At 39.0% G+C, this 130319-nt stretch overlaps 4 protein-coding genes across 15 annotated transcripts; 3 read left to right on the forward strand and 1 right to left on the reverse strand.

The window, feature by feature from the left end:
- The first annotated feature begins 14048 nt into the window (after positions 1–14048).
- LOC121294158 (cell death-inducing p53-target protein 1-like) lies at positions 14049–26505 on the forward strand. Of its 3 annotated transcripts, none has more exons than XM_041217754.1 (6): positions 14049–14171; positions 20785–20867; positions 21235–21343; positions 22010–22150; positions 23630–23903; positions 24428–26505. In XM_041217754.1, exons 3-6 carry the CDS (start codon positions 21259–21261, stop codon positions 24537–24539), a joined length of 612 nt encoding a protein of 203 aa, XP_041073688.1. In that variant the 5' UTR covers positions 14049–14171; positions 20785–20867; positions 21235–21258; the 3' UTR covers positions 24540–26505. The 3 variants fall into 3 exon arrangements, with proteins under 3 accessions (XP_041073688.1, XP_041073687.1, XP_041073689.1); XM_041217755.1 differs by lacking the exon at positions 14049–14171 and adding an exon at positions 20280–20373; XM_041217753.1 differs by lacking the exon at positions 20785–20867 and having other exon boundaries at positions 14050–14171.
- A 3546-nt stretch (positions 26506–30051) lies between these two features.
- On the forward strand, positions 30052–35101 carry LOC121294159 (U11/U12 small nuclear ribonucleoprotein 25 kDa protein-like). The gene is made up of 6 exons (XM_041217756.1): positions 30052–30644; positions 31068–31158; positions 31574–31679; positions 32431–32505; positions 33113–33176; positions 33949–35101. Exons 1-5 carry the CDS (start codon positions 30447–30449, stop codon positions 33168–33170), a joined length of 528 nt encoding a protein of 175 aa, XP_041073690.1. The 5' UTR covers positions 30052–30446; the 3' UTR covers positions 33171–33176; positions 33949–35101.
- An 822-nt stretch (positions 35102–35923) lies between these two features.
- LOC121294157 (cell death-inducing p53-target protein 1-like) lies at positions 35924–39652 on the forward strand. Its single transcript, XM_041217752.1, has 5 exons — positions 35924–36198; positions 36517–36636; positions 36943–37032; positions 37678–37825; positions 38490–39652. The coding sequence occupies exons 1-5, from the start codon at positions 36024–36026 to the stop codon at positions 38596–38598; spliced, it is 642 nt and encodes a 213-aa protein (XP_041073686.1). The 5' UTR covers positions 35924–36023; the 3' UTR covers positions 38599–39652.
- Positions 39653–41743: 2091 nt separating this feature from the next.
- On the reverse strand, positions 41744–95586 carry LOC121330777 (myocardin-related transcription factor B-like). 10 transcript variants are annotated; one of them, XM_041277536.1, is made up of 19 exons: positions 95464–95586; positions 86736–86829; positions 86330–86377; positions 75663–75765; positions 68717–68921; positions 59832–59897; positions 58202–58257; positions 56195–56270; positions 55693–55854; positions 54541–54722; positions 53942–54085; positions 51809–52059; positions 51113–51266; positions 49424–50305; positions 48786–48935; positions 47809–47964; positions 47558–47701; positions 47171–47231; positions 41744–45583 (listed from the first exon to the last, which is right to left on the reverse strand). In XM_041277536.1, the coding sequence occupies exons 5-19, from the start codon at positions 68868–68870 to the stop codon at positions 45045–45047; spliced, it is 3177 nt and encodes a 1058-aa protein (XP_041133470.1). In that variant the 5' UTR covers positions 68871–68921; positions 75663–75765; positions 86330–86377; positions 86736–86829; positions 95464–95586; the 3' UTR covers positions 41744–45044. The 10 variants fall into 10 exon arrangements, with proteins under 10 accessions (XP_041133470.1, XP_041133472.1, XP_041133477.1 ...); XM_041277538.1 differs by lacking the exon at positions 86736–86829 and having other exon boundaries at positions 68717–68918; XM_041277543.1 differs by lacking the exon at positions 86736–86829 and having other exon boundaries at positions 51113–51263; positions 54541–54713.
- Between the last annotated feature and the right edge of the window lie 34733 nt (positions 95587–130319).

A 130319-nucleotide genomic window follows, 5' to 3' on the forward strand; every position in this document is an offset into this window, starting at 1 on the left:
TTGGGTCAGATTTTTAATTATTTTTTAAATATAGCAAAGCTATCTTTTTACATTGGCTTATATAACAGCCTGGGGAGTAATGACCTTGTTGTGGACACTGTCTGCCTTCACCTCTGGGACCTGCTTCAAACCTTGAGTGACTTAAAAGGTAAGAGAACTGGGGAAAGAAATATCAAACACACCTGTGAATTTGAAGCTTCCCTTACCTACCCTCTACAGTGAACATTACATCTGGATAACTGACTTATATTAAGACATCTGTTATATCCTCTTCAGTCACTGCATGTACAATTGTGCCATTTTAAGTTTCCTACCCATGCTATACTTTATAATGCATATGTGATTTGTTAGAGTTTCCTCAAACAATTTGAAACATTTCTAAAGGTTAAAAAGTAGGGGATATAATGCTTAGTTCCAGGACCATCAAACTACAACAACTGGCACATCAATAAAACTGGCATGAAAACTGGCATAGTCTCCCACTTCTGGTAGGGTAAAGCTTGCTAAGTGTAATGATGACTACAGTAACTGGACCCTCTTTATGAAACACTTTGAGATGCTTCAGTGTAAAACTCCATACAAATGTGAGATTATTGAACCAAATTGTGGTGTACAGATTCCGGGCTGCATGCTGGCACTGGCTGCTGTATAAATTACAGGTTTCTGGTGTATTCGTTTCTCCCCAGGTTATAACTGTAACCATACAAAGGTGGAGGAAATTAATAATGAGAAACCTTGTTTGCCCCTTGTCTTCACAATGTGTATTGTTTAAACACGCAGCTGTTTACACGGTCCCTGGTGCGGTGTGCGTGGTGTTCCTGGTATGAATGGTAAAATAAATAATGTTTGTTATCAGCAGAGCCAGTGTGTGTGTGTGTGTGTGTGTGTGTATTTAAAGGAGTGCACACTTGCATAATTAACAACGTGAAAAGAATGGGTTGTGAAAATACATACTGTCCTCCTGAGCCGATAGGGTTTTTGATAAAGCGAAAGGTGCTTGCAACATGACCCCCAACCCCTTTTTATCACAGTGACTTTTGAAGTGACTTCTTGTCTGCTACTATGACAACAATTTTGCATCCTGAAAAAATAGACCAACTACCACTTTTGTCTAAAAAAAAAAATATATATATTTTTTTTCTTTTTTAGGTATGAAATAGGTACAGATATAACTGGATATAGCTGAGTGTTTAGGGTGATGGGCTGTGGTGTGGAGGGTAGTGGGTTTGAGTAGCTCAGTGGTTAGAGTGCTTGGCTACAGCGTGGAGGGTAGTGAGTTTGAATAATTCAGTAAATAATATTGTTTACCATTGCCAAGCTGAGGAGAATGAAAAGATATTTAGACAATTTGCTAGCTTCAGTTGCTGCAGCCAGGTGCTTGTGGGCCGTTAAATAGCCTCTAGTAACCCACAACACTGCACATCTCACTAGAATCCCCTGACTCAGTATGAAATCATGAGCCCTGTCTCACATGCTCCCCTATACAATGACTCTGCAGTCTATAGCTGGCTCAGCAATAGGAAAAACTAATTTTTCTCTGAAAGAGATAAGAACAGTCAGTCAGTGTGTTTCCATGTACTGTAGCTACACTCCTATATCATGCATGCAATATATTTCTTACTGTAGCAGCCCATAGAAGATCGTGCTATGAATTCCCAAGAACTGGAGACTTTCAAATGCAATAAGGCCACAAATCTCCATAATCCTAAAAGTTAGGGGGTCTGAACAAAATACTTTTTTTTATCATTAATTACAAAAAGTTGCCCAGTCTATAGGAGTGTCTGACTCAGGCTATTGATGCGTTACTATGTGTCGTCATAATTGAAGCCATGTGCTAACACACACACACACAAACACACACACCCCATTAGCTGTGCTGAATGCTACAGCTTGGCTGCGTTTGAATGGGGCTGATGGAGCAGGGCTCCCTGTTCCCACTACGTCACCCCCAAGCCTGTGAGAATCAGGCAGCTTCTCTTAGCCCAGGGCTTATTACCATGGCACTGAATGACCGATTCATTAGCATGCCGTCATAGTGCTCAGCACAGTGGATGTAACATTATCAAAAGAGGCTAAATAAGAATTACAAGACGCCTATCTCTTTTTAGGTTAAATGTATAAAGCAGTGAGTTAAGGGTCCTTGGTGACGTAGATCAAAATACGACCCCTATTAAATTGCCTGTTTTAATAATATTCTTCTAAAAATGGTACTGACAATCCACAAACTGCTAGAACTACTGTACTGCTCTTCAGCCTACAGTATCAAGGAGTTTTGTTGTCATGCAGTCTGAAAGTGTTGTTATTTTTTTAGCTATAGAAGACACGTAAGCATTCAAGCACTGGGAACTGCAACATTTTATTTCTTAATGACGTCAAGTTCACTTTTGCTATGCCGCTATATACGCTTCAGCAACTGTTCATAAGTGTATAATTTTTTCACTCTGGGTTTTAATGCGAAGAGCTCCCTCTGTTGGATAATAAGGAACTTACAGGTCATTTCTGAAACCCCGGTTGGATTGATGACAAAGTGGGTCAATTGCCTGACAAAAACAAAAAGTTCTGGGATTTCTTGCATTATTAATAGAAATGTTGTGGCATACAGGAGCCTATCAGAACCCTCTGAAAACTGAAGGTAACACATCACGATTTGTGAGAATGCATGCACCAGCCCCCCTCTAATGAAATGTCAGTCAATCCTTATAATAAGGTGATCACTACAGCATCTGAGTGTAAGGACTGTTTTGCGGGGATATGGTTCCTTGGTTTTGTATTGCAGCTGAGCGCTCGTCTCTCTGACGATACACAAACTGGCACTGTAACAAGAATTGCTCAACCTTTCCTCTGCAAACATGACTTCCTATAATTAGTAGCATTCCTGTTGACAGCCAAGAGCTTGTCACAGCCGGCCTGTGGACAGGCTGCACTGGTTTAAACAAATATTGAGAAACCACATTATAACAAGAGCTCACTGCAAGACAGCATTACAGCAATACAGCATCAACCAGCATTTCTCAGGAAAGAGACATTTTTTTTCTTTCTTTTGCTTGCTTGCTTGCTTGTTTCACACACTCTTCGGTCTTTAGAGAGGTCCAGCGTGCTTCCCATACATTTAACATTGCTACTCAGTAGAGAATATAGTTTTCAATCTAATAAATAGTCACTCTACTGTCACTGTACCATACAAAACTAAGGCAGGTGCTTATAACACTGGTGAAAACATTTGCTGAAACATTGTGAGGTGATTTCATTACCATCCAAAATGTACTGTACTTGAAAAGGCCGTATTTTAAGTCTATTTATGTCATACCCAATAACCAATTTACTGTGATTAATGAAATCTGTTAAATAATAACATGTTGCCACATTATATTGAGTCAATAGGCATGTTACGCTGATTTTCAAATGAGTGCACAGTGTTATGTGGGTGCTACAGTTTCCAGTTCAAATAAAGCATTACCGAAGTGCCTTTGTTTTATTTGTAATGATAGCTGTAATGCTGCATTAAATAGGTGGATCATGCTGCCAGCACAGTGCCCTCTTAGGAATGACATTTCAGCAAATTTCTATGCAGATATTTTATTAATGAGAAACCCTGCTGGAGCACATATGGCAGACAGGATCCTGTTATATCTGAGACTGTATGGCGTGCCCTCTGGTCATCTGCTGTCCTTGATTGAGGCTCCATATCCCTGTCATGGACGGCACCACTTCCCTCCCAAGACCAAAGTCTCATTTGGTTTCAACACACAGGAGTCACACAGCTGTAGAATCACATATACTATTCAACACAGAAACAGCTCTGTTAAGAATAGCCTTGCAGCACAATGAAGTGATAAGAGACCAGAAAGTAGCAAAATAAAGAGTAAGGGTTCTGAAAAATATAGTGTTATACGTCCCGATGTGTTGCTACAGCTGTTTGAATACGTACCTGTAGTTTCCCTTTTCATTGTTAACATCATGACAACTTGTTACACTTATCACTTTAAAGTCTGTTTCAAAGCTCTTTTTGAAATGGCTGCTCTAGTGCCTTGGGGTTTGAGATCTGTCCTCACTGCAGGAAGATACACCAAAAGAAAAAAAAAAGTGCTCTGGCTTTTCTGTTCTATACCACATGATGGATTGTTACTGCTGTGTTACCTGTTTGACAGTGTGGGCAATAATCCTTACACAATCAGTGCACTAGAGCAGACATTTCAAAAAGAGCTTTGGAACAGACTTTAAGGTTCTAAGCATAAAAAGTTGTCAAGAAAAATGAACAGAAAAATTACAGGTATGTTATTTAAAGAGTTGTAGCTACACCTGGGTAACACTATATTTTTTTCAGAACCATGCTACTTCCTTGTTCATTCAGTAATAAAAGGAACCAGTGAAAATGTTGGTAATGCTAAATAAGTGAAATAAAACTATTGTAATATTGATTGTAATGCCTTTGTTATCCCATAAATAGCAGGTAACATTTATTTTTAAAAAATCATTATGTTTACTTAAAAAGAAACTGCAACCCTTCCCAGTTTAAAAACAAGCCAAGCAGGAAAGTAGTGGCTGGTGGTAATGTACCACGTGCATGAGGCACTGTATTCTGAAGATGAACCAGTGAGTTTCCTTCCTCCAGTAGTCTGTTGTTAGGCTTAAACATACAGTACCACAATGCATGAAATCAATGCTTGTAACAGAATGCTGAAATAACGTTTTGTGACGCATGACAGCACACCAGAAGATGACTATACACCCACTTACGACATCATTAAAACCTAAATAGTGGTGAACCACAGGATCATAACCACTAGGTGGCACTGTTTCCCAGTGTTCAGGAAAATACAACCTAAAAAAAGATTTGTTTGCGGTACTGTACATTGGCCTGTGTGCAACCCTGAACCCATCATATTTCTACTAAGATATACTTATTCTGATCCAATTATAATAGTGTTTCTTAACAGTGCTATTATATTTAAAAAAATAAATGATAAACTTTTATCAAAGTACTGGAAAACACGTATTGCACTACATAGATTACTGGTTATTTTGGGTGTCAGGTAACAGCAGCTCATGGCTCAATTTTGATATGCAGTTTTATGTAGGTTTTACAGCCATGCCAAATAACATACTTGACATGATCAAATAGCCAGGTTTTTTTAGCACCAGTCTTCACAATCCAGCAGAAGGCATAGGACAGTTTCTACATCTCTCCCGCAGCAGTCTGTGACAAATGCTGTTGGTTTACTGTGGCTCAGAGCATTAGTCTAGGAGGTATAGCTGTGTTTCAAAATGGACATTAAGCTCAGTCAGGAAACTTATAATCAGGTTTCAATATTATTGAAGTCCATGAACCACACTTACTTCTGTCCAGAGTGAGAAGCTCACTTACCCACCAAATAAAAATTCATTTTTATACCAGTACATATCAAGAGTAATACTGTATATTAGTTGAATATATATATATATATATATATTATATATATATATATATATATATATATATATATATATATATATATTATATAGGCTTTAGAATCATTAGTAAGAATATGCAGTTAAGCACAATTATTTTACATTGACAACACTAAATATAAGGTGTAAATGTATATTTCCAATTTCATTGTTCTCATAAGTACAGAGGTATATAACTCCGTATTGAGGCACATGTAATATAATTATAACCCAATTTGGTGAATGAAAAAAACACTTATAGATTTAGTTTAAATAAATAAATAAACAATTAGCATGCTTCTGTTAAACCACAAAGTGCTATCCCCATTATCATTCAGAACAAGTTATTCCAAATATACAAAAGTCATCTGCCATTTTCTTGCATTTAAGAGCTCTGGGAAACATTTACTATGATTCTGGTTTTGGTCGTCTCTGTGTGGCTGACTTAACAGTAATTGAAGACATTTCAAAAACTCAGTGGCCCGTTTTCCAGTTTCCAGCCAAGAGCAGAGCCTAATGGGGTCAAGTGGTAATCTAATAGGAAGCAGCCTAGTTACTGGCAGCATAAGAGAGAGATAGACGTCCATTGAGCTCAGTGAATCACGACCCAGGCTGACCTAACTTAGTTGTCCACCCTATCTTTAGACCAATTTCCACCAATTTCCTTAAGCTACTTTATTTTCTATCATTAAAGTGAAATACTACACAATACTTTTATATATACTCCTATACAACAAAGTTATAAATAAGCACAGTTCAGCATAGGGAACGTGTGTTAAAATCAGCAGTAATTTTGTGTAAATATGGCAATGCATGCACAAAAGTTTCCCATAGTTAAAGTATAACAGAGTGTAATAAAGCAGAGTGAAACCAATGTAAAATACAGTTAAGCATTTTAAAGAATAGGGAGGTATAATAAAGCATATCAATAAACATGGGTAAACTATGGTAACAATATAACCATGGGAAAAGTATGGGGAAAATATCATGCAAAAATACTGTAGTAAACTTTTATTTAGAGGCTTATTGAGCACAATGATAATTAAAGCAGAGTAAGTAACTGCTCTCGTGTCATGGCGCTTTTGTGTTTTCAGAAGGTATATTTTGTGATTTCTCAGATTTGGATTGGAGTGTGATGTGTGAAGGAGGTCTAGCGGTGCTGTTTGGTGGTTCCAGTGAGCGCGGATCTCAGCAGCGCCCCCTCATGCCTAGGCTGTCTCCTTCTTCCGTGCCACCCTGTGCTCAACCACCAGTGGAAGTACTTCACCATCTAATAACTCACTGGCTTTCCACTCAGGCATTGCGTGTGTGTAGACCGGCCCCTCCATTCCAGATAAAGACACAGCTTTTAAACAAAATATTAGAAACACAGAGATTTTAAAAGTGCACTCTCTTCAAGTGAGCTCAATTTGGGCGTTGGGCTAGGTAGAAATGGTAAAAGCTCAGAAAAACGGAAGCAGGCATTGTGCAGAATATAGCCTTTTTGATTACTTGTGCACAAAGCACGCCTTTTTCAGAAAACCTACTTTCCATGTGAGAATGTGGATGGAATGGAGAAAATTTGTGATTGGTGGTCCAATCAATTCATTACTCATGATGCAGGTGAAAGGGTGTAACAAGGCTGCATGTTGAGTCTGGTAGGGGCTGGGGCTTAGGAAGGAGGGTCAGTGGGCTGCTCCCAAAAATAGATAAACATGTATTTGTATGTTATTATTTGTTTAGAAATTATTTAATTTTCTTTATTTTTGTTGAATAAAAGTGCTTAGTAGCATCAATATTTCAACAGCTGCCCTTGTGCCTCACCCTTCCAATCTCCAACTGATTTCTGAATGTCTGAGGCTGCATTATTTGGGTGTGTTTGTCTATTCTACTTGATGAGGTCACAGGAGGAAAAAAGATTCATGTCAAGAGACCGTCTCAGAATCGATATAAATAGATGGATTGTGTTTCTTTTCTATTTTGAAAATGCTGTTGTCTTGGAAACAACACCACTCTAGTGCTTTTGAAAACCAAGAAAGTGTACTCCATGTTTTCCTTGCTCATCTGCACAGAAAACATTAATGTAGACATTAATGTTTTGTTCTCAATGAAATGTAAAAGACCTATTATGGAGTTGCAGATGTTTGGTTGTACTCTTAGGGATCCCTTATCAGAGCTGTCGTATGTTTTTGTATTTTATTTTTGTTTATATACTGTTGTTTGGCCCATTCATAGGTTTTATCATTTTAATCTATTAGGCAAAATTTTTGGAAGCTGCTAATAGTCTGATCCCTGGAGCCAGCATTGAACTTCAGCCATCAACACCGCGGCAATAAGATATCCACATTATTTGGAGGAAAAGCGTTGAAGGCTCATATATTACAGCAAAGCTGCATCTTGGTTGGTTCCCACCTCTATTATCTCATTTATCTTGGTGAAGGCATGCAGTAAGTAACAACTAATCTCATGTAATAAAAATCATTAATCCAGAGTTCCCTAATATTCACCTGGAAAGTCGATGTCGGCATGATATGATATCCACCCCCTTTAAGAAATTATAGACTATACCATTCTAATACGATCGGTCTTCTGCATGAATAGCAAGAGTGAACAAAACTAGGCTCCTCAACATACAAAATCCAGGTTGTTTTATAAAAAACACTTGCTACCAGATTCCAGCAGGTATGATCTCTTTGTATAGGGTTTCAAGTACATGGCTGGAGTATAGTACACAAACTGGCATGGATTGTTTAAGTAGAAGAGTAAATGAGATAAGGACAGTGCTGTACATATATTTCACATAAAATGTTAACATGAAAGCAAAACAATGCGGATGATTTAACATGGATCAGTACATGCATTTATATTTTGGTTTCCAGGTCTGTGTATTGCTGGTCACTGGCACTCTTAACTCAGCCCTATCTGATCCTTAATATTCACAGAGAATACTCACAATTAGTTACAGCTGAGTGACTGTCACAGCACTGCAATCCCAAATTAGATCGACTCTGTGCTATTAGAGACACACTTCACATGAGCTGCATAACACTAACTGAACACTTATCTTTCCTCCCTTGCCATGTGATCTGCAGTGACAATGCAGTGGAGCACAATGGCAATCAAATGGTTCTGAATGGTTCTTAAAGGCAATGGTTGAATGGTACCACAGTCGTAGACCATGGCAATGTCATAGTGCATAAGAAAGCACTTGGGCTTCTTCTGGGTGATAAACTGGTAGTATAATGGTATATCAATGGTATCATAGTTAGGTGCAGCATCAGTGTTAAAATATGTTGTGGAATAGGCAGGTTTCAAAGAAGCAAAATGCCAGCAGCATGTCAAACATACATGTGCTGGTTGGCTGCTCAGCACTGGAAGCCCCAGGTTAATGCACTCACCCACTCATGAGCACGCTGGAAGGCACATTGTTAATCATGGACTTGAGATGCTGGCTCCAGGCGTGCGCCCCCTGGCTACCTTTCCCTGGGCAGGATCTCCATGGGACCAAGAGAGACCAGGAGGCAGGAACTCAGACCAGCTGGCAGAGAAGTCACTGAAACAGGGAACTGGATGAGAGCAAACAGCCTATATATATATATATATATATATATATATATATATATATATATATATATATATATATATATATATATATATATATAAAGACTATATGAAATATCCCAGGCACTGTAAAGCAATCACTTCTTGGAACAGCTGTCTGGGAATAAAAACAAAGTGAATCTTAAAATATTGATCTGCTCTGTCAATTCAGTTGTTATAAGAACAATCTGAATTGACATGAATTAGCCACTAGAGGGAGGCAGTGTGGTCTGACTCTTTCTATACTTGGGTGAAAGAAAAAATATATATATATAACTTGCCTTCTGTATTACAGTACCCTTACAGACAGTATTAGCTAGTGTCAAGTTACAACCCTCTTCAAATACTGTGTTTCTATACTACTACTATGACTACTACTACTTGTCAAAGACTTGCTAGTATCAAGTTTATAAATGGTACATCAGTGCACCTTCATTCTGAAAGCAAGTCTGAAACCAAGTAGTAAGTTTCTTATTATTAGTTAAATAGCACACTAGTGGCAGGCAGTGCAAAACGTGCTTGCTAGGTGGTCCAGAAGAAATTGAATGTGTTTATTGTTTAACATTGTTTTAATGCAAGTAGAATAAACCTGGATAATACCCTGCATTCCCTTATAAACTGTATTTTTGCACTTTTCCCATGGTTATAGTATGCTATACATGTACCATAACTTACCCTGCTTTGCCTTGTTAGTTTTAACATGCTTTACCATACCTCTCTCTGTGCTTTACCTATACTTTACCATGCTTTCACTGTGCTTTATTTTAGGGTTTTAGATACAGGCAGGCCTATGCTTTATACTAAGAGGGTTGAGAAAATACACCTACTTTCTGAATCTGGCAGGGGTGTCTGCGTCGAACCCAGGGTTCCTGCCATCTTCAAGAGAATCTTGAGGGGGGCCAGTTTCATGTGGTCCAGCTGAATGACAGGATTGGGTCATTTGGACATGATCCGTAAATTCAAACAGCCACTCAAGAAAGGTGATGTTCTTACGGCTCACTTGGACCCTTGTCTGCTGCCACCCTTTGCACAAGACTATGGTTTTGGATTGAGTTGTGCATCCCCTAGCCCCTGCTCTGACTCTTTTAATGAAAGGCAATCCTTTGTGCTTCAGTGTTTCATACAGTCCAGTTAGATGAGCTGCCAGCTGAACACCAGCCCTGTGTGGGCTGAAACTCAGTATCCCTTCCAAATGACACACTAACCATCCTCAGTGGTGGGTTTAAAGTTCTGCTGCCCCCATCACCTGGCCTGGCCCTGTCGTACCTTGGAGTCCATGTCAAGCAGCAGTCTGTCCAGGACCTTTTTCCAGTTGTAGTCCTGCATGGATATCAAATTCAAATTCAAAAAATACTTTATTGGTATGACAAGAGAGCTCAGGTATTGCCAAAGCTTTTATAATACAAAACAGAAATAATAAAACAGAGATAAAATTACAGAACACAACAAACACAAAAACCATTGTCCCCTTCCCTTTGAGCAATATAACTCCCTCCCTCCCTCTTTCCATTTCACCCTCTCTTCCCATTTTCCTACCTAATCAACAGAAAACCAAGCAGCACCCAAGTTCAATGACCTGGACGGGAGACGGCATGGCATCCGATGACTGGAGGAGCGGATGCACTCGTTAATCTAGGGATCATGGGCGAGGGTATAAATAGAGGGTGTAGTGTAAGTGATCTTTTCCTTTGTAAATGATTAGAAAACAACCCAGAAATGCAAATAGTGAAACGTGAGTGTTTTGTAACACTGCTTGTATTCATTGTCTGTTTCAAGATTACTAAACACGATCCAGAGCTGCAGCCACAGGCCAGCATCAAACCCGGAAACCAGCACTTCACTTTCCACCAGGAACTGTCTTTTCACCACAAGCCGCTTTACAACAGTATTATTTACAGGTGTTTTGCCGTCAGGCTCTGGGCATTGTGATCATTTTCAATAAAACACCCTTGCACCTGTTAGTAATTGTCTGTGTGATTTGTATCTGCACTGCATCACCTGTATTCACTCACCACTTCGCCACACCTTATTGTCTTTGCTCTTCAGTAAATGCATTTCTTCATTCAGACCATTTAGACCTTTTAAACTGTCCAGTAAATCATCAGGTATGTCCTTCTTTGCTGTAGAATAATGTCAATGTGAGGAAGCTGTTTAATATCTGGAACTGCTTGTCTCCCCAGAGCTAACTCAAAGACACATTGTTTTCACAAGACACCTGAGGCACAGCAGGTCAGTATTTGAAAGGTCTGTTCATTGTTATAGATGGCCAGTTATATATTCTATTTCATTCTTTAAATCTGGAACTGTATGATAAACTCAAAGAAGAAGAAGAAGAAGAAGAAGAAGAAGAAGAAGAAGAAGAAGAAGAAGAAGAAGAAGAAGAAGAAGAAGAAGAAGAAGAAGAAGAAGAAGAAGAAGAAGATGTACAACCAACTGTATAAACTAGTAACTAGATAAGAGATAGTATAAATATGTGTATTCTTTTTATTAGAAAACTGATTATTTACAATGAAGTTAATTACAGTTATGACCCCAAATCTTCCATCCATTCAGTACTGACTTCAGCTTGTATCCCAGCACTATCACAGCTGCCAGGTGGGTCCCTGAGTAAGATGAAAACTCTTCCCTTCAGTCTCTCAGCTCATCCTTCATGTGCTCTCTGAGCTGCTCCTTCAGGTGACCGACCTGCCCCTGAAGACTCTCCTGTTTACTAGGAGTGATGTCCAGCTGCTGAAGAGCCTGCTCCACTGCCTGCCTGCTGGACTCTCTGCTGGGGAGACTCTCAGTGTGACAGAGACCAACGATCACAACCAAATTACTTTCTATCAGGTGGGAAACTTGCATTTGGAGAACCACTACATGCTCATAGTGTGGAGTTTATTACTGGCTACATTCCTATGCTTATATGTCTCAACTGCTCACTGTCTTAAAGTACATTCCTGAAAATTGATCTTGCTGTTTACCATGCTGTAAAGTGGCCCAATGAATTGCACAGCACAAAGCAATAACAACACGTAACGATAGAGCGTTATATTATCCAATCCTAATTTTCCGATCACACCTTTGGTTTACAAAGCACTCTAAATGTACTGCTTGAATGATGGAATGACTGATTGGACAGGACACTTTGTGGGAGACAGCTGATCTAGACACTGCAGCTTCCCCTCCAGTCAGGTAACTCTCTGTGCCAGCTGAAAAAATGCTGAGCCCCACCTTTTCCCTGGCAGTAATGGGAGCAGCAACACCAGCCTCCTCAGAAGGCACAGCCCTGGCGGATTCGCTCCAGTCTCCATCTGAAGCTCACAATGCCAAACTAGGCCTAGCAGCTCAGTTAAAGTGATAAGAGCAGATATTTACTTTATGTCTTCTGCTGCTCAAGACAGTGAATGGTTCTCTCACTTAGAAAAGGTACAGTAATAATACATCCCTGCTGCTGTCAAAGTGAACTACCATTATAGTATATAATAGAAAATAACAAATTGTTCAATAAACAACTCCAATTTCACATTTTACTATATGTGTGAATGAAAGCTGTCTCTCCTGCTGGGTTTTGGGTTACCTGATCTAGTGCTGTGGCATACAACAAATTGAAGCTCCAGAGAGGCATAGCGGTTAGAGCTGGACAACTGTAGTTTAGGATGAGGGCAGGGAACAGTGGGATAGGGAAGTTAGAATTGACCTTGTGGCTTATCAAATAGCAAGGTAAAAACTGCCATGCAAACTACCTCTTCCTCAAAAAATGCATCTTGCATTGTAAATCAAGTTCTGGCATTGAGAGAGGAAGTATGACGCCACCAGCCTGCCTGCGCTATATCACTTGTTATGGTTCTGCATTTGTCTGCTAACAACGCACCAAGAAGTGACAATATCTAGCACAACCAATGCCTTCTCATGCCTTACTTAAATCACACACACACACACACACACACACACACACACACACACACACACACACACACACACACACACACACACACATATATATAAACTAATGGAAATCTTCTCATGTTGTCACAAGAGATCACATCACTCTTGTCTTGGAGGCCTTGCACTGGCTGCCTATCAGGTTTAGAATTGATTTAAAAATGTTAATGCTGACATATATGGCTCTTCATGGGCTAGCTCCGACTTATCTGACAGAACTTTTATCTTTATACACTCCCACTCGCAACCTCTGCTCTGCTGATCTCAGACTGCTGTGTGTCCCGCCTGCTCGCCTGCGCTCTATGGGCGACAGGGCCTTGCTATGCCCCCAAATTATGGAACTCTATTCTACTAGAGATCAGGGACTCTGCTTCTTTGAGTGTTTTTAAAGTTAATTTAAAGACTTACTTTTTTAAAAAGTTTTTTTTTTTAATGATTTTTATGATTGTTTTATTTCCTTGGGTTTCTTTTATGCATAATCTATTTATTTATTGCAGTACTATTTATTAATTGTGAAGCACTCTGAGATGACTGCTTTTAAGGGCGCTATACAAAATAAAGTTTATTATTATTATTATTATTATTATTATTATTATTATTATTATTATTATAATAATTATTATTATTATTATTATTATTATTATTATTATTATTATTAGAAGTAGGATCTTTCACTTTGATTCTTACACCAGAGAGAAGTCCTCAGCTGAATCTACTATCGTTTCGACTAACAGACAACTACATATTAATAAAAAATGAGCACTATCGCGAAAACCAACTAAAAACTTTTCCAAAGGTGCATTTGTCTTTGATATAGATTTGCCAGCAGCCTTACACTAAAAATTCTGAAAATGGTTTACAGAAATCATGCTATTTCCTATAGCATTTTGTAAGTGCAAATTATTAACATTGTTGAAATGTCAACCTTCTATTAAGTAAAATAAACTCTGTGTGTGTGTGTGTGTGTAATCGGGATATGCACATTCCAGCATTACTGCAAGAGCCAATCAAATATACAACATGGCTATAAGAAGACACGGCTGCACATTCAGTGACACATCTTAAAGCTTGACAATATTACGTGTATTTCATTATTACGTCAAAGCCCGATCAGCAAGAGGGGGCGGTGCCGAGACAGAAGGAAGGTTGAACAGCTAAACCCTGACCTCATCTGCTTGCTTGTTGGATTTATTTACTGCACTGAACCGCTGCCTATACGAAAATAACATAAAAAACAACAGGTAACGTTTATTTACGCCATTCGTTGTAGATCTTTTTATTTTATTATTTATTTTTACTATTTGTAAATCGTTGGTTTTCATTTGTTCTTTTGACTCGAATCATGACTTTATTGACACCAGTCTAAATAAAAGTACAGAAACAGTGACACTTTTGTTGTGTATATATTATAATAATGTACTATAGGGCCAAGCTATACGCCGGTTTACATACATGTTACATTTCCGCTGTATATTTATTTATTATGCTAAATGCGTTGCATATGCTTGTTTTTGTTTTTTATTTATTTGTTTTTAGGAATATGCATCTGTAAACAAATGTCGATTGACTATCTTATACAACTATAATACTTTATAATTTAAAAAAAATATATATATATATATATATATATCGATATATATATATATATATATGTTATGTTTGACACACACACACGCGTGTGTGTAATACTAGCTGAGAAACCCGTTTTACAAATTTCAGCGTAATGTCATCACTTAGGCGATATTGTTACTCTCTGTGTAGTCTGGGCCTTGTAGTTCTTATCCTTTCTTAATTTAAAGAACATTAACTTGCTGTGATTGTCGTGTGAAAACCGTCGTCGCTGCTTTAGAAAGATTTCGAAACTACAATTCCCGTGCTGCCACCGCGGTTTGACACAGAAACTGGTGACCAGAGAATGCGTACAAAATACAGCAGCTTGGGAGGGGATTTTAAGCTTTTTCTCTGGAGGGAATAACTGGGTCATGGAACTAAATAGAGCCCTTGGCAGAAGATCTCAAAGCTTCAGGACAGAACACAAGAAATAACAATTCAAGGGATGATGAACTTAAAGTGCAGCAGGCAGGCATGCAGACAGGCTGCTGTTTATTGCAGTTGATACCAATGAAAAAACTTAAAAACAATTTTAAAATACATATGCAAATATTTGGCATATATGAACATACAAATGTAAAAGAGCCCCCCCCCCCGTTGTATATTTTGAAACATTGAAATGCTGTACATACAGGTAGTGGACAAAAAAAATGGAAATACCAATGTAAAGTCACTTAATAGGGTGTTGGGCCACCACCTGTGGCAGGTACGGCCTGTATGTGCTGTGGCCTCTGGAATTCTGCAGGAGGGATGCGGCACCATTGGTCCACGAGAACGTCAATCAACTCACGCCTAGTTGATGGAGGCCGTGACATATGGATAACATCAGTGTCTTGCTCATCAAACCACTGGGTGACCACACGTGCTCTGGATGGGGGCATTGTCATCCTGGAAGACCCCCCACCCCCCCACCCCACCCGGCAGGAAAGAAATGCTGCAACATGGGGTGAAGATGATCACTCAGTACTCAAGTAGCGATTAGCATTGACCTTGCCTTCTGAGGGAATGAGTGCACCCAAACCATGCCAGAAAAATGCGCCCCACATTGCAGAACCATCAGAACCCTTCACTGTTGGAACCAAGCACTCAGGGCTGTAGAGTTCTTTAGGTTGGCGCCACACACGCACTCGTCCATTTGTCGAGAACATGGTGAAGGATTCATCGGACCGTATCACATTTCTCCACTGCTCGGCAGTCTATTGCCTGTGCTCTTTGCACCACTGGACTCGCAAACGTGCATTGCCAGGTGTGATGAGCGGTTTGTGCACTGCAACCCGACTATGGCATCCCGCTCTGTGGAGTTCTCGGTGGGCCGTATTTGATGAAACTGGCTGCTCGCGCCCAGGTTGAAATTTGCTGTCAATTGATCTGCAGTTGCTTGCCTGTTTGGCCTTGCACTTCAAATTAATGCACGAATATCACAATCCTGGAGTATGCGCTTCTGCCCACTGTTGCCCTTTGCTGATGATGTCTTTCCCTCGGAGTTCTGTGCTGACATCACCTTAGACACCGTTGCTCGTGAAACATCAGCAAGTTGAGCTGTCTTGGTCACTGAAGTTCCTGCCAAACGCGCCCCAACAACCACCCCTCTTTCAAAGCCAGTGAGGTCTCCATCTGCAGCCATGCTACCCATAATTATAGGTAACCAGGCCTGCCCAGCATTTTTATACATGACCCTAAGCATGCTGGGATGATATTTGTTTAATTAACGCATGAGCCACACCTGTGTGAAAGCCCTTGCTTTCAATATACTTGGTATCTCTCATATACCCAGGTATTTCAATTTTTGTGTCCACTACCTGTATATGTACAACATTAATACAGGGCCGTGGTCTGCTTTAAAACAGGTGTTTTTCCAACTCCAGTATGACTACGTGAAAAGCTATTTATTCATAGAATTATTTTAAAAACTTGCTCAAGCCTGCAGAATCTGAAAGCATGATGCATCAGCTGGTAAGCATTGCTCTGTCCTCTATCCGCCCGTCACATTATCCGTCCTTATCGTTTATCTGCCATGATCAAGCTCTTCAGCAGCATCACCCACGTGTACAGCACTAATGCAGAATGGCTACAGGAAAGCCAAAGAGAGTTGTGCTTACAATTGAAAGTTTTTTTTTTTCCAGAAAGCTATGCATTTTGCTGCTGTGTAAATTACCCGACACTAATGTAAGTGTATACAACACTGCACGCATGAAGAGGTGTTTTTTTGGGGGTTTTTTTGTGTATATTTATATTGTAAATAGTGTGTATTTATTGGAATTAAGTAGCAGAGTACCTGACGCTTCTGGGAGAGCCTGTCTGCTGTGTGTGATTACTGGGTGTGGAGTCTAATCAGCAGGTAGGTCTGTTTCAGAGGGGTGTCGGGTATAAAAAGGTTCCATTTATTCACCTCAGAGCTGCTGCAAAGCCAGATAGGCTATATAAGCTGTCTCTGTGTGTGTGAAAGTGAGAGAGAGAGAACCAGAACCAGGGCTGGATACCGAAGAGTGAGCAAGCAAGTCGAAACTGCCGACAGCCGAGCCAGTAGCTGGAGTTTGTTTATTATTAAACAGAGTTTATTATTAGTTCAGAGATTGTACATCCTATCAAAGTTTTCGTACACTGTGTTGTATATACTGAGTGTGCTACCATTGCTTGTAGTGTTACGCGAGCTGTTCATTGTGTTGATGTGCAAATATTAACCTGTTCGCCTGCGGGGTGTATCAACTTCAACCTTCGTCTCACTCTCCTGCCTGTCACTCAGCAGCGAATTCACAGAGTAGACAGCTCCCCTGTCACAAGCATTAATGCCCTTTATATCTTTCTAAACAAGGGATTTAGGAGCTCCCTAATAAAGGCTGAATCTCAAAACAATAATTTTGCGAATATAGTCATTGTTACAGCTGTGTATTTAAAGCAGGATTCATTAAACCAGCCTTTTACATATCCGCCCTGACTCTAGTCCCACTGCAGTCAGATACTTGACGGATTACTGCCAGCTACTAGAAGCCGAAGAAACAGCCTTTTAGAACAAAAACAAGAGCTCTGTGTTGTCCTCCGGGGAGTCTGACGTTCTCTGTTGCTACAACTGAGAGCTCTTTGAGTTTATTTCTAAAATAAACAAAAGATTCCAAGTAGAGTATATAGTTTTACATGACACTTTTTTAATCTTGTGTGATACAAAAGACTCATTTTGACCCTGGATGACACTACAGTCTGCCCACTGTAAATTGGTTTGCACTGCTATGAAAAGGCTTTTATTTATTTATTTATTTTTAAACAGCATGTAAGATGAAAGTATGCATGGATCAGTTCATCAACCTGCGTTGTTTCTGATGTCATTGTGTGGAAATATGGACAGTGAGAGCCTGAACCTTGGCCTGCCATGTGTCATGTTATCTGTCTCTCTCAGGCCCTGCTGTAATGCACATGTGAAGTCTTTTTATGAAGTTATTAAAAACATGCACACAGTTTCTCTTGACAAACTTCAGAAGCTTCTATGTACTGTATGTATATTGTGTTAAGGGCTAGTATAGAGACCTGCTTTTGATACTTCATGCTGCAGTTGTGTTTTCATGTGCGCTGTCTATATTGTTTATTCGTTTTACTTTGTCAGATCAGCTGGGACAGAAAGTAAATATTTGTATTTTGTGAACCTCAGGAACATGGAGCCAGCAGTTTTGAGTAGCTATAGTTGATTGTCAGTAAGGAATACAGAAAGATATAGAGCTTTATTTCCATATGAAAACTACAGTAGATAATTTAATAGCCCTTGTCCAACCTTAAGTTTAATTGTCAAGCTTGGTTTCTCCGTTCATTCAATTTGCATTGTGAATACTTTTATGTCCAGTGATAGTCTATTTATTATTATGAATCACTTATTGACCTTTTTGAAATGTAAGTAGGTCTGCTGTGCCAAATCTGTATGGAAGAGAAAAAAACTTTTCCCTATCAATTCCCAATATCAATTGCAATTCTCATTCCTTTTTAATCAATACCAAAACATCATTGAGCAAAATTACAATTAGCAGTATTCTGCTAAAAGGAGCTCACAGTGGCAACAAATCAAATTGGCTTAAAATGAAAGCAGTGTCTCTCTTAAATATAAATTCCATTTCCAGTTCCTTTGAAGGAATTGATCAGCAGGGATTGACCCCAACCCAGCACAGTCTATATAGTACATCTAGTTTGTTGATTTCTACACTAGTTTGCAAAACAAATCACACATGGAAACTAGAAAACGAATGTGTTTGGTGGGAAGGTGAGTAGGCGTGAACCGTCTGTATAAAAATAAATAATATTTGTTATAAAAGTAATTTGTTTACTACAAACCCTGGCAGGAACGTAACCTATTTAAACCATGAATACCTTATAAATCAGCAGAAAAAGCTTTAAAAATAATCATGATAATTTAGAAAAATGTATCTCCGACTATCGCCTTTTTATTTTGCGAGTTTTTATACGAAGCCGCGCGCAGTGGTACAGTGTCAGTATAGTTAGAAATAAGATGTTGACAAAGTTTGGCAATAACAGTCTATTAATACTTGTTTTTGGTTGGGTCGATTAAATTCAATCATCGCTTTACTGTTTTTTCCAAACTAACAGAAAGTGGCTGTTTTGCTTAATATCCTATTTTTTTTTTTTTTGGTCCATTGGGCTGGCGGATTGTTAACCCAGTCCGAAGTGAGTTCGTAACTAGAAGTGGCTTAGGGTCTAGAATATATATATATATAAATTATAAGTGTACCACATTGTGTGTGTGTGTGTGTGTATATATATATATATATATATATATTATATATATATATATATATATATATATATATATATATATATATATATATATATATATATATATATATATATATATATATATATATATTTACAGCCATTTAATTCAAGTATTTGATATGAGAGATGGTTGACGATCATTTTAAATCATTAATTATTTGTTGACAGCGTTATCTCTTGAACTTCTCAAGTCAGTGTCATCTTCTTAAATCAGCTCTAATCTCACTTGGCATTTAATGGAGTTTTGCTTCAGATTATGCAATTGCAGATTTCTTATTTTTAATCAACATTTATTTTGTATTATATTAATATGTGAAAACACTGAAGAACCCCTAAGTGCCCCTCCATAATTAAATTGGCCCCCCTTGGTGAATCACCCCCCCTTTGTGCTTGCCACAAATACACGTTTCTTCAGACTGATCGATAGAGCAGATTATGATGTTGCCAGCGGTGCATTGTTCACTGTTGTTGCCCACAGGCCAGCAAAGGTTGGGGACCACTGAAGTACAATGATTTCATATGTATTGGTGTTTTCAAACTCTTAAGATGCTTGACTGCCATCACATTGCTCTTATAAATGTTTGCCATAGCACCCCTTATGATAAATATTTACATTGCTTTACCATTCTGTATCAAACCTTGCTTCAGCTGCTGCTTCCCCTTTAATACATGCGTTTACCATGCATGGTGTATTACCATTAGCTTTTATAAGGGGAGAGGGGAACTGTAGTCCAGAATAGGATGCTCAATATACTTTTTGCTTATTATTAAAATCAAGACATATCTAAATCTTTGTCTCATATAGCATACAACACAGTACCTATTCCAGGAAATCAGGTTTGTGGTGTGCGGTGAGTGTGCGTGCTGTGTTGTTGGACTGGTCTCTTAGTTTAGCTGCTACTGTATACAAAGCAAAGTTCTTTTTGCTATAATCCCACAATGCACCAGAATAGTGTTTGCTGTGGTTTACCTTGAGGTCTGGATATTTTACGAAATGCTTCTGCGGTCAGAAAAGGCAAGAGACTGTGTAAAAATACCTCTGAACTCAGTGCAGAAGTCACTGTAAGTGTGATATCTTAATTCTTTAAGCAGATTTTAAGCTGAAATGACCTTCATTTCTGCTCTTGTTTTTATCTTCAATGGCATGCAGACTGCACTTCTGTAAAGCACTTTGATATGTTTTAAGGAAGCTCTGTAGTGTAAAGTTTGTTGAGGGTTGTACATACAGTAGTTCAAGCTGACATATGTTGCATAATCTGTTTAACAAGGGATTAGCCTCTTTAGACAATGAGGTAACCAAATAATTAACTTCTGAGATATTGCAGACAGACAAAGCCACATAATGTAAGTTTAAAATCACTGTGTGCTGCCTGGTTGTGAATGTGGGTATTGTTACCGACGCTGATGTGCTCTGATTAAAATATTACTCCTGTTTCTTGAGCCATAATTGGTATCTGTTTATTTTTCCTGCAGTTGCGTAACTCTGGAAACAAGCTAAAGGGTAAAGCTGGCAGATTGTGTGGGCCTAATTGGCAGTAACTGACTCTACTTCACAAGTTAGTGTCTGTTTTGCTTTATATTCTTTAATGTTGAGAAAAGTAAAGTAATGCTGCTGAAGTGAATATCAAGTGCGGCTTCCATTGTATCCAAGGACATCCTATCAAAAAGGGGTTGCACAACCTACAAAGCTTTATGAAATATTACTTTTTAAAATTACTTTTGAAGTTATGCAGTAGGAGTTAAAACGCAGTGCTTGAAAGTGAACCTGGTACGTAAATTCCATTTTACCAATTAATGGTAAAATCCTGAGGAGTCTTCAGGTGGCCCCAGGTTTGTAAAATGCTTTCTAATTTAAAATGGTCCCAAAGTGCATCGTTGCAGATTATCAGTTATCGCGGAGTCACTCTGATAACGTTTCTGCAGGTTGCGCTGACTGAACTGCAGAGGATGTCCACTGACCCCCCTCCTCCATATCCTGGGGGTCCCAGCGCCCCCCTGATTGAAGAGAAGAATGGGCAGCCGCCCGTCTCAGGTACGTCCTGAGGTCTTTCACCCAAACTTCAAACATGTAGTCAGGAGGTAAAGCCTAAAGCAGTTGAATTTTTTTTTTTTTGTATATGGCATTTCTAAAATGAAGGTCACTCCACTGTGTAAATATCTCCTCTCTTTCCATAACAGAGAGCATTGGGAGACTTTTCTTCTAAATAATGCTTTTTTGTTCGTTCGTTCGTTTTTTTTTTTTTTTTTTTTTTATTAAACAGTCTGGAAATCCATAATCCGTTCACAATTAAAATGTGCCACTTGATGTCTTTCTGAATTAGCTCCACAACTATCTGTAATATGTGAAACAGCCTACGGAATTACCTGTTGCTATGGAAATATGGAAGGTTCCTTTGTTCGAAAACATTTCTTTATTTTTTTTTCATTTTTATAAAGCCTCACAACCTTACCCAAGGTTGACAGATGTCCTTGTTGGAATTTGATGCAGTCACAGTTTGCTTCAAAAATCAGGCTTTTTTTTGTTTTGTCAATTTTTGTTTTAATATGCAGTGTCAAGTGGTGTGTGATTGTTTTCCTACTTCGTATACCTCCCAGGTTGCACCCGCATTTTGTAAAATGGATGTATCTTTCTGTATAGTAACTACTAACTGTACTGATCCATAAACCCCATCTAACAGTGTGCATTTTCTGCCATTAGGTCCAGTTCCTCTGGTGACCCACACTCAAGGGCACCCAGTTCAACCAGAGTATGGCCCGCCTCCCTATGAGCCTCCGACGCAGCCTGGGTTTATGCCCTCCCATGTGCCAGGAGAGGGGGGCATGGCATACCCACCCTATGGTATGTTATGTGCCCCTGTAACTGCTGCATCCTTGCACAGTATGAATCAGCCCTCAACAGCATGGAGTGTTCTATTTAAATTCTTTTTATACAGAGTTGTCCAGCTAGCCATTTTAATAGCATTTTTATGGCTTCCATTTGCCATCTTTTGTACAGACCAAACTTAGGCTTAACTCTCACACTATATTTAACCGAAAGATGGTTTGCATTAAATTCTGCTAATGAAGTATGCTTTATAGGGAAATGCTGTCGTATTTGAGCATGGGGTATTTATGTAGTATTAAACCGAGCCTCACAGAGATTGAATTATTGTATATATTTTTTGTAATGTCTTATGAATCTGCATTGCTGCACAGTGGTGATATGGTCACAGGACCCAAAGTGGTTCAGAACCCCCAACATTAAAACACAGCTCCTTTTAACACTAGAATGACCAGAGTTATATGCAGACCTAGAACTACCAAGAGTGGTCAATTTGATCGCCATATTAAAAACAACATAAGTATTACAATGAGAGGACAAACAACGGGATAGAAGTCGTAGTTTTATTCAGGCGTCTCACATAAAACATCTGCACAGCCGAAACATTGTAAATAAATTAACATTTGAAGAGAAATGGGTTTAAGCATTTGTTAAGAAGTGTATATACAGGTGTACTATTTATATATGAAACTGCACAACCGAAACGATAAGTTAAAAACAAATGGGTTTATATACAGACATAACAAAGCGCAAATATGCAAACCAAAATTATTTAAATAAACAAACATTTAAACGTAGATGGTTTTTATATACAATCGCAACAGTATAATGTTATCAAAGAAGCCTAAGTGTTTGCACAACACAATTGTTTCCACACAGATGTTCTCCACATATGCAGTGCACTTTCGACACACTGCCTTTGCGCATTGGACACAGCTATCAAGAGTCTTGTTATCATTGCATTTGGCACTGGCACTGGCATTGTCGTCCATACTTAGTTGTTTTGTAAAACGCCAGTCTTTTTTTTTCATCAGTCCCGATGGTAACTGACGGATGAAGGGAGCTGAGCATAATTACATTCTTACATTACCTAATTACAAAAGGCTGATTGAATTCTCATACTTTGTCAGTATAATTAGTACATATGTTTAGGAAACATCATAAACGCTCAGTCCCATATCTGCGGAGTAAATTAAACCAAAAAAAAACTTCAGACGGTGAAATTGACCGCCTTGACTGCCTAGTGTTTTATTAGCTTGTATATGACTAACAGGAAAGACATCAACCCCATTGTTCTAGGTCTTGTGTATGTACAGACCTTAATGTACACAGCATCATGGCTTCTGCTGGAAAAACAGGATGAAAAATAAAAAGAGAACAAAAACAGGGCATATGTCAATAAATTCCTTTAGTTTTCTAAATTCTTTTACTTTTCAAAGACAAAAGGTTAAATAACAGGCGTTTTACAGGATTTGAATAAGCCTCTTTTCTCCCTAGCTGGGTACTACCCCCCTCCCGGCAACTTCCCACAGCCTATCCCTGGGCAATATGCTCCTGGCCCCGGGCACTACCCCTCTCCGGGGGGGCACACAGCCACAGTGATCGTGCCACCGGGCGCTGCTACCACGGTGACGGTGCTGCAGGGAGAGATGTTCCAGGCAGCGCCAGTCCAGACAGTGTGCCCCCACTGCCAGCAGGCCATCACTACCAAGATCACACACGACATCGGCCTCATGAACACACTCTTCTGTCTCTTCTGCTGCTTCGTGGGGTGAGCCTAGATAAAGTGCTTGCTGGGCAAACAAAAAAAAAAAAAAAAAGTTTGGTCATGTTTGAATGTATAAGTGTAATTGCATGTGTTTGACAAGATGTATATATGTTTGCTCAATAAAGCCTGTGTCGTAAATGGAACTGGAATTGATAAAAAGGCAATGGTTAGAATTATAATTGGGAATTGACCCCAACCCTGAGTGTAAATGAATATTCAAATGTTCTTTTAATTTTGAATTAATTGGAAAGCAATGGTACCACAATAGAAAAAAGAAATCACTGGAGTAAAATAAATTTCTACCCCTTCAAATGACCTGTTACAGAAAGGAAAAAAAAACCCTCTTCTCTACCGTACACTGTCTGTTATTTATAATCCAATTTATGCAGTAATTTCCCTAGCATGGTACCTGTTTGGTGCACTCATAAGTTATATGAAGGAATACGAACATGGTTTATTTGCAATACTAAATTAAAATAAATAAATAAAAGCAAATGAATGACTAACTTGTTTGTATTTTTCTGTAGGTGTGACCTGGGCTGCTGCCTGATCCCTTGCGTGATTGACGACCTCAAGGATGTCACGCACACCTGCCCCAACTGCAAGGGCTACATCTACACATATAAGCGCATGTGCTAACAGAGCCACGTCTGGTGTCATAGCTCCCCCTTGTGGAATGTCTAAGTATATCTGGGAGCGACAACATTTCTTTATCTTTTAATGTTTTATTTAGCCACCTTCACCTAGCAGTGCTTTCTCTAGTCGTACTGTAGTGTATATTAAAGTCAGTAGCTGTTAAATGACTCACTGGGAACTTGGAAAGCTCATCAAAAGCCTATTAAAAAAATAGTGTTTTTATGTTTGATAAGACTTTAATAAGGGAATAATAGGTACTGTACTCTTACCTCTCATCCTGCCAACCTTGTCGTCGGGGATTGTGAACTTTATAAAACTACCAAATGAAAACAAAAGCAAAACATAGGGTTTTCTTCAATTGAGAGTGGTGCCGTGGAACTGTACATCTTTTCAGTATAGACCATCATTGAATTCTCTTGCACTCATTATAATGGACAGGCTATTGAGGTCCCAACTGCATTTGTGTTGCGTCTTAACTCGGTCCCCACTGAAGTCTTTTTTTTGTTGTAGCACCATCTTGTCTTATCAGAGTTTGCACTCAAGAGGTCGTACCTGATCTTGTTGCTCGGCTGCACTACACTGCGCAGGAATTTTCTGTTCCCTTTCTAAAAAGGGACGTCCCTTTAATGAAGAGGCAGTTTAAGAGGTAGGGTGTTACAAGAAGTGCTTTAATCCAGAGGGAATTTTCATCTACGTCTTGTTTTAATTTCTCCGGTAATCATGCCATAAGCTCATTAGCATGCCTTTTTATGTTCTAATTTTAACTATGGTACATTTATTTGATTTGAAGTACCACCTTTGCACATAACATATGGCTTTTTGTTCTGTTGACTCTTGTGGCAGTCTCCGCATCAGTTCACACACGTAACTGGGTTCATAAGGGACAACACTGCTGATAACACCCATTTATATCAAGGTGGAGGCACAAGACTAGGGCTGCAACAGCTAGATGACTGGCCAGGGGGAGTCGACTCTCAAAATGTTACACCTTGGTGTAAAATGCTCATTTAAAAACACTAGCGGTAAACAGTTGAACTGAATACACCAGTGAAGGTGGTAGCCAAGTCTACTTGATATATACTGGATAAGCACAATCCAGCATGAATCCCCAGTGCTGTAAAATGCTTTAAAAATCCAGCAGGGGCTTGTCTGACAGGGTAGTTTGATTAAATCAGCTCTTTAATTTCTTTCAGTTATATGTGTTTTTTGAAATCAATTAGTTCGTTAACAAATACAACACTTATAACATATAAAAAAAAAAAAAAATAGTCTTATCAACTAATGGGACATATCTGTTGATGATCAAAAGCTGCTAGTTGTTGCAGTTTTACACAAAGCCTGTAGATGTCATTGGATGTTGTTGCAGTGTTTGCGTTTTCAGCCACATTGAAAGAGTTTAATAGACTAGTTCAAATGTGACAAGTTTTAAACGCTTATCTATTTTTTGCATGTATTTCCCCAGCCCAGCTGGGTGATCCTGTGATTTCGTTATAGTTGTGTCTTATTCTGTTTATCTATTTAAAAAAGAACAAAAAAACAAACAACTCGGGTCCATAACAGTTCAAGGGTTTGTTCAAACCAGTGCCTCAATATTTGTTTTTATGTTTAAATTGGCATTCCAGTGCACGTCAAAGGCAAGCAGTCCTGCCTTATAATAACTGGACAAATCGGAGTGATTAGAACAAAGCTAGACATTCATTTTCAGATACTCATTCCTAAATGGATTTATTACAAGTCGTTAAAAACAGAACTAAAACCTGTTCAACCAATATTTTCTTTTTATAAATTCTAAAATAACAAAGGCCTGGTTGAAACAAAACCATAATGAGAGACCTGCACTACTGGGGATGATCTAGCTTGTGAAACACATTTATATTGTACAAGCCTGACTTCAGCACCATGTGTTCAGACTACTGTGAATTTAATGATTTGCATTACAAATTTGTGCTTTTGTTATTTTAATATGTAACATGGAAGTATTGAGTAAAGTAAGCTTTTGTTTTTATGTTATTACAATATCTCTGTATTAGTGTAAAAAGGGAAAATATGATGAAAAAAGACTAGTTTTTTTTTTTTGTTAAAACACATGGTGGTCATAATATATATACACATGGTCACATACTGCAAAATATATCTACAGTGCAATGACCCAGCATGATTAAAAGCCTGGACTATGATGACTGGACTGCATCCCCAGCTATTTAAACGACTGATATCAGCTGTCAATACTATTGTATGTGCACACAGTCCTGATGACTTATTTGGAACTTCTCTGCAGTTCAGTAGTAGAAGGATTGCATACAAGTGACACTAGGCATATCATCTAAGCATGCAATAAAGTTGATACAAACGTTACTGTTTTCAATACTCTCTATTGAGCTGTGTATTCTCTTTATTGTATATTTTCCAGCAAATAAGCCAAAGAATATATTAAGTTGTCCGTCACCCCCATAAAGAAAAAAAAAAAAAAAAACAGTAAGGCAGTGCGTGCATCCATTTATAATAATGTGTCCTCATTGGACAGTATAGCAAAATTCTAATTTGTTGGAAAGCAGTCTCCATCTGCACTTACATTAATTATAAATGTATATACATAGACACATTTACCCAAAACAGTGGATGCTGCATTGAAGACCATGTGACTCATTTTCAAGCACACAACACCTTCAGGCTACTCAATTCACCTTCCAGTTGAGCAAATACGTAAAAAGAATTGAGATGTTTTGTAGTCCTGTTATGCTACATATGCCAAGGTAATTTTCCTCATGGGAATTGCTTTCCCGGGATGTTCCAGTCTGTTTACCGTTTAGGAATTGCCTTTAAAGAGTAATCCGGTTATTCTCACATCCAAACGAGAAAGCAAGACAAATTCCATCCAGCACAAATGTTAGGGTTTTGTTTGCAAGTTGTAGTTTTTGCTGAGAAGCCAGTGCTGTTGGATAACCAGCATGACCTTGAGTTTTGAAAACCATGGGCCAGATGAAAATCCAGATCTGCTCTCCAGTGATAGCGGCTTGTAATTTACCAGTGCATGTTCATGCTTTTTATAAATATTTAAAAATCCAGGCTGGCCTCCTTTACCTTTCTAGGCTCTATACTTCTCTATATGCAATGTTTAGTGGCTTGTAGTGTTGTGGGAGGGCAGCCACGTTTATACTGAGTTGAATGATTAAAAAAAAAGTGATGCTATGTAAAATGATACTCTTCTGTAAAGTGAATGATGCGAGTTGGACCACTATTGTTGCATATGATACAAAATTTAAACAATAAAATCACTACTTAATTATTTTTTGTATTTATTTTAAATACACACAAATTTAATATTTTAATACAAGATCAGATTGAGAATTCAAATGTATCTTGCCTGACTTTCAAGAGACTGTTAACGATATTTTCTTCCTGTAAGTAATCTGATCTATAACCTCTGAGATTACCAAACAATGTCATAAAATATATATTTTTAGTAATAGACAAATGATACCTGTGTGAAATGCATTACAGGATGCACTAAAGCCTCACCTTGAAAACATCAGCAAGGCCTGTTCCAAAAATAACATCTTCATAACGCCACAATGGCTAATTTGACATCAATTTTAAACCTAGCAATGGTCTGTTTTTTGTTTCCACACAACTCACACATAGCTCCAACCATATAGTGATTTCTGTCCTTCCATTCTTTGGTTAAACCTGACTGTAAAAAGTCTACAGAAGTCAGGCTATGTGGGAGTCACATTATCTACCCTGCTTTAAAATGCCATTAAAATGTTCCTTCATCAGATTAAAAGTAATCCCTTTTAACAGAGTAGAATAGGCTTCTCCTTACTCCTGCGAGCTCGGAATTCTGATCAGGTGTATTTAGAAAGCGGTAGCGGTGTAATGCAAGCTGTCCTCTTGTTACTCTAAGAAAAGGAGACAAAGTATAAGTATAGTCCCTCCAGCGGTGCCCGCATTGGATGTTGCAGCACTTGTAAAAGACGGTCATCGGCTCATCAGCTGACCTCGTCTGGATCTGCATGAAATAAGCACGTGGATGCTTTTTCTAAAAACAACAGAGGTGGTTATAATAATGTCACAGTAATGATTTACTGTGAATTTGCACTAACCTGATGAAAGGCATGTTGTGATGGCTAACATATTTTCTTGTGCCGTTTTCCTTTATAATCATTTAAGTTGGTTCTTTCTAAAGACATATTGTATGCTGGATATTACTAGACATTTGGGTTTCTTTTAAATTTCCCCAAAATTAACCTGCTCTCTTGCAGACATTTTCATTGCATTTAGTTAAAAACAGGTTAACAAAATCACAAGTAGGATTAACAGAGAGCAGGGGTTTAACAGGTACAGAGATATAATTAACTACTGATGTAGAGGAAAGGGTACCTTTATTTAGATCAGTCAGTGTAAGATCTTTAAAAAGACCCTCCCCTCATCAATGCCAGAGACGCGTTTCCTTGGCAGGCTCTGAATTACCTGCGGTAGAATTAACGTTTTCCCAGGCGGCGGCTCCACCGAGCACGTCATCAACCTTCTTCAGCTTGGAGTACATCCAATTGGTGACCTGCAAGTGCACAGAATCAAGGAGAGAAAAAAAGCTCTCCTCCATGGCATAGCAGTTTGATTCATTCCTGGTTTTACTGTGAGACTAATAAGACACACCTGAGCTTATTATCTATAAACTGGGGCTAATCAAGCTCGCTGTAAAACTGAAACAGGATAAATGTAAGGCGGCATCACATTTAAAGCAGCCTCAATAATAATAATAATAATAATAATAATAATAATAATTATTACAATTACATCCCATGTTCATATGTGTTGTCCTTTTAAAACGGACAATATTTTTCGATACAGTAGAAGTTTATAACCTTTTTCAGTGTTTTTATTTATATATTTATTTATTTATTTTCCACAAAGAACTTTGACCAATTAAATAAGAGAGTCACAGTGTTTACATGCCCAGAATGAAACAGACTTACACAGGGGGTCTAAGTAACATCTCATTATCGCGCAGTTTCACTAAGATAGTACTAGATTACATTCTTGACACCCATCAAACAATTAAACTGAACGCCGGATATTTTATTTAACTTTCTCGTTACGTGGTGAACATAACGGCAGGTGTTGCACTCAAACATTTCTGCCCTTCCTCCACGATCAACAGATTAGTACAGGCCGGGCAGAACGGCAACACGATTTACTCTCACCAGAAAACAACAAAAAACAAGTACAAAGTAGTGGTTTCAAAACAGAAAACAGCTTCTCAATTTAAGCCGGTCTATGAGTAACAGGTTTTGAACTCTGTCCTGCAACAAAACCGAAACAATCTTAGTTCCAGTAGTGCTTGCTAGAAAATTTAAGAAAAGTCTGGAACCATACTCTTTTCATTGCCATTATTAAAACTACCGGAGTCTAATATTTTTTCAGAATGGTGTATAGTATTTTTTTTTAAATGTCATAGCACAGTATGTAGTATTTTTTAAACACAACGGGGTGTTTCATTTGGGATCGTTGAATTGGACGGACCGTATTTGTTGCCTGACTTCGATTTGTAATAACTGTTTGACTTTTATTTGCTTTGTTATGTATATTTAATACTCGATTTGGCTGCCTTCATTCACTACCTTAGCAGTAGAGCATAAGGGGATACAATGAAACACACATTGATAGCAATTACACGGCATGACTTAATATTAGTTTAGCATAACAACATATTTAAAATACGAGTTACCTGTATACTGCACCGAACAAAATGCAGTAGGATTATACAGAATGTTATCACTCATCTCAAAAGATGTATTCGGTTGTATTTTAAGAGTAACACTGTTGATTTAGGTTGAATTGACAATTCTATTTATGTGTCAATTGTTTTGTTTGAATTGAGCGTAGCTAGTGTAGACTTAGCAGAAGGAAATGGCAGAGACGGTGCAGGAAGGGACAGAAGTTCTCCCTACAAGTGTCATTGTAAAAGAGGAGAAAAGCCCGCGCAAGGAAGAAGAGGAGGAGGAGAATGATGAAGAAGACCTGCCCCATGCCGAATTCTTGGACATCTTTGATGAAGGGCTGGCGAGGATAGTCCAGGACCCTCTGCTTTGTGACCTACCCATCCAGGTTTGTGCATCTCCAATAACTAAAACGTATGCAATAACAATGAAGGCAGTAGTAAGTCGCTGGACGACAGTATATCAAATAAAGTATATGGCGGTCTCCCCGGTTATGACAGTGGCAGAGGTGGGGTCAATTCCATTACTAATCCCAATTCCCCTTTAATCAATTCAAATTCCTATTCCAGTCTTTTTACAACAAAGGCTTTGTTGAGCAAACAAATACTGTGTACATCTTAATGAACTGGCCTGGTAACCTGATAAAGCCAATGGCATAAACCTCAGTAAAGAATATGCTGTAAAAAAGAATAAGAATTGGAATTGTATAAAAGGGAACTGGGGATGGAAATGGAAATGGAATTGAAATTGAAAACATGGAATTGACCCCAACTCTGGACAGTGGAGTGTGAAAGGTGTGCTGTCTTTCCAGGTCACATTGGAAGAGATCAATTCCCAGGTGGCTTTGGAGTATGGCCAGGCAATGACTGTCCGAGTCTGCAAGGATGATGGTGAAGTTATGCGTGAGTGGTATATATATATATATATATATATATATATATATATATATATATATATATATATTTTTTTTTTTAATGCTGTACCACCACCCATAATGCTGTATATTAGTGTGGACTCCCTTTGCTTTCACATACACATAGGCCCACATGGTGTATATACTGAAGGCTGTGGATGTCCCGACTCTTCCCATCCCACAGTGTCAGCAGTGTTAGCTCCCTGTTATTGGTTTCTGTTGGACTGATTGTCTGTTGTGCAAATCTGACCCTCATTTTAAATATTCTCATCTGTATTTATTGTAATGACCAGTGCAACTAGACCTACAGTATCTGGAACTAGGTGAATCTCTTAAAGCTGAGAAGTTATCTACTGTAGCGTGTGCCTGTAGGACTGAGTTGACGATGGTCTGTGTTCCTCCAGCGATTGTGGTGGTGCAGAATGCTACAGTGCTGGACCTGAAGAAAGCTATTCGCAGGTTCATGGAGCTGAAGCAGCAGCGAGAAGGAGGAGTGAAGCACATCAGCTGGTAAATCAGTAAGACTGGAAGGATGTGGCTAAGTAATCCCAGCAGAATAGTGGATTTCCTCCTTTGTTTTGGGTATCTGTGACTCTGGGGCAGCTCTTTTTGAAAGGTTACGTCATGTTGTCATGCGCTCTTCCTCATGCCTCTTTAAATTCCAGCAGATGTTATTTTAGTTTGTTGCCACTAGATTGCACTCAAATGAAGATTGACAGCTACCCTGCTGAAAATTCCACCACCTGTTGGTAACCACCAGCAAGAGTTAAGCACACAGGAGTAGGAGTTTCTTATGGGATACCTAGCTGATATGTAAAACCCAGCAGATTTACAGCAGTTAGATTCATTTAAGAGTTGACTGTAGAAAGTTACAGTAAAGTATTTAAACTGATATTATGATTACAGTTCAGAAAACTACAATGAATGTAACTCTAAAACTGCATTTATTTTCACATTTCGTAGGATATTTAACCTAAACGAAGGGGCTTTTTCAACACATCTTAATAAGGTTAAGTAGCAAATCTAGGCTATTGTTCCTGTAGTTTGGACCTAGCCATACTAAAAAGTGGTTTTACTGATTGTGGCCCAGGTAGCGATTTTAGATTAGATTGAATAGCAGTGAACTCCATATCAGATTGTACTTTGATTGTAACTATTCACAACTGAGCTTTAAAAGCTGTGGTGTGTAATTAGACTCCTACTAAAGCCTGGCACGTTACAAACAGCATTGCTAACCCTTTTTTACATGCATGTGTTCAAGGCGGTATGTCTGGAGAACCTTCCATCTGGTTTTTGACGGAGAGAAACTGGAAGACGACAAGGTGAAACTAAAAGAGTAAGTATGGAAAAGAATAGTTATTCCGTAATGTTACACACTTCTCACTCGTAATATCTTTAACGCTAAAGGAAGGGTGTGTCCCATGGACCAGAGGAATTTATGTTATTGGAGGGGGGACGGACGGACGGACGGACGGACGGACGACTATGAACAAAGTTATAACAAAAAGTTGGTTTGCTGTAACTTCCCCTTGTTTTCAGCTCTGACCAAATGTACAATTTTCAACACAGGAATATGAAATGGAAAACATTAAACAGCAAATATATAACATTTTTTTTTTTTTTTTTTTTTGAGCAGAAAAAAACCTCATTGAATAGAGATGTCCCTATACACAGCATGCTGTTTGAGGATGTTAATTACCAGGAAACACCTTAGTAGTTAAATAGAGGTTTTAAAACATGACTTTTTACTTCATTGTTTGTTTTCTTGAATTTTTTTCTTGAATATCTTTGGCGGATGTTTTGGAAATGGCTGAAATGAACCAATGAGATATGTGTAATAATAAAACACACAGATAGAGTTTGAAATAGATATTAGGTAGGAATCTGCTATTCAATATCTATTCACATATGTTACTGTATTATCATCCACCATTGCTTTACAGTTATGGCATAAGGAACAGAGATGAGGTGACTTTTCTCAAGAAGCTAAAGAAGAAGTGAATCCAGGTAAGCACCTATATTTATTTTTGTATTTATTTTGCCAATTATTTCCATATGCATTATCACAATTTATAATAAGGGTTGTGCATTGTGCTGATGTGCAACTGGTTTTCAAATGTATAATTTCATCATGATAATGCTGGTAATAAAAAAAAATATGCTCAGAGACTTTCACTCGTGGTTATAATGTCTTGATTGGTAGTATTAGGCACACCCTGGCAAATGGGAACAAATTTGAGTGATATGGAAAGTAGTATAGTAGCATTTTTCACTAATTCTGTACATTTCTCCTTGAAGCTTTAATGTAAGCGCATCGTTGTCATGCCGATATTGTTCACACATCTCATGAAGAGCTCCTCTTCTGTGCTCAAGCATCTTTTATACCCATTCTAATAAAAGTATTGCATATCATTTTGAATACTGATCAGCTCTCATGATAAGGGCTCTTTGCCAACTGCTGTATTATTCATTTAAATGTTATGAGTATTGTGTTTACACGCATGCAGAATTTACATAAAGACAGAGGCAGTTGGAATTCAGGTTCCATATTTGGACGTACTGTATTTAGCACCACTCCAAACAGTTTTTGTTTATTAGGTATATTTTGTTCCCCACCCATTTAATGTACCTGGACCCTGTACAATGCTAAAAGGGTGAGCTCTTTTTAGAAATTATTATTACACCGGCATTTTATACCATATAGACTTAATGTTGCTAGCATTCAATTTGAGTGTTGTGTATTTTGAGTGTTTAATGTCTTGGATGTGTGTTTTCTCAGCCAGAAACAAAAACAACGGGGAAAACCTGCAGCCACCAACTATTCCTGAAGAACTGGTCTTCACCCCAGTCTACAATGCATCCAGATCATCAGTACATCAACAATCTGATTAAGGGTGGATCAGAGGTTAGGGCTTTTGTCTCTCCGGGATAGTCCTCGGCAGACGCTGACTTCCTAATGGGACAGGAGAGACATTTCTAGGACTTTTTCATGAACTCTCCAGAAGGGGACCAGTGGTCCTGTTTGACCTAAAAGGTCCACAAAGACCCTTATTTAATGACCTACTGTAAGCAACATATATGTTGAGGAGGACAATAAAATATGTACTAGGACGATACATTTACACTGTGCCTTAGTTTTACATACCCAGGATATGCATTTTGTATCCTGTTTTTAAGAGACTTGTACATTTTTCACAGTTTATTTCTTAAATATGTTAATGTCAGTGGTTTAAAGTTGCTGACCAATTGTTTCTGATTTTGTGAGTGCATTGTAATCTGCTTTGGGCAAATGACGGTATCTGTTTGTGATCTTACATTTGCAGCGGACTGACTATTTGTACACAGCCTGCAGTAAACACCACCTTTCTACCATACTGAAAGTAAAAATAAATAAATAAATAAATAAAATAAAAAACCAACAAGAATCCTTCATTCATTAGAATTATGCTGACCCCTGCAGGTGAGACATGGTATTAGTTAGCTACCTGGGGTGTAATATGCTTTCCCCAATTCAAAGGTAGGCATCTTAATAAGGTGGAAGGCAGGTGGGCCCTATTTCATTGATCTTCAAAACCATTTAAATTCATCTAAATGTTTTGATAAACAGCAATACACCAAGGCCAGTTAGCTTTCAACAGCAACACTATGAACCAAACAAGGGCCTGCTGTGGTTTAAAACATTACAATATGGCTAATGTTGTTTTTTTCAGGCCACAGTGTCACATACTTTAAATATTGCATAGAGGTAGGGTTATTTTTCTGCCCATCATGTTTTCCATTGGTGGAGTTGGTACACAATAGGTGACTGTTCAGCTCCTGGCATCATCAGGTCTACCAAAGCAGGCTATTTAAATAAATATCTATGCCAGCCCTGTGTGTAATTAACTGGGTTGCTTGTTCCTCTTTTTGCTGGAGTTGGACAGGTACGTGTATGTGTGTGTGTGTGTGTGTATATATATATATATATATATATATATATATATATATATATATATATATCTTTTAAAACCTGCAGTGCATTTAAAGCTACAACAGTACACACATCATAATATTTGTATTTTAAATACCAGTGCATTAATGGGCATGTGTTAATTATGAATAACTTTATATTGTACTAAGCCCTCAAGGTGGAGGTTGTATGTAATTAAGTCATGTATTGAAAATAAAGAAATACTGCTTTGTGGATTTTTAAAAATCTTTTGTATAAGAAAATGTACCTTTTTTATTTGCTGCTCATTTAATATAAAGCATAATCATGCAATTCATTCTAATCATATTTTCTGTGCTTAGAGTATAAATAGAATTTGTGGAAATGGAGTGAAACTCAACTATTTATTGTGTCACTATTTTATGGTTGTGTTGAAATTCTAGAGCATCTGTACTGTTATTCTACTGTTTTATTAAAGGACTGGATAATAAGATTATTTTAAGGAATTTCAGTACAAAGTAAGAGATCTGGTCGGGATCAACAAATAAAAAGTGCAAAAGAGTGGTGAATTTGTTTCTCCCCAAACCTATTTTATTCCAAGAATATAACTTGTATAAAACCAATGAAAAGCTAAAACACTGGCTTTCAGTCAACACTTTTTTGTTGCTGCTTATAACTCATTACAATGAAGGCTTTGTAAACTACAGAACATGCCCACAGGCTCAAAAGAGCACCGTAATTCCACTTGCAGCTATTAAGCTACCAAGTTGTTTTACTGTTCATTTTAAAATTCACTGCCCCAAACAATGTAGGGATTTTCAAAGATGTGTAAATGAATAATAAGATACCGTCTGTTTCCACACCCTCACTAAGCTATCCACATTTGCATACTTGTTTCTTTTCTTTGCCCAGGTGTTGCCTCGGAGATGCCCAGCGCACAGGAGCAGACCGAGCTGAATGAGATTGAAGAAGAGCTCAGCAAGCTGGCTCGGCAGCAGCAGCAGCTCCTGAGCAGGAAACAGCTGCTCACCGTGCTGCAACACTTCAAACACAGCACTGGCTTCATCTCCACTGACAAGAAGGCATTGACCAGAAGAACAGGTTAGCCAGAACACAGCTGAACCAGGGTTTATAATGCACAACTTCTGAATGAACTGCTTAATAAAAAATTGTACAAACAAGTGCATATTTAGCAATGTGCTGTACTGAAACAACTAACCAAGGTGTTTTCAAATTGCACTTTCACTGCAGTTGTGGTTCAACAACTGCAACTTCTAGTCAGTTTTGTGTGTATTTTGGATCATTTAAACATTTCTAATTGAACTGTGTGTAACTGGTGTTCTGTTTTGAGAACTTGCAAGTACTGTAGGTGAGTTGACTGCGGTGCACTCATGCTGTGATTTCTGTGTCTCTTTAAAGACTCCACCGAGAAGACGGAGCTTGAGAGCATCGATGAGCAGCTTAGAGACATTGCAGAGCAAGAGGGAGTGCTCCTGAACCGCAAGGAAGAGATCCTCTGCCCTGACCAGTTCAAACCAGGTACTCCCAGCTCACAACAATATCTTTAGTCCTGTTTCCACTCTCTTAATCATGATGTAGTTATGAAATATGGGCAATCAAATGTACAAAAAGCACAGTAGTTGTGCCTTCATCACACAGTTTCTTATAAGTTTAGGGCTAGATTCTCCAAGATGTATACATAATATATAATGACAAGTGTTTTTTTTACATTTCATTGAGTTGTTTATATTGTATTAATATAAGTGTCCAGCTTGTGAGGTCAGTGGTCAGGGGAGTATCAGCCTTGACCAGGATCACCAGACACTGTGTTTTTGTTTTATAAAGATTTGTCCAAACTGAATGGCCTTGGAATGTTTGTTCTGCCTCGTGTTTCGGATGAGTTTGCAATTGCAGTACCACCACCATCGTTCCCAGGTGAGGCTCCTTTAAAACAGAACAAATTCACACTGTCCCTCAAAGGCTGATGCCTTACCATGGACTTAAGTAAAATTGAGGAAGACCAGTTATATTATGTAGTTAGTGAAGACTTTGACCCAAGAGCCTGTGGTAACAATATTAATGGCTGTAGATAATTGATTTGCACCTGGCAGTAAACACTAGCTTAAAAGTATATATAATGTTAATTTGACTATTTTAGTTCACAAGTCACATGGTTATTATGTGTTGAAATATGGAAAACAAAAGTAATTGTAACTGATGTTTATCTAATACTTGAATGTCAACTTTGTATAATTCTAAATGATAACTCAATTGTAAGTAAGTGGAGATTAATAGAAATAAGGGTAGAGTAATAGTTGATGTGGAATGGGTTAGAATGCAGGCCTCAGAATTTCAAGTTCTGAAGAGGAAGCAGCTTATATTAGCAGATAGACAGTTCACAGCACACAGGGGGATTCATGATCCTGAGTCCTGCAGTACCAGAGGCAGCACACAGGGAGAGTCCTGATTCTGAGTGCTGCAGTACCAGAGACAGCACACAGGGGGAGTCGTGATTCTGAGTGCTTGTGCGGTACCAGACAGGATTGTTTGATTACTGTGTGCTGTTCTGCTTCTCCACAGCACCCCAGCTGACTCTGGACTACAACAAGCTCACAGACAGCCCCACCCCAACACAGTGCCCCTCCTGTCAGCAGTTTGTGACCACAGAGATTTCCAGGAAGGTGGGAAACACTGTCTGGCTATTGTGCATCATGGCAGTCATGTTTGGGTAGGCATCACTTTTTCACGTTTATTACAAACCTGTTGTTTAATAGCCAGTTTTTAGTGACTATTTCCCACTGGACCACTTTGACAAAGTTTTTTTTTTTTCACACAGACTTGATTTGCGTTAAAAGCACACTGTAAATAAATCATCTTTGCATAGTTCCCAGGTGAAGCAACTTCCTTGTCAGTTGCATCAAAAAAAAGCCAGGCTATTACCTTATTATTCAGTTATACAAATTCTGACCTTATTGTTTAACTAGTTCTGAGCGGTTGTGGAACAGAGCTGATCTTTCAACTCTCTTAGCTCCACCAGCTCGATCTGCCCAGGATTTTTACCATATGCAGTGCATCATCCATATTTCCATGAACACATTAAGTTAATTCAGATTTAGGTCATGTTAACAGTAACTTGCCATGTACTGTACTTTACTGTGCAAGGACACTTCACCTACCTCAATAAATCAGAAGGGAGCATTGGAAACCGAGCCACTATTTTACTTTAAATGTTATTTTAAGAAAATAATTAATTGGCATGGAATTTGAACAGATTTTCTTGAATGTTTCTGTACCAGCATGGATTAATGACACTGGTTTTGTATTGTGTTAATAATGATGATGATGATAATAATAATAATAATAATAATACACACATCTCTTTGGTTCCTCAGATGCTTTCTTGGCTGTTGTTTAATTCCCTTCTGTATAAATGCACATAAAGATGTGGTCCACATGTGCCCTAAGTGTCGATCCACGATTCATACAATGAAGAGGCTTTAAGAATCCAGCAGAAGTAATAAAGAAATGGCTTTGGCTTCTGGCACACTGACAGCAAACTTGGCATGAAAGATGGAAATGTTCTACAAAAAAGTTCACAATGTATTGTTAACGGTTAGTTAATGCTTGGCCATTGTGCCCAAAACAAAACTGGACAACAGCAGTGAAGTAATATGTAGAGTTTTAAAGCTGGGATATTATTCTGAACCTAGGCCAAAGATAAAATTATTTTGCTTGTCTCAACAAGCACATTTCAGAAGGTACATTTATGTAATCTGGCACCTGCATATATTTGTCACGCCCCCTTTGCTTTTCGGATTTAACATATCCAGCTTGATGTAAATTGGGTTGCCTCCAGCAGAAACAACAGTATAAAGTAATAGCAGGTTTCCTCACATTGATTACCCACATGCTTTCATATCCATGCAGAAGTTGCGATGTATGTTTTTAGCTTGTCAACATGGTGATGCAGAAACTCTTGGAATATAACTTCAAAGGGGCTGTTCAAAATCAGTGTTAATAAGCTGAGTTCATTTGATCAGGAGTTATGCAATAACTAGTACTGAAACTATAGTGCTAGGTCTTCTATGGATACATTGGTGTTCATTAATATAATTTATTTTCAATATTCAGGCAACTATATTGCATGAACAAGAGACTTGCATGTTATCAACTCATTTTGAATATCAAAATTGATTTAATAGTACTGATTATATATAATTCCACCCAATATTTATAATAAAAATAAACCCTGTAAAGCTTCGATCTAGTCTGTTTCTTTTCTAAACCTGTGATTCAGCATTATTGGCTCTTTTCATAGATCTGGATTAGCACTAATCTTTAATTACTTTACTGACATTAATGTAAACCAGTCAAAGACTGGTGCTAATCGAGGTCTGTGCAGCCAGTCATAAGAGACTTGAGGCAGTGGGACACACCATAGTCCCATTCACAGTACATCACCACTTTTATTGACACAAAAAAGGCTGATACATAACAAACATTTCATTTGTATCTAAAAGTTTGCCAGTATTTACAAAATAAAGCTCAAGTGTGCTACACATGTATAAAAAAAAAAAAAAGTGATATATATATATATATATATATATATATATATATATATATACACACACACATATACACATGCATGCATACACGCACACACACACAGAGAGTACCAGTCAAAAGTTTGAGTACACTTGCTGGAAACTTGTTTTTTTCATAATTGGCAATGTTTTACATCGTATACGTTTCTGTAAATACTTGAAAAGGCCATTAGATTGAGTTGTCCTTCACTTTCCTTCTTCGCCAGATAGTTCTTGCACAACTTTGAGGTGTGTTTCGGGTCATTATCTGGCTGAAGGATGAAGGTCTGCCCTATGCTGGTCGAGCTTGCCATAGACTTGGGAAAGATCACCAACTCTGTCACCAGCAAAGCAACCCCAGACCATGACACTGCTTCCTCCATGCTTGTCAGTGGGAACCACACATGCTGAACTCATGCACTCACCCTCTCTGCGTCTTACAAATGGCGGTTGGACCCAAATATTTCAAATTGACTCATCGGTCCATAAGACCGAATTCCGCTCCTCAAATGTCCAGTTTCTGTGTTTTTTTGGCCCAGGCAAGCCTCTTCCTCATATTTTTCACTCTTAACAATGGTTTCTTTGCAGCAATTCTTCCAGTTAGAACAGCTTCACGCAATCTCCTCTGAACAGCTGACATTGAAACATCTGTACTTCTAGTAGCATTTTAGCTGAGCTTGTATTTGAGGGGCAGTTAATCGCCGGTTTCGCAGACTTGTGACTCGAATGAACTTATTCTCTGATTCTGAGGTCACCCTTGGCCTGCCTGACCTTGTTCAGTCCTCATGCGTGCCACTTTCTTCAAATTGTTTGATGGTCTTGGCCACAGCAGTTACAGACACTTGCAAAGTTCTTGCGATTTGTCTTAAAGATTGACCTTCACTTCTTAAAGCAATTACAGACTTTTATCTTTGCTTAACTGAGCGTATTTTGCCATTTTTTGCTCCCTTACATTCAGGGGAATGACAAACTTGTGCTTATGCTACCAATATTTACAGTAATCATGGACCCTCACCTGTTAACAATAATTGGTGACAAAAGGTTAATTAGGTAACATGCTAGTTAACTCAGAAAAAATCTAACAAAGACAGTTTTATACTTAGGCCAGTGTTATACTAACACCGTGTTATACACATTTCAGACTTTTAACTGACTTGGGTCTCAGACTGAAATCCCTTTGCTTTGGGTGACCATTTCATTGAAATTGACAAGATTTACATTTTCATTAAAAAATTTAATTTTTGAATGCAATTCACTTATGATTATCGGCTTATATTAGCACGCGTATCATATAATGAAATATTAAGTGTTTATAGACAAGTTTATACAGTTAAAAGCATAGATAATCATGAAAAACCTGGTTTCAAGCAGGTGCACTCAAACTTTTGACCGGTACTGTGTGTGTGTGTGTGTGTGTGTATATGTATATGTATATGTATATATATATATATATATATATATATATATATATATATATATATATATATATACACACACACAAATACACAATGTGCAAAAATGTATGGCATACAACTATCATGATACAGGATTCATCCCGGGGGTGCAAAATGCATTGCAGAGGCATGGTTTTGAACCACCAACACAATTTGTTTTTCACTACTTAGTTAATAAATGATGTATTTCTAGGATTAAAACCAATGCCAGTTTACTGTGTAGAGTCCCAAACAGAAACGTTTTTGGTAGATGTCTGTGGATACAATGGGATGGACTACGACTTAACAAAACAATGCATGCTGACAGCAAGCAACATCGATGAAGAAACTAAAACTAAACTCCACCTTGGGTGGGATTAATGGGCTTGGGTATGGGTGAATCATCTCTGTTATTGCAGCTCCATAGAGGGGGGCGAATCATCTCTGTTATTGCAGCTCCATAGAGGGGACCAGTGAGGTGGAACTAACAAGCAGGTGCTGAACCTGAACCCATTCCTTAACAAAACTAATCTTATTTGTTCATTTAATACAGTTGGTGACCAAAAGGGCTGCTCAGTTTTTAAGTGCTAATGTTGCAGAATACTTTGCCACAAAAGTTTAGAACAATTCTTGGAATGGGTTTACTTTTTGCGCTCATCAGTAAAAATTCTAATTGAAAACGATCATTATGATTAGTTTACATCGTGATTATTTTGGTTTCGCAATTCTCGCAAAACAAAATAATTCACTACTGAATGTGATAACCTGGAAGATATTCATCAGCGCCAAGTTATTCAGCTAAGTGATCAACGATTGACCTTCAAATGCTTAAAGGTTCCTATGTAAACAAGTGCAATTATCATACTTAGTTTAACTACATTATTGCTACAACGTAATTTCGTTGTTCCCTGGTCATTTCCATAAAGGAAAGCTCATTGTGTTTGTATTAAATCTGTAATTAACCCCATTTATGCCTATTTTAAACAGAAATCTCTCTTTTTTGCAGTCAATATACTTTGTATTTGTACATTTGTATTTAAATAATAAATACCAAGGTTGACACTTTTTTACTGCACTTTTAGAAGTTACAAATATAGAGTGACACGCCCATACCTAGCTGTTTTAAGTCTCTCTATATTTTTTTTAAACAATGCGTTTACCAACAACACATTTGCACTTTTTGATTTTAAAAACAGTATCTGTGAATTTCAACACATCATTGTGATTGTTCATCTTAAGAAAACTTAACGGCATTAAACAAAGAAATGCCCTCTTTGGCAAAATCCAGGGCTCCCAGAGCAGAACAAATACATTTCTACTCGTAAATTCCAGGGGAGTTGTTACCCTGTCTAAAGTCACAACACCCTGTAGGTTGCTAAATATGTACATGCATTAATGTTGCAAACATAGTGCTAGTTTTTTGTGTAGTAGACTGCTCAATTATCCTGTCAAATTCAGGACATTTGGTTTTGGTGCTTGGGAGCCCTGAGAATGCAAATTGGTGCTTTTGGTTTCTTATCAAAATTACGAAATAAAACTAACCACCACAACATCAACAGCAACAATGGATATATCTTTTTGGCATCACTACTAAACCCTCCAAAAGACCATTTCAGACATGATGAGGTTTAAGAACTACGGCACGTCACCGTCTGTAGCTGTTAACTGTACACTGTATGGACACAGCTATTTTACAAATAAAAAACTGCTTTAGGAGCAAGCGCATACATAGTCTATCTGATATGCTTTGGATGTACTTCACTGCATATACTAACCAGTAGATTGTCATTTTACAGTAAGGGTTTAGATATGAAATGGCAGAACAGCTCTTGAAATATTAAACTGCACCAAAGCATTTGAAAAGTGCAGTGCCACTGTATGACCATTGGGTGGCAGTATTGTGCCATTAACTTATCTTCAATTATTAAAATTTGCATTAAACATTTGGATGAAACCTTGGAAACAGGAAGACCTGCACCTTTGGCTAACAGTGAAGATCCGCTGTTAATATACAGTCAAAAGGAAAAAAAATTAACGGTGGTAGTTTCATAAAGACTGCCACCTTACAGCCTGATTGTCATAACTGTGGCTTGGTGCTACTTGACCTTTCATGCTACCAATGCAGCTAGTGAGTGACACTTTGCAACTTTGTCTTTATAAATAAAGCCCACACCCTGAAACAGTGACTGCGGATCACTCAAAAATGAATGCGAGCATAGTGCATACTCTCAATGATTCCTCAAGTCTACAGCTAGTTTAAACAGACTTGTTCTGTGTGTTTACTGGCTTTGAAGTAACAATGGTTCTTTATGTATATACAGTAGTGTCATTACTGTAACTAATCTGTTGTATAAGACACAGTGGTGTATAACGCACATATGAAAAAGATATTTAAACAAGGGGCCAATGATGGATATTTACGTTCCAGTGGTGTTCTGGTATACATTTTTAAATGTTTTTCTGGGCCTCTGAATGAACTAAACTGAGATTTTCAAATGCACAATGTCTTTGGTGATATGCAAAACTGAGAGGAACCTGGTATGAAAGGAATGAAAGCCCCTGTGCACTGGTCTACTAAGCTATCTTTTCACAAACACATATTATTAGTGCTTCCTGCTCTCTCTGTTCTGCAGCAGTCTGCTGTTTCTTACAAATGCTGTACGTATTCTATTATTGTCACATGCTGCAAAATACAGTCAGGTCAATGTTGCATGTACATTTACAAGCAAATCTACTAGTAATTCAAAGTGCACTTCCCCTTCTTGTCACATGTACTGTTAGCCACAATTCTAAAGTACAATTATAGTAGCCTAAACAAACATGCAATGGAAATGACCATTTGTTTTTCTGCAACCAACTTTGCCATGTTATCATATTGAATCTCCTCTGTTGATGCTTGAGACTGAAAACAAACCCAAGTATCCTTTTGTACAAATTACTTTAAAATGGTTCCTCCCTTCACTCAAATTCTTTCTGGTATAGGCTAGTCATGAATAGTTCATCCCTAGCGACAAGGCAGGATGTTTGGTGAGGCCAAGATTTAAATCACAATTGTAGCCCTAGGAGCCACTTCAAATCAATGGCACTGTATGTTAGTACTGTGTGCTACGGCTATACCAGTGCTATCATTTTGAGTTGCTGCTAGTCAGTGCTAGAAAAAAAACACAGCAGCACCTCCCTGAGCCTTAAAGCAATCCAGCTGTTCTCCCAGAAGTGTTTTTGTTTGATAGTGGTAAAACAAGGCATTTCATTTCTGCCTGGAAAGTTCAAAATAAATAAAAAGAAATACTCAAGGTCTCTGATTGCTATTCAGTCTTGCACGCAGAAGAGATTAGGACCTGAAGATGTGCCTGTTTCCAAGGTGCAAACAGTACCGACAGCAGGCAGGCTTTTTTTGGGCTTAAGGAATAGGTTGCCCATATTTGCTTGGCACACATGTAAATCCTGTCCCTTTCTCAAATCCCAGAGACTGCACGGAGGCTTGACCAAGGCAGCAAACTTTCCCACATCTCAGTTTTCAGAAGAGCACATTTGTCTTGTATTCTCTAGCCTGCACCCCTCTCACTAGCATACAAGGGATCCCTTTACATCAGACAGGCTGCTGGCATTGCTCTTCTCGTTGGAGATGCTACCCCACAAACTCAAAATTCACCCCAGGAACTAAAAGAAAACAGGCCATTTTATATTGTGGGAACAACGAGTAAAAGGGGAATCAAATTTCACATCCCCTCACATCCGAACCCCCCCCCCCCCCCCCCCCCCCCAAATCCCTTGAAGCTTTAAGGACCTATATTTACAAAATCTGTTGGCCTCTTAATTGAGCTCAAATGAGGTCAGCTGCCAAATTAAACAACTGAGCATCCGAGAAAACACACACATACTGAACAACGTAAACAACGGCTGTGTTTGGAGAGCTGGAGGGTTGCTCGATTCAGTCCCAGGGTAGCTGGAGGTTATGCGTATCCAGAAAGTCAGAGGAAAAGACTCCCCCTGGTGGGGCCATGCCCAGAGGGGCCAGACCACTGGATGGCCCGGGTATGGTAAGGTCCAGCCACTCCATATTATCTAGGTTAGGGTCATGGAGGTCAAAGCCGACACCGGACCCCTCGTCTGTGGAGAAGAGCAGTTCATTGGTGTCCATGGGGGAGTGCGGCTGACTCGGAGAGGACAACTGGCTCAGCAACTGATTCTGCAGGTCATCGATGAGGGACAAGTGCTCTCGGCTGGAGCCCAGATGCTGGGAACCAGTGTGGGCAGAGAGGGCCCCATCCAGGAAGGCCTCCAGTTGATTCTCAGAGGCGAGAGAGAGGCTGGGGGCAGGGTCGAAGGTCAGTGAAGGGGGAGGGGCCACCTGGATCTGTGGGGGTGGGCGGGACAGCGCAGTGTTGATTGGCAGGGTAGTGATGCTGGCGGTCACAGGAATCAACTTGGCAGAGTCAGAGGGCTCCTCTCTCACGAATGGTGAAATCTCTGTTGCAATTTAAAAAAAAAAAAAAAAAAAAAAAAGGGTAGTATTATTTTATCTTTCAATTCAATTACAAAACATTTTAGGGGCGTGCCCTTATATTACAGGACTGAACAGCCCCATACAACACAGAAAAAGTCATAAGCGATTATGTTTTGATTGAATCAATTTAATTAAGCTTCCAAACCAAAGGTGGGGAAGCCTATTGTTATTGTTAAGATTTTATTTTTTTTCCTTCCCAAAACTTTAAACTGCTGCTGCTGCTTTGAAGCTGTGTGACTGATCCGGTTCTGACTTGGTAGGTAACAAGCTGGATACACTGGCTGTCGGATGCTAAAAAAATTTGCTGCTGTGTCCTTGCAATTGGCGCCGTGACGCATTTTTTGATAAAACCTTTCGAAATCTTCTTGGGAATCTGTGAAGCGATTGATCTGAAACTTGGCATATATCATCAGCATCCAAACCCGCATCAAGTTTGCGAAGCAGAAGTTGCTGTTACAAATTTTTCATGTGAAAATGGCTGCCACAAATCTTATCGAAACACACCCCTAACAACAAACTGCTGCTGTTTGAAAACCGTTTGTCCAACAAACTCAAAACTTGGTAGTTATTGTCCCAGTAACAATGGTATATAAATATGTGAAAATGGTGATGTTTTATAAAACTAGATGGCCTCCACTTATATGATTACATTTGAAATTTAAACCTGCGTCAGTTGACAAACTCCAAACTTCACAACAATCTTCCCTGATACTGTATCAATACAACTGACTTTTAAAAAATTGTGTTGACTGGAAACATAAATGGCCGTTTGACGCATTTTTTAGAAACCTTTCGAAATCTTCTTCTTGGGAACAGATGAAGCAATTGATCTGACACTTGGCACATATCATCAGCATCCAAACCTGCATCAAGTTTGCGAAGCAGAAGTTTCTGCGATAAATTTTAATGTCAAAATGGCTGCCACAAATCGAAACGCGCCCTTACAGCAAACTGCTGCTATTTGAACTCTGTTGGACCAACAAACTCCAAACATAACATTGTCCCAGTAACAATGGAATACAAACATATCAAAATGGTTATGTTTTATAAAACGAGATGGCTGCCAGGAGTATGTTTACATCTGAAATTTAAAACTGCCTCAGTTGACAAACGGTTTACTTGACTAACTTGAAACTTCACAAGCATCATCCTTGACACTGTAGCAATACAACTGACTTTTAAGAAACTCGCACTAAACAAGATGGCTGCCCAATGCATTTCTGAAAAAAAAAAACTTTCAAAATCTTCTTCTGTGGAACAGTTGAAGTTACTGATTTTAAACTTGGCACATTGAGAACTAAACACGCTTAGATGGGTACTGATACTGGGGCTTTGGAGCTGTAAAACTGCCTGGCAGTTCTAGCTACCAATTGAGTTTTGTCAGTCAAACATCAACAAAAGACTGCAGAGAACTGAATACAATTTGGTCATTGATAGTTTAGTTGTAAGACATTTCACGGTCACTTTCTTATTGTATCAGCATGGAGATGTCAATTTCTAACAGCTACCCTGAGTATCAATCGATAAACAGGAATGAATGCTTCCTGTACCTCCACTCTCAATCAGGATGTCAAACAGGTCATCCATCTGCTGGCTGGTTACCATGGGAACCTTGAAGAGAAATTCCAGTCTGTGTTATGTTACTGTTAATGGGGCAGCACAACACACTACAGAAGAATGCCTTGTGCAAACAGGGAAATATAATAACAGCCAAACCTATTATACATTACTGGGCATTCATTAAAAACAACTTATGAAAAAAAGTAAGCGTATGAAAACCAAATAATTTCCCTTAAACGATGAATGCAATATTAATTTTTGTGAAATTTAACAATTTTATACACGTAATGTACAATCTGTATTTCAATATGTGATAACAGCAGTCTATTTCCGATCCCCCTGTGTGTCTGTATGATCTGAGCCATGTCCGGCTTTACCTGGGGCTGCAGGGGGGCCTGCATGTTCCGGGTCTGCTTCACGGCCTCCTCATAGCGAGGAGGGTCCTTGCCCTTGTGGGCGGGGTTTCCAAACGCTGAGTGTTGCAGGATGAACTGAGGCTGAGACTGGGAGGGGGAACCAGGCTGCAGTGAGAAGAAACCATAGATCCATGAAACAGGGAAGGTACTGAAATGATGGGCAACAATACTTAAGTAACAGAAGGAGTTAAAGTGGGCTGACAAGGCCGTACCTTGTGCTTGGGCCCGTTGTGCAGCGTGTGGCCTGGGGAGCCCCGTGTTGCCAGCCTGCTCTCTGCTGAGCTGTTTAGGAAACACTGCGGCTCAACAGTCACTGGCTGGCTCTGGAACTGAAACCCAGCACTGGATGTGGTGCAGGTGGGGAACGCCTGCAGAAACAAAAGACTGGATCAACCTATACAATAAGCACTATATACCAGGGTAACTCTGTGCAATACCTATAATATTAATCTAGATGTTAGTGTTTTAAATTATATCAAAGCATTTGATTTCCATCATAATTTATCAGAAAAGTTAAGGTCCTACTGTCATAAACAATACACAAATTAAATATGGTGTAAAAGTAATATGCCTTGTAATGTAGTGAAACAATGTGAAGATCTATAAGGAACCTCAATCAAACTCTGCAGGTCAAAGCTGGTACACTACAGAGCTGCCATCCTTCAGAGAGCGTGTTTACTGTCAGATATTCCCACAGTCAACACTAGCAACAGGACTTCAGCCAAGAGTTTACCAAGTGAATGCTTTTAATGAGATTAGGAAAGAAATTTAACATCAAGGCTACACTATTATTAGCCCTACAGCTGCAAACCAAGATTACAAGAAGACTATTATTACTTTAAGAAAATGTTTCACCCAGTTTTCACCCATAAATACAAAGATTCTTGATTATAAGTGACATTCCTTCACAGATTTTGAATGATAGCCTTTGAATTTTTTTTTTCTAATTGTTATATTGTTTGCCAGAGGCAAAATGTTCCCAATACAGACTTTTAAAGGAGATTTTAAAGAAAAACTGCAGCACTGTTTTTGCTCAGTTAAGATGCAAATATAACATCAATCTGTGTTTTGTTATTTGACAAACAGCTGGCTGATAATAACCTTTATATTTTAAAAAGGGGCAGTGTCAACTCATTTAGCATTTGTTTGAGAGGTACTGTCAGGGGAAGTTCTGGAAATGGTCCCAAACCTTTGAGATGTGGTGGTTTTGGTTGAGGAGCTGCTGAGTGAATGAGGGGTCCTGGTTCTGTGGCTGAATCTGGGGAATGGAGGCCTGGATGAGGCCTGCGGCTGAAGCAGGGGCAGTGGCCTGAAGAACCTGCTGCTGCTGCTGCTGCTGCTGGGTAGAGAAGTCATGGTCACGTTACTCTTCTTGAATGTCCAGAGACTAACTGACTGGTCTATGGTCCGTGTCTATTAATAAATTGAATGACTAATTGAGCTGTTTAACTCTTTCAGTCCTGAATTAAGCTGCAGGCCCCAAGTTACATAATTAAAAAAGGAACTCCTTTGCCGAATATACATGAGAACAGGACAACATTTTTTTTTTGTAAATATGTTTTTAGTAAATGAGACTTTAAAGTCACATCCACACATAAAGAACTCGCCTAGAGGTCCTGCCAGGACTGAAAGGGTCAAAATAATCACTTCATGTTACTTATCAAATAGTTGTAATCACTGTTACTTTATTGTGGTTAAAACACTGACATAGCCCTGAATGATACAGGTTCCTCATAACAATAATAATAATAATACTACATTGTTATTGATACTATTATTATTATTATTATTAAGGATAAAAAAATAAAAAATAAAGAAGACCACTACCTGGGGTTTCACATTAGATGTTGATGGCTGGATGGTTGTGTTGGTGCCAGAGGGGGATACTGGCGGGAGAAGTGGAGTCCTGGGCTGTGTTGTCAACAAGTTTTGAGGCTGTCCAATAACCTGGGGCACCCTCTGGTGGCTGACGAAGAACTGTTGCAGGCAGGCTGGGCCTTGGACTGGAGCCTGTGGAGGCTGCTGCTGCTCCTGCTTGATCAACATGGATGTCTGCTGGACCACTGGAGACTGTGAGGCTTCGCGGAAAGACGAGCAACTGGGGGACATTCTGCTCTCATCCTTGACCTCTGGTGCTCCAGAGTGGTTCTGCTGGGCAGCGATGCCCGTTTGTTGTGCTTGGCTTAGTTTTTCCATCTCCAGCTGCATCTTCAGTTCCTCCACCAGCATCTGCTCCTGTTCCAGCTTCCTCTTGAGGTCTTCGATCTGCAGCTCCTTCTCATGGAGTTTGCGGTCCTTGACGGATGACTCCAGCTCCATGCTCGAGTCCTCGTCTGCCCCTTTGCGGGGGGAGGCCCCAGAGGCATGAGCAGGGGCCACGCCCATGATCTCACTGAAGGTGTCCATGGACCTGCTGTCCTCTGCGTTACGGCTGGACGGCTCCGAGGGGACAGGGGACACTGGTGGGGTGGCGTTCATGCTCTCCAGCTGGCTGGAATGCTGCCGATGCTCTTTAGCAAAGGGAGTCTGTAAAGAGGCTGACGTAGGCCCCTCCACAGCTGACCCAGAGAAGATAGTAGTGGTCATGGCACCTCTTGTGGAGATGGTGGTAGAGCTTTCCTGGTGGGGTTTCAGTCGCTCGATGAGGTCCGTTTTAGTGCCAGACACTGGGAGCCCCCTCAATTTTAGTTCCATTTTCAGCTCGGCCACCTGGGAAAGAAAAAAAAATAATCATCACTCCAGATACGAAGAATTTCTTTTAGGTAAAACAAGATACATGCTTGCTATAGAGAGATTTGGGTTTGAAGAAAAAATAAATGTTTTAAAATAAATGCTTGCAAGGTAGAAATTGCATCTTCAATCATATGCAATCAATAATATCTGGTGATTTTCAAAAGCAAATAAATAACCATAGCCTTAGGGTATTTCACTGACTTGCTCATCAAAAAGTTTTCAAGTATTGAAAACAGTGCAGGCTTTTACATATAGTATTCTAATTTGTGTATTTACATGGCCTAACAATGAATTCACCAAACCTGCGAATCATCCAACAGTGGAATAAAGAGGGGGGAGTGTTGAATAACAACTATGATGACAGCCCAGCGCTTACAATACAGCCAGCTCGCTTTTAAACATGTTCATAATGGAAAGAATTGGAAAACGCATGTGTGCGTGCCTGTCCTTGGGACCGGGTCTGGTCTGTGTCTCCTGGACAATCATGTAAACGTGATGTCTCTTTTCAGGTTCACTTTCTGAACTTATTAACAAATCTCTTCCACTTCAGCATTACATAGCGAAGCCTTTTGGAAAACGCTTAATTGACAGCGGCAAGTCCACTTCAACTGCACTCCGAGCACTTAAGGATTTCATCTCTTGGTGGGAAAAACTTTTATATATAGATGCCTGTTTAAACATGCGCAACAATATTTATTTTGGTTTAATTATTATTGATTATGAAAGCAAAAACTCAAACAGCCTAGCAAACATGAGTCCATGACTGCTATTGATAACTCTTACCTTCATATCATCCAGATTAGCAGGCAGTGGTCCCGGCTTCCGATTGGACAGGCTGCTGTTTTGTCGCAGGGTGCCACTGGTTGGCAAGGCGACAACAATGGAGGTGGGCACGTTGTTGTTCAAGGAGGTATTCTGAGTGTCGGCTGCTGGCCTGCTGTGTGGAGATGGCAGGAGAGAGAGAGAGGAGAGAGAGAGAGAGAGTCTACGGGTCACACACATCTTTCAAACGTGGAACTGGCTGTCAGCTTGAAATACTCCAGAAACCCAACACATCATAAAAAACAAACATCTGTATTCCAAATGCCTAGAGACAAGAACCACATCCTGATGCTAATCAACATCTGGTAGAGAAACACAACCAAAGGGCCTGCAGCGACAGCTTTTTGAGTCTGTCAGCTAACAAAGAAACAGAATTAGTCACTGATTCTTTATAGAAATGTCTGGGAATAAAAAGACAAACAGAAATTGCACAATACATGAGAGGGGGATGGAGAGAGAAAAATAGAGGGGGATAGAGAAGTGAAGGGGTGATAAAGAAAGTTTGAGAAAAACAGAAAGAGAGAGGGGATGAGAGAAGTGGTCCTGCCTGCGAGGTGTGTGTGCAGTGGTTGGTCTGATCAGCTATGATGAAGTCAAGGGGACAGTTCTTAGGGAGCATAATTCTGCAGTGCAGGGTGTGGCCTGCGGAGGGCGTACTTGAGTGGTGCGGGTAGGATGGCCTGGTAGTTGTAGTGCTGCTGCTGCTGCTGGCTGAGGATCTGGAGCTGCAGGAAGAGCTGTTGCTGCTGGAGCAGGCGTGCGTACGACGAGTCCATGGGCGCCTCGCTGGGCTCCGCCTTCTGGTCGGGAGGGATGTACTGGTGGTACTTGAGCTTCTTAACCCGCGGCTTGGCCTCCCGGCCCTTCTTACTGCGGCTCCTCTCGCTCGCTGTCTTCGGCTGGCTCTGCTACAAAGGAGGAGAGTGACAGAAAATCTCTAAAGTTTCTCAGTATAGAATACAGAAAAAAACTCAATTATTCATTTTGACCTACTTGGAAAAATGAAGTGAATCAGGCTCCAGTCAGCCGTGCCTCACCGATTTATGGATTTTGAAATATGTTGCTTGATACATCTTACAAGTAAGTATCCTAAATGCACCCCAAGCACACAAAACATACATCCATATTTAATTTTACAATTGTGTAAACTGTTCCCAAGGCATCCTGGTATAAAAACATGTTAATGTTTCTGTAATTAAATAAATAAATAAATAAATAAATAAATAAACAAACAAACATACCTCAATAAATAAAAGTCAATTTAAATATAGCATCTTTGGTTTATGTGATATAAAAGATAACCCCCTTTATCTTAGATAGCAACGTGAAAAACACAGCTACAAGATAACTACAAGGTGTTAGGCATCATTGCACACACAACATCTGTTCCATCAGCGCTAGGTTCAACATAGATCACCTTGTACCTATAGTATCTGCTTGCACACTGGCTTTTCCTGTACAGTCAAGTGGAGGAGAAGGTAAAATAGGAATGCCACACATCAGTCAGCAAACAATCCTAGGGGTCGATTTGATCAATCTATACCTTGATGTGCCACAGCTGGATTTTAATGGAGCTCTATACAGCAGTTGGGAATTCCACTGGATCAATGGGATTATCCCAGGATCACCCCTGAAATTATCTGTTTTACTTACCATCTCTTGGGACAACTATTTGATAAGTTTTTGTTTTTTTGTATTGCAGTGCAAGATTCATCAATAATGGCACTCAAATTAATGTAAAAAACAAACCACCTTGATTTGTTAACTAGAAATGGCCAAGCAAGTTTGCAAGGCAGGAAACATATTAAAAATGAACTTCTCGTCAACCTTCAACTTCCAGACATAATATTAAAATCCTGACTCAGCATCCTCAGGCATCAAAACTAAACTTTGTCCGATTGAGGATCGAACCCACAACCTCCCAGTGTACAGAGCAATCACAAGAGAGATGAAAAAACAAGTAGAAAAAAAAAACCTTCCACTTTGTTGTTGGGATAACTGCCTGACTCAGAGAAAGAATGCACTAACAAAACAGTGGGATGCCATTGAAGGAATTTAATGGACAGAAAAAAGCACAGACACATTAAACAAAATCATTTGACATTATTGTTTTATCTTTTCCTGTACCGGTTGGTTTAATTTATAAGTCGTTATAAGCACTATTTCATCTTCAGTCAAGCACATCCCTCTGTCCGATGTCAAAAACAGTTTTGTTTAGACACACTAACTGAAATGTGTGATTGTGCCTTCGGTTTTACTTCACACTTTCTTTGATAGTACGAATGACTGTTTAAAGTTACAGTGTGTTTTCTTTTATTTCTTAACTATATTCAACAGAAATACCAAATAAAGATCCAGCACTAGTGTTAGGAGAAGTTAGGCTGACACTCACCCTGAAAAAAGGTACTTTGTGGTTTAAAATCTGCTGAGTTTGAGCTGGCCCAGGTGGTATGATTTCCATAGTTGTGCTAGAAGTACCCCATCCTCACCTCATTCTGGTGTCAGTCAGCTCCACTCCACAAACTTATTAACACTTGCTGATACTTTATCTGTCAATCAGACTAAACCACTTGTGTCATTTCCTGGGCTCTGTGGCTCAGCCCACTCCATCAAATTTGGGGTTAACTGAATAAACCTGCTGGGTTAGTTTTCAATCTAATCTAACAGCAGGTGTTTGGCATATACACTACAGCAGTGTTTACAGACATTACTACTGTATACATTTTACACAGTATACTCTGTTCCCCCGGAACGCCTTACTGTCATCTCTTTTAGTGTATGCAGACTCACCTTTACAAGTGTAGGGGCTGGTTTTGAAGGAGCTACAGTGCTGATCGGCTGGAATGAATTGGTTGCCAAGCGACCGTTGGGATGCTCGGCAGCTGAGACAGGTTTTAGGAATTCTGAAGTGGGCTGTGAGAATTGTGGGCAGTACTGTGATAGAGTGCGAGAGAGACAGAGATACAGTAGTCTACATGAAAACAACCATTTGAAGTTTAACAAATGTGCCAGTATTCCTAATTCTTTTAAAGATGTAAATGCAAAAACGCCTGTATAACTTGAAGGATCATTATAGGTCAATGTTATCTGAATTGGTGGTGAACAGCTTTTAGTTTTGAAGGGAACTGTAAACTAAAAGAATCACAAACAGACCAAAAATGATGCTTTTAAACTTGCGCTAACTGGTGGGCACAGACAATATCATGATATTACGGACTGCTGAGGATTTGTCAGCCAATCAGAGTGCACGTTTCACCTTCTGTATTCCACGACATGCCACTTTCAATCCAGCACTCATGTATGTGCCTGAGAGAGGAGGAGAACCTCCTCCCTCAGTGATATTTAAATACTGAGCAGATATACAAGCACACTGAACCCATGGTTCTGACCTGCAGGGAGGAGTTGGGAAGCGGGGACGAGGCCTCTCTTATTTTGTGCTCTCCAGGGGAGGCCGCTGAGCTCTGGGACTCTTGGCTGGCCGGTTGCTCCGGAGACAAGGCATCGCTGCTGTCTTCATCAAACAAGTAGACGTCCCGCGTCTTGGGGTAGTCCCCCTCGCCATCTGGGTCGCCAAAACAACAGCAACAAAGTGCAGTTTATTAACCAATACCTTTAAAACATTATACTGTGGTGGTACCATCTAGGACAGTACAGTAACTTAACTAGACCTTTAAAAGGACTGATAATTGGCTTAATTAGACCTTTTTAATTGTTTTCAGTTGCAGTAACATTTTATAAAAGTAACTTGAACTCTGCAACTGTTTAAGCTGGAAACAATTAAAAAAAGGTCTAATTAATCAAATTACTATTTCAATTAAGGGTCTAGTTAAGTAACTGAGAGCTCAGTTGGAATAAAACCAGCAGACACAGGGTGTCCCCAGGACAGGCTGAAAACCACTGGTCTAGTGCTCAAGCCCAGCAATATAAAGCTGAAGGACTAGTGGATAGAAATGAGGGGCTGGGAGGCTGTGTGGCCTAGTGGTTTGAGCTGACGGATTGGGTTAGCGTTACACTTCTCTTAAACATTAATAATGAGCTGTGTTTTCTGTGGTAAACAGTTACAACACTCCTGTGGCAGGATTCAGAATGTAGTCCCTGCAGGGACTGCACTTGACACCTCGTGGGGGACCAGTAATCCCAGCCACGGATATCCGTCCCTATCAGAGCTCGACTGTGCACTCGGCAACTAGCTTGCTGTGATCTCACCGCTAATCCTTATATCAAAAGGTCTGTGAAGCGCTAATGGGCAACAGACAACCAGATGCAAGTCAAAGGTTTTAGCTGTTAAAGTTTCAAAGCTGTTACAGGGGCTGGGAAGCACATGTATCAGCAATGAAAGATGAAGCCTTTTCATTGTGCAGTACCTATCTGTGGATACTACCCATGCGGTTGACTTGAAACACATGTTTTTGTGGATTTTATACAATAGCGTGTTATAGAATGTACTGTTTCCTCACCAATGAAGGCCTGAGAGTCGACGCCCGGCTCGCTAAGCGGGGTGTGCATTACAGTCTTGTTTTATAACAGTGAGCTCTCCTTACCAATGATGGCTTCTTTGAGGCTGGAGTCGACAGGCAGGATGTTCTTCTCCACCAGCTCCAACGGACCGGGTCTCTGCGCGATCTTTTCATTGAGGTCATCAGCCAGACGGGCCCGCTTCAGCTTCAACTGGGTGGCCTGGAGAGAGGGTTCGGCCAGGGTTTCTGTGAGGGGAGACGGAACAGAGAAGGCTTGAGATGGACATGTGGATGAAATCATTACAAGCAAGAGGCTAGCATTTCAACTAGGGAAAAAAAAAAGTTGGTGTTGGTGGCTGTAGTTATAACACTTGAGTTATAATAGTTATAGTACTTAATAAAGTATAAAAATTAATAGAGGTGAAACAAGTCTGAAAAATATTTATTTATTTATAGATGCACAACTATACTATAAACACTCTATTGTGATATAGTCATTTTGATAATTCCCACCCCACCCATCATCCTTAAATCCTGTGATTACAACACACTCGGGATTCAGCGATTCCTCCAGTGCTGTCATTACCCTGAAGGATGTGCATTCTGACCAGCTCCGACCGCTCAGGCCGACTCCGGATTTTGTGCTTCAGGAAGTTTTCAGTCTGCAGAAACAAAAAGTACTTTACTCCAAAAGCCTTAACTGAAGAGTTGCTCTGTACGGCAGCAGTCCGAGAGGCTGACACACACACACACACAGGCACTGGGGTGGAGGATCCTTCAGGCCCTCACCTGCTAGGACCATAAGCAAGCAGTTTCATTTCACTGTTGTGTGTGTGGTGATGTCATATGAACGTACACCCTGGTTTTGGTTAAAATCTCTCCTGACTCCATGGGGTGTGTGTATGACATCACTAAACAACAAACTCATCATCCCTCGTAAAAAGCACAATTTAATTTAACTGAACACATTATTATTATTATAACTATTAATATTATTTATTTATTGTTTAATTACCAGTAATTCTGCCACGCACGGAACCTTCAGCATGTGTTACTTGAATATTTTTAGGGAAGGACAATACTAGTTCACACCAATAATAGTACACTGTACAGCAGGGTTGTCAAATTGCAGTGTCTGCTGGCTTCCGTTCCTCCCGAGCTCTCAATTACTTAAGTGGTCTAATTATGTGATTAATTGGACACATTTAACATTTCTCTCCAGACTTCAAAATGTTTTATAGGTAGTTTGCCTTGAATCAATCACATTTATTAAACCATCAACTGTAAAAACTTGAAAAAATAGTAAATATGTCCTATTGAACAAATAGTTAGATCAATTAAGCTAATTGAGAGCTTAAGATGGAATGAAAACCAGAAGACCCTGCAGCCCTCGAGGACTAGAGTTTAACTCCCCTGCTGTACAGCAGTGGTACTCAACTCTGGACCTCGAGAAATATTCCAGTCCCGGTCTTTATTCTAACCAGGTCCTAAAATTAGTTATTTACCTCTTAGCAGCTTCAATTAACTGCATTAGAAACTACTTGGAATAAAAACCTGGACTGGATTAGATCTCCAGGGCCAGAAATGAGTACCACTGCTGTACAGTATATACTTGCTGAACAATTTCTGTGTGTTAACTAGTCAATTTATTTATTTATTTATTTTTTAATCACGGCTCAATCCAAACCCAGCAGCTGAGCTTGTCAACTGTAAGGATGCAGCTGTTCTGAGAGATACACAGGCTGATACGTAAACAGCTCCCAATGTTAGGAGGAAACCCTGGCCGTGTCTGAGGTCTAGAAAGTAATATAGCATTTAAACCTCTCTGCACTAGTACACAGAGCTTGCACTGCACGAATTATCCATCTGATGTGAAACTGCTGTGTCTCAATGACACCTGATAGCCATCATTTCAGCTCTACTGCTTTAATCCTTTAAGAAAGGCATTAAAGGGTCAGACACTCTAACAATGTCTTATCTGCTTAATAGCCTATTACTGTGTATGTTCTGTATAATTCTGCTTCTGTATAACAGAATTATATAATTATTTGCCATGCTTACTGACTATTCCATTAAAAAGGCTTCTAAAAAGGTATGGGTGTGGGTTTAGATTTATACAAAATGTAATAATGCAGATTTTTCTGAAATGGGTGAGAAAGGCATATCAGTCTTAATGGAACCGGAATCGCTAGCTTTTTATTAAGTGCATTACATGCATTTATTCAGCTCATGTTCTCATGGGCTGCTGAATGGCAAGTCCTTATTGAAACCTGACCAAGCATTTCTGGGAGTACCGTACCTGGAGGCAGGAAGCCCACCAGTGTGAAAAGAGCTATAAAACACATCAGCGGAGACATGAATATCAGTGTCTCTGTGCTTAACAGGGAACATCAAACCTTGTACAAAGTTCAGTGCTTTCTAATCCTGGTAACAGACCAGGGTTTGGTTTAAACTTTATGGTGCAGACATAATGACTGACACATATTAATACCTTAGAGGTTCACAAGTGATGACAGCTGTTGTTTGTGCATTGGACAGTCCAGGCATGATGTATTTAGTGTGTGTGTGACTATAAGGGATGCTAAAGTCTTACCCTGGCCCTCTCCAGACTGCGGATTTGCTCGTGGAAGGCAGCAGGGCTCTTTAGGGCTGTGTGGAGAAGCAGGGCAATAAGGGGTTAACATCCGCAGGAAGCAGTTTGCAGAGGAAACTCATTCACTGGTGTGACAAAAGCAGGGCTGACCCGTTTGGAGCTGTGTCAGCCACAGGAGGCTCAACTTGCTCCGAGCCAGCCTCACAGCGAGGGAGCTTTCTCAGTGCGGGACTGAAACATGCCCCAGAAGGCATAACCTAATCAGATCTTTAACCACAGTCAGCAATCTGAAACTGAGGTCTGTCAATCGACCTTTGGGTTTTTAAATAAAAATAGTCCATATAGCTTATTTTCCTGTAATAATAAATGTTACAGAAAGGAAAAAATGCATTCATGATAGATAACTTGAAATGGAGAGTACCATTTTGACTTCCAGTCCGTGATTGTTTTTTTATCATTATCAATATCATGGCATGCCAGACAGAATGTGCAAAATATCAAGATGTGAGAATTTTTTTTTCATTTTTCCAAAACAAGATTTGACAAAAAACAGATGAAAACAAACGAAAAACAAAATCTGTCTGACTGCCTACAGCCTTTGAGATAAAACCAAAAGGAAACAACTCAACCTAACACTATAACTGAAACGTAACTGCATTCCTCAGTGCCCCACAATAGGACCTAATCAGCAGCACAAAGAATTTAGGTGTGCAGAGAAATCTCTATTTTTTCTTTGGTTTATTATACAGTAGATGATCGAAGGGTCTTCAGTCATGCTGGTAATTGAACTGTAGTCTGTATTGTGTTCTGAGGGTCTATATTTTGTTTAAATGCGTACTGCTCTTATTTTGCAGTTTCTGTATTATAGGTTTTCCTTTGGTTCTGTGTGGAGAGAGTTACTACCCACTATTGTCCCTCCCTACCGTGCCAAAAAAAAATAAAAATAAATAAATAAATAAATAAATCCACAGGGAGAGATAGAGTTGGCTTGGATGTAAACAGAAAACAGCAGCGAGAAAAAACAGTTAGTAAACACAGAGTAATATGTGGCCAATCAGGCAGTGGTGAACTCCCTGTATCTGTTTAGCAATACTGCTGGGTGGTCCAAACACACCAGCAAAACACAATGTATTTTACTAAATACATACATACATATCCAATGAAGCTAACTGCTAGGCCTTGGGCATTGAGCCACGAGCATGTTGCCAAATTAACAGCCTACAACAGGACTGCAGTTTCTCAAATTAATGACTATAACATTAATAAATATAAGACAGTGTTTGTACAATATTTATGAGATTTGAACATAAAAAGAAATTATTAGCTTTACAATGTATACAAATTACCTTTAAAAACACCAAGGCAAACATCTATATTCAATACTTGGCAAACAGTTAAAAGTTGTGCTCAGCTTATTTCAACAAAACTGTCAGTTGTACCCAATCAATTTTGTGGTTAATATCAATCAGCCACTTCAATGCTTATTATAATATAAAAATCAGGGTTATTATAGAGACAGGGCCACTTTGGAAAGGAGCACGCATGACCAAACAGCCAGCCACCATGAATGCACCAATTCAAACAATCCATTAAGAAATGTATACAGAGAACTTAAGCAATTGTTTCTTACGTGGCATGATGCCCTGGTCTACCAGCTGCTCCCGAGTCCTCCTCTGCTGCAGCCTGAGCTGAAGAACTGGCAGGAAAAAGAAAAGGAGGGTTAGCCTTGTTTACAGCAGCACTGTCAGCTCAGCAGTGTCCCAAGACTGTTCAGAGGTGCTGTGAGTATAACACTGTGCGATGACATTTTTATTACCTCCACCCCGTTCTCGTCGTTAAAAATGTTGGGCGTCTGATTAGCGGTGAGAACAGGAAGTGACCTGCTTTAACCCTGTCTGTGGAACGACACAGGGAGGTGAGAGTCAAGCAACACATTGCTCGGAAACCCATCCACTCATGAATAATGAGCTCTCACTTTGACAATACTACAGAAACAGCGTATTGATTAGGTTCACCATTCAGTTTTAATTGCGAGAGGTTTCCTTCCCTTTTCTTCTTTGGGCATAACTGAATAAATAATAAGAGAATTGAGTTTTATTTAAAAAAAAAAAAAAAAAAAAAAAAGTTGCATGGAACTATTTTCTCTCAGCTCAGTTTTAGACGGAAGGCTATTTAATAAAAATTACTTTTTTGTTGATTAAAAAAAAAAAAAAAAACGTTCTTACACATTTTTTTCAATTTATAACCTACTTTATAAGCGCAATAAGGCACTTCAGGGTGTGTGATATACTCTAATATCACCATGCCCCAGGAACTTGATACTAAAGCATATCACACACTTTGTCATGCCTTATTGCACTTATAAAATACTCTCTTCTTTACCTTTTTTCTTTTAATATGACCAGAATCTAAGATGGGAGGACGGGGACTGGGGGGGGCATGTGCCCTTTCACGCCCCACGGGTGCCCAGGTGCGCTATGCAAATTTTATTTATATATATATTCCAAATAAAACTAAAGATTATCTTTATGACATAAGTGATTAAAGTGGTGTTTATCTTTTTTCTGAAATTGATTATTTGAATGACTCAAGAAGAACAACTGTGTTTAATGTTTAAACCACAGGTAATTGCCAATTTACTCATTATGATATATTTAACAAAGTAATTAATTTTCTCTATAGATTAAACACTGATGTTGCTGTGGGGAGCTCTGAATTCTTTGCAAAGCCGTTATTGTGACGTCACTGCCACTTTACAAGCTGGCCATTGAAACAACCTATTGAAATGAAAAAAACAAGTCGCTTTTGGAACACCCATTAACAAAATACATTAAGATTCATTTCACTGTTGGCAGAAACACATATGACACTAGAAACCCCAGACTTGGTGAAATTACATCAGTAAATGATTGACCCTGAACTTTTCTTTAGTGGTCTGACCTACAAGGATGGTCAATAACTACTTGTATCAAATGTGAATGTGAAGTTTGATGCAACTCATCTAACCGGTTTGATTCATTCTGGAACCTCTGTGAGCTTCAATAGCCACATACAGCGGTCACTGAACACCAAAGCTCAAAGCAAAACCTATGCTGCCTCAAATGTGACAATCTGTTTTTTGTCTTTTGAAAAACAGACAATATGTTGGTATTGTCTTCCCTCTACTCAGACTGTACTGTCGAGGCTGTCAACTCTGAAGTCCTGACCCGTCGAATTCAGACTCTGGGTCAGCATGACCACAGGCTAGACCCAAACTGCACTGCATTAGTCAAGCTGAGGCAGGCCTGGTGTCTCTGTCAACCCTCTAGACACACACAGACACACTGGATTACCCAATAAATGCTTGAGGACAAGTGACCTGAAATAAATAGACAGACAAACAGTCACTGGAGACTTGATAGAAATATACAATACCCTCCAAGTATTGGAAGAATGGATTTTAAAGATAAGGTTATAATTCCTGGTACAGTTAGTCAATGAGAGAATCACCTTCAAAACATAAAACATCTCTATCTCAACACTTTCCTTTTCAGTGCCATGGTACTGCCCACTACAACAGTGGTAACTCTTATTGCTTAAAATAAGGGATGTCTGGCCATGACTAATGTAATAATAATTTGCTCAGGGGTTAAGAATGAACATGTTTCTGCTCCAATGGGGCCCGGCTTTGATCTTGCAATACAAAATAGGTCAGTTTTAAAAATTTGGATTGATTACTTTCAGGATTCTGCTTTAACTATGAAATATGTCACACTTTGCAATAACTTTGATATTTAGGTTTATTTGTGGGTGATCAGAAATATAACCACACAAGTACATTCCAGAAGTGCTATTCGTTACATAATATCCACCATGCTATGTTGCTTTAACAGTAAATGCAGTAAGACTACTCAAAGTTGTTTCTTCGGAATGTAAATGGAGTTATTAAGAATCCCCTAGGCGACAAACTATTTAATCAGATGACTTCTTAATTCCCATTTATTTAAATTTCTTCCCAGCTATTACAAAGACTGTGCGTCGGTCACATTGCCTAACTTGATTAGTGCTTTTTCCGGTGTGCAATCAGAAAATCTTATGTTGTTATGGCTACATGCTCTCCATGCCAACACATTAACTGTTGTTTTTACATTAATTTATACATGGTTTATTTGCAGTTACCTAGGGTGTATGAAAACAGATTAACAAAAAAGTATTTGCGGTAGCTACTGGACTCAACTCGTGTCTGTTCCATGTGACACACACAAGGTTAAACCATTCAATCTTACCAATCACTGTTACATATTAAATTCTGCAAAGTAGTAACACAATCACTGCTGCTTCAAAAACTTTGTATTGTGTCTGCTTGTTTACAGTGAAGCAGGGACCAATGATCATCCATACTGTATATGCCTGGAAGCCCTCTGCATTCTAATTGAGGATGGACTCAGATTCCAATGCAGAATTTGCCATGAGCAATATACTGTATTCCAATAAAGGCAGTCTTGACTTGGTTTCGCAGACCTGACAAGCTCCAGGTAGGTGGCCAATGCCTCCCCTCCACAAGCTCTGGGACTCAGTCTTATCCTTTGACAAACTCCAGCTGGCATGCCTCTGTCTGCCAAATGTTTCCCCAGTTGAGAGGATTTGTAATTCTCAGGGCCCAAAGCATAGCCAGCATGGGCATTATGGTAGAATGCTTTGGCAGCATGTTCGAAGAAGGGATTCAGCAACTTCTTTGCCTTGTTGGAAACCCTCAGCCTTCGCGCTGATGGAGACAGGTACTGTGACAAACTAGATTGGAAACTTTCATTGAATTCTGTTTAAACCCTGATTGTTCATCTTTGGCATCAGCTTTACAACAGTTGAGGTAACAAGTTCAGTTTATATAGAGCTGCTTTGTGACTCGTCACACAGACCTTGCTGTGCAATAGAAAACAATGAAATAATGGAAAACATTTGCTGTGACCCCAGAATGGTAACATGCAAGCCTAATTAAAATAAAGCTAAGCGTCCAGCATGCCAGTGCTAAAGAACATCAAATATACCAATAAGATCATTTTAAAAGATACATTTTTTTTTTAAATAAATAAAAAAGCCAACTAAAGAACCAATGAAGTTCAATATTAATTTTCCACATCACTTCACAGTTAAAGGACTATTAGGGCTGGAAACATTCAGTGTTGGGGAAAAAAAACAAAAAAACAAAAACACACACTTCCACATAATGTAAACTTAATGGAATAATAAAAGCCTTCTGATGTAAACATGTGTCCATTATTATTATTTATTATTAGTTAGAAGAGTAACACGGTGCTTTCTTCAACACAGTAACACATCTCCCAATAACCTCTGACACTTAAAGCAGACCAAAAATATGAACCCCTTACAAGTGGAGATTTGGTTTTTTTTTTTATGAATTTGGGGTGGTTTATTATCAAAGAACTACATTTTTTCTGTCTAACTGAAATCCTCTGTTCCATCTGAATATTTCATTAAAATCAGGGTATTTATTCATAACTTAAAAATAAAAATCTGAATAAAAATTCAGTACAGCTGACAAATCTTCCCTTTTCAGTAGAGATGAATCTTAAATGCTTCACTAGTTTTACTTCTATTATACCGTACCTGTTTTAAAAAAGAATGATTGGCATTTTTAATATTTAAAAAAAAAAAAAAAAAAAAAGTTTAATCAAACATTACAATGTGCATACAAAAGTTAACTAAGTAAGCCAAACATATCACAGTCCACACTCCCTCTGAGCACTGTCGACTTCAGTTTAAGCTCAGTACATTCAACAACAAAGCAAATCAAACAGCATCAATCACAATGACAGCCTAGTGCTCCTCAAAATGGTCTCTCCTCATCCGCAACACAAGAGAATTGTGGCTGGTAAATAACTGTTGAACTCCTAACACTTACTACTCATGAAACGCCACCACATTTATGCTCAAAATAAGGCAAATTTCATATACATAAAAAATACAACGGTAAGTTCCTACAGAAAGTCATCTAAAACCCCAAAAGACTTTCCCAGTTTGCTCAAGTACAAGCTCAGGTCTAGAAAGCAAGTCCCAGTTTATTTTAAAATAATAATGGAATCTCCCTAACCCGTAATGGGGACCAGACAGCCGTACACAAGAGGTGTTGGATCTCAGTGGGTAAATCCTACCTTCAATAAAGACCTTCTTGTTAAAAAAAAAAAAAAAAAAAAACTAAACAAATAAAAAAAAAACAGCTTCAGCTAGAAATACATCTACCTGTCTGATGTAACACGAAGAAAATCAAAGCAGCCATCCCTTTGCCAATTATCGCAAAAACGTACATTGGTGCAACTATTCAACGCCAAGGCAAAATTTATTACTGTTATTAGTATCATTATTAAAAATCGCTAAAACTAAGTAGAAGCAGCTGCTAAATTACATGCTAGTTATTCCCTTAATGAAAATGAAGAATTATCTGTTGAATCAGGTTGAGTTGAATCAGGTTTCTACACTACACAGGTCTGGGTTAATAAATACAATATGAATTTCATTCAGAACAAATCCTCTGTTAGATCGGCACCTGATTTGAATTTGCCTCTGAAGACAGCAGGAGTCTCCACTTCCAGGAAAGCCATCTATCTGATAGTTCCAGTAATCCGAGAGACTTGGGAGCATCGGGCTGTGATGCAGGCTGGAGTTGCATCGATTTGTGCAGGAGGAGGGAAGGGAGGAAGTGTCTCTGCCTTAGACATTCCGAGCCTTGTAATCCAGCACTCTCTCTCTCTCTCTTACTCACCTCTGTGTCTGTGCTGCTCCACACAGCTCCCTCCTCACTGCAGCACTGAACCTATCACTGTCAGAAGTGGGGAGCACAGCGAGAGAATCAGCAAGACAAGGACAGCCCAGTTAACCCTTGCTGCTGGGAGGAGCTGGAGCTCAGAGAAAGACAAGACGAAGGTCTTTACAACACAAGGAGGGTCTGCATGGGTAGACCATCTGTGTCAAAAGACACAGTGGAAAGGAAATCTAATGCAAAACAGATTCTTGGGCTCCTCAGAAAGCATGCTACATAGAAACTTATTTTCCTGCCTTATTTATATTACCTGCTGTTAACAATACTTAGGAATCAAAGGACGTATTACAAAAGTTTTTTAATTAGAAATATCTTTAAAAAATCAACAAACAACAATATAATTTATAGATCGACATCCATGAAGATGTTCTTTAGATCTGGTAGATGAAAATAACATAATATGGAGGACCTAAGACAAGTCTACCTTTATGATCTGTAGTTACATTTTATGAAAAAAAAAAAAAAAAAAAAAATTAAGTCATACAAATATGTCTTCAGCCGTGACCTTAATGACAAAGCAAATTGGCAAGAGGAATAACACACACACACACACATAACTAAAAGCAAAACAAAAACAACAGATGTTTTACATTTGTCTGCTTTCAGTATATAAGAACACATCCCAGGGATTACATTAAAATATAGTACGGAGGCTTTCAAAAGTTTCCACTATATCCCAGCGGTGTCCTGTTAGTTATCACTGGGAGGGGGAGTGTAGGGTTGTTAACATTGCTAACCAGTGACTAAGGGACCCCAACTCTTATCAGAAGCTCTGGCACTGTTACTCAAAACAGAAACTGCTCTATGTGGGGAGGGCCCACGCATGCTGCAGTGGTTTATTTTAATAACATTTTCTGCCCTAGTTCCTGCATAGCAACCCCAATTGAATAAGTAACTGCTACGTTGTCCAGCTCCCAGCTCCCTCTGAAATCTGTAGATTCAGTTATTACCACAACTTGCAAATGCATACCGAAACACAATATTGAGAGATTCCAGGATGACCATACTGCCTTTAAAACTGAGTGGAGGGCAAGTTCAGGAATATACAGGTCTGTAAAATTCACCAGAGCCCTTCTACTCTACACAGGCTGTTTGGTCTCTGTGCAGCAATGAAGAGGTATCCTTAGCAGCTCTGATCTACAGGACACAAGGGGAGCTACAGGGGTTAACAGAAACCCCTGGCACTAGCTCAGTGTGAACTTCTGAGGATCACAAAATCAATGCGTCTGGCCGAGAGAAAAATCAATGCAAGCAGTCAAGCGACCTGCACGCATTTCTCCAACCCGACTTTTACACCAAGGGGCTGGCACTACATCAGTTTGTTAATGTGCTCCTAAATGACCTTACGATTCTGTACAAAAGAAAAACAGCAGCATCTACAAGCAGAAGCTCAGTAGAGGATGATTTAATAAGAGAACTAGTGTTCTGCTAAAGAATATTATACTGTAAATCTGCCTGTTGACTCATAGTAATAGCGTGAACAAGCATGCACACATATTGTTGGACGGCACGTGGCTCTTAACAAATAAGGGGTGTGTAGAAATGAAGGAATGTGACTTTCCCTTTAAGATCTTGGAGGAAATAATATTGGGCCACCTGGTGGCAATGTCAGCTATGAGAAAATCTCATTAGAAAACCAAAAGGGGTGCATTTCATCCATAACGAGCAGTGCTGTCCATCCATCATGTTTAATGAGCACTGGATACTTACTGCTTAAAAAGGAACACTTTCCCTCATTTCAGTATAAAATGTCACTGTTTAAAAGTCTCTCTCCATTGAATTGATTGTAAATCTATAATTCTTCACTGATGATTTCTCTTAGAAGAACCAGCCAAACCGAAGGCTCATAACAATCAACAAAAAAGGATCCATAGTGAACAATCTTCTCATTCAGTACATGTACTGAAACAAATACCTAGCAACAAAAGACAATACTGGGAAACTGCTGATGTGCTGTTTACAGAAACTGGGATTGTGAGGGTACCAGGTGGATAAACATGCTGGCGATCAAGGGAGTTTCTACAAATTAATAGTTGTCATATATATTTCTATATATATATATATATATATGTACTATTTCTTTCTAATGTTTGCTATATATATATATATATATATATATATATATATATATATATATATATATATATATATATATATATATATATATATATATATATATATTTTAAGCATCAGACAGGAAATCCTCCATTAATATCACATTAGCCCTGGGCCTGTCACTCAGTACCTTAACCTAATTTGAAGATTTCATCTCCAAACAGTTTGTCAACAGCCTGAAGGTACAATACATCTCAGAAAAATTAATCTTCCTCTGTGAAGCGTATGATGCATTCACTGGGGAAAGGGTATAAATCAAAGGGCTGCCAGGCAGCCTGAGAGCTGGCATTAAGCATGCTGGGCCCAGTCTCCCTCTCTGCCCAGGACCCCCATGAAAATATCAACATGTTGCTCAGCCTGGGTCAGTGCAGCCCAGTCCCTAGAGGCCCGGCCTGTGCCCTCCCACCACGATTCTCATGCCAAGAAAACATTTCCAGACGGGCTTGAGCTCAGGGAATGCTGGGATTGTGGGAACCAGATGCACCAGCCAATCAGAAGGCATTTCCTGGTAAATCAAAGGTTTTCCAGGTTGCTGAAGGTTGGAGGGTAGAAAGAAGAAAAAAATCTAGCTGGGAAAACGGTAAAATGGGAAGCAATACCAGCCTTCACACTAGATTTAAACTCATCAGCTGGTGTTTGTGGATTATATTGGGGAGAAACTCTTCAACAAAGGAATTTTAGTATGGTTCTCCACTTAAATATAACAGAATTTTCAGTTGTCACATTCATTCTTCCAGTTTTGATTCTTCAGACCTTCTGACATTTAAATTCTGGTCTAATCTGCTCCAATACTGGAATTCCAGACCAATTATTATCATTTACATCAGCTGCCGCACTGGAATGTTGTCCTACATTGACATGGAACATTCTAATTATTTTAAAGTGGAATTTTGAACTACTCTTTTGAAAACAGAAATTTACACTAACAAACCCTCCACTAATGTCAGCAAGCCACTCCTTCAAACGCATGTTGTCTCTATTACAGCAGTACACTGTAGAAGCAACGTGCTTGTATATTGGTTGGCTCTAGAGACTGAATATATTTTGCACTGTGGTTAATTCGCATCCTAATTGTTTTTAGTGCCCCATGACTTTAATAACATGTACTACGTACTGTTGCAAATGTACTGTTAAACACAATTTCATTAGCTGGGGGGTTGCGCAATCATTGCTGTTGTTGAAACAGAAAAAATAGCCAAGTTGCTGAGAGGGGCTTATAATATACGGAGATGGTAACGCAGCATTCAGATGGTCCAGGAGACTTTAATCCTGATGTTCTCTGTTGTTGCAGTGAAGCTCTAGTAATTTGTGTTGGACATTATGGGTTAGCCACTTAAGAACCACAGGAATAAGCTGTGTCTTATTTACATACGCTGTTCACAACAAATATCACATTCACATGCTCTATAAGCAACTTGGATGGGCATGAAAGCTTCAAGTTTTATACCAAAAGATTTTCACTGTCCACCCACTTCCCCTGGTGCCTGTCATCACAGTTTTTTTTTCTTTCTTCGTACAGCAATGCTTGTTAATTCATGGTTTTGATGGACAGCACACTGCTGTTTAATACTCAAAGCTGCACTCACCATTCTTACGCTCATTTAGAGGGGGCAGGTTCGGGGTGGGCTGCAGCGACAACTCCTCCAGCTCATGGGCTACAGCCTCACTCCGAGGACTGGGGGCTAGCAACCCCTGCATCCCACAATCCTCTTCGATCCCCAGCATCCTGTGGAGCTCCATCACGCTCCTTGGGACAGCAGCGTCACCCTGGTAACCAGGAAACCGGCACTGCTAAGAAAATAAAACACAATGTTAACTAAGAGCTCAGTGGAGAGAGAAAAGGAGCTGGAAAACAGAGGTTTCAAATACCAGCTCAGAGACACTGGCCTATAAACCAAGATATTCTGGCACTGGTCACCTAATGCTCTTAATATGCATTGGCATTTAAGATCGGGTTCCTGCATGACAAGCAACTGGATTAGCAACGCATGCCAGTATGATGGATTATAGGGGTCACATTTCAAAGTGTTTTTGCTTTGTTGTGTGGTTAAACCCCGATATACATATATGCAGCTTAGAGAGTTACAGAGTGAACAATGCTAGGCAATTAATTGAATACATTTGGTGTTAGTCCTGCTATTGAGTACCGTTTCTGTTCTAGATGGTCAGACCGCAGCTGAAGGTGAAATGGAGCAGCAAATCTGCAGGGATGGAGAAGCAGCACCGATTGTGAAATTGGATCTGAGGTCTGTAGGACTTCATGCCTTCTACTGCATTTCATTCATATATCAAGATCTATAATGCAAACCTGCGGAGGCGCGGAGAGGGGGGTTGGGGAGACAACCTCCAAAACATCCATACACAATGCCTTCTACAAATGCAATACACAGTGTTATGCCACTTTTGGCGTTTCCCAAGAAAAACTGACGACTTACAATATGAACCAGTCAACACATACCAGTGCTAGGGGATATTCTAGAAGATAAAAAGAACCGTATCCCCATCACAGAGGGTCCAGGCTGTACACTTCGGACAGTCTGCCTACGCCAAATAGAGAAGTACACCGTCCTGTTTGTCTGAACCTTCATCTGACAATGCTTACATGCATTCAATAAACAGATACCTGCAATGAAATAATGAATACAGTCGGGGAATGTGAATGTAGCTTTCTGACCGAAAGGATTTGAGAATTGAGTTTACACTTATCAAAACAACGGATGACTGACCGCTCTACACAATTAGTCTACAAAGAAATATAAGACAGCAGTATCATTAAATTATAATAGCCCCTTATATTACCAAACAGGTGTTAGTTAGAACTAGAAAGATATTTTTCCCCCTGCAGTTAAAGGAATATCTGGAGATTTATAGCCTTAGAAAAATTGCTCAAATCGTATTTTTTTAAAACTGCTAAAATTGCACCATAATTAAAATGTTTTCTAACCCAGAGTCAATATTTATTGAACTGCTAGTTTACAGTGAGGCCCTGAAGTACAGAATTTCAATATTGTTAAAAGAACCCGCAGCAACACAGTCATACTGACAAACCACTGCAATTCAGTGATTCAGCAAGTATACTTTTCTAAATGTCTAATGGAATGCAAGCAGGGACGACTTGCTTTCTCTCAAGTGCAAACAATGTCCGTTTTATATTTGCTATCAATGGTAACACACTGACTGTAGTGCAAAGCGAGCTATGTATTGGTTTTATTATTTTATTCTACTTTGTCTTGTTGATATAGGATATTGTATCGCATTAATGGTTTATCTAGCACTAATGTAATGATACACACATAAAAACAAAAACACACCCACTTCTGATAAATGCTGAATCACAGTGAAACAAACAGACCACTTAGCAACAGCCTTGTTTGGCATAACAGTGGTTGAGAGACTACTAATTACTTAAACTATATTAAATATTAACATTTAATTTTGCCAGTGGGGAAAAACAAGAGCTGTTTCAAGTATAAACCCTAACAGACAATTAGTCTGGCGTCAGAAGAGTTCCAAATGAAACATTTTCTCTATGAAATATTCATGTCAGTTTACTATTCTATTCTATGAAACAAAACAACATTTTGAAATAGCAGCCGAGCTTTATTTGAAAAAAAAAAAAAAAAAAAAAAACATGGCTGCAAAACAACACAAACATATAATGATTATCATTATCATCATTGGGATTATGAATAACCCTTTCCTGCAGACTATCCGTATGCACACGCACCTCTTCATTCTGTATATTATACATATATGAAGAAGAAATAGCTAGTATTTAGTCTTCAGAATTAGCTAGTTCATTAAGTATTTGTAGTGATTGATGAGTATCCTGTTGGATCCTGATTCTTCTTGGATATAGAGCTGTTTGCTATTTTTGAATTATCTGTACTAACACACACACACACACACATATATAATGTGGCAGGAAATGGAGTTGCGGTGACGTCAGATCAGAAGAAGGACGAAGAAAGGTACCTGCAGTTTCAATAAAAAGACGCAGTGTGCGCCGTTTTTATTTTAAATACAACAAAAATAAATAAAATATTTAAACAAAAGAAACACTGCTCACAGAGTACAAAAATAAAAGAGATAAACAAAAACAAATCATGAACACAATAATAACTGTTAAGGTCTGGCTTGGAAGTAGCCTTCACGGATCCTTTAAGCGTTTTTATAGTTTCATTTGCTCTTCTCTCTGCCTCTCGAACACCCACCTGGAGTGCAGAGAGCTGCAGGTAATTATACAGGTGACCATCTCCAGATTAGCAACAAATTAATCACTTAATTAATTTGGGAGATGGCCAAATGTGGATGGGGCTTCCCATCCACACTGCAAACAATAACAAAACACATGGCGCTTCGCCGTCATACAATATATACACACACAAATAAAATAAATAAATCATAATACATAGATAACACAGGGGCGGATGAGGTGACCCCATTCTAAAAATAAATAAACAAAATACATTTAAGCAGGGCTTTCCTACCACCCTGCTACAATATATTACACCCACACACCTCTCGTTATATCGCCCCTCACTATACTGCGGATTCGGATATATCGCTGTCCTCGAGTTGGCTCATAGGCCCTGTCTTTTCATAATTGTAATTATTTTTTAAATTTAATTCATATTAGATGATCCATACCAGGTTTAAAGGTTAATTATATGCTTCTTATATATGATATATTATTATATTACATATTTGATGTTAGAGGTTAAATTATTCCAATTTCATAATTAAGTAAATGGTTGGAGCCCGGGCTAGAAGGGCCAAGGTAATAAACAAAAAGGCAGACAAATTTCAAACCCTTTCATGTATAACAGCAGGTTCAATCCCCAGACAGCACAAACTGTAAAATAAAGTAAGAGAACATTGGGGCTTTGGAATGAAAAATATTACATATCTCAAAAAGCAGAATTGGTATTTTTTGTCATTTCTGTAGGGGTTCAACATCAGTTGAAAACAATAGTGTAGGTTCCCTGTTATATGGCTTAATAGCAATCCAGTCAACAGCTGTTGACCACGCATGTCTGCCGGTTTCTTTTGGCAGTCCGGCTGCAGGAATGGCACCATCACTGCACACATGAAATACTGAACTGCTGACAGAAAGGGAGTCGCTGTTTGCTTGTGCTCTGCTTTCCCATTCCAGCAATCCATCATGCCCTCTCACATTTTTGCTTTTCAGTTTGTATCTTCTAGTTGTCAGAGTTGAACTGACTTGTTCCACCACCTCTTTTCTCAAGCCCTCACGATTAAAATCTCTCACAGAGGCTTTACACAATCAGTTATTTCTGCCCGTACCAGTCACACACAAATGCAGACGATTAAAAATGCGACATAAAAAAATATATATTCTAACGCTGTTCTAGAGCTACGATTCCTACCATCACATCTGAAAGTTCTGCTTGTTTAATAATGAAACGCTGGGCCTAGCAGACACTGACGCTACACCCTCTGCTGTCAGGTAGCAGCTTTCTACAGCAGTTTTCTGGTATTTTGGATATACAGCTAACTCACCTGAGAGACAGCCTGTCTTTACACTGTCACGTCAACTGATTAATTTAACAGATACTGAAAGAAGCCACAGGGAAAAGTAGGAATCTACTTGTACATGTTTACTAGTAATACACATTGTACTCAGAAGTCCTTAGATAGAGCATCCATTTACAGCAACATTTGATGCACCGATGCCATTAGCAAGACAACAGTCTCTCCACAGGGACATAGTTTGCTACACACTTCTTTGGTGAAAAAAAGTAAACTAAGCACAAGGAGCCAGTCTGAAAGAGAAAGACCTTTCTGGACAAAGGAGTTCAGAGGACACATAGAGACACATATCCCAAAGACAGCTATAGTCATTATCTAATTGCATGTGTGGTTACATAGTAATTGAACTGTAAATTCACAACTATGTGTGAAAAATACAATGTAATCTGCCAGCAATATTCAATGTGTAATCATATGTGCTGTTGCACTGCAACTACTCCATTTTGTGTGTAATAAATGTGTTGCTACAGTCACTTAATGCATAGTGTTGCTGTAACCCATTGGTGCCCAGGTCGCTTGGTTGATCCCGAACTTGTTTCTAGTAGACTGCATAAGTTTTCAAAACTTATGTGCTAAAAAAACATATTTTGGCAATTCACAGCATGACCATCAAGTCTCCTTAAAAATGAGGTCCACAGTTCTGAAGCATCGTATGCTTTGCTTACACTAAGGTTCGCTTCTTGCTCGACTATTACTGCACAGCCAAAATATTAAAAAAACATAAAATTTGACCAACCCGCAGCACTGTAGTTGCTACATTGTCCACCCCCCCCAAACTGTTGCAACCGTCTGCAGTTCGTACTTTTACATTCTATGTTTACGAAGCGGGAGACCACCAGTAACAAAATATTTTTTCTTGTTCTTGGTGGTTGTTTTTTTTTGTATAAAGTATATTAAGTTTTTTTATATGAGTGCTGGACAAAGCAGCAAGAAACAGAAAACCTACCACTTTCACAGTGAGTGGGAGGAAGATTATTTTTTCACCACAACAAATTCAAAATGCGTGTGTCTGAATTGCCATTCAAGCGTAGCTCTTGCTAAGAAGGGAAATGTCGAGAGGCATTTCAAAACTGTTCACAAGAAATATGAAAGCGATTTTCCAGCTAAAATTGAACTACAAAAGAGAAATGTGAAAGAACTGAAGTCTCAACTAGCTGCCCAACAATCGATCTTTACAAGGCCCAGCTCTAAATCAAAGGCAGCCATGACTGCATCATTCCGGGTGAGTCGCATACTAGCAAAGCACAAGAAACCGTTCCAGGATGGAGAAATGGTAAGAGAGGCCTTTTTAGGAGGCAGCTAAATCATTGTTTGATGATTTAAAAAATAAAAGTCGGAAATCATTTCTGCTATTAAGGATGTTGAGCTATCCAGAAATACTGTTACATGGCGCTGTGAAGTGATGGGTGAGGATTTGGGGGAGCATCTTAAAGACAAATGAGAGTGTGTTCTTTTCACTTCAATTTGACGAGTCAACAGACGTGATCGACACATCTCAGTTGTGTATTAGAATGGTGCTTGAAGATAAGACTGCCAAAGAAAAACTGCTCAAAATCATATCATTGAAAGGATAAACTCAAGGGGAGGACATTTTTTGGGCATTAAAGGACTTTATTAATAGCACTGTTACCATTTACAAACTATGGATGGAGCACCAGCCATGACTGGCCGCATCAGTGGGTTTACTGCCCTGTGAAAAAGTGGTAATGACTTTCCAGAATTCTTCACGAATCACTGCATAATCTATCAACAGGCTCTGTGTGGTAAAAAGCTGAATATGAACAATGTCATGGATATCGCGCTCAAAATCGTGTATCCGATTCAGGCCAGAAGTCTGCAGAGGATCCTCTTCAGGTCTCAACTGGAAGAAAGTGAAGCTGAACACACAGATCTCTTGCTACACATGGATGTAAGGTGGCTTAGTAGAAGTAAATTCCTGTAGAGGTTTAGGGATCTTATTTGAAATAAGGAGTTTCTGGCCTCAAAAGATGCAGAATATAAGCAGTTGGAAGACAAAGTGTGACTGTTAGATTTAGCTTTTTTGACCGAAGTAACTGTTCGGTTGAATGAGCTCAATTTAGAGCTGCAAGGAAAAGACAAAAATATTGTTGAAATGATTAGCTCTGTGACAGCTTTTAAATAAAAAATAAAATTGCTGTCCTCACAATTGCAGCGACACGAACTGAGAAATTTCAAAAATATGATGTTGGAGCGCCAAAGTCAGGGAAAAGAACCTACACATTATGACAGTAGTCAATACATCGAACAGGCGTACAACATTATGGCAGACTTTTTGATCGACGCGTCCAAGATTTTGCAATCCTGGAACCCGTGGCAACTTTTATGTGCTTTCCGTTTGGTGTGGAAGTTGATGTTGACAAATTGCAACAAAAATAGCATCACTGTTTCACATGGAGACAGCTGCCATGGAGAGTGAAATTTTGACTCTGCAGAGCGACCTCCAAATCAAATCGAGGGCATCGGGGGAACACTTTTGGAACCTTATCGTGGAGGAAAAATATCCAAATATGAGAAAAACTGCCACGTACTTAACGGCATTTTTTGGATCTACCTACCTTTGCGAGTCAGCATTTTCAAACATGAAGATCATCAAGTCAAAATACCGGTCCACTCTAACAGATGATCACCTGGACACCTGCTTGACGCTAGCAATCAGCAGCTACAACCCAGACTATGCAAAGCTTGCTGACACCATGCAGTGCAAATCATCAAATCAATAAGGTAAAAAGTTATTATTTCTTATTATTATACAATTGTTTTAAAAATAGGGCCTATTTTATTTTGGGTCCAGTAATAATGTAGTGTGCAACATGTTTGAATAGGGAGTGGAGGGGGAAGGGGGAGGGGGTAGACCGCATTAGGATAGGGGTGGAAAAAGTAGCTCTTATGTAACTAAAGTCTAGGCACCCCTGCTGTAAAATATAACCGCAGCCACAGAGCAGAAGCAGGCCTCCTCACCTTGAGCAGCGTGGCCCAGTCGGGAGGGCTGGTCTGTCAGCTCGGGGGCAGGCCTTCACAATGAGCAGGGGACACACATCACTGTAATGCTGGTAGTTTTGATCTGTAAACAGAAATCCATATCAGGGCTAGTGTCAAGGGACCTTACAGTTTAGAACAGGTAGGCTTTTACTTAGTAAGTACTGGTCGAAGGAAAAAAATAACAACAGACATGCAGTAGCTAACTGTTGTAATTTCAAAATGTTTTTCAAAATGTTATTTAAACGAACAGCACCTCAGCTTCAAGGCCACAGCCCCTTGAGTTCAGCCACCTCAACCTACCTCCCTGTCACTCGGCTCTAACCACAATGTCAATACACAGGACAATACACAGCTGCAAGTAACGTTTCTCCACTCAGATTCTCCAAATCCAGCTGTTTTAGATCTCCGATCAGACAGGACGAGGAGTGGAATCTGATCCAACCCAAGTGGATACGAGGAGGCTTTTTATAGTTCAATGAAGGTACGCTACTACAATATCTCTCTCGAAGCCAGTAAAGAATAAAGGCTCCTGTGATTTAGCAGCATTATGAAAACAGACAGGAATTCCATTAATCAGATTTTCTATAGCAGTGGTTCCCAAACTTGGTCCTGAGGACCCACTGTGTCTGCTGGTTTTCATTCCAACTGAGCTCTCAATTACTTAATTAGACCCTTAATTGAATGGGTAATTTGCTTAATTAGACCTTTTATGGGTTTCAGCTCTTAACAGTTGTAAATTTCAAGTTTGCGATAACATTTTATAAGTAACTTGAACTCTGCAACTGTTTTAAGCGCTGAACACAATTAAAATGGACTAATTAAGAAAATGATCAGCTCAATTAAGGGTCTAGTTAAGTAAGTGAGAGCTCAGCTGGAATGAAATCCAGCAGACAGCTCGTCACCAGGACCAGGTTTGGGAACAACTGCTCTACAGTATCGTGTTACCTGTTGAACGACTCTTCTGTGATAAGTAACTTTGTTTAACTGTGTGAGTTGCAGTCCCAGGCCTGCTCTCTCCTGGGATAACCCACTTTCACCTCTTCAACTTTCCTATCACCCATCAGGCAGTGCTTAGGAATAAGGGTGGCCCAATGTAAGAGTTCAGCCAAAAATGTCACCTTCTGAAATCATTCAGTTTCTTACATTATGATCTACTCTTGGCTAAGTCAGAATCTATTTTTCAACAACATTATGTATTCAGTGTTAGACATTACATACACCTTGACATACATCTTGATGGAACCAGAAACACTTTTGCTTCTTTTCTGAAAATAAACAACACTGCTTCAGCAAGGTGTGAAAAAAAAATTATATATATATTTGTGTGTGCCAGATTGTAGAGTCAAACAATTGGTTGTCCAAGTTGTGTAATTCGTATTATGTTAATAACAACATAATGAGAATGAACCACGATATTGTAGAACCAGGAAAAGGTCCTTCAGCCACACTGCCTCTCAGTCCTTCAGTTCTTACCAATAGGTTATGTTGCCACCTAAGCCCTTAGCTTAACTATATGAGCACTCTGAGTCACTGAAAAGCAATGAATAGGTATTAAAAGGGGCCTTTTGTAAACGCATACAGGAGGTTTTGTGAGAAGAGCAATGTTCGCTTGGATAAACCTCTTATTTCACATGCTAGGGTGCTACTCTTAGTTTAGGTTGCCTGCTACCTTTGGCACTAGCTGGCATTCCATGGAGCTTATATTTGTAATGTGTGCTTGAGAAGAACTATACATTGTTCAAAATGTGTCATACAAGTCAGTGGTTCTCAAGCCTGGTCCTGGGGACCCTCTGTCCGGATGGGTTTTGTTCCAGCCGAGCTCTCCATTACTTAATTGAAATCTTAATGGAACTAATCAGAACTTTTTATTTATTTTAAAAGAGTTGGAGATTTCAAGTTAAATATAAAATTATATAAGGAATTTGAATTCTCTGACATTTTGTAAGCTAATCCATTTTAAAAAGTAAAATTAGGCAAATTATTAGTTCAATTAAGGTTTCTTTAAATGAAGAAGATTGTTCCGCTATCCTACACGAAATGCGCTCTTATTAGACAGAGTACACAAATACACTAGTAAGTGTCCTTCATTAAGTTTACTTAAACCTGTTAAAAATTGATGCAAACAGCTGCAAAAATCTGATGCATAATTGATCAGTTTTTTCTTCAAATCAAACGAAATCATCAAGTTTCAAAAACTTTCTTTGTTTGGTGTTATTTATTTTACTTATTGGCCTACATTATTTTAATCTCTTGCATCTTTTTTTATTGTTTTATCTTTGGATGCTATTGTACAGCCACTTGGGCACTGCATGAAAGGCACTATAAAAGTGTAATGTTGTGTTACAAATCTTCTGCTGCAAACGCTTGCCCAGACAAATTGGCATAGATTGAAAGCCTTAAACCTCAAGAGAAATATAACACTGATAAAGTAGAATCCACAGAAGGTTATATCACAGAGGAATTTAACAAACGCACATCAATGTAACTCATTTTTATTGACCTCGATTACGTGAGATGCTCCAAAATGCTGCCCAGGAATCTGGTAATATAGGTGAACCATTCACTTCTAGCTGGTTTTGTAGTGTTATCCGAATACAGGACCTTAGTTTATCATCCAGCTACAGTATGGTACACTTATTTCAGCCCCAGAAAAAAAAAAATAGTCCCCCAACTCTAAAACACTAAATTGGATAACAAAATGTTTTCAAAGAAAGTTTTTCCAAGGGACAGAGAGGGATAAAAATAGCCCCATTTTGCCGAAAGCAATCAGCTGTGACTAGCATGATGCATTTACTTCTTAACGACATCTGGATAAGATAAACATCAGTGTTTCTGAGCCAAACCTGATCTCATGATCCCGTGAACCTGCCTTCATCATCATCCGAACCTCTTTCTACTCGGTTCTCCGAATGGAAGATTGATGACTGTGGCTTTGGTGGCTAATAGGTCCAAAATGAGAAACAGACCAATGTCCTTAAACACTCTTACCTGCTGGGCTTTGAAAATATTGCAAGCCTCTCATTTGAAACAGCAGCAATAAATCCAGACCCCTGCCTTGGAAAGTACAGCTGTTTACATATGTTGTAACACTTTAATTATAAAGTCTGTGTTTAATTATTTAATTAATGAATTCAGGCCATACATTATATTTTCCTGTTTTTTTTTTTTTTTTAGGGAAACAAACTCAAACTGCTTTAGAAATTTTTTTATTTTATTTATATATATATATATATGCTTAAATAAAGCTTACCTTTGATTCTAAAGGGATTTGTTTTTTTACTTTAGTGTTGATTCAAAATGTATCAATTTTTTATTATAAAGGGAACTTCACAAATGTTTGGGAGATTCTTGTTTGCAGTGCATGTGCACACAACATTAAAAGGTGTACAGTCGTGTTCTACACAATTTTAAAATCAGTTTTTCAATTGTTAAGAAGGTTATTGCCTCGTGAAAGTATCATCTTTATAGGCGTGTCCTGTAAAAATTACCATATGGTAAAAAGGCGATCCCCTTTTTACATTTCTGTCTTTGTTCTTGAACTTTAAGATCTAATTTATACCCTTGAGATATTCCAAGTACAAGCAGGATTAAAAGACTAATGTAGCGGCAGGCAGGTTCCAAGAAGAGTGGAAGCTTGTGTCCCCTCAGTTAAAACTACCTCTATGAGATATAGGTCTACCAAAACAAGGACCACTTTTCAAACTGCAGAGGAATGTAGTTAGCAAGGCCACTAGAAATTGTAGTCTACAACACAAATGAACATGACTAAACAAAGCTGATTCTTTTCAATTTGGAGTTGTAAGGAATATGCACAAACTACATTGCACACACTCTTACTGCATTCAACAGGGTTTAAAATAAAACAAATTAATCACTAGTAGATATTCAGCTAACTCCCTGGGCAACTGTCAGCAAGTAACAGATTACCCACAAATTCATATTCACATTAGACACAGTCATATTGAGGAAATTCAGTCCCATTCAGTCATAAAAAATAAGTTACAAAAAAGAGTTCAAAATGGCAATTAAATTGCTGCAGTATACCAGAACTGGAAATGCACTCAGAGGGAGGTTTACCATTTTGCATTGTAATATATGTAAAAGCAATGTGATGTGTTATTTAAAACAAATTCATATAATACAGTTGTGTCTCCACTTTTCTTTATTTCTCATTTTCACTCTTTCCAATAATTTTCCGTGTACTGCACAGCTACCAGCTAGCCTCCTCATACACGCGTAGTGGAGACCTTCCCTTCTAGTGGGCATCAAGATTACAGCATTGTGTAGACTGAATATAAACTGCTATAAACCATAGCAGTGGCAGCTGTATGTAGTATTCTTAACTTTCATGTAATTGTACTTCTAGTTACATGCAGGAGCTCTGTAATCAATTCTATTCCTGTTTCTCTCCAGATCTTGCTACAGTACATAACGTCATCTGTTTGTATTCTTTTATTTATTGCCATTTATAACGACATTCATTAGAAAGTTCCACACTGTGTACTTTTGGGTTAAAAAGAAAAAAAAAAAAAAAAAAAACAGAAAGCCTGTATGCCAACATGTTTCAGTGAGACGTGGCCACTGTTGCCAAGCAACTCCAACATTACACACAAACCCAATGAGGCAGACCAGAGAGCATAGTGATATACAAAAGCAAATCACCAATGAACTTTCTACATTTTTCAGTAAGTTTGCAAGGTTTCTAAAATAATTTGTTACTGCTACTTTGCAGCAATAGGTAATTGTATGGTATTTATATAACACAGTTTTAATCATCTTTTTACTAGTTGTCTCAGTCACTGAACCTTTTCCGACTACTGTCCAAACATTACAAAAAGTGAAGGAGCCAATTCAAACATCATTAAAATGGAATTAGATTCTGCTGGATTTTAAGTGGTCTCTGGCTCTCAGAACTCACTTCAAACCACTGCTACCCTACTTTTCTGTAAGACAGAAGATAAATTCAACAGTTTGACATCAACAGATACTAGAACTATTCATCCCTTCTCCTGACAAGCTGCTTTGTCTGTTTTGTAACACAGCCCATTTTCCACTGATGTGAATTTTTGTGGGTGGCTGTGTGTTCTTTCCTGCCTGGTTTAGTGTATTGTACTGTCAAAACTAAACACTGGACTCAGTAAAGATATACAGAGAAAAACGGGACCTACGATCCCCAAGCTATTAACGGTTGCATTGTGTGAAGGGCGTGCCATACATAAGACCACATTGGCTCTGGTGCTCCTGCCGGTTAGGGAGGTAAAAACTGTAAGGAACTTTCTCCTCATCACCCTGAAGCAGATCCTACCATGCATGTGCCAGGTTGGCTCAAGCGGACACCTACAGAGCTGGACTGTCCTTCAGAGGCTAGTATATTCGCTCTCAAGTAATAGTAAAGACGCAATAGGCTGGTTCATGGGACCAGAGGGTGCCCACTGACCTTCCGTTCTCCTGAGCTGTGTGCTTACCAAAATAAAAACATGAGGCTGATCTTCGTTAACTGCGTATTTTAAATGTGCTAAGTCAGTCTAAGTTACATTGTGTTCCGGGTCTTTTTTTTTTTTTTTTTTTTTTTTTTTTTTTTTACAAATATTGTTCTCTTAATTTAGTGTGCTCAATTACCCCCATCCCCATTTTCTCCCTAATTTAGAGTGGTCTGCTGCGTTCCCTAATTCCCCACACAGCTCAGGAGAACAGCTCACTGAAATTAGGTTGCCGACTGCACCACTTGTGTTTTATGCACCCAAAAGCCTATTGGTTACGACAATATTAATAACAAGATTCCACCGTCTTTTACTAACTACTGCATTTTGTACCTACTCCTTTAAAATCAACAAAAAGCACTCAATGTGCAGCATTTAAAAAATAATGTAACACAGTATATCTATCTGGAAAACAATCTATTTCCTTCTGCACATTTTTACTTGTTACAGGCCAGTACTGTACAGTAGCATGCCTTAGCAATATCTCTTTGTGAAAAAAAACAAACAAAAAATAAAAAAAACACACAATAAAACCAACAAGGATTTCATAAGGCATCCGCGGTTAACAACATGCCCGAGTGATTTATTAGAAGCTTATAAGTTATTAAGCTTACATCAACTATCAATTATTAAATGAACCCAAAGCTGGCATGGAGAGTGCTGACAAGTTACACAGCGGCCAGCTTTGGAGATCTGCCAGACTATTCCCATCATGGCGTACCAGTCAACTTGGGGTTACTAAGAATTTACGTGAAGTCTTTTCCTCTTATTAAATGTTTCATTCAGAGAGAAAATTGCTTCCAACAGATTATACTTTCATATACCAAGAGGATGGAAACACAGATGATACATCCTCATTAACTGTGTATCTTTTAAAAATATTTAATTGGGGGGGGGGGGGGGGGGGGGGGGGGGACAGTAAAATGACTGATCACAATTACCAGGGTCATACTGTCCACCCCACTCCCCTACACATACAGTCAGCCAGTTCTCAATCTGGCAAGTCAAACCAAAATGCTACACCTCAGAGGCCAATACAGATATACCCTTTCCTCATTTCTCCAGTTTTTGTAATTGAGTGAATGTCAGAACAGAAGTGTGTCTCTGCCTAGCCTGTGATATCCCGGTAGATCACATAGTCACGTCTGCTTTGGAATGCCAGCACAAGGTCTGTGGGACACCTGGCTAGGGCCACACTGGGATGCTGTGGGCACGTGGTTCAGACTAGGCAAGACTTCATTATGCAACGGTTAGCTCTCAGAACACCACAACAGAGGCCACAGCCAAGTACACAACTACATATTGAATCAATATTACAGTTCATTAATTAAATGATAATAATTTGACTCATTAAATAAATAACCTATTAAAATTAGAAGATTGCAAGATACCCTTGAAATAATAAAAACACATTATAGAACGATCATGAGGTAATGATGGATCTGTTACTAAACAAACAGTTTGGTATTTCATTGCACTGCTTATCAAAGTTGGTCTTCATTTGCCCAACCACTTGTACAAACCAGAAGCATAAGTAAGTGACCATGAGCTGGAGTATTTCTCCCTTAAGAATTAGTACTAATTAAAGTCCACACCAAGTTTAAATCATAAATTAAATATATAAGATAGAAACAAAAAGTACACTTGCCATAGTAAAAATGCTGTAGCTTAGCCTGGAGTAAAATAATAGAGAGGGTTCCCTGCTTATTAAAGATTATGGGTTACAATAACACAACATGCTATACTGGCTTCAAAGATAAACGGAGAAGGCAGGGGTCAGTCCAGGGCTACTTCAGCTCGGGGGAACCCTCTCCTCACAGTGAGATTTTTTTTATTGTAATTTAAAATTAACAATTGACCCTCACATCATATTACAGTACACCGCTGTACAGCCAAGTACAAACCAGCTGAAACTGTTGCAGCTCCCATTCCCATAGGCACACTCAAACAGAATGAAACCACATCAAGCAGTTTTCAAGTGTGTTTTAAATCAATGTGACACGGATATTTGTTAAACAGGGGTTTTGGATACTGGGTTTTATCTAGCTTCACCTCTGTATCAGCCTTTGTGAAAGTTTATAACAAAAAGATAGTAATGGAAAGAATGTAAAAGTCATTTTAATACCAATTTCAATGATAGTTTCTTGCTAGATCTGAAACATTTGTAGCCTATTCAAATTATTTTATTCCTACCTTACGTTTGTAAAATAGGGCCTACCATAAAATCTATGGACATGTAATAGTATTCCAAAAACCCATACCCAATATGACTACTGACACATCCATTCGAGATATTGACCTGGCAAATCCAGCAGCCTTCCTGTCTAAGCTCTCACTCTCTCAGTGATCCAGCGGCACAGCAATTCTGTCTCCGACAAAGAACACAAACACCTTCATTTAGGAAACATACACTGTGAATACAAGCTCCACATTCTAACACTGTAAGGTTAAGGAGAAGTTGGCAGTGGTACCTGTGTGAATCCCTGAGCTTGTGTGCTTTTGTTTTGGGAATTGTTAAAAAGAACCCTCACATAAACGCAAAATACTGAAGACATTGCATTCTGCCAAAATCCATTAATTAAAAAACGGATTCTAGCGTTAAGATTTTACCCTTCAATTACACAAAAATCTGTTTAACTGAACTTCCAATAGAACAATCCTGACAGATCAAACTATTAAATACACAGCATATGACTGACACAGAATCAAATCTGGCACTTTGCTGCACAGAAACTCTACACTGCCAGTCAACCAGACTGTCAAGCATTACTAATCTACCCTGCTGCCAAATACCTGAGCAAAACAGCACCTCCTGAAACTCAGCACTGCCCTCAGAGGCGGCTGTGAATCAGCGAGGTGATGAAAGACTCTTTCTACCCCAGAGGTGCTGTCAAGACGAAGAGCTTCTAGCCCAGGGCTCCTGCTCGGCCAGTGTCTGAAGGTAACAAAAGCTGCACAGCTGCAGTGCAGAGACAGCTCACCCCTTTGTAGCACTACAATAAATGTTTCAGCTCCAGATGGTCGCTTTCTCCGATCCATGAAATTCCTGACTTGTTAAGGAGGTGAAACCTAGAAACTTTCAAGTTAACGGCCCATTTGGGAATCAAGCAGATTCTTTGAATGCCTAATAATAGGAGAGCGCAGGATTTGGTGGAAACACTTTCCTGTAACACACTGGGCTTGCACAGTTCTACCTGCAGGGATGTTGCTACCCATCCACCCAGCAGCCTTGTGTCCAGACTTTTTTTCAGTGGCTGAAGTTAGTTTGTCAGAACTGTATCTCTGTAGATCTGTGACTTCATACAGAGACAGCTCATCATTTGTATTATGTGAAGCTTTAAGAGTCTCTTATATTTAACGTAGCATAGAACTAAGCTTAAAAGTGAAGTTCATGGGTGTTTGGCAAGAACTCAGAGCATTGTTCATGGGTGTTTGGCAAGAACTCAGAGCATTGGTCACTCAGATCTGGCATTACAACAAAACCATCTGTCTAAGTTTATATATATAATATTATATATATATATATATATATATATATATAGCACTGTGATTGGTGATTGGTTAAAACCTTGACACAGAAGGTAAAACAGATTGAACTATTGCCCTACAATCCTTACACCGGTCAATAGTCTTGGTTACATCACTGTCAGTCCCACCCCTTTTCAAACATTATATGAATTACAAAACACACTACAAAAGAAGGACGCTCCAAACACTAAAATGGAGATTAAAACATCACTGTCACCATTTTCTTACTTTCTGAAATTCAACTCAACGAAAACACATATCGGGGGGGTAAGCAACCTTTGGCACTTCCAATCTATTCCATTGCAGGACTTTGTTCCAAATGGCGTCTAAATGATTTAATTGACCCTCCATCAGGGTCAATTAAATAATTTAGGACCTGGTTGGAACAAAGCCCTGCAATGGAATGGACTGGAAGTGCCAGAGGTTGCTTACCTGGCATACAGGACGTGCAAGATATAAACTGGATTATGCAGCAGTCGGCAAACCAGGCGGAAACAGAGAAAAACTTTGCTAACTATGCTGTATGAACTTCAAAAACATTTTCTATTATTTATTTAACTTATGCTGTACCATCGATACTTAAACAAATACATGAAGTCGTATTTACTACCTAACCTTGCCTCACTTATTTGCAGACTCAGCAATACTGGAAAATCAAATGCCCATCTGGAAGACTATTGTTACCTCAAAGGCTGCGAGCATTTAGCACCCTGGTCTACTATAGCCCCCCTCTCCAGTCCCATATTTATTTTTATATATATATATATATATATATATATATATATATATATATATATATATATATATAGATATAGTGTGCCGGAGCGAAGGCAGAGGGGACTCTTTCGACGTCGAGAGTGGATACAGCGTTGAGCAGCAAAAAAGTAAATACATTAGGAAAGATAACCACGTAATAGGCCTAATATTTATTTAGTTATAAAATGAATGCTGAATAAGATGTCTGTGTTATAATATGCCAGCGCAGCTTTTCTTCAGTTCAGATACTGTATCAAAAGGGAGAGACAGAAACGGAAGTTTGAGAAATTGTTTACAGTTTGAACACCGGTACTGTAGAAATACTGCAAGAATCACTGGTATAGGGAATTGGTGGACTTGCTGTAGGAGTGTTATATCCGAGGCATGCTATAACCGAGAGCCTTATAGCGATGGAGCACTATATACATAAATACACACACACATTGTGTACTCAAACAACATCCGTCTACCCAGCTATTTTCAGTTTATCAATTACTTTTCTTCTTCATTAAGTATTTCTAGCGACTGATGAGTATCCTGTTGGAGCACGACTCTCCTTGGAAAGACAGCTGTATGCTGTTTTTGAATGTCTGTACTTATATATAGTAAATTAACATACAGTATATTAATATATACATAAATAAATGATAGAATCAAATTGTGACACTTTTGTTAACTGTCAAATGCATTATAATATGACAGCGAGAGAGAGAGAGAGAGAGAGAGAGAGAGAGAGAGAGAGATAAATAATGTCTAGATCAGACCAACAATCTGTTACAAACTATTGAGAAAAACAATGCGAAAGAAAACACTGTGCTAGACAAAAATAAGTGAGTGGGACAGGAAATTAGAAATAAGATTACAATGTAACACTGAGCTCACCACAGGCTGTGGGGGTGACCCTCCAATTCCATGGACAGATTTTTTAGGCTGAGAGAAGAGAGAAAAAAAAAAAAAAAAGGGATTTTTGTACATTCTGTTTCTAATCATAGTTTTCTGTGTCAGATCATAAAGCCAGGGATTTAAACCTGAAAGCTCTTTTGTATTTTTACTATGACATATTGATCGCAACAATTCCTTAATGCCACATGGAGCTGTGCAATGTATACAATGCCATTTTCAGCATAATAAAATAAATCTTTTCCTTTTGACCAGCAGGTGGCACTAACAAACACATTCATCTAATTTAATGTCGGATATGTAGTCATAACCGACTCATCTTTACGTTTTAGGAAGGCCTGTTCCGTCAGTTTCTGATAAATGGTATAAATCAACAGCAGCTACTCACATTTTATGAAGTCTAGTCAACTACAGTTTTACAGTTGTGTTTTCCCATCTGTTAACGCGTAATTCGCAGAGTGATGCATTTGTGCGGTGGACACCTGCCACAAAACAAGATTCAAAACATCATTCATGAAAAAAAAAAAAAAAAAAAAACTTTGGTATGTAACCTGACAAAGCCTGGTTTTGCATTTCCAAGGCAGATCAACTTAAAGTGAGAGGGGCTTAATATGCTAGACCCCAAAACCAACATTCTCCCAAGCCCTGCAGTTGCTGTGGCAACCATAATTAGCCATTGCTTTGATGCGTCACTTCAGTGCTTGTGCTGCTCAGTTGAGACAATGGCAGACAGGTATTTATAGACCTGTGATTCTCTTCAAAGGGGATGAAACGCTCTTCAGAGCCCTTCTTCAGAAAAACAAGTGTACCATCTGCTTTCAATGAACACAGAAACACACACACACACCTTGATGCATCTGTAGAACACATCAGTGCACACAGCCTCATACTTTACCATAGCCCCTTTCAAGAAAACACCTTAATGACTACCACTCGCATAAGACCTTGTCCCTTTGAATCTGAAGAAAGAGACGCATGTCATGCTAATAAGCAAGGGAGCTTTGAAGTGCAGAGTATTCTAATTAAAATGGATTTTGTGTCTCTCTAATGTCTTCTGCATTTTTTTTTTTTGTATTTACCCCTGCTCCCTGCCATATTGCATGTCATCAGTATGATCACCTGAAACCACCTGTGCCATTGCAACAGCAGGGAAGTCAGGAAGGCAAAGGGAATGAACATAGCACAAAAAGAAACTAGGAAGAAAAATCATTTTGGGTATTTTCAGAAAATACATTTAACAGCACAGAACAATTGGAATGAAGAGATTATAAACTAGAACTCAAATGCAGTTACTCTTGTAACGATACAATCTCATGAACCCCAGATCTACAGATAAGATGCTGTAAACAAACAGCCGGAATTAGTCATAAATTACAAGGGTTATTAATTTGCAGCAACAGAAAAACGACATGTGTTGAAGTTAGTATAGAATCATGTCCAAAAAAAGTACCCAAAGCACAGCTACATACCCAACAAAAACAAATGGGTCGATCTTATCATGCATTTTCCATAGGAGAGGAAAAACTCTTTACAATCAACAAACCTATTTTCTCTAATTGAAAAATACAACACAGAAACCATTACCAGGCCAATTCACAACTAAAGACTCTGTTTCCCCTCGCTAAGGAACACATTTTCAATACCTGTCATTAGGCACAGGTCCAAGTTGCCCAGCTGCTTCCATTTACAAAGTCATATCTCAATGTCCGGCAATGCGAAGTTGAAATTAAACATCCAGTTCTGAAAAGAGGACTTTGGTTCCTTTTGTTGGCCACAACTGCATCACAATGGAAGGATGCAGCATGTTTATACTCAGGAAAATGAAGTAATCAAGACTCAACGTGTAACAGAAAGCGTCATCTAGAAGGCGGCTGGCCAACAAATAGCCAGCCATGTATGACGACTACCTCTTTGGTACGTCATGGTTTTAACTTTATTGTGCTTCCAAAAACTAGTGCAAAATTAAGGTTTGGCTTGCAAGTGTTAGATTAAAGCCAATGGAAGATTTTGTTTAATATTTTGTTTAGTAGTTCTCAAACAAATATTATTCATGGCAGATAGAAGCAGAAGTTTGAGGTTTGTGGTCAATACAGTGTTGTTTTTTAATTGAGGGTACAGAAGCAGTTACCTATAAATTGTGGCCTTTGGTACCACTATTGTACACATGGTATCTAGCTGGAACTGCCATTAAACTTATGTACTGTATGTGTCTTCCACAGTGATATTAAGTGTGAATCTGGAACAAGGAGCATAGGATCACAGATTTCTGTGTGAAATTATGAATGGGATGAGAAAAGTATAATTGAAATGTGTTGGCATTAAATTAGAAGTAACTCACAGCCCCTAACCCCAGTTCAGCAACTCTGCAGTGACTGTCTTCAATAACACAGCCACTTCGTTTCCATGCGGATTCCAAACAAGGGACCGGCTAATTCCATTCTACACTGTCAGTCTGCGGGTGGGATCAGCTGTGTAACCAAATATAGATTCCCAGTGCAACACACCACCCTCCCTGACCTCCCAATGCAGCCCTTGAGACAGTCCGGTGCAAGAAATGACTTGGCTAACAGGATTAAGAAAATCAGTTTCCATTGAGAAGCAAGAAAACCACAGCTATTTTCCCAACAAGCGATTTTCCCAGGTCTCTGTGGGCTTGCTTCTCAACAACAAGAACCCCACAAGAGCACTTCCCAGACTGAGTGATGGCATCATGAGAGGTCAATGGGGAGACCAGATTACACTCTGACAAAACCAGCTGGCTCTGCTGTTTTGATATTAGATTTACATTTCTCACACTGCGATGTTTAAAAGGATTCAAAGGGTGGATTTTGTTTTGATCTGAAATCCGTACAAGTGTTTGTTTTCGATACTGCACATTGACAAATATTCCAAGGGGCTGTTCCACCCAAGTACTGCTCAAACACACCTCTCTTTACAGCTTCTGAAAAGAATCTGTTGGTCTGGCTGCAGTGTTTGGTACAAGAATATTACACTGCTTCACAGTCTTTAGTAAATAAGTTCATAACTCCATGAACTTGACAGAAACAGTGACATCAACTACTGACAGAATCCAGGTTAGCTGGAACCAAGTGTGGATATAATTGCACACCTTCTAGGCAGTTCCAGTCACTAGGGATCTGGGAGGAGGCTTCTAAAACAAATGCAGAGTCAGTTACATCACTTGAAATTCCAATACTGTGAGCCAGTCAATTCAGTGGAGACAGGGTTCAGAAACTAATGAGAATGTTCACTAAGTAAAGGTACTTATCTGCTTGCTGGGTGAGTGAACCATGAAGTCAGCAGTGTGAGTTACAGCTACAGAGCAAAGTGTGGAGACACCCATAGAACTGCTCTGTGACCTCTGCCAGCTAGGGTTAGGAAAACAAAAGACAGACTGCAATTGCTCTATAAAACATCGAGACTTTGAGGTCCCAACAATTCAACTTTAGTCCAGAGCTACAACCTTTCCTTTTTCTATACACAAACACATACGGTACTGTAAGTAAAACTTTAGTAATTAAATGCACAATTACTTAAGGGCCAAACATCACCTTATTCTAGAATGAACTATAAAAAGGGAAGCATATTTATGAAAAATGAAAGAATGCAGAGTTCAGCACAGGGTTAATGAACAATGTTTTAAAGGCCACCTCTCGTTCCTGTGATAAAAAGTTTGGTTAGAACAAATTAGTTGATGAAAGATTAATAAAGGGTACAGTTTGAATGAGCAGACAGGGCTCAAGAGGAAAAGACATCATAGTGGGTCAGCGATATCTCTATCGATCAATATTGCATACTGTACACATTACTTAATTTCCCCTACCATGTGCCAATTTCTACTTCAAAGCTGAAGGCGGGGAGGGGGGTATGTTGAAGATGCAAACAATTACTGTTAATTGAGTTAATGAGAGGGTTCCTTAAAAGAATGGACATACATCCGTCATACATCATTTTTAAAAATCTAAAATCTTCAAAACATAAAAATTTATATTTTGGATATTTTAGGCCTGCTTTCTTGTTTAGCTGTGCCACAGACTAAAGATACATAACCTTTAAAATACAATCAAAATCTTCCAAACCTCTTCCAATCTCGCTGTTTACTGCTAATAGTTTAATTTGATCGATTTATACCCCGACAGGATAAGTCGCTGGAATGTGACAGAATGAAGGGTTATACTGGGATTGCAATCCAGGGTGATTCTCCAGTGTTGCAAAATGCTCTAAAAAAATCCAGCTCGGGGGGGGGGGGGGGGGGGGGTAGTTTGGGGGAGGATGGGGGGGGGGGGGGGGGGGGGGGTCCTTAGAACTCTACCTATATAATAACCTGTAAGGTCAATCATTGAATTTTAAGATTGGGGTGAGTGGTTTCCAGCAGCTCCACCTTAGAACTGAAATCTCACAGGATCCTTCTGACTACTATAGCTTGACAGGAGAGAACAGAGCTGTGCCTCTTTGTGACAAGCCAAGAATTTTAGCCATCCGCATGGAGACTTAATACATTGAAGATTTCTCAAACTGTACCTTCGAAACTGCTTCAGCTGAGGTCTTTGTTTATCGAGGTGTAACCCATTACAAACAGAAAAAAAGGATGAAGAAAACACTCACTAAGGTGCTGCCTCTGTATTAAAGTGTTTTGAATAATAGAGCTAAAAACTTTTAAATTTCTGTGTAGCAACTCCTTAGTTTCCCACATAGCAACAGTACATATACAGCTGCCTATAAACTACATGTATCTTTGTGTGGAGGCTAGAATACACCCAAACTAACTCGCCTTCATATAAATGCAATATCTAACAATATCACACATTACCTTACATATTAAAACGCTGTTACAACTCTCAATGCAGCTACTAGTTACCTAAACTGCTGATTGGTACAATATATACACTGGCTATAGAGTAAAACTTTGAATCTCCTTGTACTTGTGGATGTTACGTTAATTCCCACACTTAAAGAAAGACCACTTTTAATGCTTTTCTCCTTGGCCTCTGTGTGGTCCTCAGCCTGTTTAATTAAACAGCTCTGTGGGACAGAGGTTTTCCTATGCACCTGCACACAGCTAATCCCTATACTGTATCTCCTCCTCCACAGTTATGCCCAGGGCCATTCCCAGAGGCAATGTAGCCAAGGACACAGTGGGTTAATCCTGTTGGGATCTGCAACATACAAAACAATTGACAAATCGTACAGATACATTTGTGCAAGTATTTGAAAAGTTCCCTTTTTAAAGGGAGTTTACCACTAGCCACATTATCACTGGTTCTGTTCTCGTTTTTTGTTTTGAATACTGGATATGCAGACATTTCAAACACAGCTCTACATAATTAAAATGAAAAAATTGGACATCACCAACAGAAGATGGAATTAATAGCTTGTATGCATCATGAGGACAGCAGGACTAAAATGAAAACAAAAAAAGCAGAAATAACGTGCACACGTCACCATTCTAAGTCTTCAAAACAATCACAACAATACACGTGGCTCAGTGGAGTCTGTAGTCTGTTGTATTATCTAGTGTCTGTCTGAACACACCATTGCACCATGCACAAGGAATTAATGTGGCTAACTTTAGATGAACATGTGTTCTTCCAACAGTCTAGGTTAGTTCACAAACGTGTTTAAATAAAGCTCAGTCAGAGCTATTTAAAATGATATTCAAACCACTAGTTATATCGTTCCATTTAATCCAAGCACCATCCTGGAACTGTTCTTAAAGAACAAGCAGAAACATGCTGTTACACCACCACAGGGCTGACACTGCAAACCCAAAGCATAGTTCACATGGAACTCAGCCTGGCTCTTTGTATGGGTTTGGTGACTTTTTGCTATGGAATGCAACTATGGCCAACTTCCGGTTGTTGCTTTTCATGTTTTTTTTTCTTCACAATTTTGTATATTGTGATAAAGTGTAGACAGACTGACAGATAGTGCCTATAGAAAGTCTAACCCCTTTCAAAATGTTCACCTTTTGTTGCCTTATAGCTTAGAATTAAAATGCACTAAAATAGTGGATTTTTTTTTTCATTTAACTACATATCCTACCCCACAACTTCCAAGTGAAAAAAATATTCTAGAAATTTGTAGAAAATTAATTAAAACCATAAAAACTGAAGTAGCTTGGCTGGATAAGTGTCCACCCCCCTTGTAATAGCAATCATCAGGTGTAACCAATCACCTTAAATCACACACCAGGTTAAGTGGCCTCCAGCTGTGTTAAATTGTAGTGATTCACATGATGTCAGGATAAATTCAGCAGTTCCTGTAGGTTCCCTCTGCTGGATAGAGCATTTCAAAGCAAAGACTTAACCATGAGCACAAAGGCGCTTTCAAAAGAACTCCGGGACAAAGTTGTTGAAAGGCACAGATCAGGGGATGGGTATAAAAAAAATATCAAAGGCCTTGAATATCCCTTGGAGCACGGTCAAGACGATTACTAAGAAATGGAACAGGACAACGGAGCAAGAAGGAGACTGATCAGAGAGGCTACCAAGTGGCCAAGACTGGTCAAAGTGTGCACGTGATATCCCAAGCACTCCACAAATCTGGCCTGTATGGTAGGGTGGCAAGAAGGAAGCCATTACTCATTTAAGCCCACCTTGAAACCCGTTTGAAGTATGCAAAAAACCAATCAGGAGATTCTGTAGCCATGTGGCAAAAAAGTTTTGTGGTCTGACGAAACCAAAATCGAACTTTTTGGCCTAAATGCAAAGCGTTATGTTTGGAGCAAACCCAACACAGCGCATCACCCAAAGAACACCATCCCTACTGTGAAGCATGGTGGTGGCAGCATCATGTTATGGGGATGTTTCTCATCGGCAGGGACTGGGGCACTTGTCAGGATAGAAGGGAAAATGAAAGGAGCAAAGTATAGAGAAGTCCTTGAGGAAAACCTGCTGCCCTCTGCAAGAAAACTGAAACTGAGACAAAAGTTCACCTTTCAGCATGACAACAACCAAAGGCACACAGCCAAAGTTACACAGGAGTGGCTAAAGAACAAAAAGGAAAATGCCCTTGAGTGGCCCAGTCAGAGCTCCAACTTAAATCCAATCGAAAATCTGTGGCATGACTTAAAGACTGCTGTCCATCAAAGCTCCCCAAGGAACATGACAGAGCTTGAACAGTTTTGTAAAGAAGAATGGTAAAATATTGCCAAACCTAGGTGTGCAAAGTTAGTAGAGACCTATCTCAACAGGCTCACACGAAGTATTAACTCAGGGGGGTGAAGACTTAAACAATTCTGATCTTTCAGTTTTGCATTTTTAATATTTTTTTTTTCCCCTTAACAGTATGGAGTATGGTGTGTAAATAATGGAAAAAAATCCCCCATTTAAATGCATGAAACTCTGAGGCACTGACACAACAAAATGTGAAGAAAGTTCAAGGGTGTGTAGACTTTTTATAGGCACTGTATACCCTCAGATGCTCTCGATATCTAAGGAATGTCATTTGCAAGTTTCAACTCAATTGAATAAGTAGTTCTCTAGCTATGTAAAACTGGTTGTACTCAAAGGCACCGCCACCATTTTAGTACTGTATATTCTCTTGTAACCATTTTGAGTAACTAACAGCTACCCATAGCTTTAAACAATGTATTCTGTGTTACGATGGCCACTTTATCTTACAAATTACAACATAAAGATCTTCTCATCACAACGTTTGCCTAATTCAATAATTAAGTTCTGTTTTGGAGTTAAGTAACCTTAAATCATCTCAAAAGAAATGAGGCAAGCTGAGATAACAACTTCAGTTTATATCCCATGCCTGAACTGAACACAATATGGGTGTGTACATGTCAACCAGGGTTCAGGTTTCACAACATGCCTCTCAGCCAAAACCCAGCTGAACCAGCAGACTGATAAAAACACATGTGTATACTTGGTGTTATGAACTATTTCTTTATCTGCTTTGTTTGTTTGTTTTTTCTCACAACTTACAGTACCAGAACCACTATTTATTTATTTTTTGTTTGTTTTGTTTTGTTAATCTGATGATGAGATCAAATGTGGTAGGTCCAGGAAATAAAATGAAATTCAGAATGGAGTGACACATTCAATTGTCCCTAAGTGTTTAATAAATTTAAAAAAAAAAAAAACATTTATATTTGTACTGATACAGTTCTGAAATTGGTGACAAATAAAAAAAAAATAAGAAATAACTGCGCGTTTGTGTGATTCGTAATTTTATTGAATGCAGAGCTCCAGAAAAAAAGACAGGGGAAGGACGTGATATACTACAGGGCATTGTGGTGGCTCAAATTCCGCGCCGGTGCAGATTTTCCTATACAAAAGTTGTCTGCCACTATATGTAAAAGAAAAAAAAAATGCGAGTGTGCACTGGACCACGGTTCCAGAAAACACAAATTATGTGTTCATGCCACAGAAACTGCTGTAAATCCTTTAGTCATTTTCCAAAACACACAACAGATATCAAACAGTTACTGTACCATATCCTCTGACAAAAAAAAAAAAAAAAAAAAAAAACTGTTTGACTGCGTTTCTTTTTTTAACTGCAAATCTGGCTTCGGCTAAAGTTCAAACCTCACACTTCCTAACTAACTAAATTAATCGCATTGGCTAGGTCTGCCTAACACTATTCAACCTGTCGCTAAGTAATGTGTTTACTTAACTTGACACTAGAGAATAGCAGCGGCAGCTCGTCATACATAGAACACACAATGTGTGTACATGACAACTCTAACAACAATGCACAACCGCCTTTACTTAGCAACTGTATTATTCTACTTATAAACTGCGTTTGGTTTGGTATTTTGTTTTTTGTTTGTTTGGTTTTTTACATCCGTGTGGTCATAGTTTAACGTATGTTTTGTATGCTCTCCAAGAAATCAGCGCTATGCATTTCGGATCAAATCACACACAACTGATTAGTCAATAACTAAGGTCACGTTATGACCTGTTTTCTTTAACAGAACACAATGCAAGTCTGGCATAATTCAATTTTCCTTTAAGGAAAGTCTAGTTGTACACCGTTCCCTATCTGCATTATCGGCGGGTAAGGACACTGCTGTGTACGGCAGTCCGGACAGTGTTGGCGTGTATTTCACTGTGACACACATACACAAGACGCTGTCAAAAAAGCAGAGTGAAAGCGGGACTTACCCTTTCTCTATGAATAACCCAGCTTTTGAACAAGGTTAACCTAGATGTCCATCAATCTGCCCGAATACTTTGTATCGGCAATACAAAAAGTGTTACTGGTGTGTAGAAGATGGCCGCCGCTGAGCAGCTTTTCTGAACTCAATGACGTAATCGTGGAGCTTTAAACTTTTAACACTTTGTGGTCCTCAACACTTCCAGTGCTTACCGGCACACTGTTATTATTATTGGTAGGCTCCGTAGTTTAAGCATTACGCTGTTTTTCCTTCTTTTTAATCACATACGGTACAGTTAATGTTATTTTAGTTGTGTTCAGGTTGAAAGAAAAAACCTAATTCTACAATATAGGTATAGATTTAAGATGAATCTTTGCACATTGGACACTACTAAGCAAGTTACTAAAATTTACGCCCCAAGTAGAAATAGAACCCTATTGAGTTGGGTTTGTTCAGCACATTGCCTAACTCTATCCCTAAACCCCAAAAGCAACAGACTATATTTTAAACAAACAGCTATGACTAGATTGCATGCCTGACTGAGTCGCCAACACCTTTCTTTATCGTGCACGCTGTTTTTTTTTGTTTGTTTGTTTTTTTTGTATAATACACCTTTAAACAAGAATGTATCTAAACGTTTATTGCAACAGATCACTGTAATTACGATTTCTGTAGCTGCGCAGTTGACATGTTGCAGTCTTTGTTCACAGCTACCGGTGTGTGGGTGGGACGAGAGAGTGAAATCGTGTCCACTGTGATATTCATGCTAAAAGGGTGAGGTGAATAAAAAATAAAAACAACAATAACGGTTCTGCAGTGATCTATCTATCTATCTATCTATATACACACACACACACACACACACACACACACACACACACACACATACTCTGAGTGTACAAACATTAGGAACAGGATCCTAATGTTGAGTTGCACCCCCTTTTGCCCTCAGAACAGCCTCAATTCGTCAGGGCATTCACTCTACAAGGTGTCGAAAGCGTTCCACAGGGATGTTGGTCCATGTTGACTCCAATGCTTCCCACAGTTGTGTCAAGTTGGCTGGTAATGGATCTCTACTCTGAATAGCTCTTTCCATTTCATCCCACAGATGCTCAATTGGATTGAGATCTGGTGACTGGGCAGGCCACTGCAGTAAGCTGAATTCACTGTCATGTTCGTGGAACCATTCCTGGACAATCCTAGCCTTGTGGCATGGGGGCCTTATCCTGCTGAAAAAATCCATTAGCAGATTGATACACTGCTGCCATGAAGGGATGCACCTGATTGCAATGATGTTCAGCTATCCTGTGGCATTCAAATGTTGCTCCACTTTTATCAAGGAGCCCAATGTGTGCCATGAAAACACACCCCACACCATCACACCACCACCACCAGCCTGCAATGTTGACACGTGGCATGATGGATGCATGTACTAATGTGGTTTTCTTCATACCCTAGTCCTCCCATCAGTGTGAAAAAGCAGGAACGGGGATCCATCAGACCAGGCAATGTTTTTCCAATCCTCCAGTGTTTTCGTTCCTTAGCCCACTGCTACCGCAGTTTCTTGTGTTTTGCTGAAAGAAGTGGAACTCAATTAGGTCGTCGTCTGCCATACCCCATTCGTGTCAAGGTACGACGAGTTGTGCTATGGGTCTTTCGGCACCAATGTTGTGCTGGACTGTCAGCTGACTAACTGTAGCCAGTCTGTTTCTCTGCACAATTCGTGTCAGCCTACTTTGGCCTCTTGCATCAATGAGCCGTTTTCGACCACTGGCCTTCTGTTGGCTGGATGTCCTTTGGGTGGTGGACCATCCTTGATACACACGGAAACTGTTCAGCGTGAAAAACCCAGCAGCGTTGCAGTTCTTGACACACTAATACCATACCCCGTTCAAAGGCACTTAAATCTTTGGTCTTGCCCATTTACCCTCTGAATGGCACACATACACAATCTATGTCTCAGTTGTGTCAAGGCTTAAAAATCTACACTGATTGAAGTGAATTTAACAGTTTGCATTCACCTGGATTCACCTCTTCAGTCTATTTCATGGAAAGAGCAGGTGTTCCTAATGTTTTGTACACGCAGTGTGTGTGTGTGTGTGTGTGTGTGTGTGTGTGTGTGTGTGTGTGTGTGTGTGTATATATATATATATATATATATATATATATATATATATATATATATATATATATATTATATACAGGCCAAACTTCAATTCATTTTACATTGTATCACATATGACACACCTACATAATCAGTATATGTCAACGTCGTTTATTGTTTTGGCCGACAGAAGAAAGTTTACTTCTGTATACAATTTAAGATTTAAGTTACAAAAATTAACACAATTACAAACCATCTGTAATTACATTTGAGGTATTTCAGGTCTCTAACGTCAGGTGTAATATTATTCATGATTATTTTTAAGAGACATTTTTTTAAAAAATGATAAGAATTAAATATTTTCTCTGGCCCATCCCGTGTTATTCTGACCTGGCAAAACTTTCCTCAGGATAATCTTTTTCGTGTTTTGTTTTAGGTCTTACTATTGGTCCTTAGTATTGAATATGCTGCCATCTAGTGGGCTATCAACGGCCCATATAGAGACCAACTATTACACTTAAACATTAGGAACAATCAGAGGTGACAAAAACTTACCATCATATCTATTTACTTTTATTCTGCAAATTGATAAACGAACACATGATTGGTTATTCGTGTTAAACATTTAAATCCACGTTTCAAAGCTCCAATATACATGCTCTCTATCCTAGGATAAAATGTAATTAAAAAGTAGAAAATACCAAGACAAACAAGAACTGTGATAAAAGCAGTTTTTTTTATTATTTTTGTTTGTTTGTTTTGTTTTGTTTTGTTTTTTACAGCAGGTAGCATTTGAATGAAATAATTACACACTGTTATATTAAAGGTAATGTAATGTCAGCTGGATTTTACAACACAAGTGCTTGTGGGCACATCCCATTTAATCAAGTCTTTTACTGGTTCAGAAACCCTGAGAAAAGCATTCTTTTTATGTTACGGCTCATAACACTTAATTAATATTATTGTTTATATTTTGCCAATATGTCATTACTTTAAGACCTTGTAAAGCCTCAAAAGACTCAGACTATACAGGCCAAGCTGCCATTGCACAAGAAACACTGTTTTCTCTTGGTGTGGTCCAATTCGAAAAAAGATTTATAAAGCATTTTAAAGTATTTTGTTCTAAAAGAAATACAAACCTTTACAGTTTAAAACTGGTTTGATCACAAATCCAGTAAAGTAGCTTATACGGTTCCTGGTACGATGGCCAGGTTTGCAATGAGTGTGTTTGGCACCAACTCAGGAAGGTTCTAAAGAGAACCAGACAAACCATCTTAGTGCTATCCAGATCTAACAAATCTAACTTCCTAGCAAAATTCCCCCAGAGGATCGCTACCTCTTTCCTGTTTCCTAGTCCTTGGGCCCTGCCTGAGTGCTGGAGGTGTGGATGAACTCATACAGCTGCCTGGTGTTGGTGGCATTGCCCTGGAACTCTGTCAGCTGTTCCTGGCTCCCGTTCACCAGCTCAGCCAGGCTGCCAGCTCCGTTCATGAGTGCCCAGCAGTTCTTGACATTGACACCAGGCATCCTGAGTTCATGAGGGCTGGGGTTGCAGAGGGTTGTTGTGAAAATAAATAAATATTGTTTTAAATGTGTACATTCAGATATAATTTATAAATCTAGTTACCAGATTTAACATTTAGCTGAATATTTAACTAAATCTCTCTTAACTAGATTTAACATTTAGCACATATTTAACTGGCCAGCTAAATCTAGAGTTTGTATGCAAATGAGCTCCGCCTGCTTTGTGCTTTGACAAGATTTGATTGGCTCTTATAATACTAATCGGGGAATATGCAGATTTCAGCATTACAAGACCAAATCAAATCTTGTCAAAGCACAAAGCGGGCGGAGCTCATTTGCATACAAACTCTAGATTTAGCTGGCCAATTAAATATTTAGCTAAATGTTAAATCTTGTAACTAGATTTATACGTTATATCTGAAGGTACACATTTAAAAATATTGTTTTCACAACATCTATAAATCTGGGGAAAAAACACAAGATTTGGGTCAAATCTGGGAAAAAATACACAATTTATGTTAAAATATTAACGCTTTTTTAAAAAATTTTTTACACATGGCACCCCATAGAGAGAGAGAGAGCTTGCTAGTGAGATCGTTGGCTGAGATCTCTGGAGGAAATCTGATCAGGCTGTCAGAGAGAAGGGCTTGGCTGGGTCGAATTCGATGAGCACCACGGGCTGGCGGTAGAAGCGGGACAGGGACAGGCACTGGGTGTACAGCCGGCTGCTGTTGAGGGAGCTGATTAGGTCACTGACACGATGTAGTCTCCCACCTCCAGGGTGGCCAGCTTGATATCCAGGCAGCGGCAGTGCAGCAGGGCTGGCAGGTCACTTCGCAACTTTACCTGCTGACCTCCTCTCTTCACGATATTCAAAAAAACAGTATATTCCCATTATCAAACATTAGATGCCACCACCTATATAGCTTAGACATATGGAATCACTCACCTGCTTTTCGCGTGTCTGTAGATGAGTTTGCCGGGGTGGGGTCTTGAATCAGGTCCAGATTCGTATTCTCACGCCCTTCCCTTTCTTCAGAGACCATCATATTCGCTTTCTCCCTGAAGTAAATAAATAAATGAATCAAAAACTGACTGGGCTCATTGTGGTCACCTGTCTATTTAGATAAACTAGGAGTTTGTCATGGTGAAATGATAAATCAGACAGAACATCGCTCTTCATGTTAATCTCCAGCACCAACTCTCTCTTCCCCTCTGCAGATTAAAAACACACAATATTTATGCTGTTCTGTCTCTGTGTTGTAATCTGAACATCCGCTGAACAGCTGTAAACAACTACCTTAAAGACATGACCCAGATGAAGGCATTAGCTGAAACGTTAGCCTGCTTCACTTAGTTTCTTATACGTCATTCCTGTTTCTACCCCTGCCTGAACAAGGGATTACATTTCTTTGCTTGCTTTAATTGTGTAAACGTGTAATGCAGCATACCTGTTCTGTAAAGTCATATTCAGTTTGAGGTTACATGGATCTTATTTTAGTTCATCTTAAGGTTACAAAATTCAAGTTTCAAGTCAATTCTATATTCCACAGGGAGCCAGTGCAAAGAGGCCAAAACAGGGGTAATGTGTTCACTTTTCCTGGTTTTAGTCAGAATTCTAGTGGCTGTATTTTGAACCAGCTGTAAGCGAGAAGCCACCCGTTTTGGGATATCAAAGAAAAGTGCATTGAAATAGCCAATACTTGACGAAACAAAGGCATGCATTAGCTTCTCAGCATCAGGTACAAAAATAATAGGTCTAAATTTAGCTATTTCCTGCTAATTAAATGAATATTATTACAACCATGTATTCCCTTAGGGATAAGGGATGGGTTAAGATAAAGAAATTTAGAAGGTTCAATGCCTGGCGCCAGTAAGAGTTTCAGCCTCACAAAAACACCCTCAAAATATTTTTCTTCATAAAATCCCTTCAGTTTTTAACCGCCAGCAGCCAACCCTGCATGTAATAATGTAAGAATTATTATCTTACATATTCTTCAGAGCAGAAATAGAATAAGCCATGAACTTAGTGCTGCTCCTGCTCGGAAATTAACCAGACAAATGATATAATAACAGAATATCTTTGCTGTCTACTATCTGTCTAGTAGGCAGTACCTCTAGTGGCCTGGCGGGGCGATGCAGAAAAAAAAGAAAAGACTTCAGATGAAGCAAAAAATTCGGTACACACAATGAATTTGTGGGGATTCTGTACCGAAGTTAGAAGGAATTAGGTATAGCAGCAGCTCCAGCTAACTCGGTACAGCCGGAGTTATGATTGTGTGCCTGTTAGTGGTATGTACTGTAAGAAGAGCAGATAAGGAAATGCAAATTTCTCCTGCTCAAAATAAAAACACTGGGTGAAGCTATTGAATACACTCTGATGAACCAAACCTTAGATCCGCTAGATGGCACTATTGCAGCACAATCCGATTTTTTTAAAGGGGAAAATAATTAACATACTGTATTAAATTATTTTTTTATTGAAATTTACAAGGAAAATTGTTAACACAGCCCAAATATAGACTAACAAATTATAATTATGGGTAAGTACAAAAACTCGTTAAAAAATAATAAAATCTTGTATAAGTATGATACAAAAAATACATACATATGCATTTGAATATTTTGAAATAAATATAATAGTTACATGCATATTCATACATGCTAATTGTCAACTAAGACTTTTAAACATATTCAAATCAATTATATATATATATATATATATATATATATATATATATATATATATATATATATATATATATATATATATATATATATGCATATATGCAAGCTTCTTGATTCTAACTAAAATGTCTTTACGACAAATTTATAAATATAGTGGATTCCCAAATATATAATATATCTATATATATATATAATAAAACCTTAGGTGATATAAAGGTTAAACAGCATTTCTGTAGAATCAAAAAGCCTTGCATAATGAGGTATGAATCATTGTTGAGCCTCTGTAGCTAAGATTCTGTAATCCGGATTTAGCGTGCAATCCACCTGCCTCAATCATAGGAGGTGTAAGACTTAATCAGTGCTAAGAATAATGTGGTTTCAGTCTCTAGCTGCATCTCCCTGTTGAAGGCAAGGAACGTTTCATTCAGGGCTTTAAACAGCAGAGCTCAGTAGTGTTTTAAGTATGACTCATATTCATCTCTTCCTTTTGAAATGCAAAGTGGAAGCAAGCTGGCAGTCGAGCTGAACGTTGGAAGTGCTGAAGGTTAAGGGGCTCGATGGCTCAGTGTGTTACACGTATTACAGGGAAAACTGCACAGTTCAGTAAACACAGTAGCTATCAGTGACCAGTAGGTGGCTCTAGTGTATATACTGCACCCACAGTGCCAGACTACTTACTGTATGTCACAAAAATATTATTTGAAGTCCCTTCTGATAATTGCACGTCTGGAATTGTTGCATCATTCTCGGTGGTTCCCATTGGCCCTTTCTATCAGATATTTAATGGTTCTATGAACTGTCCTATGTCTTCCATTCATAAAACAGCCTATAAATGTTTAAGGAATACGTAACCCTATTTAACCCTTTGAACACTATATAACTGTACAGAAAGATAAAGGTAGGATAACCGATTAATTCATAGTTGAATGCCTTATAATGAAAAAGTCACACAAATGTTTTACACATATCTGAGACCAGTTGAGTGCAACAGTGGTCCACTGTCTTGAGTGGAGTTATCTATAGTTATATAGATATGCAAATATTTAAAAATACATCTTTAAATGAAGCAAGAGTTAAAGTTCCATTAATAGAAACCTGTAACTCCAAATTCACCATTTGTGAAATGTGTCCATTATTGTGTCAGTGAAGCAATAGACATCAATGACTTATTCTAAGTAATGTTGCTGGGTTGTGTATACATTGCATTTACAGAGTAAAATACCATAATGGCCTTGATACTGTGCTAGAGTCAGACATTGAGAAGTGCTAGTGAGGGAATAAGTGTCTGGTCTCTCCCATGAATCTGGAACAGGAAGCGAGTGGAGGAGGAGCTGTATTATGAGACCACCTTCTCTTTGTCCAATCTGCCCCTGGCACCAGTGAAACCTTGAAAATCAAATATGTCAGGTGCCAGTTTAACAGTGTATTGGTGTGGCAGTGGGTAGTCAGTTACCACACACCCCTGCTACAAATGCCTGTTTTTTTTTTTCAATTTCAAAAATGTGTCGGTTTGATATATATATATGTGTGTGTGTGTGTGTGTGTGTGTGTGTGTGTATATATATGTATCACGCTGGTTGAGTCATTGGTGTGAATGTATAGTTTGATATGCATTCATATCTACAGCATACAGTTACAGCATATCTATTAACACTGAATATGCGTGGTATAATAAGCACAGCTTATACAGGAATAGCCAAGTATAACAGTGATTCATTGAATCATGGGTACATAAAAATGCTTGAGGATCTATTTCTGTACTAACACTGAGCTGTAACATTGCCACTGCAATAGCAACAGCACCTTTCCTGTAGATATTATCATCCAGACTTCCACAGGGAAGGGGTGCTTTACTCTCACCTACACCTTTTCATGCATTGGGCTTGGACTTTTGATCAAAAAAGAGGTGTCACTGCCAAAAGTCACCAGAGGGCAGTAGAACACTGCTGTCCCCTCCAGTAAAGCAGCCGGACATTTAACTGGACTATTCTTCTATAACTATATAAACAAGCAACCACCTAAAATAAGCAGGATCGAGACAAGAATGTCAAGAGATATGAGGTTAAAAAGCTGAATACGTGCAGTGATTCATAGTAATGTATGTGCATGCATGTATTTTTGTATGTGTGTTTGGCTGCGAGCATGTATGCTTGTATCACGTATGAAATATTACCTGCATTATTGCTGCTACTGAATAGAGCACCATACCATCAATTACATTGTAGTTTCAGTGTTGCAAAACAGCAGCTACAATGGCATTATATAATGTCAATAAATTACAGTGACAGTGTAATTATTTTGAGGCAGTCCCCTAAACTGTGGTTAAACTGCAGGCTGGATGCACTCTGCCCAGTTTATTTATTAATCATTTTAAGTGGAACTGTCATTAAAACTTCATAGGGAGTGTGTGTATTCACGTATGTATAACATATTGTAAATACATGGTGTGTGTGTAGGGGGGGGGGGGGTGTCGGGGGGGGGGGGGGGGTTTGGATGATCAAGCATAATACAGCAAATACAGCTAAAAGAACGACACACTTGAACTGCAATACTAGCTGTTAGGTATTTTGTGAGTGGCGTCTAGAATTTCAGACAGCTGTTCGTGCATTAAAAAGTCACATCTAGCCAATGAAACTGTCTAAAGTACTCTCTTTGCTATACATACCTGTCAAGACTTTTATGTCCATATACATCACACACACACACAGATTTAGGTCTGGAATGAGTTTGGGGTGCTGTAGTCTTCCTTCCTTTAACTTTAACAGAACTGTGTTGAAATCTAGTGGCAAAACATCTACATATTCAGAACATAGTTAGACATGTTTTATATCCATGGAGCATAATTTAAGGGGAATGGTATCTTAGAAGTAAAATGGTTATATGAAAAGATGTGAATCATTGATATCTGTATGTTCAGGAATTAAAACAATGTGACAGTGAAACGGTTCATGTTAAATGGATAACAACAATAACAGAATGTGACTGAAAGACAGCAATATACCAAGCTGTAAAGACACTGGGCATTTTTCCTCCTGTGCTTGAATGATACAGTATGATTATGTAGCCAGATCAAATATGATGCTTCAATAAAACTTTCTGAAATTGCTTAGTTCATATTTTTAATGGTCAGCACTGGCAACGGAACTTAATCGAGAAGGTTACAGAATACATCTCAAATATTAAGACCAACAGCAAGTCACAAACATTGCTTCCAGAACTGTGTAGTGTTCTGGAAGCAAAAACAAAATGTAATTCAATATAACAAATCAGCACAGTGGTATGGAAAACAAGTCGAATAAATTAACATGTCTTCTTGTATTTCTTTATGATACACTACAGGGGTTGGGGGTTATCAAGTAAAGATATTATTAGTATGTTTCAGCACGCCTTAACGTGTTTCCTGGAATATATATTGAAATAAAATGTTTGAATTAGAATTGCTTAAATGTGCCTTAAATGTCTGCAGGTATTTTCAAATATGTACCATACCTGCAATTTTATTACAGAATTAGGGACGTCTTTCCAATAAGTGATTTACAATGGGTTGATAATACCTTGATTTTTATTAGAGACGTCTCATATTCAGTCTAATTGGTGCTCCAAATGGTATGCAAGCATTTTAATATTTTAAGTGGGATTGTGGAATTCTGTCTAATGGGCTGCATTGCAAAGTAATGGGACATTAAATGTTTTTATTCATTATATTCATCTGCATATCAACAGTGCCAAATGCATTCAGAGGGGGTCGGTTTGCAACCCACAAAACTGGTGCATGCTGATGCAGAGAATATTCAAAGGCCTGTATATGTCTTGCAAATCATCTTTGATATAATGATACTGAACTGGATTGACCGGGGCTAGCTTCTTATTTTTGTTTGAAGTACCAACATTTTATTTGCATTGTGGGTGGGTTGTTTTCTTAACATGATCAGCATTGTCTGCTTTTCTGGTTCTGTTGCACTTTTGACCTGCCATGTAGTGTCTCTCCTCAGGCATTGATCTCCTCAGGTGTGGATCTCCTCAGGCATTGATCTCCTCAGGCATGGATCTCCTCAGGCATGGATCTTCTTAGACATTGATCTCCTCAGGCATTGATCTCTTCAGGTGTGGATCGCTTCAGGTATTGGTCTCCTCAGGAGTGGATCTCTTCAGGCATGGATCTCCTCAAGTGTGGATCTCCTCAGGCGTGGATCTCTTCAGGCATGTTTTCTGTGTCTTTATTAAAGAGAGGCAGTGCACAGTTTTTCCTTATATGAGGTAACAGGAGCATTTGTCATTGTTGCTGTTGCGTTTGATTGAACCCAGGTTTCCAGCACTCCCAGGCCAAGACAACAAGGCAGCTATAACCGTGTCTGCTTCTAAACGGAATATAGAATACCCAGGAGACTGCCAAACTCAACGGAGGCTCTTTATGTGGAAAACCCCAGAGAGAGACAGAGAGAGTCTGCGGATCTCCCTCTTTCTCTTCCAAGTACGTGGCATGGTTTTCCAATAGGATTTTTAACTCGTCAAGTTTCAAGTCACTGTGGTGCTGTAATGATATCAGGGCACATCCAAATCCCTGGGTGTTTTTATGGAATAATTGAGGTGCTATATCTGATTTTTTTTTTTTTTTTTTTACATGCAATCAGCATAATAAGCACAAGCTGCAGGCAAGTGTTTGCAACTGACCAAATGAAAATCATTCCACAGGGATAGGACCAATCAGTGATAATGTCTCTCAGTCTGATATTAGCTGTTCCCATTAAAGAGAATGTGCTAGTGTTATATAGCACATTTAAGAGCAATTAACATTTCTGTATTCTGTACAGGTTTGTAAAGTTTCCTGCTGTCCTCTGGGAGGAAACAAAGAAGTGGAGTAAGTAGGCTATCCCAAAAACAATGACATGTAAACAGCGAATGGCTTGGAGAATTGACGGCGTCTTAATATTTAAATTCTATATTTAAAGGTCAGCAGGAACATATGTCCCTGTCCCACGTAGCAAAGACAGTGTAAGTCATTTAAAAGATAAAGAGTCTCAATGCATAGTAGCTGTCAATGCTCTTGACTGGGTCGCGCCGCAGTGTGATGGCATCAGGCTACGAATTGGGACCAGAAAAACCTGGCTTTGTTGCATTTTGTCACAATTCACTGGGCCTTCACATTTGAAGTTAGGGGTGTGCAAAAACCGAGACTGAAATGGAACCATACCGAATTAAGAGCTATTTGCGTTAAGCCAAAACTAACTATTTTAGATAAAGTTTCTCAAAAATAACAGATACATTTGAAAACATCACACAAATCTCCTAGAATGTAAACATGACAAAGCTAAAGAACCGGTATCCAAACATTCATCATCTCTATGCTTTTGTTCTTTGAGAAAAGCTAAGCAAATGTAGATATAGAACAATTTCTTTCCCCTGTATTCAGTTTTGAAACAGTTTCATACTGCCCACACTGTCCCAGTTTCACCGCTAATTTTAGTAGTTTTTGTTTTAATGAGCCATAATCTTGTGAGGCTGTGCAGTGTGAATGAACGGGTAAGAATAAATGTTTCTGCTTTTTAAAACTTTTCAGACTGCACTGAATGTACCAGTGATGCTAATATAGGTCAGGATTTGGTGTCACTTTGCCATGAGTGTCCCAGATCCCGTTACAATTAGAGATGACAGGATCCATTTTTAGAGTGAGCCTTTCTCTCTGTGGTCTGGTGTTCACAATGTAGCAGAGAGAGAGAGAGAGAGAGAGAGAGAGAGAGAGAGAGAGAGAGAGAGAGAGAGAGAGAGAGAGAGAGAGAGAGAGAGGCATGTCTGCAGTCTGCTGTAAAAGTTCAGTAAATTGGTACATTGGAAAGTTGTTAGATTGCATTTCTTTTTATTATTATGTTTTCATAGCAGATAGAAGATTTTTTATAGTGCCTTAATTTCATTCAGTGCAGGTGAGATTACAGTTAATGACCTCTAAAGTTATCGGTACAAAATGTCATTATGAGATTGCTATACTCAACCACCACTATACCCTTCGTAAATATCTTATACAAAGGGAGTATCACAAAACTACCACATAAATGCATCTGCTTGTGCTGTCCTGGTCTCCTAGCAGAGTGTATAGACACTTACCTTATTGAATCTAGCAATGATGGAGATAATGGCATTGCAGAAATGCTTGAGTCATCAGGAATTAAGCTTCTCCAACCAATTATCAGACAAGGGGGGAAAAAGGGGGTCTCTTGGTAACTTTTTTCATCATTTTTTAAAAAAGGTAATACTAACAGCAGATGGATTGCCAGTGCTACCGTGTTTAAATCCTGCTTGTGTTGGTATAAACCCCAATATAACTGGCGGTAGAGAGGTGTGTGTGATGGATGCCTCTTAGCAAATTAATCTGTGATTGTGATTAGGGGTCTCAATGAATGATTTTAGGAAGATTTTGAGCATTTTAATGTATTTTGACCAATTTATCACATATTACATTTTGCTGTTCAAATCTACAATACCGGTACAACCCAGTCACAGTAAAACCTGGCTAACCTTGATCTACAGAAAAAAAAAATCTAATGATTTATATTGATGTATGCAAAGGGTCTGTTAAACTATAATAAAACTTTTTTAAGGTTATCCAACTCATTGTCATTTTTGCTGACTATATCAAAGAATTATTGTTCTCTGTTTTTCATATACAAATAATAATACATAACAAGCGGTTTCATAACATAAATAATAAGGTTCTTGGCATTATTTTGCAGTTAAAATGGCACACCTAGCATGAAAGGTGAAGGTGAAGGTTATAGGAATTGTAAACGGTAAGAAGTGAATAGGCCTGCTCAACCTTCTACTGATCCAAAATTACCAATGCTTGCAATATAGCTAAACGTCTCCAGGAACAAGAACAATTGTACAGTACCTAGTTTTAATTAACAGACATTAATTATGTACATAATGTGTCAGTATTGTATAATTATTTATGACACATTAACCGCTACAGCTGTATTGATTGGCGACACAGAGTCTAAGCCATTGTTTGTCTTTTGAATAGTTGGTAATTACTGCAAAGGATTTTTCTTTGCTGTTGTTATCAAAACCTGAATGTCGGAGTTCCTTAGTTGTTTGGGTTCAGGTCTCGGCTTCATTCTCACCCCATTTTCATGAACGTTTCCCTTTTGTCTTCTCATAGATCCACATTATTTGTGAAGAGTAATGAGTGTGTTGGGAGTGCTGCCAACACTCAGGACCTTACCAAGTTACAGCACTCAAGAAATACAGTCCAAAATAGAAATGAAACACAAAAACATAACGGCAAGCCAGATCAGTTTCAAGGAGAATGAGACATTTGAGTTTTAAAACCCTTAATATTGACAGAGGTTGATCTTTGATTTTTTTTATCTTTAAAAAAAAAAAAAAATCTTTTTAGAACAGGAAGGTTGTTTTGTTATTTTTAAAGAAAAGAAATAGACTTTAGCAATTCATGTTTCAGAACTTTGTACAACCCTAAGTAAATATTTCATGATAACAGATTGCATTTATATTGGTTTATCACTGATACACAGTTGCTTTTATTTTTGCCTAAATTTTAAGCTTCAGTGAGTGTGTGCTGCAATGAATTCCCACTGGAAGATCAAGAGACACAGATAAGGGGTGATCACTGCAAAGTCTTTTCTGTTGTTCAAGATACAGAAGCAAACAATATGATTGTACAGCTTGCATCTTGAATTAGGTTGGAACATATTACATGAAAATACTTTTTTTTTTTTTGCACTTATGATTTCCACATTCCATATAACCCACAAACATTCAAAGTCAAAGTATACGGAACTTAGAAGGCAGGTAAATCCATTTTTACAGTTTTTCACCCCATGATAAAATCAAAATAAATTTGCTATTGGTGCAGAAACAACTGATCAGTTATTTTAAAGGTGCAATGGCCAAGATTAGGTAGCATAACAACATTATGCCTCAGTTTGTTTTGTTGTTGCTTTTCAGACTTTATTATCTCTTTGACTCTAGTCTTTCCACAATGTTCTTAGTTCCTATGTTACAGGTAATCGGTCTCTACAGATCTGAGGTTAAGTTCATTCCCCTGACTGGTGCCACGAGAGGATAGAGTCACAATACAAGACGCTGAAGGTGCGTCAGCAACATTCGTCACTGAAGCTACTTATTCAGACACGATGCAAAGATGACAACAGCGGTGTCAATGGAAATCATTTTATAAAAATGTGAATTTTGGATGTACTGTGGCGCTATTGTCTCAATTCCTGTTGGAGTATGAACTCTGCTAGGAGACTAATAGGACCCCACCCGTGCCCTACTTTTCTATGCACTCATTATACATAGAGAACTATGCAGAGTCGTATGAGGTTCTGTTGCACGTAACACAAGAGTTAAATGGGGAAATGAAAACAAGCACTTCAATTACTGACTAATGGCATGTTACCTTCAAATTAAATCTAGCAAAGCAAATGCTAGGTATAATCAACTCAGCACTTTCACCTTCAACTAGTTTAAAAAACATGATTGCATTTACTGAAGCAGTTGCTTTTGTCCCATTATAATAGAGCTTCATTTTAATGTCTGGATTCTGGATGTCCTATTATTACTCTCAAATGCTTTGATTAATCACAGAAAAACTTATTGAAATGGCATCCTGCAGCAAACAGCCTTGATAAATAATAAAGGGCTGTGTGGAGATATGAGAGTAGTTAAATCACTGGAGTTTATATTAGGTTAAATAGTTTAAAACTTCGACAGTAAAAAATGAGTCACTCATCTGTTTGCATACAATATAGTACTGCTGCCACTGGGAGATGTCTCTGTATGTTTTTCTTGTCAAAAAGTTTTTAAATATTCATTCGAATAAATAAGCAAGTCAACTGAGATATAAGGAATACAATAAGGCGTCTTTAGGTGCCCTGATTGATTCACCTTTATTCAGGGGGCTCCTGGTGACACTTTCCAATGAAAATGCAATAAAATCTGAGTTAGCTTGTGCTACATAACTGTTTTTATTACACTCAAGAATAGGTATTATTTTGGTTTCTTTGATTATGTTTCTTGCCTTTTTAAGCAGAAACTTTGAACCCTTCTCCAGCAGGGCAGCAGGAGAGAGCACTGCGCGTTATTGAAAAGGGCCCTGCTTGTTTATATGTTTTTGTTATTGCTATTATTATTATTATTATTGTTATGTAAATATGATGGCGAGGGACGTGTTGTTGTTTATTTATATTTGTTTAAAAATGTATTGACGGCGTAGCCGTATGTTTTGTTTTTGTATTTGTGTTGCAGCGTGGATGGGAAGCCCCATCCACATTAAAAAAAAAAAAAAAAAAAAAAAAAAACCTGTGCAGAATGTGACAAAGGGATTATCAGATAATTGGTAGCTAGTTAATCCCTCGGTCACTAATATAAAAGCTCTCCCTGCTCTGGGTGGTGTGTACAGAGGAGAGTACGGGAGAGCGAGAGGAGAGAAATTTAAAACAAAACAAAAAGAAACAGTGACAGCAATCTGCCCAGCCTGACCTGTTGTATTTTCTGCTTGTGATTTTGTTTTGGTTTAAATATTTATTTCGCTCTCTGAGCAAGTGTTTTTGTGTTTTAAATATTTGTTTGAATAAACGACACCGCAGCGCCTTTTGCAACTGCAGTACTGCCTCTGTCTCTCCTGCATCTGGCCTGACGTCATCACAACGCCATTCCTGTCACACCTTCCATTATTAATTTTTAGTCTTACCCAAGAGAAATATCTGTGAATCTGTGAATAGTAGATAATGACAGTTGTAATCAACTCTCTGCAGGTGCTGTTTGATTAACCGGAAATGGGATGTTCCTTTACAGCTGCTTTTTACATAGTAATATATTGTACATTTTGACATCATCTTAATCTATGAACCTAATCACTACCTCTAAAGATAAAATTGATGCTCCTTTCCAGCAGTTCCTTGCATAGTAATAGATTTCTGCTTTTTAATAATTTATAATTCTGGCTTGAATCATTGCCAGTCACTTCTATAGAAAACATTGCCAAGGCCAGACTGTGATAAAGAATTTCAAGGATAGCAAAACAGTGTTTACCTGCGTGTGCAATCAGGTCTGCAGCCTCCTTGTTCAGCTAGTAACAGCTGGCTACCAGAACAACAATGAGCCATCGCAGCTCTATTGAAGTGACACATACTTGACACACTAATCTGAAACCCTTAGCCAGTCCCATATATGTGGATGCAGAAATCTATTTGCTAATATTGACTTCCCATATTTTTGGCTGACTGTTTTAGACAAGCATCACGCATCCAGTAGAACAGAAATGCCGCCTTTCACATTACACACATGCTCTTGACATTACAACGTTTGATGCCTCATTAATGGTCACTGTCCACAATTCTCTGTTGTGTCTTCATTGCTGCCAGATATTTCCTAATGTTGACAGAAGCCAAGGAGAGAAGAAATCTGTTACTGCCTGTTGTAGCAATAACGGATGGTATGAGAATTAGTAATAAGGATGGTAAAACTAACAGTCATTAGTCAGTACTGATGCACCAAAATCCATTAAAGACAAAAGGAAGGGCTCCTGAGTGGTGCATCTGTAAAGGCACTACGAATGGAGTACAGGATAGCCTGGAGGTCGCTGGTTTGAATCCAGGCTATTCTATTGAAGACTGTAGACAGGAGTTCTCAGGGGGCAGCGCACAATTGGCCGAGCACCGCCCGGGGTTGGGGATGGGGCCTTAGGTCAGCCAGGGTGTCCTCAGCACACCACGCACCAGCGACCCCTGTAGTCTGGCTGGGAGCCTGTGGGCTTGCACGTAAACTGATCAGAGCTGCGTTGTCCTCCAACTCTGTAGCTCTGAGGTGGCTGCACAGTGACTCTGCGGTGTGAAAAAAGCGGTCGGCTGACGGCACACACTTTGGAGGTCAGCGTGTGTTTATTCTTCACCGCTCCTGAGTCAGCATGGGGGTGGTAGCGGTGAGTTAAAAAAAAAATTGGATATGCCAAATTGGGAGAAAATAATAAAATAATTGGTGATTACTAAATGAAAAAAAAAGACAAAGGGAAACTTGTTTGTAGTTGCTAGTGTATTTTGTAATTATATGGCTGAGTTATAATGTAATTACTATGTTACCACACAATTAGAGTGTAATAACATTGAAGCCAGAGGCACCTAATGCTGGCAATGAGTCATTTTGATTGAATAAACCCCTATTTGCCACAGTTTGCCAGTATAAAAATGCTTTTTGCCTTCTAGTGCACATTGTTGTGTTTAGCTCCTACTTCACCTTAGCGCTGTTGATAACAAATTAGATTACCTGCAAAAAAATGTGATTACCTGCCAATCTGCTGCAGACAGGGTGTTGCACGAGGGAGGCTCTGTTTTGACATGACGAGTCTGCAAGATGTTTAAATTGTTTTGATAGAATGTGTCATTCTTCATTGATTATGCCTCTAAGTCCACCAAGGAAGCTAGGTAGACAGGTGCTTCATTCCAAAACATTATTAGATTCTGCAGCACCACCCTATGAGCTTGCAACAGAGAGGCGGTAGCCGTAAAACTATAAGTTAAATATGGTAGCATGGCAAGCTGCAAAGGAAACAATGCAAATCTACCATGGTACCATGTAGCAGGGCGAGAAAGACATAGAGAGAGTGTAAATCTAAATCTCATAGCATTACAGCCATAAATACATCCTCATGGGTGCTGCATTAGTGTTGTAAGTACTTAAGCTCAAAGGCAAAATGGTAATTAAAAGACAATGCCGACTTACCACGAATTAAACTATAAGGTGGATTTAATACATTGAATTTTCTCTGCAGGTTAAGAGACTTCTAGCTGAAATCTGAGCTCTGATTGCTGTTTTGTTGAGAGACAAGAAGATTGTGAACTGGCTTGACACACAGAATGTTTACAGCACTGCCTGTCTTTAGACAAATGACAGGAAAAAACAATTACTGCAAGGCACGACCTGAAATAAGGGAAAATAAAAGTAATAAACAAAAATCTAATCAAATAACCCTTCAGATGGAAAATACGACATAGTCTATTACATCTACTATTATATAGTCTATTTACATCTATATATATATATACTATATATATATATATCTACCTATATTATAGATATATATATATATATATATATATATATGGAGATGTATGAGGAACAATCACAGATGGGAGGTACATAACTGCTAAAATGTCAGTGTAGATTTTTCCATTTTAACTGGTGTCAGGGGAAAATGTAGTCCGGAGTCCTAGTCAAGGGGCTCCAGGAACAGTTCCCCCTTGTCACAGGACTACATTACCCAATAGGCCGATTAGGCTGGGTAATTAGGTCATCATTGGGAAACACCTGAGGCTGATTAAAGCCATAGATAACAGAAGGAGAAATCCTGTGGTCTGGGTCTGTGTTGAGGCTAAGGCCTGAGAGGAGACTTGTAGCATATCGAAGATATTGTGATACTTATAATTATACACACACACACACACATATAATATATATATATATATACACACACACACACACACACACACACACACACACACACACACACACACACACACACACACACACACACACAGTGGCTCTCAAAAGTATTCACCCCCCTTGGACTTTTCCACATTTTATTGTGTTACAACATGGATTCAAAATGGATTTAATTAGGAGATTTTGCCACTGATCAACACAAAAAAGTCCATAATGTCAAAGTGAAAAATAAAATCTACAAATTGTTCTAAATTAATTACAAATACAAAACAGAAAATAATTGATTGCATAAGTATTCACCCCCTTGAGTCAATATTTGGCAGAGGCGCCTTTGGCTGCAATTACAGCCATGAGTCTATTTGGATAAGTCTCTACCAGCTTTGCACATCTAGACACTGCAATTTTTGACAATTCTTCTTTGCAAAATTGCTCAAGCTCCGCCAAGCTGGATGGGGACCTTTGGTGAACAGCAATTTCCAACTCTTTCCACATATTGGGCCCGATCTTCGATCTTCTTGCAGTCCCCTCGCTAAATTTGTGCCTCACAAAAAAGTAGTGCTTTGACACCAAATGAGAGATATTCCAAAATGGCACAAAGCAGTTGCACGACATTGGAATATAACAGTTTTTTGAGCAATTCGCAAATCTTGTTTGTGCCTCGCAAAACCGTCTGCGCATTCACTACCAATATAGCAACTGCACACAACAGCCAAGCGAGAACGCAGAATGATGGACAATCACAATTAGTAATGGCATTTCCCTGACAAGCTGCTATCATTGGTGTTGCCACAGTATGTACCAATATGACAGCAGATGAGATCACACAATATATCGTGCACACGTACATACGGACCATTCAAATACACAATTGGCTCCATAGCTAAGCGCCAAGTTTTCAAATTAATGTACTGATAATGCCACTGTTTTATTGAATACAGACATTATTGTATCACAAGAAAATACTATATAGGTTTCTTTAAAGGCCAGCTGATTCGACATAGCTGTATGTTTCTGAAGTAAATTTAAAAAAAAAAGGCTTTGGATACTGTTTTTTTTTTCTGAATGATTTTTTTTTTCATACATAAGTCGTGCCGTGACAAAGTCTACTGTGGTAGCACACTCTCTGATTTGTAAATGTAACGAGGTCATTCACCTGCAAAGTAAACATCAACCAAGCATTTTTATATACACAATACACATAAATGCATTATGTTATTAATTCTACTCACCCATTTGCACATCATGATTAAGCCCAGTTTGGAATTTTTTCATTATGCCAATTTTTGTAAGAATAATAATTAATTCTAAATACTCTCCTAAAATGTTAATTGTAGCCTACTATGATTTCTCAATAAATGAACAGTCTCTGTACAATTAGCAACACCAACACTCAGCAGACTGGACAGCTGCATAAAAACAGCCCGAAATTACAGTTAACAGAACTGTTTGTCCCGCCTCAGCTAACTTATGACTGGACTGCTGCAGAAAAAATACAGGTCTTTGATTGGTTGATCGTGTCACCGGTCTGACTTTAGAAAAATGTTAGCATGCCTTTCACAGCAAGAGTGCCCTGACGGTGTTTGGATCACCGAACTGCAGCTGCCCACCCCTCACCCGTAATGCACAGCAACCTGTGGAATAGCCAAATAAAGCAATGGGGCACAAGAAGGGTGTATAACGTATTTATATTACACACGTTTTGTGACCGGTAAACAGCATAGCCATCTGGTGTAGTTTAAGGACTTGTGAAAAGATTTGTTTAAGCACTCCTTGACAGGCTTTTGTTTTGCTTGATTTCTTTTGAGTTTGTGAAAAGAAATAAACATACATGCACTGTCCTGTTTTCATGTACTCTGTTGTGGAAGTACTTATTTTATGCACAATCAGACAGTGGCAAAATAAACCCCACTTTGCCTATATTTTCTGTATGATCTTGAATAGCATCCCCTGTTATCTCAGACCACTGAAGCTCTAACAGCTTGGGCTCTTCTAGGTGTAACAGAGTGGAAGCTAGGCATGATCCGGAGACCCTGCAAGCAAGTGTTTTAAACACAATGCAAAAGAGCAGCAGGTTCATCGGCATTCATGTTTTTTGAGCTTGTAACCTCATCTCATCTCACCGACAGGGGACAGAACACATAGCTGCAGTGCATCACACAAAGCTGCCCATTACATAGGCATGGAGACATGGAGAAAAGCTCCAGATAGGGTTCCTATGAAGTTCTGAAAACACTATATACTGTATACTTTGGTATGGTTTGGGATACAGGCTCTCGCTTCATGCACAATCCTCTTGTTCCTCTACTGAGGCAATTGAATATCATTGTTATTTCTTATATTTATTATTGTCATAGGTGTGCCTGAATTGTCTGTTTGCTCCATATTTTCAAACAACGCCTCTTTGTTTTTTTAACTCATCCCCCTCAGTAAAAACTAGGAACATTCTCGTAGGACGAAAAAAAGGTACATATAGCCAGTTATTGCGTGTCTTTAAAAAAGTATGGCACAACAAATCCCTTGTCTTCACAGTTTGTAGTGGAGTTCAATCTGGTTTCAAAGAAAATGTTGTAGCAGGATCATCTGTTTGGCTGAATCCTCTTCCCCCTAAAGTATGTGGAAATGAAACTGTTGGCAGGCCAGGGAATATTTCTCTCCTGATACACTCACTATTGCTTTGCCTAAAACAGTTCAATCCCATATTGTTGCCCTTTTACAGAGGTTTTAATATTGATATTATTTATTTTATTCTTTTGAAAATACTGTCTGTTATATCTGAAAGCCTCTTTAAGCTCAGGGCACATGCTCTGTTCTTAGCTCATCCTCTCTGTCTTATAATATCTCTGCAACCTTGTTTCTATCCATTGGCTTAAACTGGAAACATCTTGACCTCCAGAGGAAATGACATTTGCTCAAATGTATTTTTGCATTGACGGTGACTCATATTTACATGTGCTGTTTTTTGTTATTAAAAAAAAAAAAAAAATGAAGTAATTGTTTGGTACTGAGAGAAAGGATTTTGAAATAAAGTCTGAATTTCAGTCATGTGACAGGAGTCATTTTATACAAGAGGCCTTAGTTTCTGGTGCACCCAAATTCACTTGTATCTTTTCCTCCACACTGTACATACAGAAATATTGCAAAGTCTGTTAAGTGAATTGCATGCAGCTTTGCTCTGATGTGGTTGCCGATATAAACATTTTTCCTAGAGCTAGCCAGTGACATTTAGGAAAATCATTATAACGGCAAGACAGTAGAGCAAGTTAACCAGTTCAATTGAGAGTCAACAATGATAAATAATTACAGCTTCTCCAGAAACATTAAGCCAAATTACACACAACAGAAACAATCAAACATAATGAGGATAAGCAGTAAGTAATCAGATAGGATTCAGAAGTCGATTGAGTCAATAGATCGCCCCTGGGGTGCATACATTTGAGATAAATGCATGCATGTTTTATTTGGGTTACACTACGTAAGTGGTGATGATTCAAATAACTAGTATTGAATTAACACATTTCCTTTTGAATCCCTATGAAGTAATATGGCAGTGTGCCCCGCCCATGTCTGTTATGTGTTGTGTGGAATGTTAATGTTGGTGTATAGGTATTGGTGCATGGGATGTAAATGGGTCTGTGTAGCACGAGTGATTTAAAATATATAGCTGTATTTAGGCACGGGGATTGCACTTCACGTGCATTTAAAATATTTAATAGTATGTGAGCACAGGGTTGCACAAATTAGTTCACGTGCTGGGAATCAAGTGAATAATTAATTAGTAATTGAATCCTAGCACAATAGTATATATAGATGCACATTTTACTCACTTGGGGTTGTGTGTTCAAGAGTGGAGAACAGGAGAGAGAGAAGGAGAAAAGAATCAAAAGCAAAGCATAACATGCTTTTTTAGTGTTGTCCACTGTCTGTTTTGTTTGTCTATTTATTTTGGCCTCAAGTGCCGTGCTCTGTTTTCTTCAACCATGGTTGCTGTGTGTTTTGGTTTCATTTCCTGGCCTGACATCACCTCAGCAGGAGCTGTCTCTGCCTCCACTACCAGAGGGAGACTATCTGCAGCTCCCATCACCACCAGGAGGAGACTGCCTGCAGCTCCCACCTCCACCACAAGAGAAAGGCCCAGGATGTGATGCTGGCATTTCTTAGCAGCCACTGCATAGGTTGCTGAGGGGAGCACACGGAAAAATAACCTGGCTGAAGTTGTCGCGAAGAGGGACAGTCCTGTCACAGCCACTGCTAGAGTGGCCAACCCCAGCACCACAACTGGTCCTGACTCCATCACCAGGGGGAGAAGTGGAGCTCCCGCTGCCGCCTTCTGGGCCAGGGGCTCCCCGACTGGCTTCACTGCCCAGGGATGCCTCTATGTCACCGCCCGGGGATGCCTGCAAGTCACTGCCTGGGGTTGTCTGCACATCACTGCCTGGGGGTACCTGCCCTGGAGGTAGTTTGCTGCTGACCTCTGGGGATTTGCTGAGGTTGGAGGAGACAGCCTTGGCGCTGCCAACACGTTTGCTGACAGCCTCGCTGTTGGCAGCATTTCAGCTGCCAGGGGTGCAACGGGAGTAGCCAACTATGGGTGCTGTCAGCACTTCTGCTGACAGCATTGCCCATAGCAGCATTTCTGCTGCCTGAGTGTGGGCCCCCCAGTGTCAACTTTTCCGCAGCAAGCAGGGATATGGGAGGAGGACCTCACATCGCTGACAGCATTTCCGCTGTGAGCAGTTAAGCTGACAGCACTGCCAGCAGCAGCCTGACTACTGGCAACATTGCTGCCCATGAACCCCTTGAAGTCCCTGTTCTTGGCCCGGGATTTTAAGCGAGACTTCTGGGATTTTAAGGGGGGAGGTAGTCATTGAGGCCATCACAAGGGGGAAGGTATGTGGCAGTGTTATGTTTTGTGTTGCATGTGGTGTGTTAATGTTGGTGTATAGGTATTGGTGCACGGGATATAAATGGGTATGTGTAGCACAAGTGATTTAAAATATATAGTTTTATTTAGGCATGGGGATTGCACTTCACGTGCATTTAAAGTATTTAATATGAGAGCACGGGGTTGTACAAATAAGTTCACATGCTGGGATTCAAGTGAATAAATAGTAAATGAATCCTGGCACAACAGTATATATAGATGCATGTTTTACTCACTCGGTGTTGTGTGTTCGAGAGTGGAGAACAGGAGAGAGAGGAGAAAATAATTAAAAGCAAAGCATAGCATAATATGCTTTTTTTAGTGTTGTCTACTGTCTGTTTTTTTTGTCTACTTATTTTGGCCTCAAGTGCTGTGTTCTGTTTTGTTCAAACCTTTTATTTTCTCTGTGTTAATAAAACATTGAGTGCTCCAGCATCTCAGTTCCGTCCGCAGTTGCTGTGTGCCTTGGTTTAATTTCTGGCCTGACGTCACCCCTACAGCCAGTCTGTTCACAAGTAAACATCAATTCAGGATACAGTCAATACTTACTCATAACGAAGATATATACTGTATATATATATATATATATATATATAGGTATATATATATATATATATATATATATATATATATATATATATATATATATATATATATATATATTATTTTAAAGCGCTTATTCATGATTAATCAATAAGAATTGTTAGTGACCTCACTTGGGTTTAACAGTAAAATGCATGATTGCTTTTATATAATTATTTTTTAATCACTGGAAATTCTATTAAATTTGGAAGCAAGGAACCTTCGATCGCTAAACATGTAAATCTTGCTACTTTTCAATATTAATTGGTAAAGCTTGTTAAACATCGAATTCCCCAAAAATACGAGTTATATAGGATAAATGTCGTTAAAACCACTCACTATTTTTTTATTTTCTTACCAAAAATAATCATTTAGAAATCAAATCTAGTTTCTGTTGTTTTTATACTTGCTGTCTGTCTCGTCTCCTTTCCACTCTGAATGGCCAGGGGTCTCTGTCGGTCATCTCAGCGGTCCGTTAGTACTGTGGTTTCACTGTCACTGTCATTTCGTCCTGTTCTGACAGATCTCGTTGACTGAAGCAGTGCTAAAATGCTCTCATTTGCTTAAGACTGTCAATCATCAAGAAGTACACCGACTGTGCACTTTCATTCGCCAGCTAGCGCCTGTCATTCAAAGCGTCTACTTTGAAATTAGCATGTTATGGTGTAGGTAGGCTATTGCTATAGGTATACGGTGACAGTTACTAGTTTGATTTTAAAATGGGGTGCACAAGGAAACACAATGGGTATTGTGCACAATACCCTGCCTGATGTCTGAAGTCTCCAAGGCAGGATGAAGCGGGCCCATCTGCCTTACCTTCCAGTGACTCTGTATCCAAGCAGGACAGGTGGATCTCAAACTACAAATAATAAATGCAAGTTAGTTCTGTTCAACTATGTAATGTTTTGTTCTGTGCATATTATTTTTACTGGTAAATTTATACTATACAAGTCTGTGTAATACACTTTTATGTACCGCGTTTTTTACATTTTTTCATACCATTTTTAAAGGTATAGCTCTGTTGTGACCAAATGTTATTTCAGTTAGAATGTTGGTAACCATGGTTTTGTTGCATGTTGAATATGATAAGGGGGTTTTGCTAAATAACCTGTTTCTCAATGGCATGTCTGTTTTTGTTTTAAAGCATAACGGTCAATTTAACCCATTCTTTGCTTGAATGAAAAAATAGATTGGAAAAAAACCCAGTAAATTCTTTCTAAAATAAACGTTAATATTAATCGTCGATTTGGCAAAAAAATAAAAATTGAATAGTAGCAATCCTACTTATATTTCTCCTGACTTCTCAATTATAGTTTTGGAGCCCTTCTGAAGAAATTTCTGTAGCTGTTGTAGGGAATTAAGAAAATAGGTATATATAACCCTCCTTAACAAACCTGTTGTAGGTTAACGATAGTGCTTGTCACTCCCTTATAGGAGCTGACAATAAATGTGTTCCTTCATTGGGAATTATATATCCATAATTCTGGATTTGTTCAAAACCATGTCACATTAATTTCAGTCCTGTTGTTGCCATTTGACACCTGTTTAAATAGCTTTACATAAAATCCTAGTCAGTGCAACTCTTTGATACTCAGGGTTGTATTAAATGGCTTTCTGATTTGAGTCTCTCGCTGCCCCCCCCCCCCGCCCCCTCCCGGAGTACAGGAGCCTTCCACACCATAGTCACCTGATTCCACTAAGGAACTTGTGTTTCAGACACTCAAGGATAAGAATGATTGACTGCTGCAACTATTAAGGGAAGGTAGGACAGAACCTAATTGGGTAATTAATCATGTCACAGCGTAACTGATATAGAAACTGATAACCTTCGGGAGAAATCAAATAAAATGCACACTAACCACCAACACAGTTATGTTCCTGGACTTAAAATAAATGAAGTGATCTGGTCTTACGATTTCATCCAAACTGTGTGTGTGTGTGTTTTAGGTGCCTCTGACTACAACGTTATTACATTCTAATTGTGTGGTAACATAGTAATTACATTATAACTCAACCACATAATTACAAGAGACACCACATAATTACAAGAGACACTAGTAACTACAAACAAGTTTCCAGTTTTTAAAGTAAGTTGTAGTCAAAAGTTTACATACCTGAATGAAAATGTATTATTTCTAAAACAAAGAGTTTAAGGAAAAATCTTTGCTAACAAAAGTTTTGCTTTTGTGGATGAGGAGAAAAAGTTAAAAAATAATCTACAATTATTTATTTCAGCATTTTTTTTTTTTTGCAAAACTTTAAAAATGCAAATTCAAAAACATTCATACCCTTTGATGCTCTGATAGTGTTGTCTACATCGTCGAGGTGCTAGAAATTTCAATATGATAATGCAGAACCTAATTCTAGAAAAGTCTAGAAAATGCTGGATTGTAGGTGAACATTCTTAGAGAGTATAAAAGGGTTAGGCATAGGATGATTGCTGTCATTACCAATAAGTCAACATGAAAAAAAACTTATGAGCTATCTGAAGACCTTAGGCAGACAACCATTTATTGTCATAAAGCTGGAGAAGGATGCAAGAAGATTTCCTAGCATTTGAGTATCCCAATTTCAATTATTGTTTCTATTATCAAGAAGTACAAGACTCATGGTACTATCACAATATTGCCTTGGTCACTAAGAAAGAAGAAGGTCACCAAGAACAAGTGGAAGAATTGTAAGGAAGGTTAACAGCAGTCTGAGATTGACTGCAAAAGATGTTCAAAGTGAACTGGCTGCAAGTGGGACTGGGGTTTCCATTTCAATCACAGGTCAAGTATTGCATGGGGAAGGTCTCAGTGGTTGCAGGCCAAGGGAAAAACCACTCTTAGAAAAACATCACAAGGACAATCACTTAAAGTTTGCAAAACTGCATTTGAAAGGTAGATATGAGTTCTGGTCAAAGGTTTTGTGGAGTGATGAAACAAAACTCATGCTCGTTGATCATGCTGATAGCCATTACATTTGGAGAAAGTCTGGTGAGGTGTACAAAGAAAGGAACACTATACCTACTGTCAAGCATGGAGGTGGTAACATCCTTATATAGGGCTGTTTTTCCTTTAATGGCACAGGAAATTTTGTTCCACTACATGGTAAAATGGATTCCATAGCATACCAAAAGATATTGGCCAATCATCCGAAACCCTCCATTAGAAAACTTGGTTTAAAGCCCAACTGGACGTATATATACATACACAGTAGTTTGTAAAAGTATTCACCCCCTTGCAAAGTTTTCACATTTTATTGGCACCTGAGTGTACTCCACGGCGCTTTCAAATTAGACTTTACATGTAGAATCTACACAAACTATTCCACATTGATAAAGTTAAAAAATGCATATAGAATATAAATAAGTAAGATTTATAGGGAAAAAAAGATTAATCCCAGTTACATAAATGTTCAACCCATTTGCTTCTGCAGCCCTAAATCAGCCCAGATGCAAATGATTTGTTTGAAAGGTCACAAAATTAGTGAAATGGTTTCAGCCTATGTGTACTCAAAGTGATTTAACTTGTAAAAAATAATTTCCCTCAGGTATATAAAGACTTTCAATCTGCAACTCGCACAGTGATCCAACAAAGCAACCATGAAGACCAAGGAGCTTTCAAAACAAGTCAGGAATAAAGTCATAGAGAGGCACAGAGCAGGAGAAGAGTACACAAAAACTTCAAAGACGCTGATTATCCCTCTCAGCACAGTGAAGTCCATCATTAAGAAGTGGAAGATGCATCATACCACTCAGACACTACCCAGATCAGGTCGCCCTCCCAAACTGAGCAGCCGGGCAAGCAGGAAACTGTTTCGCAATGTCACTCTGAAACCAACAATGACCTTGAGAGATCTGCAAAGTTTTTTGTCTGAGATGGGAGTCAGTGTTCACACATCAACAGTAAGTCAGTCCCTACACAAAGCTGGCCTGTACGGACAGGTGGCAAGAAAGAAGCCATTACTCAAAAAGTCTCATCTTGAAGCATATATAGAGTTTGCAAAAAAGCATGTAGATTATACTGCAGACATGTAGCAGCATGGTGGTGGCAGCATCATGTTATGGGGATGCTTCTTTTTAGCAGGGAAGGGGAAGCTTGTCAGAACAGAGGGGAGAATGGATGATGCAAAGTACAGATGAATCCTTGATAAAACCTGGTTGAATCAGCCAAGACTGAAATTGTGGAGGAAATTTACATTTCAGCAGGATAATGACTTGAAGCACAAAGCCAAAGCCACACTGGAGAAGTTGAACAAGAAGAGATTTAATGTTCTTGAGTGGCCTAGTTAAAATCCTGACTTGAATCCAATTGAAAATTTATGGTGAGACTTGAAGATTTCAGTCCATCCCCCAACAAACTTATCAGAACTGAAGCAATTTTCCAGTGAAGAATGGACAAAAATTTCACCATCCTACTGTGCAAATCTAGTAGAGACCTATCCAAAAAGATTCATAGCAATAATTACTGCAAAAGGTGCTTCCACCAACCACTGGTTTAAAGGGCTGAATACCTATGTAAACAGTAAATTTCATTTTGTACATTTTCGTTGCAAGTTTTGCTGGCATTTAACCTCCTCATATAACAGTGTTCAGTTTAACCACTACAGCTTTGAATTTCCCTTTTGATTTACACAACCTTCTCAACACTTTGAAGAGGTAAGATCATTTTTATTGTGAAACAAGAGTCACTTAAAAATAAAAAAAATAAAACTGAAATGTCTTGGTTAGATAAGTATTCACCCCCTTGAGTCAATACTTGGTAGAAGCACCTTTGGCAGTGATTACAGCTGTGAGTCTTTTGGGGTAAGTCTCTACCAGGTTTGCATATCTGGATGGTGCAATATTTTCCCAAAATTGTTCAAGCTCTGTCAAGTTGGATGGGGATCGTTGGTGGACAGCAATCTTCAAGTCTTGCCACAGATTCTCAATCAGATTCAAGTCTGGGCTTTGACTGGGCCACTCTAGGACATTCACTTTATTGTTTTTAAGCCACTCTAGTGTCACTTTGGCTGTTTGCTTGTGGTCATTTTCATGCTGAAAGGTGAATCTCCATCCCAGTCTTAGGTCTTTTGCAGACTGGAACAGGTTTTCCTCTAAGACTTGCCTGTATTTAGCTCCATCCATTTTGCCCTCTACCCTGACAAGCTTCCCAGTCCCTGCCGGTAAAAAGCATCCCCATAGCATGATGCTGCCACCACCATGCTTCACAGTAGGGATGGTGTTATCTGGGTGATGTGCTGGGTTGGGTTTGCACCAGACATAAAGCTTTGCATTTAGGCCAAATAGTTCAATTTTTGTTTCATCAGACCACAGAATCCCACATTTTCAATCTCCCACATGCATTTTTGCAAATTCCAAACAGAAGTTTTTCTTTCAGAAATGGCTTCTTGCCACTCTTCCATACAGGCCAGATTTGTGGAGCACCTCAGCTATTGTTGACACACGGACACGGTTTAGTCCATCTCAGCCATGGAATGGTGGCTTTGATGGCTTCTCTGACCAATACCCTTTTTATCTGGCTGCTCAGTTTGGGAGGACTGACTGCTCTAAGCAGATTCTGGGTGGTGCCATATACCTTCCACTACTTAATGATCAACTTTGTGCTCAAAGGGATATTCAATGCATTTGAAATCTTATTATATCCTTCCCCTGATCTGTGCCTTTCCACAACTTTATCCCAGAGTTGTTTTGTAAGCTCCGTGGTCTTCATGGTAGTATCTTTGCTTTGAATGCACTACCCAACTGTGGGACCTTACAGAGAAATCATATGAACCACTTTTATTGCACACAGATGGACTCCATTTATCTTATTTTGTGAATTCTGAAGGCAATTTGTTGCACCTGAGCTCATTTAGAAGTGTCATAGCAAAGGGGGTGAATACTTATCTAATGAATTATTTTCAGTTTTTTATTTTTAATTGATTTGTTTTTTCACACATTGAAAGTGTTGAGTAGGTTGTGTAAATCAAAGGAAAAAAATCTCTTTTAAATGCATCAAGATTTCCTGTTGTAATTCAACAAACTGTGAAAACATCCAAGGGGTGTGTGCGTGTGTGTGTGTGTGTGTGTGTGTGTGTGTGTGTGTGTCTATATATTCTATTTATCTTTTGGCATTTTCTTAACACTTTGCCATATGATCTCTTCCTTATGAACCTGTGCATTAGGGAAGGTACCATTTTTATTACGTGTTTTCCTTATTACGTGTTTGCTTTATCCCTGACAAGATAATCTGAGGACCACATTCTCATGCAGTATTAACCTCAGTTTAATTGTGACCCACTGCTCTTTAGCGTGATGTCAGGATAAACACACAGGACCAGGTTTTGAAAACTGCAAACTTGGCATCTTTTCCTTTTATGATTAAACTAAACAACTCAGTTTCAAGGCTCTTACACACAAGAGCGGAGTGTCCAGTCATGGTCCTTGAGGGCCATTCCACTCCAAATTTAACAGGTCAAATTATTTAATATTAACTACATCAGGGTCTGGGTGGAAGTTTAATTGGCTCAATTGAATCAATTAATTGGCTCAATGAAACCATTTAGAACATTGAATTATACTAAAACGAAAAAGTTTCCATGTGTTCAATGCATATCATTTACTATATTCAATTTTTTTAAAGGGAGGCAGATTTTTAATTATACTACTTTAAAAAAAAAATGAAACAAGGACCCCCCTGCTAAGTTTCTCCATGGTACAGTTGCACGGTCATTTTGCAGTTTACCCTGTTTTGTCAGTGCTTCTGCTATTCGTCTTGTATGCTTTCCAATACCCTGTTATAGTTAACCATGGTTTTACATATGCTTCATGCTTCACCATATTTATCGTATATATGTTTTACCACACTTTTGCTATTCTTTTGGTACACCTGGCTATGCTTTTAGCATGGTATATCACCATAAACATACTCTGGACAGCTGTGGGATTTTTGCTACACTCAGGTAAATACAGTGAAGAGACTCACAGGCACTGTCAAAAGTGCCAGCTTTACAAAGAGCCCTTCTTATAATAATTCAAAAGAGGCAAGCTTGAGTTCCATTCATTTAAAATATTTATTGGATGGCCATAGAAACTAGAAACTCTAATATTGCTTCTGCAACAGTCTGTAGTTTCTGCAGAGAGATAAGTAGATTGCCCCTGCCTTGTCCAGCTGTATCTTGTTACTATGTAAATGACAATCTCAGGTTTCCCAGCAAAACCCAGACACACACACACACATTCTATTCCTGGAGGCTTGCTCGTCTCCTTCTGGCCACACTGTTGTCATAGAGCAATTCCGCAAGCCAATTTCCTAGGCAGTAAGCAAGGCATTTCAATTTTGATACACATATAGCTATTTTTTTTTACAGTGGGTGACACGGCAGGTACCAGATGATTGTCAGTTCCACAGATTTGCACAGTGCACAGATGCAACTGGGTCTCATGTTTGTACTCGCTAGCAAACCAGAATAGATGAGAGAGTGGTGCCGCCAGTCCCAGACACTAAAACAGAGAGCGGGCAGACCGTCCATACTGTACTGCCCGACAAGGATGGCCAGTCGTCTCTTGCAGAGGGAGATGGTGCGACTGCACCGGAGGAACGGCACAGAGGAGCCAGTGACCCCTGTTGTGCTGAGTGGCACTAGCAAATGCACTCCGGTCTCAGAGCCAGATAACAGTGGGAAATGGAGGCAGGGGCTGTAAGAAAAGAGAATGGAGCTCCAGCTGTAAACAACGAGCAGACCCTGGCTCTGTCTAGGGTAGAAATGAAACAGAAAGATAAGACAAACCAAGTAGTTAGTGAACCTGATTAAAAAATACCTACCAAAAAGATGCAGTGGCTAGTAAGAAAGGTAATTTCTCTGAAGAAAGCACTGCAAATAAGGGAGAAAGTGACGCGCAGGCCAGTTGGGCTGAAACGCCGAGAAAGGAGAGGAATCACTGTGGGAGATCATTTCCATGATCCCGAGTAGTTAGCAAACTCTACTAGGTACACTATGCAGAAGGTCTCAGGTTCAAATCTGACAGAGCAGGAGGGCTGAAAACTAAAGAACTTGATATCGAAATTTCGTGTTGGTTTTCAAAATAAAAGTAATGTCTGTCTTCAGCTGCTTTTCTCTTTGTTACTCTGTCATCTTGTCTTTTGTGTGTCTCTCCCTCCTTATCCCCGAAATTAGCCTTTTCAGACTTGGATCACTTAATATTAACAAGTGTAGTGATGATTTAAAGAGGGCAGCGCTCTTTGAATACGTAGCTCAAAAAAACCCCAAAATGTCACTTTTTTACAAGAGACGCATAGTGATATAATTAACCAGATTGAGTGGCTTCGGGACTGGGGCGGAGATATTGTTTTTAGCCATAGGTCAAACCTGAGTGCTGGAGTGGTGATTTTATTTTCAAGACAGTTTAAGCCTGACTCTGTTGCCAAGAGCAAATTCGTTAAAGGGTGACTGCTCAAAGTTCAGGCTTTATTAACTTTGTTGGTTTTTTTACAGGTTTTAGAGCAGGTTTTAAGGGGCTGTGCTGCTGATGAAGTACTACTGTTCGGTGGTGATTCTAACTGTACTCTGAACTGTAAGGCGGAAAGCGCAGAGTTGGGGAAAGTGCTGATTGTGCAGGAGCTCTCTAGCGCCCTCAAGTTGCTGACAGGAGGTAAGTCTCCAGGAATCGATGGTCTACCAGTTGAGTTCTTTAGCTAATTCTGGCTGCTGCTCCAAGCTGACTTACAAGCTGTGTACAGTGAGAGCCTGGAGAGAGTAGAGCTGCTCCTGAGCTGCAGGCGTGCAGTTATCACGCTGCTGTCAAAGAAGCAGGATTTGTGTAAGATCAAGAACTGGCGTCCATTCTCACTGCTCTGCATGGACTACAAAATCCTATCCAAAGCCCTGGCCAATCGTCTGAACTCTGTGATGGGATTCATTATCCACTCTGACCAAACCTATTGCATCCCCAACAGGTCAATCTTTGGACTTTTTAATTCAATACATTATGGCTGCTTCCAAGCTCTTTGGCTTCTCTGCTGGTCTGATTTATTTGGACCAGGAGAAAGCCTTTGACCGTGTGGATCATCAGTACTTATGGCAGGTGCTGGGAACATTGGGCTTTGGCCCTTGTTTGTTAGCCCAGATTTTTTATTGTAACATTCTCTGCCTGCTGAAGATCAATGGGGGTTGAGTGCACCTTTTCCTGTCCAGAGAGGCATTAGATAAGATTGCCAGCTTTCCGGTTTGTTATTTTTCCCTGTCTTTGGAGCCTCTAAAGTGCAAACTGAGGCAGGTTTTAACAAGGCTCACAACACCCCATTGCAAATGACCTCCTATTAAAGTGTCGGCCTGTGCTGGCAAGACTGTAGTTGTCGTTATAAAATAAAAAGATCTAAAAGAACCATGTCGCAGCCAGGCCTTCTTTGGAAAAATCTCAGTAAGAATGAACCGGGAAAAAAGCAGTGCAATACTGATGGGGGATGGGCAGGGGATTAGTCCTCCAGCCCTACCACAGGGACTACAGTGGAACAGGGGGTTTAAACATTGGAACCGCCATGACAGTCATATTGACAGTTTGAGGTTTTCAAATTTAAATTACTTTGCGTGTCTGAAAGTTATGCATTTGTCGGTTTATGACTTTTCCTAAATACATGTATTAAATACCCTGATGCTGTTTCAAAGGAAGGATCACGGAAATAAGGAAGTTAACTGCCATAGTACTCTTTATTAATTTATTTTTTTAAATATACAAGCCTGTTATCTCTACTGGACCTGGCAGCCACCAATTCCTGCATTTTGTACAAGGAAATGCACCAGGGAAAACATCAGTAGGAGAGATTTCATCTTGAAGCTAGACACAGCGCTTCGACAGAAACATTTCAATCAGAAAACAGCAAAGCAGCAGAGTGCTACAGCTCAACCTGGATTCTGTGCTGCACCGACTGACACATGCGAGAAAACATATGTTACTTTTGTTTTAAACTAAAAAAATACATTCGTTTTTAAAGTTTTGTTTGTGCATACACCTGTTTACACACTAGTTTCTTTTGAAATGTTTATTTTATTATAGTTTTTCATTTTTTGAAGTAGTGGTTTATATGCGGTAAGTTAGAAAACAAACCCTCTTATGTTTAATTGCTCATTTGAATACGGTGTTTCAGATGTGCAGATGTTTGATATGACGTTTGAGTAACATTTTTGAGTATCAAATAGTTTTTTTGTTAACCTACATAATGACTGCCTGCTGCGGTTTTAAGTATGAGTATATCCACCGTGGTCCTAGTATTAAGTACTTGGTGGTGTTTTTAGGTGACGAAAAAAATGTCACCGATCTGTGTGGAGATGCAACAGTCCATGTTACAGCAGCTCCAGAAAGTGATCCTGGATTTCTTCTGGGATAGACTGCACTGGCTGAGACAGAGTGTGCTGTACCTGCCCCTGGAAGAGGACGAGCAGGGCCTCATTCATATAACCAGCTGCACTGCAGCCTTTCGTTTACAGGCCCAGCAAAAACTCCTGCATTGCCCCGTGCCCCCTGAAGAGAGCTAGCTCTGGCTTTCCTTTACAATACTGGAGGCCTGGGTCTGGACAGACACCTGCTTTTAATGGACACAAGCTGGACGTTTCTGGCTTACCAGATTAC

Source organism: Polyodon spathula, chromosome 18, assembly GCF_017654505.1.
Source record: "Polyodon spathula isolate WHYD16114869_AA chromosome 18, ASM1765450v1, whole genome shotgun sequence".
NCBI classification, from domain to species: Eukaryota; Metazoa; Chordata; class Actinopteri; order Acipenseriformes; family Polyodontidae; genus Polyodon; species Polyodon spathula.

What these genes read in the sequence shown, in the direction of transcription:
- LOC121294158 (XM_041217754.1), top strand. Translation starts at nt 21,259, where the DNA reads ATGTCCACTGACCCCCCTCCTCCATATCCTGGGGGTCCCAGCGCCCCC. An exon ending in TGGGCAGCCGCCCGTCTCAG is followed by an intron (nt 21,344 to 22,009) that starts GTACGTCCTGAG and finishes TTCTGCCATTAG; the next exon opens with GTCCAGTTCCTCTGGTGACC. An exon ending in CATGGCATACCCACCCTATG is followed by an intron (nt 22,151 to 23,629) that starts GTATGTTATGTG and finishes TTTTCTCCCTAG; the next exon opens with CTGGGTACTACCCCCCTCCC.
- LOC121330777 (XM_041277537.1), bottom strand. Translation starts at nt 68,870, where the DNA reads ATGGAGCTCCACAGGATGCTGGGGATCGAAGAGGATTGTGGGATGCAG. An exon ending in ACAACGGGCCCAAGCACAAG is followed by an intron (nt 47,702 to 47,808) that starts GTACGGCCTTGT and finishes TTCTCACTGCAG; the next exon opens with CCTGGTTCCCCCTCCCAGTC. An exon ending in AGGCCCCCCTGCAGCCCCAG is followed by an intron (nt 47,232 to 47,557) that starts GTAAAGCCGGAC and finishes TTTCTCTTCAAG; the next exon opens with GTTCCCATGGTAACCAGCCA.
- LOC121294157 (XM_041217752.1), top strand. Translation starts at nt 36,024, where the DNA reads ATGCCCAGCGCACAGGAGCAGACCGAGCTGAATGAGATTGAAGAAGAG. An exon ending in GGCATTGACCAGAAGAACAG is followed by an intron (nt 36,199 to 36,516) that starts GTTAGCCAGAAC and finishes GTCTCTTTAAAG; the next exon opens with ACTCCACCGAGAAGACGGAG. An exon ending in ATCATGGCAGTCATGTTTGG is followed by an intron (nt 37,826 to 38,489) that starts GTAGGCATCACT and finishes TTGGTTCCTCAG; the next exon opens with ATGCTTTCTTGGCTGTTGTT.
- LOC121294159 (XM_041217756.1), top strand. Translation starts at nt 30,447, where the DNA reads ATGGCAGAGACGGTGCAGGAAGGGACAGAAGTTCTCCCTACAAGTGTC. An exon ending in TTTGTGACCTACCCATCCAG is followed by an intron (nt 30,645 to 31,067) that starts GTTTGTGCATCT and finishes CTGTCTTTCCAG; the next exon opens with GTCACATTGGAAGAGATCAA. An exon ending in GACAAGGTGAAACTAAAAGA is followed by an intron (nt 32,506 to 33,112) that starts GTAAGTATGGAA and finishes ATTGCTTTACAG; the next exon opens with TTATGGCATAAGGAACAGAG.